The 144179-nt window shown below is 39.5% G+C and overlaps 1 protein-coding gene across 1 annotated transcript; it reads right to left on the bottom strand.

Annotated features, from left to right (window-relative positions):
- Nucleotides 1–32021: 32021 nt before the first annotated feature.
- OTOG (otogelin) lies at nt 32022–138677 on the bottom strand. The gene is made up of 53 exons (XM_026078980.1): nt 138596–138677; nt 129788–129880; nt 129407–129561; nt 128924–129042; nt 128582–128787; nt 126903–127033; nt 125918–126024; nt 124894–125003; nt 124008–124133; nt 122967–123075; nt 122035–122081; nt 120969–121114; nt 113910–114042; nt 112705–112882; nt 110859–110983; nt 109172–109384; nt 107542–107707; nt 106999–107073; nt 103651–103694; nt 102266–102419; nt 89924–90031; nt 86026–86164; nt 85405–85539; nt 84172–84318; nt 83414–83533; nt 82060–82176; nt 80449–80605; nt 79352–79378; nt 76320–76487; nt 73848–74126; nt 65000–65117; nt 64217–64296; nt 59908–63800; nt 59100–59268; nt 58811–58947; nt 57169–57258; nt 56585–56768; nt 53658–53878; nt 52520–52658; nt 50176–50370; nt 49133–49345; nt 48234–48338; nt 47737–47847; nt 46401–46502; nt 45843–45941; nt 44994–45034; nt 43779–43854; nt 42941–43119; nt 41729–41833; nt 41186–41305; nt 39602–39647; nt 33252–33331; nt 32022–32222 (listed from the first exon to the last, which is right to left on the bottom strand). Exons 1-53 carry the CDS (start codon nt 138675–138677, stop codon nt 32022–32024), a joined length of 10620 nt encoding a protein of 3539 aa, XP_025934765.1.
- Between the last annotated feature and the right edge of the window lie 5502 nt (nt 138678–144179).

Genomic DNA, 144179 nt, shown 5'->3' with positions numbered 1-144179 from the left:
GTGGTCTCACGTAGCACTATCACTTCTGATGTTTTATAAGGCAAGTACTATATTTTTAATTTCCACAAAGAAAACTCCACAAGCAATTTTATTCAGATACCTCAGACCATCCCCCTGCCCCCCCCCCCCACAAATAATGGATTTAAATAACATATAACCATAAAAATCATGAATGTAAGATGCATGGCACTAAGAACCACTTGGAAGCTGTAGTTTAGCTACAGCACAGGTTTCTGTCAAAAACAAAGCGACCCCATAATTACTCTTAACTTTTTAAATGCTCTTTTCCTCAGAGCTTATTTGACTGTGCCTTGCACAGCCCTGCAGCGTCACGCAATAAAACCATAAACGCCCCGACACCATCGCTGCAGCTTGGTTTGGCACGACAGCCGAGAGCCACCAAACAGAAGCCTAGCTGTCTCCACCGGCGGCATGCAGCCAAGCCCATGGACAAGCCAAGCTCGTGGACAAGACAACTTTTTGCCTTACGCAGAGGAGCGAATGTCCTGCAATACCCGAGCTCTGCGTACCACCAAAGGATACAGAATTTTGAGAGTGTAACATCTAGGAGCTTAACTGTAAGCACACAAGGGCTGGGGGCTGGCTGCCAACCCAGCGAGAACTGGAGGCTCTTTGCACTGGGGGCCCAGAGATGATACGTGACCAAAAAATAAGAATTAAAAAAAAAAAACAAATCATACCTGGGGCTCACTTAAGCTGTGCATCAGCTCCCCATCTGTAAATGCAGATAACAGCATTTCCTTTGATAACGCCCAAGAGGGTACTGGATGGCGCCCCATATTTAGTTTATTATTGCCATGCCAGCCTCTCAGGTGCTCATGAACAAGGAGCAGAATCAAATAAGAACTACATATAAAATACTTCTTTTGCTCGTGAATACAGAACATTGGAAAGATCTGTGAGACTAAGCTGATTTTGTGCAATATTGCCAGCCTCCATCCTTCTTACCTCCCTCCAAAAATGCTGTAGCTTATTTTTCTAATGGAGAAATTGAAATACAACAATTTTCAGATTTTCTTCATTGAATACATTCTAAGCAATGAAAACGACAATGTTGTTGAAAATTTTTTTAGTGTTTTCTCTAAGAATTCCCCTAAAATGATTGCTACTTTCAAGGGTGTGGGGAATAAGAGTTTTCCCATCTTTTGATGGAAAATTTTCAACTACTTCTACCAAACTTATGTATGTTACCAATGTATTTACCCATAAAAATGGGCACGGTAAAAATCAATTGCCTCCAACCAAAGTCTGATTAAACACGAGGCAAACTGCCAGCCTGGGTATGAGATAGAGATTGCCATTAGGAAAAAACGATGGCATTGCAAAGAGGACAGGGAAGGTTTGAATCTTTGCAATAAACATGAGAGAAGAAAGTATATTCGGATTATCTTGAAATGGATATAGTGATTTAAAAGCAAATTTATCTTTAATATGAAGTAGTACATGCATTTGTAAGTAAATTAGCAATTTTATAGAAAACTTTGACATTCTTGAGAGAACCAAAGTCTATCTGCAAAGCAGCTTTCTGCATTTGTCCGAGACTTGGTAGACACTGGAGTTGTACCAATTCCTAACTGTAGCCTAGATTTAGAAAAAAATGGGGACCAAAAAGTTGCACATAAACACTAGTATGCGTGAAGGTATTTTAAGGTGATGAAAAAAAGCATCACTTTAAAATTAAAACTGACAGCAAATTTAATTATATTCATTGTTTGTCTAAAATGAATCTGAACATAAAATATCTGGGCATTCAAGAACGCAGGCTAGGAGGAACCTTAATCGAAACAGAGGATGAAATACCCATGGGATTTCTGCGAGGAAGTTCACTGACAGCGTGCAAAGTATAACTTCACGTGCACACTGTTTCCAAGAGTCGGGAAATACTTGGCCATGATATTGTGAAGACAGCTCAACTTTATTCAGAAATGATCTAACTTGCAGCAGCTCCCAAAGAACATGGTCTACAGGTGTTGAAAACATCGTGAAAGTATGGATTTCTTTTTATTTATATATATAAACTGTCACCATTTTTAGGAAGTTACAGCTAATACAAACGTGAGCTGGCAAAAGAGAATTTTCAAAAGTTTTCACTCAAAAAAGCACAAAAAACAATACCTTGCTATCCTAAATGATGGGGTGATAAGTCTTATTTAATCCAGTTTATCTGCTTGAACTATACCTTTACCCTAGTTTTATTTAACTTGCAACAGTGAAGTCAGCTTCTTTGTTCAGCAGATCAGAAGGCCAATGAAAAAAAAAGTATTTGAACAGCTATGCTCTGAGATCCACATATAAACTTAATTTTTCTTTTCCTAATAGGAATTCAAGGCCTGTTTGGGAATACTGTTTCCTAACCCACCCGGTGAGACCTTCCTCCGCACTTTGCACAGATACGTGACAAAGTTTGGTGAGAGGAGGCTCTTAAAGTTAAAAAGGAAAAAAGATATGCAAGTTGCTGCTAATTTATTAGTCTTGCTGGTACTAGCTCAGAGAGCTCAGTGAAGGTCTTCTCCAAAAAAAAAAAAAAAAGGACGTTGCATGGTTTTAGTTACGAGCGCAGAGCTGGCGGAAGTATGACCTCTAGCTGTCCTGTCGGTACAGCTCCGCTGACACCAGTCATCTTTCCAGCTCCCCCAAGATCAGGGTAGAAGGCTAAATTTACGCCACGCGCACGCGCACGCGCAGAGCAGCGGTGTGCAGCCAGGCCCGGCCCACGGCTCCCGCGAGCCGCCTTGCCGCGCGCGCGGGCAGCTGCAAGCCGCGAGCCGTCACGAGCTGTCAGCGGCCCCGGCAAACCTCGCAGACATCTGGGGCTTATCAAGCCAGCAGCATTTTTCCTACGTTAATCTCCGCTAGGCCTGCCTCAGCTTCCATTTCAAAAGGCTCGCCATTACATCTTCAGAAAAATTGCTCGATTTCTGCAGATGCAGCTGGTCCGGAGGGCCGGCTTTGAAATCGGAGCGCGGCCCCGGGACGCCGCGAGCGGCTCGCAAAGCGAGGGACGGCGCTAACTGCCGAAAGAGGCTCTCGCTGCGCGCCCCGAGGGGAGCCYGGCCGCGGGAGCTCCTCCCGGCCTTCACAGCACCCCGGGGCAGTGCTTTCAAGGAGCCGCCGAGGGGGGCTCCTCCGGAGCCGGCGCGCGCGTGCCGAGCGCCCTCCCACCGTCGGTTCTCGCTGCAGCTCTCGGGAGGCAGCCACGCGGCTCACGAGCAACCTGCCGGCCGTCGCACGTGGCCGCGTGGCGCCTCGTGCCCGGGGCTCTCCCGTTGCTCTCAAGGCCACCGGAAGAACAAGTCCAAGAGGAGAAAGCGCCCCGTGGCCATTAGAGGTCGGCACTGCGGTTGCCTCCTCTCTGGCCACCGGTGACTTCTCCCACGAGCCCCTTGCCCTGCTGTCTCAGCCCCACCACGGCGCTCCCGCGGGCATGGTGAGGACCCTCCCCAAAACACGCGCGTCAGGCACGGCACCCAAAACAAGCAAGGCAATAATATCCGCTAGCGAAGTATTACTTTTTTCCCCTTTTTTGAATGACCTGAATGCTCTGGTGGCCTTGACACACAAACCCCATGGGTAAGTGTTGATTAACATTCAGTTTCAGGCAACATTTGCACAGCCAGAAAATATTAACACAGCCTTATGTACAGAAACATCTAGCCGCCAGCGTCCGAGTCTGTGCGGCACCTTTCGATTCCCCTGTCACACGCAGGCAGGGCAGGTAGACTGCTTGCTTCCTAGGTCTGAAAGCGCAGGAGGAAGGATGGCTGTGCTCCGCGCAGGCGGAAAAAAAGGACTAATGGTGTTTATAGTTATAGCCCGTCTTCACTTCCAGCTGTCTCAAAGCAGAGTGACATAAAGCACATAAGTTCATTGTATTTCACAGGAGGATATCCATATGCTTTCGTATTACGTTAGACACGTCCAAATATCTTCATGCCCAGAGCACGCACGCCAGGAAAGGCTCAGAGCAGCATTTCCGAGGTTCAGCACGCACGGCCCCTCCCCGGACCAGTTCCTCCGCTCCGCCAGCGTCCCCGAAACCCGGCTATCGATCCCCCGGGAGAAGTCTTCCTCCTTCCCCGCTACAGGGAGGCGACGGATGGAAAGCTTTACATGATGCACATGCAAAAGAGTACAGCTTCACCAAAGTCCAAACACACTTTAGAAAGTAACCCAAACTTTTGATCAGTCTTAATACACATTGTCTTCTGTGGTCAAAGGAACATTAACATTTTAAGTTATTTCTAATTGCTCTAGAAATTCACCTAAATAAATGCATCATCAGTGCTTTCAAGAAAAGAAGAGCAATTTAATAAAACCAAGGTTTTAGTAAGACAACTACCAGAAGCAAACAACTGTAGCCCAGAGGAGTGCTGGACTAGACTCAACTTAGTAGCACTCAGAAAAATAAAACTCCGCCCCGGCTCTCCAACCATTAATCCAAAAACAAAACAAAGAGAGCTTACTGCCTGACATTCGCGTTTCTTTAAATTAGACTGCAGGGCAACTATTGGACTCTGGTGAGGATTCAGAGAGACGAGGAACGTTAGCCCCACATGCGGAGTTCACTGGATATGCCATCTCCTCCGGGTGACACTCCCAAAGGGGTCCAAAAGCCCTCGGACACGAGGGCGGGTGTCCCACATATCACATGTGCTGCTTGGAATTCAGTAACACAAATCAAAGCGAATCTAATGAGAAGCCTTACGTTACATCTTCAGTCACAGAAAGAAAGTATTTTAAAATAGAGACTTCCCTCCTTCAGCTGCATAGGTAGTTCCCCACCGATAAATCCCGAGACACATTCAATTTGTGAAACACAAATCAGAAGGACCTACACTGAAATCGTTGTAGCTGTATTAGGGAAAACCCAAAGCAATGCGGCCACAGTCGAGTCTTCACTTCACTTGCAACGTTTGCCTTCCCCGAGCTCACGCACCGCAGGTGTTCATGGAGAAATGGGGAGCCGTACTATTGTCCGGCCTGCCAATGCTATAAATTGACATGAATCCACCGAGGTCACCTATACAACTCCAGGACCAAAACCATGAACCAATCAATTATTTATTGCTTGCTTGATATTTAAGGGAAGCTGTGAACATGAAGGAGCAGAGTTTTGAAATGCAGCCCCATAGGAGGATACTTGACTGCTCTTAATTGACCACTTTTTTTTTTTTTTAATGTACATTTCACCTATTCTACCTCATTTCAACCTATTTATCCTGCACACTGTAATTCCTAGCCCGTGTGAGAGCAGACCAACATTTCTGATGTCCATACAGCTCCTAGCATAATGATCCATCATCTGTATTGTTACACATAATAATAATATAGACTAACCCAAGCAGAGAATATATACACGCTGTTTTACCAAAATGCAGCTAAATGAGTCTACCATATTGGGAAGAGCTGCATGGGTTTATACGGATTACTTTACCTGCTATGAACTATGACACAGCACTGTGATTTTCTTTGGGTTTATATTCTCAGTAAAAACTCAGTTTTGACAACATCCTTTAGTTTGCAGCCTTTTCCACGCTCACGAAGCCTGAAGCACAGCCCGCTGGATCCCAGGGGGATTTTCCCAATATTTCCAGCACCTCCGGCCCCACACAGTCCCTCCCGAGTTCGACCCCGTGCAACCAGCCGCAGCACGCAGCCCGTATTCTGGTGCCATGTTATTCAGACCCTATTTCATCAAGCCTGCATGCGAGAGGGGTCTCAGACTGGGGCGTTCAGGCTCTAGGAGCCTTCCCGGCGGCCAGCAGCTCCTCGGCCCCCGTCCTCGGCGCCGGGCTGCTCCGCCACCTCGGCAAGTGAGCTAAACCACAGGAAAATAAACACCTTTCATTTGCACCTCGTCTGCTCCCGGGCTCGGTTTTAGGCCACTTCTCATGCAGAACAGCTCTTCGCGCCAACTGGTGAGAGCTCAGACTTGCTGCAGTCGTTTGCTTTTGCAGCCAGGACTTACAACACTCCTCGGTATATCCCCCGACGCTCTTTAACCCCGCCGCACTCGGAGCACTCAGGATCGCTTTATTGCTAGTAGTGCTGCAAGCCTGACATCCCCAAAGACAGCTACCGAACACAACAAATAGCTTCCCATTTTCTTTAGTTGTCCCAGGGCCCTTAAAGCCCCTTTGCTATTCTTATCAGGCTCAGGTTTAGGGTTCATCTGTCTGCCTTTACCTTTTTAGGTACCACTTATCTACTATTACGAAAGCTTTTAATTAAAAGCAGAAAAGGTGGTAGAAATGGGGGGGGGGGGACCTTGACAGCTTGCACTGATGATATTACTGAATAAGAAATTTCCTTTTCAGCCTCCAGCCTTCAGAACTGGAGTAGTGACAAAATTCCCAGAGACTTGTTACCAACTGCATCGCTCTGCTTTTTCATTTTGAAAGTCGTCTTTCCAGGAAATCAGTGTCAGCTTTGTAATTGATGCAACTGAGGAACGGGAGAAGTTCACATCGCTTAAAAACTTTCAAGAACATTCAGTCCAAATCACATTTTACTTTTAACCAAAGCCCATATAGCTAACGCAGTAACTGTCTTTCCATCTCTTCATGTGGCAAATAGTAAAAGGCAAGGCCGTTTCAAAGAACAGGTTTTTTCCAAGGTTTTCTTTCCCCCAAATTATAACCCCAAAGACCCGGGACGCCTGACACAGCCAAGAACAGTACAGGTCAACTTCAAAGCAGACTCCTGTTGACAGATTGATTCCATATCACCTCGGAGATTTTATGTGCCAATTTCTTCAATAATTAGGCTTCACCAGTAAAGAAGTGAAATTATTATTTTAATATTAGGCTTCCTTTTATCTTTGAACAAGAGCATTTGTTTTGGCACTGTCAAGACAAACCTTAATAAACTGACTGGCAAACAGTATGTTTAGCAATGAAAATGATACCCGGGCAGGGATTATAATATAAGCAATAAGAGGGAATAGAGAGATTTAGGAAAGGATGTGATTTATAATGACTTTAAGGAAGATAAGCTCCTACATCTGCGATTGCCTGATTGTACAATATTTTAATTGATTATCAGAGCTAACAGGTTTATTTTTTCATGTGAATTCAAGCTGTTTTCCTTTAGCTTCTGCTTGCATTTATTTTACAGTCTATATTAGCACGGATATTTTTCCATCAGATTTGGCTCTGCCGCGCTGTATCCAATCCATAGGCTTAGAAACCAAAATGAGTTTGGGCTGGGGGAGGAGCGGGGCAAGCCCACGGCTACACCTGTCACTCGGCGCAGTAGTGGAAGGGGGTTTTCTGGATTTCGGACCCAAAACAGTATCACCCTCGGCCCTGCGACTCAGCCTCCTTGGCTTTTCTTGCTTTCTGCCGCCGGGTGCCCACGAGCCGTGCACGAGTCACGCACTCGCCCCGCCGTCTGGGGAGGTGTGTGAGCCCGTCGCGGCGCCCGCCGGAGGCAGGAGGTCCCGGGCAGGTAAATAGCACCCAGGCTACGTGTTTTGCTGGAAAACGATCATCGCTTTATCTGTACACAGATACCCACAAAACCGGTCCCAGGAGGCCAGCAGAAGTAGGCAAAAGCTTTTCTGCTGAAAATCAGAAATTAGCCCATCCTAGCGCGTTTACCTGGGCGCGCGTTTTGCTCAGGGCTTGATCCAAAGCGCATTGAAGCCAATGGGACTTCTTTGCTAGGAAATCACTGTATCGTGGGGGCTCGAGGGCCAAAGAGGGGCCCCAGCGTTTTTAAGAGCTCTTCTCTAATGAGATCTATTTTTTTAATGCAATTACTGGCAGCACTGTGTTTTCATGAAAATCAGTTCATAGCAATGAAAAACAAAGTATGTTTTCTGATTGGCTTTTTCAAGTAAGATTTTTTTTTTTATGTTTTGTTCTCTTAAAAACAAAGTTTTAGAAACTTTTAAGCATATTTTCCTCAACAGAAAGCACTAGAAGACGAGAACATTTGAAAAACACCCGCTTCACTTGATTTAAGTGGCTGCTTGAGAGCTGACTCATTTTGAGCATCGAGGGCTCCACGAGGATGCTGAGCTTCTGCCAGAGAGTGGGCAATACAAATATCCTAAATGACCTAAATGAAATTCTGGTTCACATCGGGAGAGTTCTGATTTTCATGGTGGAAGAAAGCTACCAAGCCTGCAAGACTAAGCATATAAATTATTCCAGGGATGCTTGTACGCATAGACCAGACAAAATACTTGAATTCACTCTTAAAATAATAAAATTCAAGGTGAAATGGCTGCTTCTTTTTCTCTCCCTACAAATCTTACAGCTCTTATTGGGGAATTTTAAAGGAAAGCAAATAAATCTTTAATTCATTTGGCTGAATGAGATTTGCACACATGCAAAATCTCTGCTTTTATTAAACCCGCTGGAGAAAGTCAGCCTTGCTCTGGCCCCTGCGTAGCGATACCTGCTCTGCAAGCGGCTGTTGCGCATCTCCGCTAAGCTTAAAACAGCTAAACCCTAAACCAGGCTCAGCAAGAGACTGCAATAAGCTTGAAGAGCGTTGAATATAGACATGCATTTTTATGTAACTGAAAGCACTTCCCATTGGAAGAATCACCGCAGCATTAGTTTAATTCCTCCAGCAGGTTGTCTAAGAGAGCGAACACCAAACTAAAACGAAGGCAATCCCGTACAGCGCTACACAGCTCCGAGCGCGATCTGCCCCTGCGAATACTGATAACGATTTTGCAGGTTTCCCCTGCGATGGTCGGAGACGCTGGCGAAGCGCCTTGCTTCAGTGCCGCTTTTACCTTTCGACACTGGATGGAGCAGTTTCCCTGGATTTCCTCCCGCCTCGGCACCCCTCAGCCCACCTGGGCGCTGCCTCGGCAGGTCCGAGGCGTTTCCGCACCAGCTTCCTCCCTTGGTTCGAGTAAAACAAAACAAAAACCACAATTCTAGCCCGAGACACCGTCGGGAAGGCTTCCTATGGAGCGTAACCTTGCATGAAAAGCAAAGTCAGGAGTTTAACATTCAATTCCGTATATTCACATTGCTAATTTTTTAAAAAATGCTGAATTCCTCCATGGTTTAAATAGAGGCACTATTCATCTGTCACAACATACATTATAGAAAAACAAATGAACTGAATTCACACAGACAGCTACAGAAAGCAATCCACTGGGTTACACATCAGCAGCAGGACACCTGACGTTTCTTATGAAATATGGTCTCCGTTTTATTCCGGATATATGGTTACAAGCTAACAGAGAAATAAGGATACAGGATGCTGTTTTGAAGGCTTAAAAAAACAGATCTACTGTAATCAATATTCTGGCAAATTACAAGTTTAGCAGCAGCAGTTTGCTATCTGGCTTACTCCCTAATCCTTTAATCTTGCCTGCTACAACCAAGGCAGCGCTGCCAGCAAATGCCACGCCGTGAAAGGTGGATATTCTCACATACTTGCCCATGCGTCGCATGATTAGAGCTTAAACCTACTCATCACGAACTTCCCCAATGATAATCAGATTTGGGCAAACAGTCAAGATTTCACAGTGACGCTTGTGAATCGCAGACCGACCTTCTGCTGCAGAGCATCCCTGTACGCACAGCCACAAGCCGAGTTCACCTTTTCTCTTTCCTTTTCTGCCTGCAAATTCTAGCAGCCTTTCTTGGGGAGCAATATTCGGCTTCATAGTGCTTATGAAAGGAGATTCTTCTTCCACGTTTTTAATGTGACGCTTTCAGCAGCCCCCGTAGTAACCCCCGTGGGAGCTGACGCTGCAGGTGCCTGGTGGCTCGCAACCTATGTCTAAGACTACCTCCTGCTCGCTTATCTGGACCTGTTTTACAGAAAGCTGAAATACGTTTCTTGTAGTCTAGTGTTGCAAAACGTCTATTACAGATTTTGGTTAGGAGAAAGTCATCCTAGGAATGGGCCACTATCAGATCATGCCTCATGAGCTGAGCCAAAACCCTTTACGTTTCCACCAGAGTTGACGCTCAAAAGGAAAACAAAGTTAAAGACCAAAATCTCCTTTGCTTTAAACTAATGCAATCCAAAGCTGACAGAAAAAGAAAAGAAAAGAAAAGAAAAGAAAAGAAAAGAAAAGAAAAGAAAAGAAGGTAACAATAATAACAAAAAAAAGCCCTACATGTATCCAGAGCTGTTAAGAGTCTTTGAAAACAGAAATTTGAGTTCCTATAAATGTTTTAGCCCAACGTCTTGGGCCACATCCCGGTTGGCACAAACCAGAGCAGCTCTGCTGAAGTCAGGCTCTATTTACAGCAGAGCAGGACCCGGCGCTCGATCGCACAGAAATCAGAAGAGCCGGTCCGCGCACCCGCAGTTAACGCAGCTCGCGGCCGAGATGCGTATCCGAGGCGAACGCAGCACGCTGTCGCCCCGTGCAAAGCCGCCCGCTGCTTGCGCGAAGCTGCTGCAGTCAGTCGCTAACCCGGGGGAAACGCATTGCTCCTCCTCTCCACCTTCTCCGACAGCCTGCCATCTCGCTGGACACCTTCCAGAGCAATTTTTATGCTCAAATGAAGACTAGAAACTACTTGCTTAGCTTATTTGCTTTGTGCTTGGGCTTACAAATGAGCAAAACTCACCCTGCATGGGAACAACAGCCCGGCAAAGTGGAGAGCAGACAAGCCCAAGTTTCTTCCCCCATCTCTCCCCGAGTCTCATCGGGGCAGCAGCAAACCCTCAAAACTACTTGAAAACACAAAAATCTTGAAACTGCTCATCTTTAGGGGTCGTAGAAACACCTAAACATGAGACCTTGACCCGGCAGCGCCCCACATCCCAGCCAGGGATGGGATGGCAGCGACCCCAGCGTCCCGGCTCACCCCCGCGTGAGGTATCGCGTCACCCTCGAAGTCCTGCTGTCATGGCCAAAAATTAGTTGTTCTTGACTTTACTGCCTAATTTATTCTTGTACTTCTGCATTGTTAATGGGTTTCCCTTTTCCAGGCAAAAAGCACTTTTTAAGCTCGTGACTAAGCAGACCGTATCCAAATGGAGGCGGCCGCCCATGAGGAATATAGTGGAAAATATGAAAACAGAATGAAAGTTATATCTGGAAACGTCGCATGCGATGAGCTGAAACTTTGTTATGGGAACTATGTCACCCCTGTTCAACAGCAACCTTGGCACAATTATTTTTTATTCCCAGAAATCGCCCCCTATGTTGCTGTGTGACACAAGTAAATAATGACTCATTAAATGATCCTAAGAAGAAAAACCGAAGGCTTGCTCCGCTGAAAGGTATTTGCACTGGGAAACCTGATAATGTCACCAACCACAGCAGCAAACGCTGCTTGAGGATTTTATAGCTGCACGGTCTTCGTTCAGCCAGCCAGAAAACACTGCTCTGCTTGGTTGTGCACAGCCGCCGCCACAACGACGCTTTGTTTTCCCATTTTCATAGACGGATCAATCCAGGAGAAGGGATTTCCGACACCAGGTCGGAAACATCGCACAAAACGTGCGACAGAAGTACTGCCCCAGCTGGTCTTCTCAACGCAAGGCGCGCTGCGTTTCAGAGGCTGAAAGCCTTTCTCCGCAGAAGCCTTATTTTAATTCTACTAGAATTTAAGTACTCCCAAAACAGTTCCTTTAGCACCTGTTATTGCAGTACCCAGAGTCCTCATACCCTACTGAACACATGTGCAAAACCCCTCAAATTTGGGAGAAAAGTCTACGACAAATGTCTGATATTACACAGCAAGCCTGCCATGGAGCAGAGACTTGAAGCCAAATCCGAGGGAAAATAAAAAAAATAATAATAATTTAAAAAAAATAATCATTCTTTCCCTCAATTTCTCAGTTGTTATAAACCATCAGCCATCATGTGGCTTTCTGCAATATTCATCAGGGTATTCATATTTGTAGTGTGGCTCTGAACTTTACTTGGGTTAACATCTTTTTTAATTGCTTTTTTCCAGCCAGGACAGTATGTGTAATTAAATCAGGTATAATCTGTTTACAGCGATTCCTTTACACTGTAGCTTTCTAGAGGCATTGCATTTTCTTTTAAAGCTCGTGTTTTCCCGCGGGCTCTGCTTCGGCAGCTTGGCCTGTCCCCTCTGAAGCACCTCAAGGTGTTTCCATCACTGCTCGCCGCAGCCGGGGCGGGAGCCAGGAATCACCCGTACGGCCCACGCCGTGCCAAGCGGCGGCCCCAGATGCTCTCCCAGCCCCAGGCCGCTCTCCTGAAATAAGCCTTAAATGCATTAACTGTGAGGCCGCGCTTACCGTCCTTGTCAGTCTTTACTAGAAGATAGGACTGGGCTGGGTCTGTCTTGGGGGGAAAGAAAACAGTTGGATCCTTTCCAACTGCTTGCCGTGTCCCATGCTGGGCATGGATAACGTTTGCCAAATGCAGCAGATCTGCCTCTATCCGACTTTCATAAAAAATAAACTCTTTGGAGTTAGGCCTGAGCCTACTTAAGAAGCACTTTTCACTTTCGTATGCTCTAATGTTCCAAAACCTTCTGCAAGGCATCAATTCCCATGTCCAAATGTGAACTTGGACCGGGGCTCCTCATTTTCTTTTAAGACCAAACAGCTTAATTTGCCTTTTCCCATGCTGCCCAGCCGCCTCGCCGAGTTCGGCACGTGCATTTGCCTGCCGGGCTGATTGCAAAAGGCAATTTTATAAATACGGGTATGCTCTGAAACCTCCTCTCCTTTACAACCACCGCGCGAGAGCAATTCTCACGGCTGTGACCGTGACCAGCCTCCGCACGCTGCCAGCGCTGTGGTTTTACCGGTGAACCAAGTTACTGCTCTTTCGCAGCTCCCCGGCTCTTTGAGAACCCGCCTTGATCACTACCGCAACACCTCGCACGCGTTACGGGCCAGACCAGCTACCGCCTGCGCTGCAGGGAGCAGCAACCGACCCCTTCGTCCAACGCGCAAACGCTCCGAAAAGTTACCGACCGCGCTTCGGCGCTTTGCTGTGTTTCGGCTTGTAGGCAGCCGTTTACACAGCGGAAACGGCCGCTTTCGAGGCAGGTGATTTTGTGGCAGTTGCACAGTCTGGGCAAATATTTTCTTTAGCAAGAAGCTGCGTAAGAGAGATTTGAGATATTTTAGTCCCCTTCAAGCTGGATAAAACCAGTTTTCTTACCAATTACCTACACAGGGCTTGAATCCAATGTCGGGGGCTGCTCGGCTCCGAGGCTTTAGGATCCAGCTCGGGACTCCCCTAAGCGAACTCGCTTGGGCGAGGGGTGAACGTCACCAAATAGTTTGAGCCGTTGGGGACCCCCCCTTTAAGGAAGAAGGCCAAGGAAACAACCTGCTGGTGCTGCTGATCAGCCACCCCAGCTCCCACCCGCAGGCGCCTCCTACCCGAGCGAGCGCAGCGCCGTTTCAGCGGCACCGCTGAGGCGCGCTCGGGAGCGATCCCGGGCGCCCGCGCTCCCCTCTCCCTCTTCCGGCGAGCCGCCGTCGCTGGAGCGCAGGAGACACCAGTTCCGGCCCCAGCGGGCCCGGCTATTTTAAGTAATAGTGTCTGATACGAGAGAGGCATGAAATCCAGTCCTGCCACAGCTGAAGTGCCTAGAACTCCTCCCAAAAAAATAATAAAAAGCATTACTGAGAGCCTCCCAGCAGCTTAGCAGCTGACCTCGACGCGGCCGCCCCGAGCCCCGGCGGGCGCCACACCGGAGCTCCTTTTGGCTCCTGGCGCCTTTCGGCAGCTCTCGCGTCACCCTTCCCCGCTCCACGCACCGCGGGTTACCGGCGCGCGCAGCCCCCGCGCGGCGCGGGACGCGACCTTCCTGCGCCGGCCCGGCCGAGGACCTCCTCAACACGCGCCCGACAGCGTCGTTTCTCGTTTACTTGAGCTAAGCTGCCGAAACACAAGCGAAGCGACGGCGGGCCGGGAAGTTGCGCGTGCGCGGGGAGCAGGACGCCCGTCCCGTCCCGTCCCGTCCCATCCCATCGGGGTGGGTTTCCCTCCCGCGGGCCACCGCAGTGGCCGGCGAGCGCGAGAACAGCCCCGAAAACCGCACGGCCGCCTCAGACGGGGCAAGGAGCAGCACAGAGGCAGGCAGGCAGGCAGGCAGGCCGGCCGCCCTGTCCCGTCCTGCCCCGTCCCGTCCCCAAAGCTCTGCCGTAACCCCGCGGCCCCAAGGCGGCCACGGGCCGAGACGAAGGTACACGCAGTCGTTCTGACCGAGACCCAAAATATCTCCGTTTAAGCCCTGCAGTCTTCCTGGATATAATAAAGAGAGGCAGAAATACTGGGAGTGGGGTTTTTTTGTTTTTTTGTTTTTTTGTTTTTTTTAATATATTAGCGCAAGGAGCCAGGGCGTTTGCCACGGCAGCCCTGGGGTGTGTCAGCCAAAGGCAGGTGCAAAAACACTGCCAAAAATAAAGTAAAAAAACCCTAATAAAATAAAATCGAATAAAACGAACCAAGCCCTGTGCAGCTCCCAAGAGGGCTGTTTAGCACAGCGGTGAGCGGTTGTTTCGCTGCCCGGGTGCTGCGCCTCACTCTGCGGCGGGGGCGCGGGGCCGCTTCGCCCGGCGCCGCGCGGACACGTTTCCCTCGCTTTGCCTGCGAACGAAGGAGCCCTGTTGAAAAAAGCAGGAGCAGCTGCGAGGCCGCACGCCGGCCTCTCCCGAAGCTACGCGGCGTCTCCGCGCGGAGAGGAGCCATAACCCGACCCACAGAAACGCGGGGCTTAAACAAGTGGCGAAACAGGGAAAAGAAGGGGTTTTTTTGTGTCCCCCCCCGCAAACCGCTTACACCGTAACTAATGCAAGTCGTCTTTGGTTACTTTCCACCGAAACATCAGGGTGTAAAACTAGGCCCCGTCTATCCGGTGCCCGTCGGAGCGAGCCGCTTTGCCGCGCCACGCAGTGAATAACGGTATAGATAAGGGTGCTGGTGGCATCAGCGGCAGGGAGGCGACGGCGCGAGGGCCAGCGCGGCCCAGCACTGCGCCCCGCTGCTCCGGGGAGCGGCCGGCTTCCGCGGGAGCCACCGGCGGCTGCGCTGCGTTTTGCACTCACACTTCAGGGGGGTTTTTTGTTCTTTTTTTTTTTTTTTTTAACAACTTCTGGTTTGCAAAAATGCGGAGGAAGCGACTAGCGATGTCCGGTGAGAGGCTCGTTGCTAAACCGTTCCCTCTCCTCTCCGAAGGCGGCCCCCAGCTCTCTGCTCGCGCCCCCTCTCATGACGCTTTCGCCACTGGATCCTACCTAGGAATAATTTAATACACCAGCTCTGCAACACGAAACCCTCTAGAGGCTGGTTACTGTGAGCACCACCAGGTCAAGCCCTAAGGAACCAGGAAATGTCGGGAAAAAAAACATTTTAGAAACTCTCTGCTGCTGGTCAGTTCTCTGCCAGGGGGTCAAAAAAAATAAAAAAAGAAAGAAAAAAAAGGAAAAGAAAGTTTTGATGGTGTTCTGCAGCAAGAAATTAGCCAGATTCAGATGAATAACGCTTCACCCGTTTGCAAAATTAACTCCGTCATGTTTTTGCCAAGAGCCGCCATCCGATCCTCTTCTCGCTCGGGGGAGGTATTTTCGGGGAGGGCTTTCGGGCCCGCTGGGACACGGCGGACCTCCTGCCCCGAGCCGCAGGAGGCGGCGCGGAGGGGCCGAGGGCTCGGTGGTGCCGGCAGCGGGCATGGCCATGGGGGCTTCGCTGGGGCTGGCACCGCACCTCGGCCCTACGCGCAAATGCTGCTAGTTGCAGAGAAAAATAATTAAAAATAAAATAAATAAAATAAAATAAGGCGTCATTGCCATGTTGTGTGTCAGCTGGTCTCTCGGTCTTGCCTACTCCTTCATGCAAAGGAAAAAAAATATAGATAGATAGATAGATATAGATATAAAAACTAGCTTCTATTTGAAGAAACATCCCTCGCAGTGATTTATCTGAAGCAGCCTAGTTCCCAGGTCCCTAGCTGGGATCACTTTCACAAAAGAAGTTCATCACCTTAGTTGGTCTTAGTTTTTAGGGGGGAAAAAAAAAAAAGAGGGAGAACGAAACCTCACTGTTTCCCTCCCTCCAGCTGAAGGTGAGCTCCGGGAGCAGGCCGCAGGGGGACCCGAGGAGGACTGCCACGCTTCGGCCCTCACGCCGCGCGCAAGGGCAGCTTGCGCCGTTTCGGAGCGCGCTGCCAGGGTCTGAGCTGCGCGCGCTCGCTCGGAGGGAGCGGCCACGGGGCAAAACTGCCACCGCCACACGTACGCTGCCTGCAGGACTCTCAGGTGCACCTTACCTTCCTTTTCCCATTACAGGAAAGACCTTAGGTATTTCACTGTCTGGTGCCGTAAGCAAATCTAACGGATTTTTTTTATTATTAATCGAAATATTGCTTTACAATGTCTGAAGGATCATGAAAAACAGTTCTAAAAGACAGGAAACGAAAATAAATGAGGTTCCTTTTGCATACTAATGGGTAACACGAGACCATGAGGTTTTCCCACGCCCGCGGGGTGAACTGAAGATAAACCCTCGGCTGCGGCCACCTCTCGCCGGCATTTCGCGCCGGGTCCACGACACCCCGTAGGTCCAGCAGGCTCACGGCTTTGCCGCGACCCGGCCCCCACGCGATCCCCGAATGCAGGGGGGCGCCYGGGGCCTGCCGGGCCACGCGGCTCCCCCAGCCGGCCGCGGCGGTCGCCCCCGCGCTCCAGGACCGCCTCGCGAACTCGAGCAAATCCTCCCGGCAGCAAGCGCCTTCCCGAAACCGGAACCGCACGGGCCAGCCCCATCCCCTGCGCTGACGCCAGCTCTCGTCGCTCCGCGTTGCCGTTTCCACCGGAGCAAAGCAAAAGCCGAGAAATAGCTATGCTCTGAATTAGCGCTCACACGACCCTAATTTAGCACAACACCTCTATATAAATATTCTAGGTATAAATTCTTTGCACAAGGTAGAAGGCGGCCTAGAACTAAAACCGGTGCTTTTTTTTCATATGGAGAAGTTACTTATTTTTAAACAGGAACAAAATCCATAGCATTTAGCAGACATTTGCAAAATGAATAGACAGGATTAGAAGTTTTAATGCAAACTTTGGAGGCTTTTTTCCATCCCCCCGTTTCCAAAAATTATAGTTTGACACAAATTTTTTAGCAAAGTCCTGGAGGCCACATGTTAGGTGACATTTGGAAGGAGAGTCACTTCAGACCAGAGAGCATCTAAAGTAGCTCTAAGAGAAGTACAAAATTTAATATATATATATATATTTTTTAAAAAGGTGTTCTCTCCTCAGAGTAGCTGCAAAGATAGCAAATCCTGTACCCAAGCGCATGCACAGATTACCTAAACGGACATGCAAATAGAAATAGCAATGGACTTAGCATTTTTGCACTTCCCTTTCTATACACGTGTCAACAAATAAAAGCTACCTCTTTTCACATAGTATTTTTTAAACTCTCACTGTTTACCAGGGAAAGCTCCCTAAGAGCTGAATGCGCGGGCAGCTTTTATTTTAGACACCCGGCTTGCAGACCACGAGCCGTCATGCAGCTCTTTCTTGCCTTCGCAAACTTGATATTTCTATTTGAGAGCAAAGACCCGCAATTCCAGCTCCTGCAAACTAACACATATAAAGGGAGCAAAGACCAAATAGGTGAATATCAAAAAAGCTGAAAAAGCTTCAGCCTTACTCTTGAACGCAATGGAGTCCCACACGCCAATCTGTTTGCATACTGTAACCTTTTACGGACAACTTTTCATACCCAGGATCCTTTTAGTTAAGTTGGGAGAAAACCCGCCAAGGCCACAGCCCAGCAGTTAGCGGGATATGGTGCCAACACGCCCCTGTGCCCCTTCTTAGTTTTTGGGTTAAAAAGAGCACAGGCATATTTATGCATAATCAGTCAAGGAAAGAAACCTCAGATTTCTAAAATGAACACCCTTGATTTTAATAGGTGCCACTATTTTGTTATGACTTCTGGGGAAAGATTCAGCTTTAGTCTCAAGGGAAGAGAGACCTCAACAACACTGGCTTTCATGTACGCGTAAAGGTGTAAAACCTTGAGTTTTAGCTGAAACTAACCCAAGTTAGTTTCAACTTAGCTGGACATTTTTAAATGAAGCTTTTCATTGATTAACTGGAACAATTTCCCAGCAGAAGCAAGAAAAACTACTATGAAAGCCTGGGATATTAGTGCTTCCTTAGGCTGAAACCGCTGTTGAGGAGAAGAGCCCGGCACAAATCCCAGGTCACCTCCGCGCGGTGAGGTGGGACCTCAGAGGAGACTCACGCCGGGTCCCACCCGGAGGAAACCTGCGCTCGCTCAAGCCGTCGCGGCCGCAGAGCCGGCGGGCGCCCCACGCCCTGGCAGATAACCCTCCCTCGCAGAGCTTAAGCCGGCGTTTCCGGGCCGAAAAAGTCCCTGGGCTCTGCCGTCCCCACCGCAGGTTAAACACCCGAACTGCCCGACCCAGATCCCGGCGAGAGGCGACGGCTGGATACGATCCCGTAACCAGCATCCCCCGGAGTCACAGTGCCTGAGGCGCCAGCGACTAGGTCGCTTCTGCACTTTCTGGTCAGTATGAAAGAAAACAGAGAAGGAATTCAATTACGAAGCAAAACCATTACTTCTCAGTATTTGCTCCTGCACGGTATTACAACAAAATCATATATCCTTTCATAAATACAGAATGAGAGCGTTGCTACATCTCGCGTGAACACCAGTGACTCACAACAGCGGTTCAGTTTTACTTCTGGTACGTAGGCGTCCTATTCCCAGTAACGTGGAAGTGCAGGCCCCCACAGAGGGGAAAAACACACAAATCCCCCCAAAGCTGGAGCAGACCAGGCTGAGTCGACAGCGCCCTCGGTACAGCACTGCCTGAGCTGACAGGCCTTACAGCATCGTTATTTTTCCATTTATCACTTGAGTAAATCAGGATCGGACAGGAAAGGGGCAGCTTTACCGAGCACAGCGCACCTCTAGCTGCTCCCCTAACTCGTGCAGTATAAAGAATCAGATTTGTTCTTCCGCTGATGTTAATCCTTAGGATATTGACTGTTGTGTATTAACGAAAAGTTAAGAAAGGATATTAAATATTAGTTAAGCATTAATTTTCCAGCAATCAAATCTGTATTATCCTTAATTTAATTTACCCACAGTAAGAAAAGCCAAAGAGCTTTATTTTGGCAGTATAGGGTACTTTTGGATAATTTAATTAATCTGGTCTTAGCAAAATTGAGAATCAAAGTACAGCTGTCGAGCCGTAATGATTCTCGAATCCCCGGTATCACGCTGAAAACTTTGCCTTTCCCCCGTCACTGCAAGGCGGGCTGACGTGTGGGGAGGAGTTTAAAAATAATAGCAATGCAGTCAGTTAATACGTGCCCAAAGTCTCCTTGTGCTTGGACGGGTTGATCATCAGGAGTGAGACACATCGTCTGCCCCGGCCACGGAAACGGCCCCCCGTTCGCATGGCTTTTTCTAGCGAGAGCCCACGGGGCAACTTTGGGTGCGAAAGCCAGGACTTTGGGGGGGGGGGCATTTCAGTCAGCAAGGGTTTTTCACTCTCATTTAATTCCCTTGTTATCGATTTTTGCCCGTTTGCTTTGGTTGACGAAGCTGGGCACAGCGAGTAAAAACTCCCGTCGGAAGCCACAAAGCTGCGCGGAGCGCGCCCAAAGCCCCGAGCGGGGCCGCCTCGCCCCGTAACCCCATCCCTTTCCTCCGACGGCCTTCGCGGTTCATCTGTACGCCCGATTCCCGGCAGCCGCCGGGGCGGGAGCGCGCGGGACCGGGGCCGGGACCGGGCCCGTGGCCGAAGGCGACGCGGCCCCTCGAGGGGGCCGGGCGGCCGCCGCCGCTTAGCCCTCGGCACCCGGCGACACGCGGCCCGGCGCCTTGTTTTTCCATCTGCCGCGCGCATTTGCTGCGGCAGCTGACGGCGGCGCGGGGGACCTGGCCCGCGTCCCGGCGGGGGACAGCTGCGCCGCGAGCCGCCCTAAGCCCCCTGCTCCGGGGATTAGCTGGGCACCGGGCAGCGTGTAGCCCGGGGCAGGGGTCCCTCCGTACTGCGGACGGGTTGTTAACCTCCTACGCGCCGGGAGCGCGGCGAAGCTCGGCGGCGGGGGCAGCCTGGGTGCCCCCGGGCGCTTCTGCCCGGCAGCGGCTCGGGGACGGGCCGCGGGGCTGCGCCTTCTGCCTCCCACCGCAGAAGCAGCGCTCCAGCAGCGCTCCAGCGGCAAGGCTGAGCGCAGCCGCTGCGTCGGAAACCTGCCCCAAACGGAGCCACGGCGATGGGGCCGCCCCGCGCTCGCAGGTCCGACAGTCACGAAACCCGAGCCGCGCGTGGACCTTCACGAAGAAGCAACAGCCCGGCTGCTCCAGACCCCTTTCGTCCTCGGCTCGTCGACCTGCCGGCTCAAGCTCCCGCTCTCCGTTTAGGGCTTCACAGTAGACAGCAGTTTCACATATTTAACGCGCAAACACACGTCTGATTTACCAAATGGCTATCTGCAAGTAATGAAGCTAAGACAAGAATGAAGAAGAAAAACAGGAATGGAGCTTGATGGGACCACTCACATGGAGTTCTCTGTCTTAATATCAGTGGCGCGAACATTTGTGCAAATAAAAATGTGCCTTCGACCTAATTTCCAGTGGGACTCATCAAGTGGAAATTTTATAAGTACGTCAACTCTTCATGTGTAACTGGTGCCAGCTAGGAAGCTGGAAATGCATATCATTTAAAAAACTGAACCTTCAGAAAAAATGTGCAAGTTAAAAAAAAAAAAGAAAGAAAAAACACTGTGACCAATTCCCGTTTTCTCAAATTAACTCTAATGAGCTAGTGCTTCGCTAAGCAGAGCCATCAGCTGCCTCTCCCTGTGGCTGCAGGCGCCGAACCTGCAACCTGGCGTCATGCGGGTGGCACCGTGCACCCCACCACCCCCCGAGCCTTCTCGGGGGAGGCTGTCAGCATCTCAGCTTGAGCCAAAATTAGGGTTTTTCAAAGCGTCTACAAGATGCAAGAGTTGGAAGTAACTTCCTATCTGTGGCACCCTCCTCGTGTGCGTATCTGTACGAATCTGACTTTTCAGACAGCCAGGATCTCACGCTTCGGTCCAACAGGGAGTCAGATACACAATATATTCAGAGAGACGCATTTCTTTTAGATGCACAAAAAAAACCCCTGCAATATCCTCCACAAACCTGGAAATTAGACCCCAGCAGTCAGGGTGAAAATTAATCTCTGCACAGTCATTCTTCTAAGATACACAGCTTCTCAGCAACAGAATAAGCCCTTTAATCATGGTTTTCAGCACCACGAGCTGCCCCAATGAGGCACTAGGAGCCACCACGTTCGATGGCACCACGTGAGCTTGCAATGCACTGTCTCTGTGCCTAGAGCCAAACACTACCCAGATCCAAATAATCTCATTTTTTTATTCTTATGCCACCCTTCCAATCACAATATTTTGGTGGCAACAACTTCAAACTATTTACATATATATTATAATCATGTAGTTTCAAGGTCTTCTTATCCAACAAACACCAGAAGGATCTCACTACATGTTAATGCCCCAAAGCTTTTGCAAGTACACGCTGTAGCATCCTTCTAAGAAACATTTTAAAACTTCCACTCCGAATCCAAATAGCATTATCACTGCGAGTCTTTGATCTAGGACGTATCTTGTATTACACTTTTAGAAGTCGAGGGTTAGATATTGCTGGGAAAACTATGCAAGAGAAATTCCTAACATGTATCAACTGCCCCGCACAGCCACATCAAGACCAGCCTAAAAATAAGACAATTTGCTCTGGTTCAGGCAGCAAAGCGGCCCCACGGGCTCCTTCAAACAGTCGCCTTCTGCTGCTACCCAACAAAGCGGGACCCGTTTGCCAAATATCATAGGAAACCCTGGGAGGAAGCACTTGCAGGGCGGCACGCCGAGGCCTCCACTGGCTTTCACCTTTTTAAGCCTTTTTCTCCTCAATGGCGCGTCATCAGTAGAATATGGATAAGCCATTTTTCCCCCTCCATCTTTTCTTCAAAAAAATCTAATCCTGACTGATTTGTTACAGGCCAGCGCTGGGAGGGTTGGACAACCTGACAGGCCTGCCGTAGTGGGAGCGACAATTAGAAAATATATACATTTTATACTATAGGGGCTACATTTGAACAGAAATTAACAGGAACTCCCAAGCACAGCCCCCTTACCGTGACTTTTCGGATTATAACCTTTTCCAAACGCTACGCTTACAAAAAGCCTCGGTTGCACAAGGGCTGGAAACACGCATTAGCCAGTCTAATTTCCCCAAAGCCCAGGTGCTAAAGAAAAAGGGGGGGGGGAAAAAACGCGTCTCAGGCAAGGCACATGCACATGCGCGTCCCCGCCAGCTCCCGGGGTCCCCAAACCCGGGGCGAGGGCAGCGACACCCGCCGGGCGCCCCCGTCCGCCCGAGCTCCCCTAGTGCTACCGAAGGGCAGGGAGCAGCCGCAGCCTCCCCGCGAGCCGGGAGCCCAACCCGGGGCACGGCAACACCTTAACAAGGATAACAAGGCACCCAAAGCCCGAGAAGATGCTCCTGTCCCAACCGCATCTCGCCAGGCGTAAAACACAGACCCCTTTTAAGCGTTTAGACTGTCTAAGGGGGTGGCGGGGGAGAAAAAAAAAGAATCGGCTGGAAGAGTTAAAGGGTTTATTGTGCTTTTACACATTTTACGAGATCATCTTTCAACAATGGCAGTGAAATCAGCATGTAGCCTTAATTTTCTATGGTTGAACCTTGAACGTGAATCATTATATTACAATGTACTTATTGATTTCAACAGGAAGAGGATTAAGCCCAGAAAATCAGGTTAGGAACCTGAAACTGGACTGAGGAAAATGGAATTTTTCTGGTGCTAAAAACCTCTTATGTTATGTAAAATACATCAGAATTTTAAACACGAGATTTGACCATTTGGAAAATATTCTTAACATCTCTAAAAACAGCAGAGATGTTATAAGGTCAGGGAACTGAAAATCTTATTAGCAACCAGTCCTTTGAATATAAAACTGTGTTATTACATGTATTATACAGTAATATTAGCTGATCTTATCTGCTTATTTAAGCATACACATGTATAAACTGAAAGGTGTTTTAATGGGATATTCGAGAGGTACAAACTGAACACAACTGTGACCACGGCATGCTATTTGTTGCCAACTGGTATCACACTTTTGTTATAATGAGTGTGTGTGTGTGTGTGTGTGTGTGTGTGTGTATGTATGTAAATAAAAATATGTATGTATGTATTCCAAGTGCAATCAGAAAATCAGCTTCCTCTGCCCAGAACTTTGCAAAACCCTGCTTTTGGAAGTTTTCAGTGTGAATTGTTTCCTTGTCAAAATTGTAGCTTTCTGTAACGGACATCTGCCTGTCTGGATTTGCTATCAGTGCTGCTGCAGTTTCCAGCTCAAACAGTCATTTGTTTGGCCTGCTGTGAAATAGATACCTCCATCTCCCAGCAAGAGACCTGGAAGCCGGCTCAAACCCGGCCCCGAGACCCGGCACCGTTTCCCTGCCTATCCTATGCCCAGGCACTTCACACTTGAACAATTCAGACTGGATTTTGCCCTAATTCTGCATCAGTTTCCCAACTCGAACAATAAGGAAGCCTTAAGTCAAAGGGAAACGGATCCAGCTGGAAAAGGGAGGCAGGTGTAGCCAGGCGAAGATGCTGCCGCGGCGGAGGGGCGGCTGGGCTGCAGCCAGGGTGCCCCGTCCCAACCGTACAGGCGGCCTCCAGGTCAAGCCAGAAGAGGCAAAAACGGAGTTTGCCACCCGTTGTTCAGCCATGCGTGAAGCAGAGCGTCTCAAAAATGTTGCTGCGTCCTGGAAACATACTGCGCCGATTTGATATTGCTGTATAAGCATCAAACTATTTCGTTTTAAAAGCCATGGTAAATTTATGAATGAAACTGTGCAAGGGGGATTTAATAAGAGATCCATCGCAAGTGCGGAGCGGTCTGGGGACGGCCCGCCACCAGGCTAGCATGAAATCATTTGATAATTACAGCACGGCTACGCAGGATTAGCATACCGTAAAAATATAGGGCTGCATTATTTTTATTTATATAACAGATGGATCTCGAAAAGGTCTTTTTTTTTTTTTTTTTTTAAAAACGAATGCAACGCCACGCCAGCGTTGACAGAAGATTTGGGAGTGCTGCAGCACGGCCAAAGCGAGCGCCCAAAAGCATGGCCTCCCTCTCCCCCCGCCGCCCCCGCGAGGGGCCGAGCGGCAAACGCGGGGCTCCCGTTCCCGAAACCGGCTCAAGCACAGCATCTGCAGCGCGTGAGCCGTAGCAATGCCTTGGCTTCCTTTCGTGCCTCCTCAACCGCGGGTAACCCAGGGACCCCCCAAAACGCACCGAAAAGCTAGGGAAGCGAGACCGCCAACTAAACGCAGCCGAGGGCTAAAGTCACATTCCGAAAGGCAACGGGCCGGGAAGGGGACGCTGCGAATGCGGTGCAAAACACTGCGCCTCCGGCTCCGCCGACCTCCGGCCGCTTGGGCAGGGCACAGGGCGCAGGCGCCGCGCTCGCCGCCCCTTGGCGGAGCGCTGCCTTTCACTGCCCCGGGACGCCTTTGCTTTGCGGGGGGCATTTCCCAGCCGAGGGACGGCTCGGAGCGCCACGGCCGCCCTTGCCTGGACACAGGGAACACGGGAGCACGCTACCAGCGATGCTGGTGGTTCACAGCCACGGGAGCAGGTTAATCTATCCAAAATCCCTGCTCCCCTCGGTGCTCCGGTATCAGGACATACTCCAGGAAAGCAAGGGCAGGGACGAAGGTGCAGTGCCGGAGGGAAGCTGCAGAGCTCCTCCAGGCCAGCCAGTCCCAACCCCGTGCTCTTCCCGGCTGCTTTGGAGGAGAGGCGGGAGAAGACATTCCCCACGAAGGAATGCCAAAAATTCCAGCTGAAGAGTTAAAAACGGGTCGGCGCTTCTAAACGGCGGAACAGACCGCGGAGATGGTGTCGGGTTGCACCTCAGGAAAGCTTCGGGGAAGTTCAGCTCCCGGAGGGCCTCACCCCGCGCGCAGCCCCTAGAGATCAGGCCGATGAGGCACCTCGACACCCGCCTCTCAGGAAGGAGGGCCTCGTCTGCTTTTTCTCCCTACTTAGCAAAATCAAAAGTCAGCGTGTGGCTCAACAGGGAAGATGGTTCAACAAACACAGTTGGGGGATGAAGAGCAAGAGATCAAGAGCGGGCACGCTCTTGACATCAAGCATTACTCCAGCTAGTCTGCCTTTGATATTTCATGCTTAAGATCAAACTTCTGTATTATTAATCAAAGGGAAATTTTATTCAAGTGCCTACCTAGGTGCTTTTTTTTTTTAAAGCAAATTTCCATCTTTCCCATCTTCTAAATATGCAATGCATATATTGGACAAATCTCATATTTAGTTTATGAACTAACATCAGCCTTGAGAAATACCAAACACTGAAGCTATGCTCATTACAAGTGTGTAACTGAGGTTGCGATTTGCTCCTGGGTAACTATATTAAAAAAAAAAAAAGTCAGTAAAGGCTTGTGCATTGCAAAGCTTCTGCACTATCTAGAACTCAGCTGCAGATACACTAAAGAGCTCAATATTTTGAAGGTGGGTTTCATAACTTCCTGATAAATCACATTACTTTAAAGATCCAGGAAATCCAAAAGCTGGGAATGCAAGATCACTGATCACTTCTCAAGACTCGAGTCAATACCTATATAATTAAAGGTGTATAAAACAGAAATACTTCAAAGTTCACTCACCTTAGAGATCTCTTCAAGCTAACACAACACTTTGTTGTGGCGATAAATACATTGTGTCTTCTCAGATTTAGCTGGGCAGGCAATGACTACAGCTAGCTGCATTTTCCCATTTTGAGGATTTGGCCGACGATATCTTTCTTCCGTTCTAGAGATACAGGGAAAGTTTAGGTATAGCTATTGCAGAAAATGAGCCTGCTTTAAGACATACAGGAAAAACTACACAAGGCAACTTACGTCCCCTTCAGCTGCATGCAACTCAAGTATTACCATCCATCACCTGAGAGGAGGAGGTTAGATAAAACATGCAATACCTCCTACCAGAGTAGGAGGCTGGCTGCTGAGCCATCCTTGACCGCGAGGGGCCAATTTCATTCCACCTCGTGTTAACAACCCCCAAACGAGGTGCCGGGCCCGACCTTGCTGCCCACGCTCCCTCCGTGGGGAGCAGGGGAGCTGGTGCACCCAGAGGGCAACTCGCCACAGCCGTCTGGGACGCCTGGGCTAGCCCAGGATGAGTCGCTCCCCACGGCACCTCTCTCCCTTCCGTCGTGGAGGGAGCCTGGATGGCCGAGTCCATTCAGATATCTAGCTTTTAAACAGCTAAAATCACCAACACGATCAAAGCATCGGTCAAAAAAATCAATACAGAAAACAGACCTGAAGAGTTGACAGTCAGGTACTGCTCCTAAAAATGTTGGATGTCTTCATCACACTGAGAGGGGATTTTTTTCCCCCCAAATCACCATCTGCATAGCAGCTGTTACCTCATTTTAATTATTCCTGGCTAGCCACTTGCACAGGAGGGGACGATACTGGTGGGGGCTAAGATAAGAGCGAGGAAGGAATTTTTTGGATATTATGTGTCTGACTTCAGAGGGCCTCTAAGGCATGCAGCCCGTGAGGAGAAGCGAGTTATTAATCTTGTGACTAATAATTCACATTAAACTGTAGACCAACAGATGCCAATATTTTAATCACCTCACCAAATCACCAGGCAGCACTATTACTAATTAGGGAAAGCGTTATTGAACAAGGCTGTTACTCTGAGACCAGATCATATGCTAATAACCCCAACGGCAAAAGTTTAGATGGCACAATTGATATCAGTTGGTATCATTATATTTCTTTTTAAAGGCTATTCTTAATGGCCAGTTATCCATCATGCTTAAGGTTCCAGCTGTCCGACCACTTACGTTGCCCTATGAATCATGGCTGGGTAAGCTTGCTTGAAGTAATCCAAGTAATGTGTTTTTTAAAGGAGGTAGAGATGAGCAATCAGTACCATAAAGAACAAGCAATGTTTCCATACTCAAAACACTCACAAAATATGTTATTCCACGATGGAAAACAACTCAGCATCACAAAGATCATGTGGGTCCTAATTTTAACACGATACAAGCCTAGGATGTTTCTATAGCTACAAGTAGAAGTCATATTTGCAGAGAAACTCCACATCTACAAAGGCCTGTAGAAGAAGAGGGCCCTCAGTTTGCAGTGCTGGAGAAATATTTTGAGACTTGCAAAGAAAATAGCACAAGCCTCAGCAATTTCAAGAGGGGCTGGATTTCTCTCCTACAGAATCTATTTTTACTAAAAAAAAATCTTTATTGTGACATTAAAGACCAAGGAGAAAAGAAAAAACTCCTGCCCGCTTCTCATACACGCATCCTTTCAGATTTTTGTTCAGAAGTACTCAGTCTATTGCCTACCTTCTGAAGAGTATTTTAAAAGCTTCGAGCTGCCTTGTTGCGTTTGGGATAAGCAGCTTTACAATGCAGGTAGCACTACAGCACAGTAGCAGTGAAACACCTACCAAGAAAGCACTGACAGCATCCATGTATTTTGAGGAAGCATCTGAGCACCATTTCTGAGCTAAATCTGGACAAGTCTGACTCTAGAAGCCAGCAGCAGGCTGCCTATTCCTGCAGACATCCTTAAAGCCAATGAAAGGCAACAAGATGTCCAGAGCTGGCAGTTTTGGGTTTTCCCATCGCCATTTTCACAGTTTTCAATTTACAGAAAGGAAACAGAAATGTTCCCCTACTGACAACTAAACCTCTTAACACATGTAAAGCACCTGATCAGCCACAGCAGCAAGCCAGTAGAATACAGCAGAGTTATAAAGCCACAAAGCCTGCCAACACCAGCAGCATTTTTATTTGCTGGTTTGTTGCTTTCACTACTTGAAGGCAGCTTTTATAGAATAAAAAATTACCTTTTCAAATCTTTCTCAAAGCCAAACCAGGATAGGGCTGAAGCAAAGAACCCTGCCAGAGCCCTGAGGCCAAATTCATTCTCTCCCCTAGTTTACACCCCCCCAGACCCCACACTGAAAGCTCTTTCCTCACTTTTAAAACAGAGGTTAGTTCGAGAGAAAAGCCACTCACCACTTGCACCAGGCTCCCCCTGCTTCCTCTTCCCCAGGCACCTGCCCCACGCAGCCACCACCTCCACCCTTTCACCCAACACAAATGGGCTTCAGCTGCTGCAAATGGGCTCTTTGGCCACGCAGGTGCCCAGGCCTTTCATTAACCCTTCCTGCCCCACGGCCAGGAGCCCCCACCTCTCCTCCCTGGAAGGCAGCGAGCACTTCATGGACGCGTAAATGTTTTCTCCTGTCTGATCCTGCTGTTTGCAAGAGGAAGAAGCCTGCGTGTCTGCAGCGGCTTGCTCCCTTCCAGCCTTCGTCCCTGGAGCTGCCACCCTGGTGCTCACCCAACCAAAGCCTATCTCCAAAAGGCCACTCGGTAGAAAGCTGTGCACAGGCAACGTTTCCTGGACAGGCACCTTTTTTTTTTTTTTTTTTTTTGCCTCTCGGGGTCCTGTGCCCTCTCTGGAGAACCACTGGGGCACAACGCAGAATAAGCCTTGGCTGCTTCCCTCCCGCCGCAGCAGTGGCCTGCGACTGGGGCAGCTTCACCCTCACTGCAGCCATGGAAAGAGGTGCCCCAGAAAAGCCTGCAGGAGAGCAGCACCCCGTGCCTGCTGAAAACCAGCTTTGCCTTTTTTTTTTTTCTTTTAGATTCCTAGGAAACATGGCTCTTCTGCAAAACATCGCAACAAATTTTTGTGAAACTCACTGGAGTTATGGTTTTGTCTTTGGAGAGTGCTTGGTGCTCTGCTGTAATAGAAAATCACAGTGTCCTTGTTGCAATACTTGAAGAAAGCATGCTTCCTTCCAGGGACTCATTTAATATGCTGAATGAAAGATTTAACTTTTGCCATTGTGAGAACTTATGTAAAGGCTTGAATTATTTTATTAGCTCCAAGTGTGTATATGCATCTGGAGTAATAAAGCCATGCATAACGTTGTGATGGTAAGAGGCCCATACTTGCATCTGAATTCTAAAGAGTATTTTTAGTGCTCTATACCCTGCATATTTCACCTACATAACCAAGCAAAACAGTTTCTTAGCATAAAAAAAATTAAAGTTGTTTTTGGACTCAGATTTTGTTACAGTCCAAGTGCCTCTTGTAGGAAAGGGTCAGATAAAATCCAAAGCTAGTGAGATCTTTTTGGTTTCCAAAGACTTGAAAGTATAAATAAGGCCAGACTTTTCTCCCAACTGAGTTGCTTTGTACAAACACAGAGTAAGGTAAACGCACTATAAGGGCTGGGATTGCTTTGAACTGCCCAAAGGCAGACAGGCTGAGCATCTGTGAAGGGATTTAGCACCGATGAAGGGGTAAAAATAGCTTCTGTTGCCCAGCCATAAGCAGTAGGGATCTTTCCTCTAGTTTTTCTCAGCATAAGCCTAGTGTTTACAAAATCAGAAGTAGGGTCTTAACACAATGTTTATTGTTTTACTTCTGAAGTGGAAGCAGCAGCAGAGTGCTTGGTTATGGCTAATGGGTACAGCATACTCTGCTTGCTACTGTCAGGCCTTGACAGACCAATGTTAACCTGCTCTTCAAGCAACAGCTGAAACTTTGGATCTCAAATGGTTTCCAAAATCACTGCCTTATGCTGCTGGAAGCAATGAGAATTTTGCCAGCAACTTCAGTGGCAACAGGAGGAAACATTGCCTTATTCGAGAAAAATACAGAGACTGACTGAATTCCTGTTTTAATTCTTTTCTTCATTTTGGTGGTTGGCACTCCACATCTAGTACCTTCTTGCTTGAGAGCAAAAGAAAAAGCTCTTTTTGATAACTGCTACCCTCTAGGATGACATCTGCCAGCTGGTATTACAGGAGGCAGTTACAACAGCAAAAGCCTGAATTTTAGGCAGCTGAGTTGAAGACTTAGCTCAGCTCATAGTACTTATTTTTCCTGCTGCTCAGTTCCTGGTTTGGGGAAGGATGCACTCCTCCCAAACTCTGTCTTCATTGCACTGTTTAGAAGATGAGTTTGAACAAGGAATATCTCTTTCTAAATGGACAGAGACAGCACATATTATAGTGAGATCTAAAATAACTTATCCAGCCCTGAGTACTGCAAGGTAAATATCATTACACAACAACTATGCTATAACAAAATTCTTACACTTATTCAAAACACAGTCTACTCATTGCACTCAATCCTAAGTGACAGTTTAGGGAAAAGCTGTGAAAAGGAAATGCTGAGGAAGTGATCCATATATATATTTTTTTGCTCAGTGTCAGAAATATGCTGTTACACTTCTACAAGCAAAGGATTTCCAATTTTTATTTTTAATAAAATGACAGCTGAATTTTGCATTTTTGAGGATGAAAGTGAATTGTGATGGGATCAGAACAGTGAAACCATTCACATGAGAATATTTTTAAAAAACACATCTGCAGGCCTTCTTTGATGTAATATTAGATCACTAGTACTACTGATATCAGAAAAACCTAAAATTACAATATGCACTGCTGAAAAAGAAATTAGTAAACACTATGTGTTGAATCACTTGATAGCAAGCTGCTTTAACACTGATAGCAAATTTAGTTGTAACAAAATAAGACTTCCTGTTCTTTATTAGATATTGTAAGAATGAAATGTACAGTATATAAAATTAATACCAAAAGTGTTCACATGAGTTTAACAACACATTTTTCTTTGGATTAACTGCAGAGAAGCAGCTTTTTAACAAGTTATTCTGTGATCTATTTTTTATATTTTAGGATCTAAAGCATATAGGCTATGTGCTATCTACAGTTTTGATCTACAAAATTAAAGCAACTGGAGTTTTGCTGCATCACGGTAGCATTAGTTAGGAAAGAAGAGGACAGCAATATTAGGTTAGAGAAGAAAAATATTAGTTTCATTAAACAGAATGTTGGCTGTTCAAGTTCACAAGCAAAACTGCTTTTAAAATGCCAAACCTTACAATTGTACAATTTTGATATCAAACACTCTTGACATAGGAAGTTACATTCTACTACACTGGTGACAAATGTTTTCAGCTTATCTGTTTCTCTTTTAGATAGATACATAATCCTGGTTTTCCTTTTTCCTAATGACATATCACGTCTTTAAAATTAGTGTTAAACAAAGTTCATTCTCCTAAGGAAACAGTTTAAATACAGTGCATTTTATATGACGAATGTTTTCATTTAAGGCATTTCTATATAAAGGAATGTAAAATGGTTTTCATTTGTTAAATCTGTGTATTTTCAGTTTATGTCATATTATTTGTAAGAAAGATTTACTACTTCTAAGTAATCAAAATAGATTACATATTGGCCATAATGCTTTTCACTACAATGTAAAATGTACTAGAAAAACTGAAATTATTACCAGGGAAAATTACATACAGTTACCAGCAATGATGATGTTTCCCTGATAAAAAGATCTGTAATTTAATTTCTCATAGATGCTCTACTTCACAATATGAATATGATTTAAACTGAAAATTCTCCTCATATTTCCCAAACAATTTTTCTTAATAGACACTGAATGTATTTACAGTATTGCAACACATTCAAAATACCAGACTGCTGCCAGATGAGCCTGTGTGTCAACGATTTAAAACAGGAACGGGCGCCTGACACAGTGTGGGTCAACCTTCCAGAATAAAATAGAAGGTATTCTTCCTCTTGAGGTGTCTCTAAAGTAATCACTTCATCTTTTAAGTTGGCACATGTCACAAGAACTCTTAAAACAATCCCTGTGAAATGAACATGAAGACAACTCACAAAACAAACGATGCAAAGCCATTCTTTGGAAATTTAGAAAAGTCCAAAAAATATAGCTGTTCCTTCATCATTTAACATGAACTGATAAAATTCAGTGGATTACATATCGTATTTTCTAGGGATAAACTATTCAAAATATCTTATGCCGGGAATAGCTGGGCTTGCTGGGTTTTTCCCTTTTATGTTTTTTTTAAGACCACTGGCAAGAACAGTCTGTTGGTTCTTGGATTGAATAGGTGACCCAGGTTGAATTGCTCGTGCAATATAATTGCACAGTTCGTCTCCGTAGTCCAAGCTCCCTGCAGCATTTGCAGAATCTTGCGTATGTATTGATGTTGTAGTTATAAATGCTTGCAGACGGACATTTTCCATCACACGAAACAATGTTCACCTGGTAACAAACATGAAGAATAATCAGCAAATTTAAGCAGCTATAAAATAAAGCCAGGAGTTTTCAAGAAGGTCCCAAAGAAATCAGGCACCCAAATCCAACTGCAATGCAATGCAAAAGTGCTGGGCATTTACCCTAGCCCCTTATGAAATCCCACTGTGTCTGAGTAATAAACTCTCAAATATGTTGCCCAGATAGGTCTCAATTTTCATCCTACTGAGATTAATGATGACTTTCTGTTCATTTCAATAACGACAGGCTTTCACCACTAGCAGGCACGAACTAATTTCAATTTGGAATTTTAAAGTATTCACAGCAACACTGGCTTGAACATAGCACTGAATGTTATGTCCTCAACTGTCTGCAGTACTAATCTCAGTGATCTACATCTCACGTGAGACTTTTGTCTGCACCTTCGCTGCTGCTCACACTGCCTTACTGCCCAGCAACACATTCTTGGTGTCTTCCTACAGCAAATCCATCTGTTTAACATTAGCGCTTCAGCAGACACAAAGATCATGCCTCGTTCTTCCTACAGATATTGCAATATGCTCATGCTGTTGCCTAAAGACAAACTTCAGGACCCAAGACTCCTTTTTTCATGAAGTTGGCATTCAAATACACTCCCTAGACAAATGGAAAATTAAACACACCTCCAATAGTTTTAACTGTAGTGCATCTTTGGCAAGTGTCAATTATATCGAAGCTAATTTGCATATAACTGCATTTGAGGCCAAACTGAGCCATTAGATTTACCCTAAATCAACATGAGCATTCAAATACATTCATAAACACGCATACATTCAAAAACAGAAGTAGTATCCCCATTTTCTTATTATTTGAGAAGATGACTTCTGAGAGTGTAGGGCAACACTAAAACAAGTCTATAAAACACAAAAACCTCTGTTTCTCTGAGAGCGAGATGCAGACAATAGCAACATGGAACTTTTGTTCTGTTTTTTCCTTTTTTTTTACTTTTCTTATTTTTTCCCCTTCTATTAAAATTAATTATGATCAGTGTTTACTTACTGGTGTGTTACTTCTGCAGTCATTCTTGCGGATGGTCATCCTAACAGCCACCTTTTTACAGAATTTTCCATCTTCCTTACCTGCAAAATGGGCATTGATTGAAAAATATCAGCTCAAATTTCAGAGACGGAAATGCTCCTGAATATTTTATGGAATCAAGAGATACAAAATATGGAATACATCACAACATACACAAAAATTCTCTGACAAAGTGACATAAAATATACGCTGCATTTAAATCACTGCTTTTAAGATGATCTTTTTCATGCATTAAAGTATCTGTCTCCTCCTACTCCAGTAAAAATTCTAACAAATTTATTCTTCTTTCAGACCCGTTTTAAGAGTAAGTTCACTCTGTCCTTCAGAAAATTATCTAAAAGTAATCAACCAGTCCTGTGAGATGGATTGTTAATAATGCATTAAATACATTTTCTATGCAGTAACTGTAACAAACATTAATAGTAACGATTGCATTCCATTGGATTAAACAAAATCTAAAATGAACACTTAACAACATGAGGGCTCAGGGGGACTTTACATTTCTGTATGTGTTTAATAAAGAAGAAGAAAAACACCAGTGAACAGATTAAATTTTTATTTACATTTTCATTAGCATTATTTCCATATTTTTCCTCACAAAAATATGTACAAAGTGTATGGATGAAATAAAAAAGTTAAAAAGAAATCATAAAATGAAATTAAAAGAGGTTAAACTTAATTTAATGAGAACCCTGGACATTTGAAGAAAAGAGACAAAGTTCAGTCTGAAGTTCAGTTGTTAGAGGTCAGAAAGCGCAGTATCTTCTTACGATGATCCTCTTTATGCTGAGGAAACCACATCAGATTGAAGATCTATAAGAAAAAACAAAGTCCATTCCTTTATAATAGCTCCCATAGTTTCACAACAGATTTTAAACAGCATGATACAGTCCCACATGACTCTCCATTTACACAACTACATTTTCTTGCAGCCAAGAAAATCCAAAGGTGTCCATGAAAGGTGAATACTGTTAGCTCCAGAAAAACAAGGGCAAAGGAAAACTCATCTGTTTGACCAAGATCTAATACTGAATTGTGGCAGAATTTTAATACTTCTCGACACCCAATGGCCAGTTCCCTGCTCTAATCACTGTCAAGCCAGGCAATGCTGCTTCTCAAAGAGAAGAGAAGAGAAGTTTGTTTTTTTTAATAAAAAAGTCAGCTACTGACTCTATGCATAGCAGATGCTTCCAGAATATGAAAAGAAAAGGACAGCAATGAATCTTCTTAGAAACAAATAAAAATCTACATTCAGAAATAGCTGGCTGCTGGTTGAGTATCATTGAATTATATTTGCTCAGGGAAAGAGTAAATTGAGAAACAAAGAAAAAATTAAACTGTTTTGGAAAACAAACAACTCACCATTGTTCCATGCTTCTCATAGTACCAGTCTTGTTCACTGTCTTTTCTTCTTTTACTAAATTTTATGCAGTGTGTGGGATGGGGAATTCAGTGCAGCTGGGACTATGACTCCATCTGGGCTACAGTGAAAGTATATCATATCTCATGAAAAAAAAAAAAAACAACATATTTGCATGCATGTACTTCAATATCCAGAGGCTTTTAATGAACTCTGCAACTAGTTACACTTTTCCATGAACAGCCTTACAAACACACGAGCATTTCACATGCGTCATTTTGTAATGAGATTCTTCTTCATATTCTGTACAGTCAAAAAAGCATCGCTTGGTGTTCGGGCTGATTCATAATACTCTTGTCATTTACAGTGATGTCAGTATGAAGGAGTAATACAGGCTTCCATGTAGTAATCCCAGAGTCAGGAGTGTAATTTAATGAAGGATTTATCACTTAGTGATGTAAAAAATTACACTCAACATCATTTCTCTTATACAAATATTGATAGGTTTTTTTTGCAAAATAAATGCCACAAAGGATTGCACTCGTATCATGTTACAACTCCCAAACTTATTGTGCTCTATAAAAAAGAACAAAGATAATCTCCAATTTTCATGGAATAAACACAGGTTTGCTATTTTCAGTATACTGTCCTAACTATGGCAGAGAAAGAAATGAACTGCTTCTTCTATAGGCTATTAAAAGCAAAACTATATGACATATCATCTGCAAAAATGTTATTTATATAATAAGCTTTAGCAAGCAAAGCCATTAGTCTCTATGTTCTACAGCACCATGAACATAATGGAATTAGCTAACATTTTAAACACAGCAGTCTTACACATGCAGCAAGCTAAAGACTATGCGAGTGCTTACTACCAACAGTACATTGTTGGCTAACAACAATGCACTGCCATACAGCGCAAAATGAAAAACAAAACAAAACCAAAATGCGAGCCATTCCCAACAATGAGTAGTTAATACTACACTGCAGCTTTTGGCATAATTGGGTAACATGAGGCCTGATGCTCCTATCAGTACATTGTTGCAAATCAACAATGATGCTGTTTGGGTTGATCCTACTGATTTCCAGGAAAATGTACCTGTGTTACAGTGAACATAGGCTGTAGGAGTGACTGGGCTAACTGGGAATGGGAAGAACACTGACACTGCAGAACCTGGTAAAAATATTACATATTGAACACAGTACATGTTACAGAGGATTCCCTACCAATATGAAACATTTCATAGTTATCAGATTCCAACATATTTTAGAAGAGAATCCAAACTAAAATGTCTGTGTATTAATTGCATTGCTAAGCATAATATCAAAACCTGGAAGAATTCAAACATATTGCTTAGGATGCTGGGTCAGAATGGGAACCAATTACTTTCTCTTTAACTGGTTCTGCCTCAAATGTCTTCAAGAAAGTTATTTCTGATCTACACTGGTATAACTAAGAGAATCTTATACCCTATATTTAAGTTGATCTTTGGGGCTGCAAGAAAGAAATTGTGTAAATTCCTCTGAGCAGTGTTTGCAAAAATTCTCTAGGTTTTGATGGAACTCGTGGGCCTTACACAGAGGACATTATTTTCAAATACCACTTCAAACTGAAAACAAAAATCACAATGGTTTCTAATGATAAAGTGCTTCAAAAGAAAACAAGAAGCTGATAGCCCTTCTCATAAAACATCTCATGCAATTACAACTGACTGATCTGCTCTCATGGCCAGAATTGTTTAGTCAGATTGAGCTACATGATTCATAGCAGCACTGTGTTGTCTATAAACAGGTGTGAAATCAGCTACATGACTCTGCTTGCACATGTCAATCTCAGAAGTCATTGGACTTTTTATGGGTTGGATTTTATTTTGTGATGCATGCCCCAGATTAACAACACTGTTTTACCTAAATTATTTAAGGCTGTGGTTGTGATCTTTCTCTAAGTGCAATAGCAAGATCTTCTACCTTGCCGAAAAGGAGCTTAATGGATTTTTAATGGTCTTAATAAACAGTCTGTTCAGAAACTGGCTTATGTGGCTGCTATGGGTAATTGAAGGGTAATGTCAGAGATGGATTATGATCATCTCAAAGACTAACAAGAGTTTATAGAGAATGGGCTACAGAACTGGGAACAAGTGTTTGAAACACAGGTCTATGAAAGTAAAAAACATACAGAGATACTATCATTCTCTTACAGTGATCAGGATTAGGGAAAAAGCAGACATTTTCCACATTTTCAAAAGACATTTGTACTACTAAGTGTAGCACATAATGAATAAAACAAAAAGGTACCTCCCAGCTGGTAACATACCTCAGTGCAGGACCTCTGCACATGGTACCTTATCGAGTAGTCTCAGAAACCCGTCATGACTCTCAATTCCCATCCCACCCAGCAGAAAATACCTGCACCTCTTTCTTCAGCCCTATCCCATTCTTTATCACCTACTACCTTTAGCTCTTAAATCGCTGTTCCACCTGCTTATGCAGATGATGTAAGGTATTTGTACCTCTTTAAAGATAATATGATACTGCCCAGTATAAGAGCTCCTTTTCAGTTGCATATAACATTGCCAGCTTCAGGTATATTTGAGCTTAAATGCTTCAGGTTAGGTGTCTCCTCAGGCTAAATTCTTCTTAAAATCAGCCAAAATGTTTCAGCTATGTACCAGAATGTTAAGAAAAAAATGTACTGAGCTCATGATTTATATTAAGAATTAGCATATTTGGAACATATTCTGTACAGAATTATTTTATTTTTCCAGAGCTCCTTTATTAGCTCTCATAAAAGTCAAAACATGTCATTGCAATCACATAAGAGAGAATTTTTTTCATTTTAAGTTCTTTTAAAAAAGTTGCATGAAAGCTTTTGAACTATGTCTATTAATGGAACCTAACAGTGTATTACAATTAACTAATTATTTACAGCACAGATCAATCTCCATCCTTACCAAATATAAAGACATGAATGTAGATGAAACATGTTTTAAGGCACCTTCCAAAACATAGTACCTTACATTACACTAAATACAGTAATCAATATTTTGAGGAGTTTTATAGTAGAACTAGAGAATACTCAAGGTAGCAGTATCAGCGACTTGGCAGGCAATTTGACCAATACTGACACAGCGCTCCATGGGCAAAATGGGATTCATGTGCTGTTTTCAAGAAAGAAAGAAAGTTTACGTTTCCAGCCGACTGTACGTAGTAAAGTTCACATAACAATTTCTCTGTTAATTTTGCTTCCTTGCTCATTGCTTCTTGTTGTGTATAGTCTATTACAAAGTCTGAGAGTTTGCCATTTCTTCAAAGATTACTGAATACTGTTGATTCCCATCACAGTAGTATTCTTTACAGTAAGTCTGTAACATGATTGAATTGAGATGTTTAGCCATGTATTTCAGAAAAAATAGCCAAGAACTCTGAAATGTTTTGCTATAGAAGGAATGTGAGCACAGATGAGTCAACTGAATAGTTAAATGGAACATGAAAAATCCTTTTTGCCTTGGGTCAGGGATGGAATTAATCAAATGTAACCAAGTTCCTGTAAAACACTGGTAAGACCATTTTTTCGTTTAATATTTTTCCTAGTAATTTTCCAAATTTTACAAAAAATAGAAAGAAAAAATGTTTTTATGTATAACTGGAAGCACCTAAACACTCTTTAAAAAGTATGGCTATAACATCAGGACTCCCTGAACTCCCTGCGTAATGTGAGATATTTAATGGCACTTAAAACTTTAAATGAATTACATAGAGTAGAAAGCGATGATTTGAACATTAGCTATCTCTGCTATATATTGTGTTTTTATTTTAAAAGAGTAAAATCTTTATTTATTTATTGCCTTTTTTTTTCTTTCTCCCTTCCTTCAGGAAATGTATCTTCCCCAGCTACTTCAGTGTTAAAATAAAATCAGGAGAGATGGTTTCTAGTTAAATGAGAATTCCTTTTCCATTCAGGCTAAAGTGCAATAAAATTCTGTCTCCTGAACAATATTTAGCATTTTATGTCAGTAACATTATGTACAAGCATTAGCTAGCTGAATCAAGCTCAATTATTATGGGAGATTTATGTCTTCCTGTAATACTCCAGACCACTCTGAGAAGATTTTCTCAATTAAAAAAAAATGGAGATTGAGAAGGTAAGGAACATATTCTGCCAGCCTTTTCTGAAGTTGAGTAGTACAGTAGTTTATTCTGAGTAACTTGATTCATTACAGTGGAGTTACTTGCAGAATAAAGAACAATTTAGCATTGAAAAGCAGAGCACAAAGCCATTTGACCAGCTCTTCACGGTAAAACAGTAGCTGAGCTGGGCGGAAAATTGCTACTTCCTGATCTATTGTTTCAGTTTTCAGACAATGCTGCCTCTCATATACAAGTCCTCTACGCAACATCTGACCACCTAATCTCTACATGATCTCATATGATATAAGTGAATTTCTGTAACTTTTGCCATAAGCAAAAATCACATTTCTACTGGTGTGATAACCTAGCTAAAAATGTTGCAAAAGAAATATAAACAGCATAATTAACACTCTATGAAAAAAAGTGAATCTAATACTTGAACTGAAAAAAACCACCAATTTTCTTGGAGGATTAATATAGAATTAATTTAGAATGAAACATTAATTATAGTCCTTGTTTTCAAGTTACATGGGGACGATTTTAAAGGATGCATAGTCAAATAGTAATCCCAACAGATTTTAATGGAGCCACAATCTGGATCAGTGTAGTAAATCCTTCAATGTTGAACCATTTTTTCTGGTTTAACTCCACCAGCTTCACATGGCTCGTATTCACATGAGTAACCCTGGGAAAAGCATGGCCTCTGATATTGTAAGTGAGATCAGAATCAAGCTTTCATGGAATAAGGAATCAACCTTATTTCTAACCTAACTACAGATCAGATGGGATTCTCTGAAGTCACGAAGTTTCATTAATTACTTACATGTTTTACAGCATCCTTCTAGAAACGGTACAACATAGCCTCCAACCTGACCAAGAGGGAAAAAAAAAAAGAAAAAGTGGAAAAAACATTAATTCCCATATATCTGCACTATTAGAAATATCTTTCAGATAAAGCTCTGCACTTTACCCTGACATCTCTGGAACCATATTCAGGCAAACATAGCACTCTAGTGCATGGATCAGAATCTGGCTAAAAATGATCTAATTTCACTGTTTTAACACAAGTGAGTATTAAGTGGTTGTCACTGAATGCCACTAAACATAACTAGCTATCTAAATGACACATTTGGAGAGGGAATGACTGTGTTATCTCTGATTCTATCACATGGTACTTGGAGGAATACCCTGACTTGCTGTAGTTGCCATATCTACAATCACAAAAAAAACAGATTCTGAATTCAAAATAGAAAGAAATCTCATCTAAATGGGAGGCCATTGTAGTCACACTGGGCTGTCTTCAATGCTGTAGCATGAAGCACCACCCAGAGCACTGCAGTAAGAATAGCTGCAGTTTTGTAAAAGCTCCCTAAGGATTACTCTGATGGAGAGTTCAATTTTTGATGTCTGCCTCAATATCTCAATCTGTGATGATCTCTCTCTGCCTTAATTCTTCACCATGGCTTTCATGCTAATCAAAGGGTCATCTTCTAAGCTGCCCCAAAATATCTAAGGAGACACTCAGTTAACTCTTCTTTTGATATCCATCTACCATATTGAGACAGGAAAGGAAGACTTTTTTTACTGAGCAGTGGAGACCCTGCAGAGCATGCAATGGGATTCAGGGAAAGGAACTAAGAAGCGGAACTTTTACAAGGAAAGGAGAACAGTAACTTTTCTTTTTTAATCTGCCTACAACAAAAAACCTTTCACTAGCTGTGTGACTGGGATTCTCTCTGAGGGACTAATCTGTTGTTATCTGCTAGGAAGAGTTACAGCCACCTAGTTCCTTTAGGACTGTTCCCTGCTTGGGTACCAACGTTCATTGAGGAAAACATCCTTCCACCGCACATAAACACAGAATTAGAGAGAACAATATGAGATTGTTCCCTCCATACATTCACTGGTACCTAGTCTAGCTTAGTTTTACACATTCAAACCAGTGGAGGCTTCACTTCTCCTGCAAAACTAGTCCACAGTCTTATGTCTCGCTGTAGAAAAGATTTTCCTGATATTCAATCCTTTTTTTCTCTTTAATCTTTTTTGACCATCCTAATTAATTGAATTGCTATACACAAAAAGTCAGTTAGAAAGGAGAAGTCAAACCCAGAAAAGCATGCAAGTTCAGACAGCTGCATGAGGACAAATTTGATACTACGAGCCTCCATGAAAAGAGAAAGTATCCTCTGAGAGTAAGAAGTGGCCTCTCCAGCTGTGTAACTGGGGAGTCTTGTTGCACACTACATGTATATAGATAGAGCTTTTCACTTTCAAAGATTAGGGCAAAAATGCAGGCACGACAAGAATTTATAATTTCTACCTTCTTGAGAAAGTCTTTTGTCAATGTTTAGCTTTTCATGCAAACATAAATCATAGTTGCAATATAAACAATGCAATGACCACTGACCTTCACACATTCAGTTTCATTAAAGGGTGGGCAGCTGACTGAAGATGCAACTAAAACTGGTCCTATTGCTGCGTTAGTGCATTCATATCTGATGCAGTTTGAAATCCAAATACTACCAGGCTGTTTAAAAATTGTAAAACAAAATCATTACTAACAGCTTAGCAAAAACAGTATTACAAATATTCGTTATACAATTCTATCGAACACAATCCTGCCTCAGTCAAAGGTAATTATAACAGAACGTGACCTAGATGCACCTTTTTAAGTACAGCTCAACAAAGTCCACTAAATAATGTAAGAAAGTTCTAAAATAGCCAAGTTGACTATAATTCTCTGATATATCAGAATCACTCAAGCTTTGTAGTCATCAATATGATTGACTCTCTGAGAAATTAATGACGTGTGCATGCAAAACTATTCTTAGTATTTGGCCAAATAACGCACTTCTCCGCGCTTTTTCTATGCCAGTGTGTGCAGAGTATCTTATTAAGGTTTTGTTTACTTCTGAATATTTTTGAGGGAATAAAACATTTATAAACTTACTTTAAATTTGGAAACTGTGCCGTTGCTGAAAGTGTGGAGGCAAGACAAATTCTTACAGCTGCCACAACAAGTTGTTAAATCTTTTGGAGGCTCGTAGACTTGGTTCTGCCAAAATCAAAAGGTTAGTCCTTGTATGATATCATTTTACACCTTGACACTTCATTAGTGTAATGGGCAGATTTTTTTCAGGTATCTGGACTTTAGGGACAATTTTTAAATAACTTTCAAAACTGCATAGCTTACATTTTCATGCACTGTATATTCATGAAGTTTTTTAAAATACATTCAATTTTAATTGAAGTAAATGGAAAGAAGTTCCAACTCTGAGAGAATGAATTGGTCTTTTTACCATTTTCAAAATGTATGTCTGTCAGCTTACTCAATAACCACTGAAATTTTGACTTTTCACACATTGGACACCAAATACATACATAATTAGAAAAACTATTCCATAAAGCATGCAGCAAGAACTTTTCCTGGGGTAATGTATCACACTTTGTAACACAAGATTTCATTTGCCGATTTAATAAAGTCATTTTCACATTTATAAATATTTTTCTCTTCCTCATTTTTACTGGCATGTCTTCTAGGAATTTGTACCAGTTTACACATAATGCAGAAAAAGCTATAGAGGGATGGGCGGTGGCAGTATGGTATTTGTTCTTTAGGGATTAGCGCTGTACTCTGTATGGATGCCTGCTGAGCACTGGACCCCAGCACTAGCTGCTTTAAAAAACAGAGCTGGTACCCCAACTTGCATCCTCCTTTGCTCTCAGTGAGTACAAATCTGTCCAGACCTTCAAGCCATCTCTGTGTCAGGTTAATGCAAAACCCTCCCTAAACATACTCTCAGCTGTGAGAAACTTAGATCCAGTAAGGTCTACTTCTCTTCCAGAAGGGGAATAGGTCATTTATGTGGAGAGTAAATCACCCAGAGAAGCACTTTGTGAATCTAGGACAGTCAATATACAGGAGCAAAAATTTTACAGAATAAATAGATGATTTACATTTGGGAAAAAAACTCTAGAAGGAGAGAGATTTTTATAAACTTTAATTAGAAGAGCTGTAGCACATCTTTAGGGGGGCTTTAGAGGGGGATCCCATAGGTACACTCTCCTGTTTCCATGACTGTAATCTACTCACTACAAAAACAAAAAATGTTATTGAGACCATCAGTCACAAACTACAGGTCTGAAATTCTGAATTTCTTACGGCTTTGCACTTGACAGCACAGTCTATCGAGGAGGTATTTATCTGGTAATATTTAGTGGAGGGATCAATCATATTTGTACAGTAAGAAATATGGCAAATGCCATCAGGAGCGTGTTCCACAATTTTCTGTCCAGGAAGCAGCACACCTCTCTCATTACTCAGGCAAACTTTGTCTCTCACTACAAGAAAACACAAAAACAGCAAGTGCAGAAAAATCAGCTTCATGTCATAACTCAATTACAAAAAAGTTTCAAACTGTAAAATGGGAGTGGAAAAAGCTACTGTACCTCTCCAAGAATTATAGGTCAGATTTTCAAACATCAACTGTTACTAATAATAGTTCTGATGCATCACAACAAACCCAAAGTTATTGCAAACATAATTATTCATGAAATCTAAATAAGTACATTATAATATTCTATGAGCAGGACCATGAAAATGACAGTGCAGACTGTCATTGTAATGGGTTAGTGGAACTATTTTTGATCTGGACATTGAGTGGGTGTTTTAGTGTCTTGCTGGAGTCCTCACTCCAACTCAGCAATGTGCAGGCTGCTCAGTCAACACCTTCCAACTTTCCTCAAATTCTACCTGCTATTTGTCTGCACAGACCTCTTGCTGCAGCAGTTAACAGAATACAAGGACAGGTTATAACCAATCAAATATTTAGTGAGGGGTCCTATTTTTATTGCTTTTCCTTATACTATTTGTGAATTATGTCAGTCAATTCTTTCCTTCTCGGTACCATGTCTGAAGCATGAACATCTGATTTATACTTTGTATTCTACCTCAGCACTTGAAAGGATATTTCTTTGAATTAAATTCTTTTCCTACTTACCACATTTGTACTTAACACAGTTACAGATATTTTCTGTACTGTTCTGAAACTGTTCATCTATCTGAAGTTTCTGCCCCTAAGTGTATAAAAGCAGAAAAAAAGAGAAGTGAAATGACAATGTTTCTTAGCTGCATGCTTTTTTTTTTTCTTTTAAACACCTTTCCTTCAGGATTGGAGTAGCTGTATCTGTTGCCACTAGAAACCTATTTTGGAATCCATTTTGATAACTCACAGTGACAACCGGTTTAGCAATGGTGACCAAATGGGAGTTTGTTTACACCACAGAAATAGAATATTGGTGTCAGTCCAGGAGTTATTTAGGGCTGAAAAGACTATGGCTGGTCAGCAGTGAAATGCAATGGCTTGCCTGTGCAAAGAATTCTCCATACAGTTTGGAATATATTCTTTCAAGTAATAACTTGATGTAAACAGTATTACAGTAGCACAGAATAGATGCACATTTTTAATTTTGTTTTTTATTGGTTTTATATGTATGCACACCCCATTCCTTGTATCCCAGTTTCTTCATCTATAAAATGAGACTACTAATACTAACTTTGCTTGCAAAACATTTTGAACTTTACTGATTAAAAATCCTTTATACAAACTGAGCGCTGTTATTATTTCCTATTCCTTCCTAGCATTCCAAGTTAGATTTTTTGATTATTCCCATTGCAAGATATTTTCTGGATAAAATAACCAAAAGTAAACTCAAAGCATGCACAGTACTGACTGAGAACTGAACCCAGCAAAGCTAATAAGCGTTTTCCTAATGTGAAACAAGTCACAGTGAAATAAAATTTTTAAGCTGCTGAGTCTATGGTCTGAGCACATAATATAGGTTAACATATTTGCTATAGCAAATAATATTAACAAAATGCTGACACTTTAAGCATTTAGTTCTGACGTTTTAAGAACAAAATTCTATCCACAAGTGTGTGAAAGCAGTTCCACTCCCTATATACTGCAGGACAGTATTTGGTCCTAAAAAATAAATGAAATATCAATACTATACAGTCATTTTATTCTGCAAGATATTTAAACTTAACTGTCTTTTTAAAAGCTGATATAACTTCTTGTAAAGTACTTTAAAAAAAAAAAGAGAGAATCACATGGCATTCCATATTTCACTGAAAAACTATTAGTAAGATACTGATAAATAGTATTATTAAGAAAGTAATAAAAGAATACTGACAAATAAGATGAGTTCCATACCAGTTTGCACTGAGGTTTGGGGATTGTTTCACACGCACATTCTAAAACAAAACACAATAACAGAAGCAATAGTTTAGGAAGTCATTCTGCCACTTGCTTAAAACAGAGAATCAGAGAGATCAGAAACTCCAGATTTACAAGTCATCACTGAAGAAGCCCTACTAGCTTTTGAAGTATACCCATCTGGGGAGTCCAGAATTATGTTTGGCTTCTACTCCATCCTGACTCCTAATACCAGCTTCCAAGACCACCCTCTCCCTTACCTATTAGAACAATTCACAGTATTGTATCATCTGGACTCCACCTGAACTGTAGAAAAAATGTGATCATTGTAGCCCTTAACCCCTTTTGTGGTGATGACAATCCTTATAATCAATATAAAGCAATGGAGAATTGTGCTTAAGACATCACAGAGAGCTGTATGATATACTACCATCTTAGTAAACTGGCAAATTCCTGACCTGTGAACCTCTGGGGTTTTTTTGGGGGGGGGGGGGTTGTCTTTTAAATGTCATGAATAATTTACTAATTCTTAAGAAATTTTAAGTATGAGAGGGCTCCCAGTTTGAACAGGCAAATTCTGCAGTGTTATCACCCTTGGGAAGGAAGAAAAACAAAAGGGGTAGGTTAAGACATTGTGCGCCACGAGATGACTTCTCTATTCCATCTGTTCATGAGCAGGTCACTATGGTTCAGAAACCCAACCGGTCACATACACACGGCAAATCACCATTCGCACAGCTTAGGGCCCATGCCTTTAGTAATTTTTTTGACTTAAACCCAAAAGACCAAAGTTCTTGTCAGTGTCTTATTGTCTAAGGCAACTAAAATGAAAATCAGTCATTTTACCACATGTCCGAAATGGGCAGCACTTCTCTGGGCTCCATACCTCCACCAAAGACAGGCCTAGCATACACTTGAATTCAGGACAACGATGTATTTCACAAACTAAAATTAAGGAAAAGAAGCTTCAGTCAGCGCAAGCTTTTTATTATTTTGAGGAACAGAAACACAAAGCGAGAGAGAGTAACTGGCTTATTCATAATAAATACCTTTAGAGAACATCTTACTTGAAAGGATTGATGATCAAAATTTAACTGTTAGCCAGTAGATAATAGTAGTGTACAGTAAAACCACTCTAGGCAAACATTTAAAACAGTTTTAAATTTCCAGAATTTGGGGCCTGAAATTATTCATTTGTCTCTATGATGCAGATATTCACATAATGTTTCAGGCACATGAAGTTTTAAAATTAAAGAGTACATGCTTGGCACTGCAGATGATAGCTTGCTTATATGCACAACTGTAACTTTGCCTCTAATCCACCATTTCTCACACTGAACATCCACACTACAAAGTTTTACACGTTCTCTGTTACCTAAAATATCAAAATCAAGTGAAACTTACTACACTGGTATGTAGGGCAACATCTCTCTGTAGTGTTGCCATCCACAATAAGCACTTCTCCTTCTTCACACTTGGGTATTTGATCAGAGCAAGCCCCACATGCTGAAGAAAACAATTATTTAAATCTAAAACACAGGAAAAAGTTTTACCACTGCATCGGAAACACATGCCCATAAGATTCTCCCAGGCACATGAAAGACAGCAGAGGTACTCTGTAGTCCCTACAGAAAGGCTTCATTTTCAGTGTAGCTGCCTTTTCTTTGTCCCCTACCCTGCTATAAAGAATGAAGATATTAACTGTGAGTCAGAACAGGAACAAACAGGATTTTCTCTCCATTTCTTTTGTTATGACAAATTTTGCAAGTTTTCTCTCCTACTGAATCACTGTTTTTTTCAGGTATTCTCCTTCTGACTGGACTTGAGTATCTTTGATCCCCAGTAAGGGGCATTTCCTTTGATCCCAGTGTTATCCTCTCACTTAAACACACAGCAAAACCACAACAAGGACATTCTAGCATTCTCAGTGCAAAGACTTATGACACCTAAAAAGAGACAGAAGAATACAGTGCTGATAAAGAGAAGAGCCAAATGCAGCCCATGGCTTCCACGTTAACAAAGTGACCCCCAGAACACTGTTAAAAACAGCAGTGTATTTCAAGTTTTCATTTAAGGCACAAATTTTTGCACATGGAAGAGCGAATCAAGAAGACTCAGTCTGTGATTCACCAAAATCTATGTGCAAAAATAGAGTCCATTCAAGAGACATATACAGGACATATTATTATCAAATAATTAGCATGCAGAAAATAACCATATGGTAACGAACAGAACTCCTACATTAATGCCAAGAGCAGAATTTTATTACTGAATTAACTCACTAAGGGCCAAAGCCCAAGAGAACTGAACAAATCTGCATAATACTCTCATTTGCGACATTTACTATAAGAAAGATGGGCCATGGCTGATGCCACAGGATACAGGGAGCAAGAGCATATATAACCTCAATCTTCTTTTAAATAAAATATTCATGCAGCCAGCCCGTACAGTGTACAAGGACACTCTCTCAATAGCCCTCAACTCCATCATCCATGGACTCCACCAGCTGTCTCTTACAAGACCCAAGAACACAGTTCATTCGCCCAAAGCCATTATGTGACTCTTGATGGTTGCTGCCATTTCCTAAGCTTTGTAAACTTAATGCCCATTTTACTAACCAGTTCTGAGCCTTATTAAGCTGGGAGAGCTGAATACAAGAAGCCTTAATTGGTAAGCTATTGTGCACACCTTATCACATATGTGAAAACACTAATACTCTCAACTAGCCAGGATACCGTACCACAAATATAGGATATACAGCAGGTACTCTCCACCCGAGCAGCAATTAGTGTTTGATCCTCTTGACAGGTTGGAATCTGCTCCATTGGTTCACATTTTGCTGGATCACATTCTGAAACAAGCACAATACATTTATTTTTTACATTACTCTTTAAACAAAGTATAACATTCCTCCTTCCTTATGCTATATCCCTAAGAAATGGCAGTGCAAAGTAGCAAAATACTACAAGGAACTTTAGAAAAGCTTTTACTTTGTATCACAAGAGAGCAAAGACACATTCTTGCCTGATCTTGGAGCAGAAGGCTCCCTTACTACTGTATCTGCACAAAATGAGGTACAATCCAACCCTGAGTTTTCAGATGAAAGAGAATTTTGTAAATGGTCATATTAACAATGATGTTTACACTGACTTTCTTTTTGCTCTGAAGTTGAGCTATTTAGTTTCCCTGAACATCTTTTACACAGCGAATCTTTCTACCTTTTTATAAGAAACCTACCACAGGTGTAGTTGGGACAACAGGAATCTTCACTGTAGTAGGTGACCAGCTTTTCCAAGCCCTTACACTCAGGAATGAGGGGTTCACAAAGGCTCCGATTGCAAACTATTACAAAAAGGGAAATAAAAATAAAAAAGAACTTCTAAACTATTTCTAAGTCAAGGAGAAAAGTGTCAAGCAGTATTCGTAGTCTGATACCCCAAATCTCCAAACAACAATATGTATATGAAAAATATAAGAAACCGTCAAAAAATCCTGAGATAATGTTCAAAAGTGTCCAGCACTTGCCATACTCTTCATGGAGTTTATCAAAAGATAACCTAAAGTCCTTGTGAAAATTCCACTTAAAAAAAATTATTTCCTGTGGAAAACTCACTGCAGTAATGTGATCTCAAGTGGTCAAAACACGAAATATTTTAACTGCTTGCAACCTTTTCTTTTGAAGATGGGCTTTTTTGTGTTTTTTTTTTAGCTAAATAGGGATATAGAAAGCTTTTATATCCTTTTTCTTACTGCTGAGTTTGTAGATAAAGTCATGTAATCTTTTTTCCTAGTAATTAGTTACATTGTTGACTTATTTGTATTTGAATTTTAAAAGCAAATCACTAGCCTGTACAGCTGAGAAACAAATTCATATCCCAGCAATCACAGACTCATTCCAACCTTTATAACTCCTGACCCTTCTCCTTACCCCTTCCCAAAAAGCCCACTAGATATTTAGACAAATAGTTTCTATAGTTTTCTGCACAATCTATATATTCAAAACAAAATCATTTCAAGTCACTCAGAAATCATCCATTTACTCCAAAAATAGGATGTGTAACAGGAAAACAAACAACAGGAAAAGGATATCTGCACATTCCAGTGGGCACTATCCACATTTATTAAAGGATACTTACTGCAAATCTTCTGAGGACAGCATGTCTGATCACCAGGAACAAGCACGGCCACTTCTGCAAATCGCTGACAGTCCAAATAGTGGATATCTGAACAGTTGTACTCCACTGGAATAATGGTCTCACTGTCAACACATTTTTGCATACAGCATCCACTCAAAGAAGTTTTCCAGATCTCACCTACTGCGTGAGGTGCTCCTGAGCTGTCTGTACAAGCTAGATTAGGGCAACAGAAGATGGAAATAATTTCTCCTTACTTCAAATTTTGGCCACCGTTTTCTTCTGTACCAGGTGTGGAATTACAAACGATAAAGTCTCAGAGTTTTAAAGGCATTGCCTATCCATCCCACCCCCCAAAAAATCAGTTTGAGACAACCCATACCCTCCTTAGGATCAGGATCCTTCTCTTCATTTCGTGTCTCCATTGCAAGGCCAATCACTTAAAATCCCAATCCAATCCTTTGTTTTTGAAGCAATGATTGGAAAAGAAGTTGCTTTCTCATTTGACACATGGCAAAACTATTATTAATTTATGGTGATTTATGTAATCTGATTTATAATAAATGCATCTTTTGTGTTGCTTTATTCAGTACTGGAGCACAATTCGGTGTGCGCAGGCAGAATTGTAATGCAAACAAACATCAATGCTGGCAGCAAGAACGTAGGACATTTGCTTATAATTGTTTAAAATGTGTAATGTGCATGCCTTTTCAATGCCTTTTAGTATCAATAAGCTGGACCCCTTGGCAAAAGCAAGGTGGAAAGACGATCAAGACTAACATACTTAGAATACTAGAATTCACACACATAATCAAAACACTTTGAAGTGTATCCTCCAGCTGACAAAAGTTAGCAAAATGGTATGTCACGAGGAGATTCCCTGCTTGCTCACTTGTACTGTTAATGTTTACTGAACCTGCAGAGTCTTCAGTTGAATGACATATGCAGAACCAACACAGCACCAACCCAGAACTGGACTTACTAGTAATTAAGAATCTGACCACCAACTTGCAGACAGTAAAGAAGAAAAACGTATCAAAGCATACCACATTTTTCTTCAGGAATACAGAGAGCAGTGTGAGCACGGTGAAGGATGGTCCCTCCAGCACAGACACAGCCTTCTGTCAACACTGAGCAAGAGTATGAGTCCAGGGAAGGCACCTCGCTATCCTGACAACTCTCTGGAACTGCACAGGCAGCTATGCAGGCCTGATAGGAGAAGTTTTCTGAACAGAGGAAGGCTGGGAAACAAATAAACAAATCACTCATTCTGAAGTTGAAATCAGATGAAGGGGTACCGCCTAAACAAAGGCATAAACCTTTTTGTGCTTGCCAGTTTTATACGATCTACAAACCTAAAACACAGACACAGATCAATTACTTTCTACATGACAAATTCACAAAAAATTGCACAGAGGAAATTTCATAAACACTTCCTCTTCTCTTCCTCTTGTAGTAACATTTTCACCAGGCTTCAGTTTGCTTTTTGGCAGGAGAGAAATCAAACTATGCAACTGTGTTGACACGAATTAATTCAGCTTTGAAAAACATTTACAAATACTATACTGATTAACAGTACAGTGTTTTGAGATGTTTGGAATATTTTGCAGTGGATAAAGAAAATACGCTGATTAGAAAAGAGTTTTGTCAATTACTAAAAGACGTATGTAAAGGCAAATTCAGTATTGTTTTACCTGGAATAATAAAGAATGGGATGAATTCACTGCTTTATTTAATAGATATCCATACTAATCATTGTCCTGGATGAGAGGCCTGTATTCTTTTCAAGTCGATGAACAGTTAAATTTAATTTCATTCTACTACTTATGTAAATTCATTGATATGTATGTAATGGGTGCATGCAGGACTAGACTGAATAAACATTTCATTCTGATTTAACTCTTGGTGTTGCAAACTTCCAACCTGATCTTTCATTGGTTCAGAACAGTGCTTAATGCAGGTTGTGTACAGCATAAATATGGAGAACTGAGGATGACTTTGAATGCGTAGCCCTGTGAACAGCCAAAATAAAGGATCCTCGTCATCACTGGATGTAACGATACCTAAATCACACAGCAACACAGTTGGGAATCATGGCAATGAGGGGAGGTCGAAGGCTAATTCACAAAGGGACAGTATGCTTAGAAAAGAGGAAGGTTCAAGTTTAGATTTTAAAGATTAATTGGGAGAGGAGACTGATGTTATTCAGCTCCTTGCTTCTAAGAACAACCATACTGCCCCACAGGAAATAGCTATTATAACCCTAAAATCAAAGGAGCTCAGACTTTTAAAGTCGCAGTCCACACCTTGTCAAGGCTTAGTGACCAGAAAACACAGAAGTGACTTTATGTTTTTTGCTAACTAGGCATGCACCACCAGAGGTCACTGTGGTACAGAAATAAAAGAGTAGTATGTCCTTTCAGGATGGTTTAAATACTTAACTATATTTACAGATATATTTTGTGAACTGTCTTTTTAAACAGTTAGTAAAATCCATATAAACAGAAGAAAAATTACAAAAAAGGTAACTGTTTTTGAACTTTAGACTCCATGACTGTTGGTTTTATTTGGTAGCACATGCTTCTGCGAAGCCTTGCACTCAAGTACCCACTTGAAATCACTTTAACCAAGAAATCACACACAATTTCTATGCACAAGGAGTTCTCCTATTTTGGGGGATCACACTTCATCAATAGGTCATTCCCTTCTCAAGCACTGAAACCACAGACCTCTATGTTATCAAATCCATAGGACTTTTCCTAGGAGATCATTGAAAGCATCAAGAGATGCAGTAATCTAAATCTTTTATTTGCTTTACTGACAATTACAGGCCCCATTTGGCCTTACACTATAGTATACTATTAAGGCAGATGTATTCAGGCAGGATCCTCTAGCTCTCGGGTTTTACTCCTTACTGTCATCTAATCTCAAAGGTGTCTCATTTCTGTAACCCTTCCTCCAGGTGACGGCACACGTTTCTGGAGCACCAGATGGTGCCAATCTGAAGCAACACGGAATTTTCTTTCTATGGCTTTCTCCTCCCCACAACCAATTCTGTCATGTTCTGGCTTTATCAGGGGAAAGTGTCTAAAAGAAATGATCACTATTTTGCAAGTGAGACGATCTGACTTTCACAATTTAGTACATTACAGGCCAGAGGTAGGATCCTGAGCAACTTTCTTTACCTTACCATCTGTGCAATGAGTACAGTGAGACTGATTCTTTTTGCATACTGTTTTGAATTGTATGATAGAAACTACTGAATTTACTATCTCAATAATCACTTCAAAGGTATCTGAGGACTTCTTAAGCACTGATATTCTCAACTAACAGCAAGGCAAGCTTTGTCTCTGTGAACATTAGAGTTACACATACATGCAGAATACTTACGGCAGTAATCGGAGCTTCTCCATTCTATGCAAATATTAAATTTGTTGCACATTGCCACGTAGGCAGCTAGAGCGATGCATGGATTTCGAATGTACTCTGTATCTTTAACCCATATATCACAGAATAGCTCAGGTGGAACCTAATAAAGAAAAAATCAAAAATATTGCACCTTCTTAGACACCCTGTTATGTAGGAAATAAATTGACCTTGTCTTATAGTTGTATCGCCAGAAGTAAGGAAGTCAAAAGTTCTTGGTTCACAGTAAGCAAGAGGCTATCAGCCTTCATTAGTGTACAAAGAGAGTCTATTCTCTACTGGCACTTAAAAGTAAGGCTCCCGGAATGTCAAAAAAATGCAAGACAACATTATATTCCCCAGTCTCATTTACTAGAGATGCCAAGGCAAGAGCTAATACAGTCTTTCCAATGGAAGGCCTAATTACTTGTCATTCTCTGTTGTTCTTCCTTTTCATCTATGTTTTTGTCTATTTGTGGTCTCCTCTTCAAACTCAACAATATCCTAGAGGTGAAATGGTAAATGTACTGATATGAATGTAAATAAGTATTTCATTTGCTGTTCTTACAGTGAGGGAGTTGGTATGCTATGATTTTCCTCCATGGATTGTTAAAGCACACTGCGAGTTTGCTATTTGCATTGGGTATGCGTTAAATGGTCTGTTCTACCCTCTTGTAACTCTAACCTGAAACATCTGCTCTAGAGCCTTTGAGAATGTAGGCTCTGACATTATCTATTGCCACTTGGAAACTGATAACTTACTGAACACTTCAGGATCTTCCCACCTGAATTAAAATCTAAAATTATTCTATTTTACTTTTTTTGACATCATATTCACTCAACCGAATTGTCTGGGACTGCTTTATAAATTAAATGGTATTGTCAAAGGTAACACAGAGGTATACTATTAATTTTTGAAAGTGTTAGTTGCATATTGCAACTGTCATATCAAGCTGCTGTGTTCTTCAATTATTTTTTAGCTTGCAACTATAAAAAAAAGTATACATATCATTCTTTAGATGTGGTTACACGTAGTTACAAATTAATGCAAGTATCAAATATACAAAATTATATCAGAACTGCATCTCTCCCCAAATGTAAGCTTCTAAAATAGTTAACATACATATGGATGACAGCTGCTGAAGGTCTGGTTCAATACCAGGCTTAAGCACTCCGAGCAGTCCATGACTGAGCAATTAGTTTCCTGATGCCTGTCTTCTCCAACATACTTTAACGTGTCTGGCACTTGCCAGCTGTCTATAAAAGTTGATGGAGCATCACTTTTGCTTAAAACTGTCCTGCTGGGTAGCATCAGGTCATTTTCCAAGCTTCCATCACAAAAACCTATGTATTACCAGAAGAAAAAAAAAACAGGTTAACACTGCACAACACATTTGTTAGTACATCTGAAGTGGCATATTCAAACAAGTAAATAGGTCCAGTACCTGGCAACTTACACAGCATGCCAGTATTGCAATCCACAACAGATGTGCAAAGTTTCTGGTAGGATCAAAATACACAAAATTTACCCACAAACAAGTGAAGTGAAAGTAAAGATGCAAAGGACGAGGAAAAAAAAAGAGGAAGTACAAAGTTTAGAAGGCAGAATTCTGTCTTGTGAATTGCAGATGGGTGAAAAGAGACTTATCACACCTCAAAGAGCTGTTCAGGAAAGCCCAAAGAGAGCCCAACTATAGCACACAAACTTCACTCTTCAGTTTCATAAGCACTAAACAAAAATGTATTTTTAAAAAGGTTATGAAGCACCTTCACGTATAACAACAAATGAAAACTGTAAAAGTTAGTGGGAAAGGGAACTCACACAAAATGCCAAGATGCTTATCCGATACTGAACTTCAAAAATGTAACACTCTCTTCTACTTATGCTTCTGGGCTGAGCTGAGCACCTATTGGCTTAATAGCTACCATAAAAAAAGGGCAGCTTTTGGCATTCCAGGTACATTAATATTACCCCCCAGCTGGAAGGAATCAATCTTTTCCAGACTTGTTTCTCAGAAGCCAGCATCAGATTTCCTTTCTGTTTAAATTAAGGTAGTTGGCAATTTTGAAACTCTTTGGAACAAAGGAAATACTGTAACACAAGGAGAGCTATTTTTGTCAACAGAAATGCCGAATATTACATCAAACTCCTCTGAAAGGTCTTTTAAGAGCCAGCAGTCTTCTTCAGAGTAAACCACTGACAACACTGATATAGCAGTAAGCATTCAGAAAGTGAAACATCTTTTGAAAATGTAAATATTACTTGACAATAAATGTTTTTGGCTGAAATTTTTGAGGTTATGAGGCTACGCAGCCCAAATAGGAAGTGTTTGATGGTTCTGAGTGTCTTCAAAGGATTGCTACCATGTCTGGGATATCTCTTTCCTCTTCTCTTGTACACCTATTGACAAGCAGATTTAAAACCATGGCTTAGCTGGATCTGATTCTGGCTAAGACACTGACATGCTTGCACTTCATTTCAACCAGTGATTTTACAGAGATGTCATGATCCATTCCCATGGCCCTCCTCTCCCACTTTACTTCATCAGCTACCATTTGTTTGCCTTCCACTGTAAAAGACACTGCTCTTTCTGATGCAGATCCTTCCAAGTGATACTTGCTGCTACAAAACAATAGTGGTGCCTTCAGTTCATCATATGGATGAAGATGAGAAATCAGCATGTATCAATACCACAGTATGGCATAAAGGCATCTGAGATAGCTCAAATGCAAGAAGTAGACTAACAAAGAAAGTACAGGAGATCTGAGTGAACTCATCTACCCTAGAAAAGACAGCTTGTTTAAAGCTGGCTCTGATAAATCCCACCATACAGCAACATGCAGGCAGACTTATGCAGAGAAGCCCAACCAGGGATGAATACCGAAAAAATACAGTGCATTCTCTGCAGAACATGGACCTGGAACACTGGTTGCAAAAGACGACACAAATATGTTGTCATCTTGCTAACTGGCCATGTGAACCAGAAATATAACGTTCCCTATTTTGCCTGTCACAGTAATCAGACTAGTAAAGACAAAAGAGACTTTCAGGATAACTTGGATCAGACCTAGTGAAAAATATTACCTTTATTGTCTTGTTTCTCTTTGATCTAAGTACAATAACAATTAGCTATACAGAATAAAAATGATAATGAGACAGAAGCTTAGGGTAAATTACAGATAATAATCCAATTTCAACATGGCAGCTAATACAAGCTCTCCTCCTTTGCTAGAAACATGTTACTGACAGCAGGACTTGGAACTTGACTGAGCTATCACTGGTATTTGATACTGAGCTACAGATATTTGCCCTTTCTGAAATTGGCAAGATATCCACTGTAATTATGAACTCTATATCCCTGGTTTCCAGCTCCAATTTACAACAGATAAATTTACAGATTCAGGTGTCCGAGTAGGGATTTACCTCAACACATCTATGCTTGCAAAAGCTACAGCATCAACAGTTTACCCAAGGTTATGATTTTTAGAGAGAAAGAAACTATGTGAAACTACTGTACAGACCTAACACTGAACTCAACACAATGGTTATTTATCCCATTACTTTAAATAAATTCCCTTTGAACTATTCCTTCCAAAAGATCAACTCAGATTCGTTTTATGAAGTGAATAATTACTGCTCCTGTGAATTCTGACCTTTAGAAACTGAAAATAGCACATATCACTTCCTATCAGCTGGATACCAACACTAAATCTATAAATGAACTTATTTGTCACTATGGATTTATTTCTGACTTATTTATTTGGGTATGGTTACAGCAGTCATGCCTGTGATTCAAACAGGCTACAGTCAGAAGCAAAACTGTGGGAAACAAGTGATTACATGGATGGGCATCAATCACCATTTCAACAATTAACAAAATTAATAATCATTCCATGTTGACAGTATTCTAATCTTTGCAATCACCTGCAATAGCTCTTTTAGGCAAGATCCTGCAGAAAAATAGCTTATATAATTAGGGAAACATGCCTTGAGCTACTCTCTAGCAAAGCATCTGAATGTCTTTATTTCTTGCACTACTCCATACTTACCACATAGTCCCAAAGCTTTTGGTTCTCTGGTACTATTAAACTCTATAATCATCACACCTGTGCTGTGAAACCACTGAATTCTGATATTTGTTGGGGTCTCAATTGCATACTTGATGCCTGAATCCTCGATTTTATATCCATATTTTCTAACAGTAGGCCAAGCAAATCTTGAATTTACTGTGATCTAAAACACACACAGATAAACAAGAGTTTAAATGTCAGGTATCAAATGCTATAGGTAGAAGAAATAAGGCCTGATTCTCAACAGTTTAGGAATCTAACTCACAATTAATTTCAACAGAAGTCAGGCCCAGATCTACAAAGGCACTGTAGGTAGGCACTAAAGAGACTAGCAATCAGTTAATGTGCCCTGTTCTGCAACTTACCTCATGTCCTTTCATCACCGTTTGACTCTTCAAATATACAAGCAGATTGCTAAATGTCAATGCTGTAACAATGAACTATATTTACCTACTGTATTTTAATCTAATTTGCATAATCCAAATGAGGTGGCAGCTTATGATTACAGAAGAATTAAGATGCTATCTAAAAAGCAGAGGAAAACAAAACCTCAAAATACCTACTTTTCTACTTAAATGATCAATAGTAATTTGGTTTGATATATAGGTTATATTCAACATCGCCAGGCACAAGGAAGTTGAATTTAAATTACTCTGTGGAGAAAACAAAAATATATGAACCAGAGTTAAGATGTGTAAAATCTTTATACGTTAGCTGTTTACTATTTTTAAGTAACGGGACACCAAGGATTTTTTTTGTATTTTTTAAAGAAGAAAACTGCTGCTAATTGTAGTTTATATAAACAAAAGATATTCTTTCTGCGTCCATGCTTCTGTCTCTCAGCTGTGATGGCAAATCTGGACTACAATGTTCTTCTGAAGAGCATTCCTCCAAATTATGCAAACAAAATATTATCATCTTCTAGTGTTCAGGGACTTTGTTGCACCTCCCCATCTTGAAATTACAACAGAAATAACGAATTTCAGAAAAAAAGAACAAGAAAGAACAGCAGTTTGGATGCTGAAAAAATAGGAAAACATACTGAAAGTGGACAAAAACAAGACTGGGAATGATAAATATACATGATATATAAACAGTGCATAAGTAATGGATCAGAAATACATGCTGAAAAAAACAGAAATCAAAAGCATTCAATGCAACAAAAAAGAAACAATGTGAAAGTCATAAACAGATCTCCTTTTTCACAGCAATCGCACTGAGCTTCTGCAACTAACCTCCACAAAGTACTACTGAAGATAAAACCTTCAGTTGAACATTTATGTATACTTCAAGATTACCTAGCTTTCACAATAAAGACTGGAGTAAAAAGAGTTTTCTAAAGGCTCATGAGCGCTTACTCTTCATGATGTAAAGACAATTTCTACACTACCCATAAGGCAGGATATTCCATAATGGCTTCCTTTAGGGTTTCTCTCTTCCCTCTCTGAAACAGCATACATTTGCCCCGTCAGAGATTTGGAATGCACAAGGTAGTCTAATTTAGTCTGATAATCTTACGTTCTTTTATGTCTCTGAAGTTTTGTGTTTCCAGTGCAAATGTCTCCATACAAAAATATATAAAAACTATGCATTGAAATACACTGCTAGGCTGCACTAGCCTGCATTCCTCCTTCATTTGAAAAACAAATCTAGGGTGGAATGAAACTCAAGAAGGAGTTCAGGCATTAATTCTCACTCTGCAAGATATTCCCCAATGAAATGCAAAGTGGGCTACTGCCTCATCTAAGAATTCTGTCAAATTCAACATACATTTTCTTCAGTGCAGTAAAATCAAGTTGTCTATCAATTAGATGGACAAAAAAATTGGCATATGCTCTATGACAGTACTTATTACATGACGCCATTCACAGAAGTGACTAATACATGCATGACCACTTAATGTCTTACCATCTTGTCTATTTTACCCATATAACAAGATAACACTGATTTACCTCCCATCTTCCAGCTCTTTCAGAAGGAATCATGCATATTCAGCCAGGTGACAAAGTGCTGTACTGTTCAGGTACAATTCACAGATATTGCATATGAGTGAATAATTCATCACTATTATGTAGTAATACCATGCTCTATTTATTTAGAAGGATATACATTAGAGGCATATGTATGTAACTCATTTCTAAGATGCATCTTATTAGCAGTACTGAGCACCATTGGTTAACTTAATAATTGCTAAATGTTAGTTACCGTTCTGCAGTCAAGGACATGGATGGCTATAGTTTCATCTTGAGTTTGACTAACAATGTAGGATGCTTCTTTGAATAAAGCCAAATGATTTCCATCATAGGTTACAAAGCTCATATCAGAGAAAATTGTACAACGACCTAATAAAAATAAAAATAAAATAAATGCATTTTCTAACTACTGTCTTCTATTTCTACACCATGGTATGGAAGCATCAAATCTTAGCCTCCTTACAAATTCACTGAATTGTTACCTCAGTTCAATTCAAAAGTACTGCATAATTAAAACTTACATGCACATTCCCATTTTGGGCAGCATTTGTCACCATTCGTTTGAGCAGCAAATCCTAAAACGCCGCAGCTGGGCTGAGTTGCATTGTACGGGCAGTTCTGCGACTTATTAACTTGAATCAGGTGTCCATCCAAGCATATGTGTTTTATGCACTCATTCTCTGTGATTGGCTAAGGCATTTTTAAAAGACATAGGTTACCACTCTTACCAAGCTAATAACACAATATTTCAGAGTATTTACTCAAAAAAGGGGCCTGAGTTCTTCAGGTACAGAATACTTATGAATCCCTATGACACTGATGGAAGCTGTCAGTGAAGAACATCGTTGAAAATTTGACCAATTTGAGGACAGTATAAAACCACCATCCCTCTGTAAAGTGCAGAACAGCATTATTAATTTCATGACTATATATTAAAAAGAAGTTAAGAAAAAAAAAAGCATGGAAGAGTATAAGTAGGAATAATAATAGGGATCTCTGGGAAGACATATTTTAAGGATGGCTACCTGACAGAAAATAGTCGTTGAACAATATGAAGCACCATATTTTGCCAAAAAAATTCTTGCAACAATCACACTCTGAAAACCGAGGCCCAAAATATGCTATATTATAGCAGTTAAGAAATTCATTAGGTACAGTAGAAATCATCCAGACTTTCAGATGTAATTGAGAAAACAATACGGCCCCTGTTTGATACTTAAAGATCCTAAAGATCAAAATACATGGCTCACAAATAATGGTTTATCAGTGTGTCAAAGTAACCTAGCCATATTCAAATCCACACAGATAGCTATTTATAATGTTACTCACTGTACAAGTTTGGAGAGTTGCTGTTTCTCTAGCTGGCATAAAAGCTGATGCTGTGACTCCTGAGATAGCTTCAGCTGTTGCCAATCCATCAGAAAACATTGTAGTCAATGGATAAAGCGGTTTGGTGGATAAAAAGGGAAATGAGGAAACCGATGGAGCTGTTGTGTCATTTGGATGGTCAGATATCATTAATAGCGAACTCACAGAAGGCATTTGCACCTCAGATGATATTCCAAGTTTCAAAGCTTGAGTAGCACCGCCTGATGATGCAGCTATAGAAGAAAAAGGTTTTGGTTCAGAGGATGAATGTATGGTGGACAGTACTGATACACTTACTTTAGAAGGAACTTCAGCTGTGTTTGTGAAATATGGAGAATAAAATGTCTGAGGAGTTTCTGGGGTAATGGTAATACCTTGAGTATGGACAGCTTGGACTTCCGTTGTTAATTCTGGCTCTTTAGATTTTACTGTTTCAGGGGGCATGGACCCTTTTGCTTCTGAAGTAACAAAGGTGGGCTTCACAGAGGTTGTTATAGATTCTCTCACTGCTTCTGCTTTCTCTGAAGTTGCTGCTACAGCAGTGAGGTTTTGCCCTGTACTGCTTCTCACTGAAGAGGCAGAAGTTGCAGCTGATGAATGGGCTGTAGCTGGCAGCCTCATACTTGCTGGAAACATGGAACTGTAGGCAGTGGTTGAAAGTGGGACTTGCTTAGACAACGCTGCAGTTTCCTCTGTAGCACTTTTGCCCGCTGATGTGGACGCTGTTGAGATCACAGGCGTTAAAAAGGCACCTACTGATGACTCACTTCCCATCATGATGGGCCTTTCTGTTGTTTCTGTTAACAAAACAGATGGAAAAGTTGACTTAGGTTCTGGTGAAGCTGTAGTTGTTTCAAGTGTTTGACTTGAAACAAGTAATTCACTACCTGAGGCCTGCCAGGTGAATTTCAGACTGATATCTGCCTTTTGTGTGGAAAATGAAGGAAATTCTTCCTTCTTAGTTGTTGCTAAAGAGGATGAAGCTGCAAGCACTTCCAGTGAGGAAGGGAGAATTCTGGTGCCAAAACCCAAGTCAGCTGTTTTTCCAATCGGAATTGTAGACTGCAAAGCTGAAGAAGTTCTTGATACATATGGCTGTGTGACTGAATCAGTTAAATACAACTCCTTTCCGGTTGGTAAAATAACTTGTGCAGGAACTAGTGAGGTAGGTGATACACTTGAATGAATGCCTTCAGGTAGTGAGGTAAAGGGGTATGAGGAAGTCAATGCTACTGTAGCTTCAGTTGTGCTTAAGAGAAGCTGTGGCCGACCAGTGGATTTTGTTAGAGTTTCCGCAGGATACTGGTAAATTGGGGTACTGCTTTGCCTTGTCAAGGAAGGCTTCGAAGTCTGACGAGCAAGTTCCATTGCTATGTGAGTAAAGGAATGTGGTATAACCACTGCCTTTATGGTCTGTGCAGATGTCTGTCCAGAAAAGGGGCCTACTGAAGAAGGAGTAAAGGATGGCTGAGCTGTAGCTGCTGAAAGTTTTACTGCATCTGTTCTATTTTGGACTGTAGACTTTGCTGCTATAGAAATTATTTCAGTTTCTACTGGATACTTTGCTGTGGTTGTTACTTTAGGTATCATTTGTGTTAAAGAAGATGAAGAAATTGATTTATCTGATAGATACTGAGAGGTGGAGAAAGTGTGAGAAGACTTTGTCAATGGAAGTACAACAGAAGTGGATAGAGTTGATCTTTCTTTGGCTGCCATTGCTTTTTTGGTTGTTATAAGCTGACTGCTGAATTCAGAGGATGGAGAGAATGTGGCATAAGTGATACTTAAAATGGCTTTTGCTGGCAATTTGTCATGCGATACTGTAGCTATTGGACTTGATTGTTGTCCTATAGTGGATACAGTAGGGAAAGCTGGGATGGGGGAGGTTTTTTCTGTTGAAAAGATAGATTTTGCTATAGTTGCTCCTGGATATGAAGTAGCAATTTCATGTGATGTATGCATGGGACCGAGAGCTGTCAGTGATGCTTCTGTCCTGTATGTGGGTAGTGAAGGAAAGGAAACATTTAAAGAGGTTAGAGAGTGTGATGATGAAGAAGGGAAAGCAGGTGGCTTTCTAGTAGAGATGCTAGTAATTCTTTCCACTTGTGATTCATCAGGCTGTGTTGTCAACAGTGTGGGTTCAGTTGCACTAAGAGTAAATAGAGATCCAGTGAAGGATATTCTTTGACCTGAGTCTTTTTCTGTAACTACCAAAGGAACTGGAGTCATTTCTTTTGATGAGATAGAAGTTTTTGTTGCCGATGAGGTAACACTATCTGAATATGCTGAAGTGCTCGTCTTCATTGTACTTAAAAGTAGAGGTGACTTGTATTCTGCAGATGTTTTTCCAGAAAGTAAAGTTGACTTTGCTGATAATTCAAAAGTGGATGTTATTTTGGATGTTACCTCTGCAGGCAAAGGTATCACCCTTGTAGTCTCAGCCAAAACAGGATATTTACTGTATAATGTAGTCAGGAACTCTGTTGTGTTTAGAACTATATGTGGGGGATATCCAGTAGTTGATACTGTTTTAAATGTTTTTTTTAATTCACCTAAAGCTGGAGAAGCAGGAGTAGAAACAGACACTGAAGGTCTTTTGGTAGCAAGAGTGAGGGATTTTTCAGTTGTAGTTGAACTAGGATGTAGCAAATATGGAGGGAAATAGGAACTTGATGAATGCTCCATATGAGATGTTGTTTCAGGAATGTCCTTTTTAAGAGTTGTAAATGGTAACACAGTTGTTTCTGATAATATCTCTTGAGTTTGCAGAGCAGTTGTCTTTGGACCTAGAGATGTAGTGAAAGCTACCCCTGCAGTACCAGTCAAGGGTTGAATCATTTCAACAGGAGGCTCTGCAACTGTCTTTCCTAGTGAAATACGCAGTGTGGCTGTTGGGGAAAATGTAGTCTTCACTCTTTGTTTGGCTACAATACTTGTTGTTTTTGTTGTTCCTGAAGGTACTGGCTTTATGCTTGGCTTTAGCAAAGACAAAGTAGCGATCGCAGGAGAAAACGAAGTTACTGTAACATTAGCTACTGTGGTAAAAGACTGTTCTACACTTACTTTCATTCTTTCTGAAGTTCCTGTTAGATTTACTGGTGATGCATACGAAGACATGCCCAGAGATGATGATGTGGAGTACTGGGTCAAATATGCAGTAGTTTTTTCTGTTACTGTTTCAAAAGAACTGGGAGTAAATTTTGTAAGTCCTTCAGGTTTTACTTCTACTTCTTTTGTGGGAAGTGTCCTTGTAGCAATTTCTGATGTTTCCATTATTTTAGTTTTCACTGGCAATTCTGTTGTTCTGAGTATTGATGGTGTCCCAGTAAAAACTGAAGTAGAAATTGGTTTGCTTTCTGATTCTGTGCTTCTAGTCACTGCATGTGTAGCAGTTACTCTCTGAGGTTCTGTAGCTCTCAGTGGCTTAGCAGAAGCACTACTGATTGCTTGTATCCTTGTAGAGGTTTCTGAAGTGACCGTAGATGGAAACAATGGAGAAATGTCGCTAGGAAAAGACAAGCTAACATTAGATTTTGTTGTCCCAGACATAGCACTTTTCCCAGATGATGTCATCTCTACTGAATGCGAAGAAACATTTGATGATAAAGTTATTGTTGAAACTGTTGTTTTAGAAGTAACAGCTGAAAATTTAGTTTTCCCTGTAGTTGCACTGAGTTGCCATTTTGAAGCAAGTGTTCTTTCCATGTCCTTTGCTTCAGGTGCAGGAAATGAAGTTACTGCTTCACTGAACACTGCCAAACTGGGTATCGCAACAGTAGTTGATGTTATGTGTGGAACTGCTGGTGTTCTAATGCTGGACAGCAAAGCTTGACTATCATCTGCAGGTTCAATGCCTGAAATCAGACATGAATAAATGGTAGTCTGTAATTTATAAATAAGAGTTATAAAGTTAGTGAAGCTAGAAAGAACTTATGTTAATTCATATTGCTCTGATCTTTTCTCTTTAATTGCCTTTGGACTTTCAAAATTCATAAACAAAGTCAAAAATAAATTCATTAAATCATTTGCTTCACTTTTAATGTTATTCAAATGTTTTGTGAAGAAAGAGCTTCTTTCTTAGTTTAAAATTTGTCTCAGAGTGAAATTACTTTAACCAAAATGTATGTTCAGTGACAACTCAATATCGGCATAACAGAGGCCATAGTTATGTAATGTTAAGCACCCATATTTGGAAAATTTGACTAAAACATCACCTAGGAAATTAATAAGCTAAATATTATACATATTATATACAATTTTTCAAACATACAGTCTTCAAAATAAACGCATCTTTGAGTGATTTCATCCAGCACCATATTGAGAGGACAGGCAGGGATGCATCCTTCCACTCTAAAAGAAAAACAATTAGTATTAACTAGTTGAACAGTATCCTCTGGATGAAGCATTTAATTTTAGGAAAACACTATTCTTTTGTAAAGTATTTATGAGTAGAGAGCCTTGTTCTAAATCTCACCACCTCAGGGTACTCCTTCAAAATGTCATTGCTGTGGTTTCCATTCTCACACAGATCTAAGCTAAAGCACAGACTCCACTATACTATACTGTTTGCGAAATGAACATTGGCAAGTTCAATGGTAAACGTTATCATTTAGGAAACATCAAACATTTTTTGCGCACCAGAAGTATTCCACTTTTACCAGGCTTACCACAACTTCCAGTCCTGCCGAAAAGCACAGTGGGTACAGAAAAGAAAAAGGCAAGGACAGATGTGGTTGTTGCAATGCCATAACGAAAAAGTAGGGACAAAACTATTTGACACAAACTGATTATCCCCTCTCTTTGCTAATACTCTATAATATCCTCCAGCTTGAAAGTTACAAATATACTAGTAATTCCAGACCCTGACAGCAACTGCCATGTAGAAATACCAATTTCATAGCTGCCACAGCAGTTTATATTCCATTTCTTATTTCCTTATCTAAGAGCACAGACCTGCTGTACTGAGCCTACATCTAGTTCCACAAATGCTTATGATGATGTATAAAGGCATTATCCCAATTCCAGGCTTTTCCATAAAAATACAGGTACTTACTTTGGTACTGCCTGACAGTTCTTTGCCAAAGGGTCTCTGCATGTTTTGAAACAAGGGCTTGTACAGGCATCATAACGCCACTCACATGCAGAACGGGATAGAAGTTTAAATTTGACATCTGAAAAACAACCAGGATCAGTTATTCTCACATATTTACAGAAACACACACACATACATATCAGTAAGTGGCATGCTTAAAGTTCACTGCAACTCTACATCCCTTACTGTTTCCACCTATATTCTTTATAAATAAAATGGGAAATATTTCTGGAACTGTTAAGGTCTTTAAAACAGAGAGGAACAGCTTATGTTTGTGCACAGTATAGTAAATAGTACTGGATCTGCAGACTGTTTTTCTCTTTGCAGTATAATATGTGACATTGAATTATCCTTGTTTAGTGCATATTACAATCATTTGAAATCAAGGCCAGGTAAGTCAGAGCTGTTGCTTTTTAGGTTTTAAAAACTGTACCAACAAGTAAACTATATTTTTGGTTATTCATACAAAATGTGAAACCAACATGAAGTTGATTCAGTACAATTATTGCTATGAGAATCAAAAGAAAGAACACCACTTGCATATGCTGTATTAATGACTCTGATATTCTTTCCAACGTAATTATCAGAACAGTTGTTTACTTGGTGTGTAAATTAGCTGACACAGCACAAAGCGTACATAATTTGTATGATACGATTGTATTTTAAAGGCCAAAAGAGAAACACCGTTTCAAAAAAAAAATCAGAAATAATGCTAATTTAGGCATTTAAAAATAATTTATCTTAATAATTCATCTTTACAGAAGCAGTATAAGCCATTTTAAAAGAAGATACTAATTCAACTCCCAAATAGCTTTGAATCTGAAATTATAACCATTCCTTTAATGATCAGAGCAACTGAGAAGTAATCAGAGACATGCAGTCTTGCAAAATTAAACTTGTAATCTATACTTGACTGTACAAAATAGTACCAATAATGAACAGACACGATGGTAAGTTAAAGACCCAAGTTGTCTTCATAGTATCTGTGCAGAAAAGCATTTATTGAAAGGATTCAAATTCACATAATTAAAATCCAAAGTACAAATCCAGATAGAGGAAAAGTTAAACTCCAAAGGAGGGGGAAAAAATGGAAATAAGGAAAAATGGCATAAATCAGCAATACTTCCGATGCTTATTAAGCTCTTACTTTACAGAATGAATGCAAAAAAAGAAAAATAAAGGGGCTCAGCCACAGACTGAGTGTAAAACTCAGAGAAAAAAAATTGTGGCAATCATTATATGGGTGACATACGAGGCTGCACATGCTTGTATGTTCAAATACAGCATCATGCTATCCTTTCTATGACAACCCTGGCCCTTCTGCATGCAGAACGGTTTCCCGTGCAATGCTAGACTAGCTTAGCAGCTCTTCCAACACCTGCCTGACTTACAAGGTTACAGGTAACATATCTGGATTTCAGGACCTAAACTATGACAGCCCAGCTGAGTCCCCATCCTGTAGCAGTAAGGCAGGGTAGTAGCATTTCAGTTACATCTAAGTCCATGAAACACCACCAACACAACACACTGGTCCCTTCTGGACTGGTAAAACTGATCTTGGAGTTATGTTGTTCAGAGCTTAGGAAGAGTAGCTGCACTTAGAGTGTTTTTATTAATGACTGGAAGAAGAACGCTTACTACATAGAAAAAGCTTCAGTTTGGGGTCTTTTGAAGTCTTTTTGCTTCTAAGTTTTGCCAATTTTTGCTTGAGCAAAAAATGAAGAAACTAACTCTTGGAGAATGTCTTGGAGACATTCTTCCCCCCAAATCCTAAGCAATTGTTCTTCCTGCAGTTTAGGGATATCTGCACCTATGGGTAGTTACCCCTCTATCATTATTAACTACTAATGTCTCTTTCTTAATAAAAATAATTCTCTTAAAGGTATAAACCAAACTCAAATACACCCATGCCCTTCTTAGAGTAAAAGAGTGGGTATGTTGCCATCTAGTGTTATCTTTCAACACTGTCCTCTATCCAAGAACTTAACGTCACTGCTTTTGGAAACATAACTTTTACCAGGGTAGTAAATGTATTTATGAAGCTACATTTTCATAAATAACTATGTACACTTCACTGAATATATGTGACCCCTTCTAGTGAAACCAATGTCAGTTGCTTAAATCCAACAGAGAAAGGGCATTATTTCCATACATTTTGTTGATAGATGCATAGGGTTTTGTACTCATTGTCAGGTCACAGTCATAAGGCTCAGGGACAAACAAAGAGGATATACGAGACAGAACACATCAGAGACCTAGGCAACCACCAACTGTAGTAATGATCAGCAATAACAAAATATCCTCATGGAATCTAGGAAATCTCATTCATCAGACTACCCTAGATTAAATACTGAGACAGATACTTAATTTCAACTCTTGCCTCTCTATTAATCATAAAAGAAGTTTCAAACACAACAAAGGCACCAGTCTTGCATGAGATACCATAACCTGATGAAGAATGTTACTTTCTCAGTTTAGCAGAACAGGAATCCTGGATTAACACTGTGCTGGTGTTAATATACTTTCTTCTCACTGTTCAAATAAACTTAGATCTCTATGAAATAATTGCCACTTTTCCCTCAAGCATTCCTACAGATTAAGCTCACAAGGTTTCCAAGTGTTGCATGCCTTTTTTTGGTAGGAAATAGGGGCAATTTGTACACAAACTGGCATAGCAAAAAAGGCATATCATTTGTTGTGCAGTTGATAAACAACACTTTCAGTCAGGAACCAACAAAATCATGCTTGCCTGCAAATTTTGTTCTTTCTCCAGAAAGAGGGATGGAGAATAGGTGAATTTATGAACTTTGCTATGAAAAGTTTCCAAAAAGAACTGTAGAACCAGTGGGCACTTAATTTGCCAGACAAGGAACTTAAGAGAATTAAGTATACCAGGCTAAGCTATACTAGGTTTTCTTAGTGTGTAAATTACATAAAAGAACAGACCAAAACACCACTGTGAGTGCTGAATATATTCCATGAATTGTTTTCCAGTATCTCAAAAGTTTCTAGTACGTCTCAGTAAATCCACTTGATGAAGTCAAATCTGTGCATTGTTATGAACTATGGGAAACTGCTTCTCCAACACTAGGTGAATCTCAGTTCAGTTGTTCAAGATACGGTAAGTTTTCACTATTGATAGCATCACTTGTAGAAAGCCTAAGCAGATCAAGGACCTAGCCGGTCAAGTGTGCTAGCCACTGTAAAATGAAACACAGCAAGATGCAGTTCCTGTTAAAAGGTTTGGGCTAAATAGAGACTAGACAGAAAATGGAGGGGAGGAAAAACAGAGGCACAGAGACTTGTCCTGAACTACACTGAATTCAAGACTAAGCCAAGAGAATTATAAAGTATCTCTATACCTAGCTCAATGCCTTACACAACAGACAATTTTACTTTTTACATTACTACTTTTGCATACAAACTATGACCATACTACCTACAACCACTAGGGTACCAGGAAAAAGTAGTAATAAAGTGCTTTAAAGTAATGTAAGTCTCCCTATCCTTAAACTGATGGAAATATTCCTTTCACTTTCCATATTGGTTTCAGACTAACTTCGATGTCAGACAAATCTCAGCTTTGTTGTTACTGCTGTACTGCTATTCTCATGACAGAGAAGACCAGAGCTCAGAAACTGTGGATTTCACCAGTGTCATGGCACAAACGCTTTATGCTACCCAGGATACTAATCAACCATCTCCATTACATGCTTCCCGTTTTTTTAATACTTAAATTCCCCCCGCAGCAAACAGTAATACGAGCTTACTGTATGCAGCGCACCAGCCCAGTTCCCTCACAACAAAGGAATGATGCACAGTTTACAGACAATGAGTCAAGCTTCTTACATCGAGCATGTGTTCCTCAAAAGGATTTGTCATGGCATTTGAAAATAGCCATGTGTCTCCTGGTGAAATCTATCAGCATTTGTCTTCTCCTCAGTGACATAACAAATCCTTAACAAAATGGTAAATTATGCCCTGGATGACAGTCGTTCCAGTCTGCATGCCAATTGAACCCAAATTTCTTTTACCTAACAGGAGCTGAGCATACAGCACGTTACGGTACTGGAGCAAGTTCCTCTACGAATGTAGGCATACAGTTTGCCAACGACAATATACTGGAAAGATATTGCCCAGCCCCATACTTAGTTTTGTCACTTGCTTGAACGTCAGAGAAGCATTTTGTTCCCTACAATTTACGATTTTCATTCTTTATGTCTTTCAAAATTAATTCTGCAGTAATAAGAACAGTTACTACTGTTAAATGAAGAGTTTTATTTTTTATCACTAAGAAACTGCAGTGTTTTGCTGAGCCATGACAACATTTCTTACTAGCTTAGCTACTTTTTTTGTGTGTGTTGACAGTTTCTACTGTTCAAAACTCCTCTCCTGCCCTTTCTTTTGATTTTTACCTTACAAGGATAAAATTTGTCACTGCCAGAATCTACATACTTTGAATAATTTTTTACATGCCATACTCAAAAAATCTCCATTTACTTTAAAAAAAGTCCTAAAATGAGAACTGTATTGATTCTACCAAACAGTTATTTTTAAAATATCAGATTATTTCAATTAGTCACTTAAAAGAAAAGGCTTCACTTGTTTAAAAAAAATCAAAATTCAAATTAAACATTTTAGTTGACTCAAAAATCATGAAAAAAATGGAGTATTTGGCTTTTCATTCTGATCTGGCACTTTTGTTTTGTTATTTTTCCTAGAAATTTCAAAAATTTTAAAAGGATGAAAATTCACTTTAGAACTAGCTCTATTTATAACAGCAGCAAAACACTGCTTAGTAACTTAGATTGCCTATCCCCTCCGTTATAAGTTTAGAAACATGAAATCCTATCTACCCACTTACACAAACTACCAGCAAACTCTGCTCATGACTTTAAGTTTCTGCAATGAGAAATGAAAGCAAGTATCACTGAAAAAATAAACTTCATGCCTAGTCGAAACATTGCTGACAGCAAAATATATTTATCTACCTTTCAAATACTTTTGCTTTAGGCTCCCATGATGATGTTAAACGAATATACTCTTGTTAGCATAACTAATTAATCTCCTGTTTATTCACACCAATACAGGAGATCAAAAGTTTGTGTTTGTGGTATAAGTCGGAAAGATATCATAACGCTACAGTAACGTCAGTCTGATTGCAAGAACTGCTGAGCAGATGCGTGTAGTGACATACCCAGGATTTGCAGGCAGCCAGCAGCTGCTCAGCATTCTCTAGGACCAGGCCCCGTGTCATGATCACTCGGACTGGTGAGCATAGGAGCTCAGATCTAACTCAAGAGCAACCCGTTATAAGTAAAATATGACATTTTAGAACATGAATTCTACTGAGAGAAACGAATAAGAGTAAATTAAGTTAAGCTGGTCAATTACAGCATGAATGAATCTCACTAAACACGAAAGATACTTCTGTTAAAAAAGGTTTTCATAAAAAAATGAATTTCATTTTCACTTTCATACCATTTTTATTTCTGAATGTTTCAGATAATTTTCAAGCATTAAAATCAACCAGAAAGGCCCTATATCAGACGCAATCATTCACAAATTATCTCTGCGCACTGTGCATATATTTTATGCACATAAAAAAATTAAAATTTCTAATTTTAGCAGAAAATTCTCAATGACACAGGTCTTATATTTACAGCAAATTAGTTGTTAAAGCACATAACTAACATTATTAAGAACTTTGCCACAGAATTTATATAGGATTTAGGGCAAGTCACTTACCTTTTCAACATCATCATGAGTTAATTTTATACATATTATAAAAAAGGTAAGGCACATTATGGTGATTCTATGAAAGGTAAAAGGTAGCTAGCTGGAGCACATTATTAAAAATAAAAGTAAAGAAAACTGCAACTAAATCCTTGAAAAGATCATCAGTTGTCTACTTTCACTAATTTCCCAACAATTTCAAATAAGAATTAATCACTCTTACATGACATTTGATCTCTGTGCTTATTCGTGACTCAGTATATTTTTTTGACTGCATGTATACCCATCCAATGCTGGGAAAAATTCCTGCATAAAATATATTTCCTTGTGAACATGTATACCCTAGATATTCAAATTCTATTATCAAGCATTTGTAACAAACATTTGTAGGAACAGGACAGCAGATAAAACTGAGCATAACGAAAATAACGGAATTTAAAAACTGAAATGACTACTCATGGAAAATACTTTGCAGTATTAGCCCATCATATCTGTGTAATTTATAACCAACGTATTTCAATATGACCGTATTTCTTGCTATGAAAGTGGAAAAAGTGACTCTTCATCTGACTTTAAACAAACGTATCTATTGCTGTGGCCATCAGGTCATTTAAAATTCTTCCTTTTGAACGTGCGTCACAGAGCATGAAGAAGTCTCATGAGGAACTTTCCGGCCAAGGGGATTTACTGGGCCTATTATTCTGCTCCCGATATTTATCCTCTGATTCCGCAGGAATAGCTGTTCCCGGTTCAAGAGTTTCTGATCTAATATGCAAAGCATTTACAATAGTCAGCAGGAAACTCAATCTGCTTTTGCCTGTGCACTCTGGAGCTGGTGTAACTTTTCCATTAACTTAAACAAATGCTGCTGTATTTTTAGACCATGTAATTACCCTATATCAGCAGGCTGGGCCCTGTGAAAGCACACTGGAGAAAGATTCAAGCCCTATGTTCCTCTGCTTATAAAACTCTGAAACCCAAGCCCTCGGATGTGGTGATTAATGAAATGCCTCTTGATCATTTGATCTGATCCCACTTGCTGAGGTAAATTGTTTTAGTTTTCCATTGGCATAGATAGGATTTTTTGGTATAATGACTGGAAGGCAAAGACTTCACACTAAAAGACATACCACTCTGTGTTAATGGATGACCGCTGAGAATAAGAACACATTTTAACCTTCTTCATTCCTCCTTCAAAGAGAAAAGACTAGAGAGATATTTTTATGTCCAAAAAAAAAGGTCTTTGCTTGAAATGCTGTACAAACATCCTGGTAATAGCATTAGCTCTATAATTCTGCTGTTCGAAATCTCAACAGCTCTGTGATTACAAGCATTTGTCAAGAGGCAACAGGCATTTGGCAATGACAAAATCTGTCATTTTTTCTGAAGTTGGAGCGTGCCAGTCAACAGCTGCATTAGGCTGTCATCATAATGCACCGCAAAACCTCGGCAGATTCACAATGCCACCATTAACACTTTAATTCAATGTTTTGATAACAAGAAGCTCCATGAGGCACAGTTGGCCTCTTCTGTCATAGAAGTCAGTGCCTGTTTCAGATTTGCCTGTGCTAGCGATTCATAACGGTGACCATAAAAGATGGCCAGGTGATGCTTCATTTGTTACAATATTTAATTTTCTTTCTTTGCTTGTAATGCAAAGTTTTTGTTTCAGAGTATGAAGGACTGATTAAAAAAAAAAAAAAATGTATTACCTGGAATGCCTATTAAAATACTTCCGCTACCCCAATAAATGAATTATCAATGCATTTAAAATTATACACAATAAAAAGCCTTAACACATACAAATAATAAACATTTTGTAGTGATTTGGAAATTTTATACACCACACAAAGGCCAGTGGATTCAGCAAGTAGTAAGTGTCACTGAGGTTCACAAACAACATTGTATAAACATGTTTGATAACTGATGCATCAATGCAAACAGACACGAAAATAAATGATAGCCTCATGAATAAAGTGCTTTGTTTTAATTTATAGGCCAGTATAACTTCTTGTATCTCTTTCTTGATCTACAGGCCATCTTCATTTTAGCACGTAGCTCCCAAGTATTTATGAATATGTGAAAACAGTCATTCTTTTTCTTTTCCTTACTAATCCAAAAGAGAAAAAGCATGATTAATTAATGGAATTTTTTAATGGGTGTTGTTTGTCATCAGTTGTTCTAGAAGCAACTTCTAGATTCAGCTCCTTAGAAGGGTTCGTATCCCCTATATTTCTATCTCTTATGTCTTCGTGCAATATAACTACTGTTATGGAAACAGGAATCTCTCAGGTATTTAGAAACAGTCTCATGGCAGTCTGCACTGTGTATACAACAGTCCTTACCTGTCCAAGAGTCATCAGAGAAATGGACACAGAGATCCTCAGGAAGAGATCTGTATCTCCACTTACATGGCACCTGAAACACTAAGGGATGATACCCCAGAAGGCAGAGCCTCTGTGACATCTCAGTGAGTGGGTATGTGGATACAGGTCAAGGTCTTCTTCAGGGGAAACATGAGGTCTGAGAGGTGTAACGTACAAGCAATGCCCATCGCACTGGATGGCATGACCTCTCAGAAATGGAATAGTCAAGCTTGCAGTGAGGATCCACTGTAGAGAAAACGCCTTGATGTAATCAGAGGGAAAGGAGGAGAATTTTTTTTCTCCAGACTCTCTTAGAAGATGTATTCAGTTCTTTTTCTGTTCCCTTCATGAATCCACTATTCATCAGCATCAATGTCCTACTCCTTAAGAATTTCCTCACAGCCTACAAAGCAAATATTGTCCATAAACCATGCACTAGGCTATCCATTTCCAAAACCAGTTGGCAAATACAGCAGTCATGCATCAAAGTATTTAATGGCTTTGTGACATGAAAACAGAATCTAGTCCTCACTACACAGTTCAGGGAAAAAGATTTTGAGCCTGACTCTCACAGATTACGTGCTGCTCCCAATAATTTTTGAGGAGAGGTAAGTAATCTCATCAGATCTGAAAAAATCAATACCATTTAGCTTATACTTCCACTGAGAGCAAACTGCTGTTCCTAAAATACAAGCTTAATTACTTACCTACAAGTTTAAAAAGGGTTGACAGTCTGAACTCCTCTGTATGACGGTACTTCAAAAGCTCAACTGAAGAGGCTGAAATGTGGATGAAGTATCCTGGTTTTGCAAATGACTCAAAGGAACTGTATCCTGAAAGCCATGTATTCTTGTGAATGGCAAATGTGGATTTGTTGTGAAACTCTTCGCTTTTTTCCCATTTAGAAAGAACAAGAGAATTATTGGAGGCCAACTGTAGAAAATAATTTGGTCTCTCTGATGTTTCAAATGAAATCAAGTTGGAATCTGAAAAAATACACAGAACTCATTTACTTTCTGAAATACCCACTATGAGCTAGACTCACCCTGATGTAACACTGCTGATACTAGTAGCATGAGCAATGAAAACTGGCATTGGCATTTATTAGCGAAAATGGCCCGAGTCTTGTAAGGAAATACATTATATATGGATTTCAGAATGCTAGATTCTGATGGTTTCACTGACAAGCTGGATATTTAATTTTCTAAATGCCGTCATGATTTCAACTGGGTTGTCAGCATATTAAGACATCTGCCCAGACCAGGATGAAGGAATCTAGCCCAGCAGGCAAGCAGAACTTCAGTTTACAGCCTTTACTATGCAATTTAATTAACCCTCACATAACTAGTTTTACCACATTTGCCATCAAGAATTTACAGCTCAAGAGCTCATCCTTTCTTTAAAAATAAATTACAAAAATGTATCTTGCATTCAGCTTACAGCTTTACTTCTTCATTTCTAAGCAGTCAGCTCTATAGCCCTTTCCCAAAGAACTTTAACAGCAAAGTCTCTTTCCTGGCAAATGTACCCACATGATATGTTACCCTTAAAACAGTACTGTTGATTTCAAGCAAGACCTTGTAGGATCAATTGCAGCTTGGCAGAATTTGAGCCTGTTACAGGCATCTGTTGCTCACAGAATTACTTCTTTCTAGTTTGCTGTAAACTCTGCTATTCTGTTTAAAATAGCCATCAAACTACTGTAAAATCAGCTATGCCCCCAGGCCTGGATAGCATTTCTTAAAAAAAAAAGCATAGAGAACAAAATCTCTATTAAACAGATATTGCAGCATGTGCTTGTCTAACACTTCTGGAGGACCCACTTCTTTTCTCAGCATAAAAACTTTTACTTATTTGAAAAACATAGCTGCACTTGTGACTATCTCTTTTTTTTTTTTTTAACTGTTTGCAGCAAGTAGCCATTTGGTAAGCAATGTTGGACAGTCAGTACAATTTATAATACTTGCCATGTAGCCAACTAGTACATTAATGCCCAAAATTTCCCATATTCTATGATTTGTCTGAAATTGATGAAATACATTAATCTTTCTGAGGCAAAATGAAACCAAATTTGTAATACTTGTGTTAACATACAAAAAAACAGGCACACAGATATATAAAAGAAGACATGGATATGATAATATTGCATTGATTTTACAAACTCCTCTATGGCCAGATGATGAAATGTCATTGTCTTAAATTGGACTATATGGCAGAAATCCTACTTGCCAGTTTAAATTCGGAGAGAGACATTTTGTGTGGAAATAGAACAGGAAGACTAACCTTCCCTTTCCAAACATGAAGTGAATGCAATGTACAAGTGTCTCAAAACTATGACCAATAAAAGAAATCTGGCTCTGGATATTCTGTTACACACGTTCTTGTATCAGTTCTACACACAGTAGTATTACCAATCAAATCCTTACCGTTTTTCAGCCAACTCATATCACTTTTTTCATCTACACAAGGACAGCCTTCAGGCTGTCCAAAGACCTGATCAGGAGATCTATGGGCAGGAAAATGGTATGGAAACTCAAGTGCTCTGCAGGCAATAAAACTGGATATGCAGATAACTGCTGCATTTAATCAACGTAACAACGTGCTGAATGCATTACTGTAAGCCTTCTCTACCTATTTGAAAGCGTGCAACACTTCTTTTGTCTGCTGAATAAGCAACACAATCCTTCAACAGAAACCTGGGTTAGGACTTGAAGGAGACATATTTGCAGCACATACCCTTATGCAGCTCAGATTAGAGCCAGTGGCTATCCCTGTACAAGTCAGCAGAGAATAAGCGACGGTGGCAAACAGCATGGGCTAGAGAGCACTTTTCTTGTATCATTCCTCTCCCATTCTTCTCCACGTTCTAGCTCTGCCATAGGAAAGGTGAAGGGGACAATACATATCTGGAGCACAGGGCTACAATGCTCGTTTCTGGGGTTTTGGAGCTTGTTGGGGGGCGATGCTTTTCAACTAAAAGTATCCATGCTTTTATAAAGCTATAATCATCTAATTAAAACCAACCAAATGAAAATCTAGGCAGACAACATTAAGGTGCAGAACCAGCTGACAAATACAGAGAAAAGATTTTTTGACCCAGGTCTATCCTCAGATGTAGGCTTGTGTCCAAGCAGAATTTGCTCTGCCTTACTTAAGTTTCTAGGTTACAGTAATTTTACCATGTGCTCTGGGTTTATAAAGTCCTGAAGTCAGCATAAAGCTCACTGCATGTCCAGGAACAGTATCTTCTGCTCCCATTGGGAAAACAAAACCATTCACCAGTTTCACTGCCATTGCAAATTCTCCATCCAAATAGCTGACCAGTTTGTATGGGCCCTTTCCCAGAGCTGTTGAGAAAAAAGTCAAAATTACCTTTTATGTTAAGTGCCACAAATGATCGAGCTCTAAATATTATGATACAGCACATAATAAAAAAACACGTCTGAAAAGAGTTCTAGGTGCCATGCACTAAACTGTAATGACAACCAGAATGAAGCCAAACTCTTTTAGAAAACACCTGTTCTGAAAACTGTGCAAAATATCTAGTTTCAGTTCACAAGATTCATGATTAGCTTCTCCTTTTCCTCCCTGCTTCTGATGCACTTGGGTTTCATAGTCACTTCATAAAGTTAGCTGAGTCCTCAATATTTCCCTTGGACAGAAACCCAAGCAATTTGATCTATAAGTAAACAGAGTTATAAAGACCATCCTGGGATCCCTCTAAATTGTTTATTTGTATGCTTGAACTGAATATACACTTTTCACTATTATTTAAAATCAATTTATTATGTCCAAAATGTGAGGAATTTTGCATGGAATGAGAGTTTGTTGTCATCAAATGGCAAAAAATACCGTGAGCAGTGTAAGTACACACATAACACTGGGGAAGTAGGACATAAAGAAATCAGCTAAATAAGCAGAGGAATGGACATATTTTGTTTATAAATAACAAAGCCAGGAGCAAGTGATATTAACATTTTCACAAATCTCCCAATGCCACACTTATTTGGTTTGTTTCAATTACATTGTAGCACAGTATTTTACAGATTATTTTTTAAACACTATTTGGAATGACTTTCGTAATTTTCTCTGTTAAAACCAGACATATTAGACCACACCTGAGAAACTCTCCTCACTCTCATTTTACACACAAACCAGAACACGGCAAGTGGACCTCTAGGCTAGAAATCACCCAGAACTTCTCAGCTGATAGCTGCAGCTAATACTATAGACTCTTGAACTTGGTTCAAAGAGGTTAAAAATTTGAGCTGTGACTTGCAACCATTTGCGGCTTTCCCTAGTTTTCTGGCTCTCCCTAATCTTAAGGGCCATTGACAGTCTGGAAATCCTAAGGAGGCTGCACTTCAACAAGAGTTTTGGATTCTAATGGCATGAACGAGCAGCCCAGTTTGGACACAAGCCCATGCCCAGCTTCAGGCTAAGCATGCACCGTGATACCTGGCTACCTTCAGTGGTAGAAGGACAGAGGGAGCTGAAAAACATCTAAAAATGACTTTAAAATCTTTTGTTCTGGAAATGATATTGTATGCTAAAGTCTTAGACCTCAGGCCCTTCCAAAACTTGAGAAATCACAGCTACCAGCTGAGAATTTCTCCCTACTAGTGACAAAAGGCTTCTGCTTTTAGTTTATGTAGGATTGGAACTACTTTGCTCTGGATTCATGACAAAGTTACACTGAGAAAGCCTCTCTGAACTGTCCAAGACAGTTTCTTAGCTGTCCCCAAACCTAACTAATTTTTGGCAGTGCTTCTATATTCAAGGTAGAGAAGAAAATCTTCAGCACTGCAATGACTTTTTGCCCCACTGGCAGCTCTGAAACATCCTATGTTGAATACTGATGAGCTGGATAAGCAAACAGCAGTAAGGTAAGAAGTGGGAAGTATATTATAACCATGCTTATTACATGGTAGTCACATGCAAAACCCTCTACTATGCAGACTAATTTCTGCCAGTGAGAATTCAGTAACAAGTAAAACTAACACCACACTTCAAAAGCGTACTTCTTAACGTCTGACTTCACTTCATTACCACCGGAGGTTTTAGAGGCACTGCACTTCTATCTGTTGTAACTGCAGTAAGATTACCTAGTGTCAGACTGTATTTCATTTGCAAAACAAAACAAAACAAAAAGAAAATGTAAGACTATAATAATTTCTTACATTCAATTGGACTTTATTTAAATTAAAGGTTTAATACTGACTAGGATAAAATTCCTCTATATAAGCAACTTGAACCCAGTCAAAATCCTTTCAAAAATCTGAACACCAAAGACAGTAAATTTCTTGGCCATATATTTTGGGCCTGACACATGGTACAAAAGTTTCTTCTAACTTATATTCATTCCCTCTCCAAGACTCTTCCCAGAGCGAGCTGCTGCTATTTAGAGCGTAATACAAGAGCAAAATATCACAGACCATCTATCTAGATAGACTGGCTTCAACACAAGTTTGATAAAAACAGTTATAAAATAGCAGAAGCCCTGACCATTATTTAGAACAGGCTGGTTTACGTAGTAATATCTATGCTACATCTAACTATGCAGACACTCTCAATATAACTTCAAAATAGTCTGAATACTGATTGCAGTGTTACCACAGCAATACAGAGCCCAGTGCAGATTAACGACTTAAGTTTTACTCAAACACCTTGGAACAGTTTGGCCCCCCTCTCTGAAATCCATGCTTATGGAGCTGCAACGACTGTCACTTACGAATTTAAAGCGAGGTGGCCATACCTAAATGAATAGCCATTCCCTAATCACAAAGTTGAAATACATCTTCCTAACTGGTTCCCTCCAGGGGCTGCACAGGAGAACATAACTGGTTTAACAGAACCATCAGGTATCAACACTGGAGTGCAATATGTAGAATATGCCTTAAGCAAGTAGTGCCACTAGTACTATTGGGTTGAATATTCTTTTAATCACTTAATGATTTATTCATGACCCATAAAAGCAAAGCAGCTGAGTTAAATATATATTAGTGAGAAAGGCCCATGATCACCATTAAAAAGGTCAGGAAATTAAAAGCCTTTGGAAAAGCAAAATAAACCAGTAATATAGAATCTTTGTTATTTAAATAAGATATCATTTGCAACTGTTTTCATCAACACATTTTTATACAAAGTATTAAGAGTTATATACAGAACACAAAAATTCTGTTGATGTTTTATCAGCTCCTTTCAGACTTACCTTTGTTGAAATATTCACAGTCATAAGCTAAAAAAGACAAAAAAAAGAAATATAGTTGTAGGTATTCTGAAGCACTGAAAACTACAGATAAACAGGTTTTCCATTACCCCTTACTGCTGAAGTTGGCCAAGTTAGATGGTACACACACATTTATTCACTTGCCAAATATTTATTTTATTACTTTAAATAAAATATTAATTTAAATTACACTAATTTAATTAAAATATTATCTTTAGCAGCAAGTACTAAGATCATATATGTAAGGTTGTCCTTTTGTGACCTCTAGTGGTTAAGACCAAGCTTTGCTGTCTTTCCATGCTGACATTAAAACACAGGCATACAATTTCTATCAAAAATTATGAGTAACCCTGTTGCTCTACTACCAATTTCCTGTGCGACTTTGAGCACATTACATTGTCTCTCTATGCCATTGCAAAGTTAGAGCAATGCCTGTTTGCTTTGAAGTATTCTTTCAGTCTTGCCCTCTTCCATCACATCTTTTCTTGGGGGAAATCACAATCTTGTGTTAGGCATTCACACTAGGTACCATAAAACAAGGCCTCAGATTTTTTTATAACTCCTCAGCATTGCTGAATGGGGATATTAAGTAATGACAAAGTGCTGCTTAAAATCCTATTTGCTTTTCTTCACAACACTTTAATCCTTCACTCTTGCTCTGGGGACAGCTGTTAGCCAGATATGTTTCCTAGACCCTGTTAAGAAGTGAAGTTCTAAATATGGAAGTAATGTGAATTGTAAACTTTGTATCAATGCTTCAGGAGATGCCCTGCATGCCATATCATAACACAGATTTTCCATGACTTTTCCATTCACATTATGGGACACGAAAAAATGACAGAAGTATATCATCCACAAATATGAAAAGGAATTTATAATCCAGCTGGCCCAAAACAAACACGGAGAGCAGTGAGAGGCACCTACTGATCTTCCTTCCCCCCAGCAGTCGCTCAAGTAGTTCTGCTACTGTGGCTTGGTGTTTAAATTCCTGGGCTTAGGCAACTCAACGGGCTTGATCTTTCCAGTCTGGGTCTAATATACAGTGGCAGCCACTGATAATGCTGGTTAAATAAACTTACGACACACTCTAGGGGACCTCCAGTCTACAGTCACTCCATGCTGGCAGCACTGGTGCGCGTACACCGACACGCTTGTACAAAAACACTCACAGTCACCTCCTTGGTTACAACCACATGTGTCTGCCAAGCAGTTTGAGTAAAACCAGGTGACGTCAATCTGGAAACATAAACATCACTAATCAAAAACTATTCATATAGACACTGGAAACAGTCATTTCAATACAGAGCTATAAGTCTTTCAAAACTTAACATGTAAGACCTCTAAGTATTAAAGGTTTTACTTGAAATGTCTGGCTGAAACACAGGAAGAATAGTTAACTAAAAAAACATCAAAAAATCTTGTACAGTACTCAGCAGCACAGTCAAATCAATGACCCAACAGAAACATGCTAAGATGCTCCTGCAAGCTTATGATTTGTACAGTTTTGTAATATTTAAACCTTACTAAACTACATAGAAGCTTATAGAAGCTTATGAAATAGTAAGAGAAACTCACTTTACATAATCACAAATAAAAAAAATCTCAGAAGTGTTAAGAAAGTTAGATGAAAATTAAGAAATAATGAAGTACTCCTTTTTATGTGAGAGTGGTTTATTCTCTTCATATAATTAGACAATTTCATGGAATTTTTCCCTCTTAGATTATTTTGAAGTCTTGCCCTAAGTGACAAAATTTCAAAGAAAACTGTCAGTGCTAATTTGCTTTACTGAATAGTTACATGTTCTACATGGATTTACACTTGAATAATACAAACTTGGAAGGAACTTGGTCACTGCCTTAGGCAGTGGACTAAACCAGTATTACATTACTACAAGTTATACGTCAACTTCCATTTTGCTCCAAAATAATATTATATGAAACTTCTCTGTAAGATTCCTGGTTGTCTTTCACAAGAAATCTCCTTTCTCCCTGGGAGTCAGTCTGACACTTACAGTTTTTAAGCAATGTACGCAGTCTCAATACCTGAACATTTTGGCATATGCCATTTTCAGTATAATGCCTTGCTCTAGAAATCAGTCCCCCCATTCTCCAACTGAACCTGAGCCTGTTGACTGTCAGAACAAGTTGCATGGCCCATTTATTTCCTTAGCTGGCTGCCTGAGGGAGCTGTGTCCATTTTTTTCTAGGAACAAGCTCTTCACATCTGATACTGCCTAGAAGCTGTGAAGTTATTTAAATATGCCTAGAAAATGTGCTTAACATATAATATATTTGAGGAAAATAAAGCAAGTGGTTATGATTATGCAAATGGTACTTGGCATGAAAAAAAAGGTAACATAAACTGGGTATAATTCTGTCTCCGTTAATTATAAAAGGGACTAATAGGATTAACCAGCATAGAATGCTAGGTGCCAAACTGGTATAAGAAGACACTAACAGATGCCTTACTGTCTAAATCAGCTAAGTGGAGACGGTCATTATGACAGATCCAGTTAAATACTCACTTTCTAGAATCAGAATAGGATTAGGCTTTTGTGTGTTCTGTTTTGCTACGGCAGTTAAAATTATTCTGTTATGAAAGACATGATTAAGATTTAAAGTGATGTGAGTTTTTCTCCAGTGATATACATTCAGGCTTTCGCATCTTTCTATTTGCCATCATAACTCACCACTGGATGGCAAGCTTCAAATGCTTCACTTAACAGTATTCCACATTCCTTCTTGGCAAATGGCTCTCTCAGTGGATTCAAACTGCACGGATTTCGAATGTCAGAGCTGTCAACACACTTAACCAGAAAGAAAAATCATCAAGGTGCGAAATTTGTTTCATAACCACTTTACGTTTGAACTTACAAAACAGTTTTGTTTTTAAAGAGACATAAAGCACAAAGCAAATGCATCATTTATGAAACATATGTTTGAGTTATGATAAACTAAGATATGTAATTAAAAGGGGATGCTAATCTGCAGAAAAGGGAAAATACTCAATCAGAAGAAATGTTTCATTTTTGTGATACAGGAAAACATAAACATGCAATTCTAAACAGAGCTGCTGTGCACTCCCAATCTGCAGCCTCTATTCACCTGAACAGTCCAGCTTATGTAAACAACAAATATCACACAGATGACTTTCATTAAGAGTTAGAAATCAGATCTTTTTACTCTAAGTACTAGGAAGTAACATTTCTATAAATACCATGAGACACAGGAGGGTAAAAAGTTCCATTTTTAAATTTACAGCATATGGAAAGAATAATTTTTCTTTCCATTGCTGTGGTTTCACAGTTAAATTTTTCCCAGAAATGAAAGATCAGCTAAGCTGACAACACAGTGTAAAGGGAATGCCCTCAACTCTTCTATTATCTGCAAAAATGACTACTTGCACTAACAGTTGACTGAGTTAAGCATTGATAAACGGAATAATGACTGTTGTGAGTTTTCTGCTAATCATTTGATGGAATCATCCTGATTTGCATCAGATAGTCCTTATCACTGCTGTAATTTTTTTTCCATTTTTCTTTTTAAGTCACTTAATGGAATTTTACTTTAAAATATATTCTAGTTTTGAGTAACAAGCTCAGAATCCATGTATTTATCACAAAACACAGTTTCATTATACAAAGCTTAATATTCAGAGTTCATTAATGTAAAATATACAACTGCTTCAAGAGATAATGAATTTGAAAACTTAAACTATATTTACTGTTTTTCTATTACGTAAATAATGGAGGTATGTTGAAGGGCTGTTGAACCGTTTCCATTACTCTTGAAATGTCTTCCAAAACAGTTGTACATTCAGAATATTGCACATCATTTTTCTCTACACTATAGCACTGCATAGAGAAAAAAAAAGTGATTATTTTGTTCTGCTTAATGGATTTGATACTTACAAGAACCATAGATACTGCAATTTCTATTGCTGCCTGATCAGGACTTCCAGGAATGAATTTCTGATTTCAAAGATAAATTATATGATGTAACAGCTCAAAATCTACTAGCAAATATATTCTTGTTACTACATACCTCTACAGCTGTCCAACTATTTCCAAACTCTTGTGAGTTTGTTAATTCAAAATTATCTGGAGTCCTCAACTCATTTACTGTTTTCAAATCAAAATTTCCACATAATCCAGTCAATTCACCCTGAAAAAAATGTATATATACCCATATATTTCTACATGATACGAAACACTACCAGCCACAGCCATTTTCAATCTTGCTTTTTGTTTTAAGTTCCTGTTTTCAGTTGCTTCATTATAAAATCGTCAGGATTTGATGCTTTTAGCTAAATTCAACCAAAAAAGTTCAGCCATTTGTGATAATAAAAATATGGAAAATATTTTATTTTGACAACATCAATATCATTCCCTTACAACTACGATGACGCTGAGAATCTCCAAGCCTTTGAGAAAGGTGCTGATCTTTTGTTCAAAATAGTGACCTGTTTGCTGGCAATGTGCTTTTTGATGTTTCAATAAAACAACACCTGTTCCAGTCGCATAAGGGTTGTATACTGAAGGAGAATGTTGCCCCAAAGAAACTAGTTTCCTTTGCTACAGAAGTTAAATAGTAAATAGTGACTACAAAAAATACTGTAAATGAGAAAGAGTATTTTAATTGACATGGTAGTTGAATACTTCTCTCCTTGACTCTGCCACTGAGTTCCTATGTGATTCCTGACACATTGCCTACTCTCTAAACCATGATAACATAGCTTACTTAAAAAAGACTTGCATAATTATCTTATACAAATGGCATCAAGTATGTTGATTTCCACTTACCTGCCACTGATGACCCATCTGTACATGAACTGTTGTTCTTTGATCCCATAGGACAGTGATGTGCTCATCCGGAAAATGAACAACAGTGAAAAATCCAGCTTTCCATACCTGTATTTTCTGTAGTTCGTCTATGTAACTAGATGAGCTCTATTCAAAATAAACCAAAGCAGCTCATAAGGCAAGTAATTTCTTTACAAAACATTCACTTGATAGGAAATGAAAAACCTCAGTAAAATGAATGACCTAGGTGGTTCTCAGACAGAAGTCCCCATACTGACAGAAGGCCACGCAGGAATACATGCCTAAATAAAAGTGGTCTGAATTTTCATTGTGAACAGTGTTGAATCTTTATGAATTGCCTTTTTTTACAGGTTGATTTTATATCAAATTTATAGAATGGGTAATGGCAACTGGAGCAAAGATTAAAATGTCAATGGTTCAACAGGGAGGTGCAAAATTAGTCATAAAATTCCTAGGTAAGATTTGCACTTAATGATATAGCATTACATTCAGAAAGTCTTTGCCACGTGCTTTTTTAAATACAGACAGGTATAAGCATGCATGTAACGTCCTGAAGAACTTGTTTATTTATATCCAGGGACTGCCATCTTATTTAATGCAATAAAGCATTTTTCTCTGCCTACAAGAAAATCAGACTCTGAATTATTTATAGCAAGGATGAAGATGTCTGGTTTAATTAGACAATACAAAGGGGCACAAATTTCTTTGTGTAGTTAATCTATAAACCATAAATAGTACTACTTACACTAAATGTTATAAATACTAAATATTTACAGTAATAGTTTGCAGTTTGGCCAAAAATAACAAAAGTGAAACTCACGCTTTGGAGCACACCAAAAAGTGCAATGTATTTTCTGAAACTGTATAGGAACATTTCTCCTATATAACTATATCCCAGAACAGACTAAAATCTTAGTTCCAGTGGAATTTATAGCAAAACTCCCACTGGCTTCAAAACGTCCAGATTTTCCTTAGACACATCAAGGCTAAACAGAAGAATTATGATCATCTCATTTACCATTTTCATGAAATACACCCCAGATTTTGACTAAGGTTTCCAGTGAACTATACAGATACAATTAGCATTCACGGTGAAGATTTTTGTGCCTCTGCAATTGAAGTGGCATGGTAATATCTTTACCAATGAACAGGACCCCTCCCCCCCCGAGTATGTTTGTTACCTTTTAAGCAATGTTAAGGAATGAAACTTACTGGATTTCCAGTTTCGTCATCAAATATTAAAAACGATTTTCCAACATTAATGGAAATGTATTTTCTGCAAATGATTCCAGTATTAAAGCAGTTAATATTTTCTATAATAACTGAGAAAGTGATTGAAGAAGTACCCTGCAGAGAAAGCAATAAAATAGCCATCTTTAAATAATAATAAACTAATATAACCATTTATATTATATAGTTCAATTAGCAGAAACCTCAGTGTGTTATTATTATGTTATGCACGGTTCAAAGTTTAAGCAACATCAAAGCTTAAAAAATAATATGTAAAGCTCAGTATATGTACAGATAGGAAACAGGTAGCAGGGGAAGTGGATTGCACACTGCACATCAGACTGGAAATCCACAGGTCTACCTTAATTGTTTCCATAAATTTGCATGTAAGCTTTTTCTTCTCCTGCTCATGTGTTTTAATCAAAACTACTGTTACTGCATAGAACCAAATAAAATCCCTTGGAACACTGTATTTATTATTTGAATAATAGTAAATAAGGATTAAAATATAAGTAGCAACAAACTTTATAAAAGATTCAGTTGTAGAAAGTTTCTCTAATTTATAAATCCGGTTTTGCAGGGGCTTTTAAAAAAAAGTCTCACCTTAACTAGATAAACCTTACAAGTTCCAACAAAGTCAAATGTAAGTCCATCAAATGTTCTGTAATGTCGATCCCCGTAGGCAGTACACATTGATGGGCAAGGATGGAAGGTGCATTGAAATGATCCATGCTGGCAAATGCTGAAAAATGTACGACCAATTATGATAGTATCAACCATAACCACGGACAAACGATTACAGCTATTGCACTGAAGAAGCAAAAACACTACAGCCATGCTTACTAAGTATGAGGATTGTGGACAGAAGCATTTTTAACTGTTAACTAAAAGCAGCACAAAAAAAATCTCTGAAAAAAATGTTACATATTGAACTCATACAATCTGTTCTTCTTCCTGTTAGATTTTATAGGTTCCAGAATAAACAGGCACTGGAAGGGCATTTCTTTTGTTGAAACAAGGAAACAAAAAATGCCTCCAAAACTAATAAAACTTGTTCTCTAGTAACTCACATCAATAATGAGCCACAAGAGTAAAGCCTTCTTTATCATATTCTCCCAGTACATTTGTTTCTGTACTAGCTGAATCACAGAGTCGACAAGAAATGTTCCCTTTTACTACAGTTCTTATTCACTCTCTACTTGAATGGGAATTTTACATTAGTAAAAAGCATTTATAAAGAATAATGGATAAGACTTCATTTCCTGAATGCACAAGTAATCTTTGAAAATGTTATTTTTTAAGTTCCTAAATCACTTGGATACTTCAAAAAATTCCATTGATAAAAGTAGAGCTCATCCTCTAGTATAATTTTATTATAGGTATAACTAAATACAGGTTATTAATACAGGTTAAACTAAACATACTATGCAATAACATTTCAGCACATAGGTATGCAGTATGTTTATTTTCAAAATCATTAATTGATTAATCTCCTAATTAAAGTGAAACTGTTTCACATCTTATGAATAAACTATAAATTTAACTTATGGAAATACTTGATAAATTACTAATTTTTGTCATCTCAAATCCTTAAGTGCCAACTAATATTAAGCTTTATCTCAGTGTTTTTTTTATTTTCTATATTCATATTGCTATCATACATGACGGTTAGGATACTGTGGTTTTAGTAAGAACGGCAATTGTCAAGAAAATAGAGTATATAAACTAAAGGCAGTTCCAGTTACTAGAAGCATCATGTTTCCTTCTGTTCCCTTAGCACATAATTTAAAAAAAATTGGAGTCATTTTCCAGATTTTCCAAGACACTGCTTATCCCATCACTGGCTTGGCCCACTGCTTGTGCTTTATATAATCACATATATAAATACACTAAGCATATTGCTAAAATAAGTTAAAAGTACTACATGTAAAAAGTGTTTGCTTTAACAAAGCACAAGCAGATGGTAGCAGGACTCACCCCAGCTAACTCTAGTCACCTTAAAGTAGCGCCTAAGGCAGGAACCTAATCAAGCGTATTGACAGAGAAATGCTGTTGAAAGAAAGTATATTTGAGCTGAAAGAGTAATTGCTGCTTCTCATGCTGTCTGTGAGACACTAGGGTTCAGCTTTTCCCTTGGCCTATTCAAAACCTTCTCAACATGCTGATCCATCAGGGGCTCATGCAGAATCACATCTTAACAAGCAATGAGTAGGGAGCTTCTTTGCATACTTTTTAGCCAAAAAGCAGGCCTCAAGAGATACACTATGTCTTCGACCAGTCCTTCATGTTAAGTAAACTAACATTTTTATATCAGAATTTAGAGAGTCCTACTTGGAAAAGCAGAACTATCAGCTTTTTCTAAACTTTGACTAGCTTTTTTTAATATGTATTTCAAATAAGTAATTGCATAAGAACATAGAAGGCCCAACAGAGCAGCCCACAGAGACTAACCAGTATTTCCTCAATGGTCTCAATAGACAATAACAAACCAGCTTTGCTAACTGCACCATCCATCTTACCTTGCCCAACACAGCACCAAAATGCTGCTCTGATAACCTTCAGTTAGTATAAAAACCATTTGTGTATAATCTAGCTAGCGCATGTTAACAGCATCTTCAGGCAGTTACAGCTTACAGTGAAAACCAAACTAGTCCATCTCACAATCTGGGAAACAGCATTGCAGTTCAGACAAACCCCAGAGCTAGGTTTGAAGGTTCTCAGCTTTCCATAGATAGTTTTGCCAACTTACCAAGTTATTCTATTTGTCATTTTACTGTTCAATGGAGAAATTAGATTAACAGTTATGTTACTAATATTATATCATGCATTAATAAGATGATATTGAACACCAACACCACAGTATTCCTGTGCGCTAAATAACATTCAAGTCATTGATAACTGCTATGAGTGCTTATGTGGGCTTGCTCACATAGCACTGTCATGCTTCACATGAGCAAAATTGCACATTTCCAGTGACATATCAAATACACCTATGCGTACACATACAGCACTCTAAAAGACCTTCTGCACTTCATGACAAACATGTCACTTCTGTGGGAAGCAGAGCTTGATGCAGACTTCCAGCCTGTCTGTGGACAGCTGATTGCCAAAAAGCCATTAGCACTTTGCATGTCTTTACTTCTTGACATGGAAGACTAGAAAAGCCATGAGAGCCTTAAGGATCTGCGCATGAATTAAGGGGCTTGGCCTCAGAAAAAAGAGAGAAGGCTAAATATCCAATATCTTCCCGCCTGCACTGCTGCTGCCTTTGGTGAAGTCTCATACAGATTAAGTGGGATATAATTGTTCTTTCTGATGCAAGCAATCCCACACCAGGTCCACTCAGAGAGGCCCTTGGAAATAAGGGGGTGAATAACCCGGGTCGCTTTACCTGCCTGCCCAGTGGAGATGGCTTGTAAGTCGCTTCACCAGTCGACCAAAGGGCTACAAATATCTTCTAGAGCAGATACTGAGGACCTGACGAGAGGCAGAGGCAGGCAGTCAGCACAAGGCTGGAGGGGGAGACGACATCCAGACAAGCCAGTGGTTAGTGCTGACTGGACAAGCCTTCACTGTACTGGGCTATACTGAGCTGTGCAGGCCAGGAGCAGCAGTTTACCAGGTGACACCAGTTAAATGTTCCTGGTAGGCTAAAAGAAGGGGACAAAAGGACCTGCTCTGCTGATAAGCTGGAGGCTCCAGCTCTACCATAACATCCTGACGCTTGATAATACGGCTCATTGTTCTGAGGCTCTGGTATGACAAATGCTTAGCGCCAGCTGGCAACATTCAGCAGTGGACAGAGAAGAAAACACACAGAACCCATCAGGAAACGGGTTTATTTCAGGATCACGCAGATTTGGTATTTTTTCACATCACTCTTGTGAAGCTAATTGAAATGGTAGTATACAAAGCTCTAATAAGAACGCTCAAGGACAGTCTGCAAAGTAATGTAGGTACAAGGCACATGCTGCATTCACAACACTGGACAATAAAAGGAATAACTTTCTAGACATAAATGAGTGATCCTATCAATCAATGTCTATTGGAACACTTCCTTTAAAAGCCAGTTGATTCATCAGCTATCTTACCTCCGCATACAAGAATTAGCAACCAATTTCATTTATCTGTTGCTAAGTTCAGTAAACGGTACTGCTCAGTAGTCTCTTAAATTTATACTTATGGACATGGGGTTATGTTTTGGGCTCTCAGACTGCTCAGGTTCAATACTAAATTTGAAAATGAAGAAGTAAAAAGCTTCAATTTCATAAACGTCACTGATTTACACAGTTTGAAAGATTTTTCCTACACTTTAGGAACATTGGCCAAGGAATACTAATTTAGATTATCTTGATAATCAAATTAATGATTTTTCTAAATCAAGCTTTACCCAAATCCAAATTTTATCATTCCCAGATAAAGAAACATAAAAATGAAACAGAAAGAGAAATATAACCAAACAATTAAAATGAAATAAACACCTATATAGATTTCTGCTTACCATGTATGACAGGAAGAAACGACTTTGTCACCTGGAAAGTATTCCTTTCCTTTCCATGAACATGGACATTCATCAGCTTCCAAGCATGCATCTCCATGTTTAACAAGGCTATCAGAAACAGAACATGAAATATGCATTCAACAGAAATACAGCTGATGTCTACATACAAAAAATCTTTTCCTGTATTTTTAAGTGATTTGTAGGATTATTGAAAACAGAAGCAATATTTAAAATCTTCTGAAATTTAAAAAGGCACAAATTTATTACTACTTATAGATGTATAATTTGGTAATTTCCTTTCAGAGGCACCTGAATATTTTATCTTTAGTAAGTGCTAGCACTTTGGGCATTAGCTTTTTAACCAGTGATCCTGTGAAGACTTATTCCTTAATGTGCAAATTTTAAGGTCAGGGAAACATTAAGATTTTTCAAGGCTGGCCTCCTCTAAATTTTACCAAATTACCTTTTAACTCAGCCAATTAACTTGTGTTCAACTAAAGTAAACCTTCCCAGAGATGGAAGAGCCGTCATGCCCTTTCACTCTAGTAGTATGTGCCCTCACTGTCAAAAATCAGCAGCTTACTTATACTTGTGTATATTTAAATGATGTAGTCTTGGTCTTCACATCTTTTCTTTACTTGAATTCAAAAGCTTTGTTTTGCTGCAGAAGTTTTCCATATCTGTAGTTTAACCTTCCGCTCTGAGAATAATCTAATCAATAGAGCGAGCTGTCCAGGATGTATGAAATTAACTGCATATGCATCTCAGGTACAAGAAGCACATTACCTTCATGCAAACTGTCACAAACATGCTTAGTTTTATTAGCAGAAATATCCCCATAGCCTTCAAAGGAGATTTTCATGATAACAAAGACAAGCATATGCACAGCTATTTATGGTTCAAGACTAAAGCTATAAATTTCTGCTGATAATCACAGCTCCTCAGGTAATAGACAAAAGTTGAAATCTCCAAGTATGAAAAAGACTCCATTAACAGAGAAAGAATAAAGGAATTCTCGTCCAGCAAGACAAAAGAAAGCAACCAATCTAAATTTTAAAATAAAACACTTGTTGTTTTTTTAATGACGTCCAGAAAAACTGAAAAAGGTATGAGAACTAGATAAAAAGAGATTTCAAACAAAAACTAAAAAGACTCAGGAAATATACCAGGAATATTGAATGATTTTATGAAAAAGCTCTTTTTTCACTAAATCTAAGACAGTTTTATTTCTTCCAAAGATCGATTCATTTCCTAAAAATATTTTTATGTTATCTGGTATGCAAGCAGATATCAGGACAGATCCTAAAAGTCCAATAACGTACAGAAGATCCAGTCACATTCAATGACAAATAGATCTGCATAGTGAAAATCCTGATTTTCTTTTAAAATACATAAATTCTTAATAGGCTACAATAGTGTATTTCACTCTAAATCTTGTAGCTCCAACTTGCTTCTCATTCGATATCTATTCCTAGACACAATCCTGTTTGATACTGCATGAAAAGCTGGAGTAAGAAACATGCTAGTTACATAATAAAAGAATTTCTTGAAGGTCCCATAAAATTTAAAATAATCCTTGTTTTTAAATGCCAGGTTTTGAAATGTGCCTATATTGGAAAAGAAACAGTCTCTTAAAATGGCACTATTGGGCTAATACTTTTTTTTCTTTGGTAAGGTAAACTTGTTTGGACAAAAGTAACTCTCTGTAATAACATACATTTTGATACGTAATCATAGAGCTTTTCCTAAGAAAACAAATTAGGCCTCTCTGTTGTTTAGCATTTTAATTTGTGCAAGACTATACCTGCACCAATAAAAACAGACCATAGGTGCCAGGCATAATCCTTAACAAACTGGTTGGTAACAGTATTTTGCTTCCCCAGTATCCAAAAGGAAAGACCTAATTACTGCGTTCGGCACAGAACTTTTTATTAACTCATACTAACAAATTAGTATTTTGTGAACCACGACTTAGACCTTTCTTCAGCATGTTACTTACATCAGGTGGAAATTCCACAACTCTGCATCTTTTTTTCTGGGAACATACTGACTTCATACAAAAAAGAAGTTATACTGAAATACTGTAATTTTCCCCTGGGTATAGGAAGTGTCCTTTGTAATTCATATTTATTTCAAGTATTCTGTCACTTGTGGAATTTCCCATTGCTCTAAGCTCAAAACTGAATAGGCCCCATTCAGACATAAAAGACATCATACTGACAAGGTAACACTAAATGCAGTTTCTTCCTCGCAATGTTACCCTAAAAAAAGCGATAACAGCTTTCTCTCTTGTAAAGCCAAGCAAAGGGATAGATTTCAATGATCTAAGAATTCATCACCAAAACGCTACTGAGATACCTAGCACTGTTCCTCTTTGAAGTAGCAAACATTTTTCTTGATGTCTATGCTTAATGTATAATGAATTACAAAGATACATGTATCCCTGTTATAGCTCACCATACTTGACCAATATTAAGTCTCAGGACTATCTCATTATTGTACACAGTTCTGTTCGTTAACATAAATGCAACAAATACTTAAATAATCTCAGTAAAGGTATCATTATAAGCAATCTGTATCTTGTATGAGGGAATAAGTACTTCTTTGCTTTTAGAAAGCCTGCACAGCTGGGCCAAAACACTAGAAAATCCCCGTTAGCAGCCTCCACCGGAACAGTTTCCAGCAGGCTCTGGGCATCGCGCAGCTCTTCCCCTTCCCTTAGGCAACAGCCTACTGCAAACCGATTTAGGCAACCAGGAATTCTTCTGCCCCCCCAACAAACCTGCTTTTCAAGGGTTCCACAAATCTTGCCACAAAGGCAAGATTTAATTAATTATTATAAAATGCTTGAGGTGTTTTTTATAGTTCTTTTTTTTTTTTCATAGTTTATTTTAAAGAAATATTGAGTGAATTTGCCAAGCATCAGGTGTTTTGCAGAACACTGGTAGGGTTTTTAGCATTTTTGCTGTACCCATCCGTTTAACAACTGATTTTGATGCTTCAGCTGAGCTACAGCCAGACACCAGCACTTCTCCCCTGTCACCCTGTGTTAGTATACACACTCTGCATTCAGCTCTACCATCAGCACCCAGCTAAGTTAGAGTAGGTCCCTAAACAAGAAAATTCACAGCAATACTAAAAGCAGCATAAAAACAAAAAGATATGCGAGAGTAAGAAAAACAGAAAGGAGAAGGGCAGTTCAAGGGGACCACCTAGATTGCCATATTTTGCAGCCCTCTCCACAGGCCCATATAAATGATAATCCCCTGCTTTCTCTTCATCTCTTTGCAGCTGTCTCTGGATCTTTCAGCTCATAAAGCCGCCTGTGCCTCCCTTCTTCTGATTGTTGTGGACAGAAAAGGCAAAATTTTCTCAGAAGCCAAAGGTGTAATACACAGAGCTGCATGAAACCTGGGTACCGATTTGGCAAAGGACACTGCAACACCAGAGCTGAGCAGGAGAGGGACCTTGTCTTGAAGTCTCTCATTCTGAAGAGACAAACACAGCAGGAATTAAGCAAAGTGAATGAAAGAATGGGGGCAAATACATTTTTATTTCTTCTTCTTCTTCCTTTTAATAGAAGTTTTATTTTTTAGCTTGTTTTGTGGGGAAGGAACACAGAAGAGGGCAGATACTGAAGCCTGCCAGAGAAAGCAGCGTTCAGAAAGCAGGCGCTTGGTTCCCCTGCTCTCAGCTCCAGCAGGCCTACAAGGGGGAGGTCTTCTCCAGGAGCACCAGCAGCTCTCGGGGCAGTGCTGGGGAGGTGGTACAGCATAGCCCAAGGTAAGACTGAGGGAAAGAAAGAAAGGTGAGGGTCTATACTTTGTTCCAACATATTTCATCAATGAGAAGTCTATGGAGAGTCAGTGGTGGTGGGTGGTTTGATACCTTTCCACATTGTCTCAGCTGTACCTCATGTACTTCAGAGCTATGACTTTTTTTTTTTTTTTTAATACATTTGGTTAAACACTTTGGACAAAATCCTACCTCTACTTGCCCTCAAACAGTTATCATTTTCAAGAGCGCTGTGGACAGAAAATCACATAAGGAAGGACTCCAATGAAAGACGGGCAAGAAGATAGCAATAATTCTTCTCAAATCACCGTCACTAGTTGAAGTTTCTTTAGACAGATACATTCATTTTGAAAAGAATTACACTTCCCTGGGAATCAACTCTTTTTCCCCCCCCACCTCTTTTTGATGAATTACATTTTGGGGGAATAAATAGATATCTGAAGGCATACGTCAAAGAATATTCCTGGTTTCTGAGTTCCTTATCTGTAGTAACAGAAGATAAGGTATTTACTAGAAGACTAACGGAAGTTTATAGCTGAGGCAGCTTTCAATAAGGAAGACAACTCAGCCAGAGCTGGTGGCTTGATGGACTCGCACATCTTCACCAATAAATAATAGCACCTGCTTTTTAGAGTCATATCAAATGCCTGCCTGAATTGTAGTGGAGATTAAATATAAAACAAAGCAAACAAAAGATGGCTTAACTAGTTCATGATTTCAGGTCCTCTCAAAGAAACCAAAAAACCCCTACAACTCTGTAATTATGCTAACAGTATTTTAGTATGCAAGTTTGCTGAATTAATGAACAAGCTTAAACAGCTAATATATTTTTGTAATAAAAAACTTTCAGAAAATAACTCCAAGCATAAAAGAAGTCTTCCTTTCAAACCAAATAGCGGAAAGTTCAATGACTCTCTGCTTCAGCACAACTGAAATAACAGAAGGTAGTATGTCAAGCTGCTCAAGAATCTAAAAGATGTTGGTGAAGGAATCTGAGTTAAATACAAAGTGCAGGGGAAAAAAAATTATCTGCATCTAATATGAACTTGGAAGTGCAAGACCAATAAGGTGTTGGAAGCATTGCAAGAGGAGGTAAGAAGCAATGCAATGCACCATGGACAGTGGCAGATTTGCAGAATGCAACAGGATGGAAAACAAGTGGATTGGCTTGCTAAGGCGCTGCAAAGGACACTCATTCACTCTCTGGAAATGAACTCCAATCCACTACATTTAGCATACTGTAATTCTACAGCCACCAGAAATAGAAATTAGCATGAGAAAATAATGTGAATAAATATCAGTTTGTGAAGCACTCAAGAAGATACAGGAATGTTCATTCAGTTTTTGTCACAGAGCAAACAGCTGAGTGCATAGCCATGATGGTACCCCACTGGGGATAATACTTGTATCCTGAAAAACATCAGGTTTCCCAAGAGACACCTCTAGAACTCCACCTAATCCAGAAAACAAAAGGGAAAAGACTAAAAAGTTAGTGTGATGGTAGCAGCAAGGGTATCTGGAAGAGGGAGGTGATCAGTATTTTTATTTATTTTCATGTTAAGAATAATAATTTATGAGTTTTACTCCTTAAATTTTGTTTACTTGAGGAACAGCAAGTCTTTTGTAAAAGTATGCCACTTACCAAAAGGACAGGATTTTCAGTTTAGCTAAGGGGACATATTTTAACATATGATATGGTTAATATAATTGTTTCTAATAAAAAGCAACTTCATAAAATATTTGAAACTAAATTACATTCTTCCCACATTGTTTGGATTGTTTTGCCACAGACACATAAGATGACATTAAATTCACTGTTTCTTTGCACAAATTAGAAAGTGATGACTTCTCTTTTTTAGAGAAAGTCTCTCAGGAATGTGTTTAAGCTCCTTACATGTTATTTGATACAGTATGCCACCTCTGTACTATGGAAATACAATGATAATTTCTAAATTTTTGGAGAAAGAACCTGGCACAATATTCCTACATGAGTTACAAAACCTCATTACAACTGGAGGATACTACCGCCTTCAGTTTACTATCTTTTCATAACTGTATTTTCTAAGAACTACAAGTGACCGGGGCGGGGGAGGGCACAGACCTCAAAATCATCATTAGATTGAGCTGGTGCAAGTCTAGCACTGTCGAGGTTTAGCAGAACATTGCTGAGTTGTGAGAAGTTAAGAAGTGATCATAGCTGGACCTACAGATAATCGAACTGCTAGTAGCAGCCAGTTGGGCAAAATTAATTTTTGATACCCTAACACAACCGACATGGAGAAACAAAGAACAGGATATCACTGAAATAGGGAGAAAATAACAGCTAACTTTAGAACCATGGTTAGGAAGATATAAAATACTTAAGTTCAAACACAAAGTTAATCATAGCAAAGATTTATTAATGGTTTGAAATACAGAAGCCTTAATTTTTCATTATATAGGTATTTTTATAGCAGCTGGTTTGCTAACATAACTTATAGAGGAGACAAAAAAGTAAGAGGGAAAAATATAGATGATCTAATAGGGAAAACCATAAGGTAGTAACAGAAGTAGAAATAATTACTCTTTACATTTGGGCAATGTGTATCACAAGTTTTTGACAAAACCCTAAGAATTTGTATTTATTATTCATATTTACGGACTGGAAGACCTCTTGATTTTTACAGCAAGATAGAATTAATGTATAAAAGATGAAATTATTTTATACTTCAGTTAATGGAAATCTGAATGGATTAACACTATTAAAAATAAACACATGTATATTATTAAACAATTCAACTGGGACAGTCTAAATGAAAACATCTGTCTTCAAAAAGAAGACAACATTTCTCCCAGTGCCTCTTCTAGAATGAGGCACTTCAAAATGAATAGACAACAAAAGTACACAGCAGGTATATCCCTAATGTTCAGTTTTCTCTTCTGGTAGGGAGATTTATAAGCATGGACTTAAGACATCCAGTTATCAATAAATATTTTTGAAAAAGCTCACATGTAAGGTAGAATGAAAATTGTCTTTATGAAAAAAATCTGTTAAAAACGCACTCATTTTCTTCATCAATGATATATACTGTTTTCCAATATTTTAATTCATTGTTTGTTGTAGTAATGTTTTTGGCTAGTTCATTTCACAGCACCAAGATCAGGAAATAAAGAGTAGGAAATACCTGCCTGATTTCAGCCTTAACCTTACAACTGTGAAGATACATTTGTCCTCTCTTTAAAGCCCATAGTGCTATTAGAACCTGCTATATTTCAAATAATTCATCAGAAAAAGACTGATAGAAAACATGATTGGCCCAGGTGTCAGAAGCTGATGGTTAAACTGATTCAGGGTAGGCAGCTCAGGCACCCTGTTTAGTTCATACATCTTGGTGACTGCACAGCGATGAGGCAAGGCCGTTCACGTTACTGAATGCTACAAGTTCTGTGAAGCCAGCACATTCTGATAATGGTGGCCAAAAAGTCTACAGAGACAAGTAAAACTTCTAATATTTTTAGCTATCGAATAAAAAAAACAAAAAATAAACTTATACCTGTCTTTATTTTTTCTGAAAACTCCTCCAATGAGACAATAGGGGAACTGGCTCTTTAGATGACATTGGATCTTTTCCTCCAACAATTATGCTGGCTTAACAGGATATTATAAATGAAAGATGGGCTAATATCATGATCCATTACACTTGTAAGTCTGTAAATAGGGTCATGTTCAAACTCTGAGCAATCAGGCAACCAACACTTCCAAAATTTAATGAGACAATCCTTAACCTACAACAAATCTTGTGTTAGATTTTGTCCTCTTCCATTTCCATGCGCCTCCTGAGACAACACGCAGGAACCATCTGCAAAAATGGCAAGACAGAGCATGGTGCATTCCTGCAGTCTCAAGAATTATATGAATCCTTTACCACTATTACCAGACCATACAAGTTAAGACTAGCGTGGGGGCTGCTCTAAAATGCTGCTTAATTAGGGAGTAATCACCTTTCTTAAATTTCTCTTTTCTTCTACCTTCTACGAATGGTGGTTGACAGGGAGAATGAAGAGACAGTAGGAGAAAAACTCTTTGTTAGACTCGGGTCTGGTTTGCTAGACCCCTGATTTTTTGAAGTTTCATAGACAAGCATTTAAACTGGCAGTGAAACAGCTGCAGATATTCATGTACACATTTTAAAAGAAAACACACACACACACACACCAAGGAGCAATCATGTAGGCACAAGATTCACAATACATTCAGAGTAAACATGTACAGAGACACTGCACACACAAACAGACCCAGGGTAGGATATATCCCTCCCTTTTGCACATAACTAATCACTCATCTGTTACTGCTTTGAACAGTAAGTTTTTATTTACATCAACAGGAACAACAAAAGAAAAAGGTCTATAAAATACGGACAGTGAAGACTGCAAAAGAGAATCACACACTTCAGAATCATAGTAAATAGTCACACTGTCCTTTCAGCATCTTTAAGCACAAGATGAGACCACGGAACAAAACTACGTCTCAAATGAGCAGAAAAATAGTATTGTAAAAAACCACAAATATAATTTGCCCAAGGCTGAATACACCTCATGCTACAAAGAATGAAGCAGGAAGATAATACCCCTGCTTTGCACAGAAAAACTGATTAGGGGAGCTGAATAACTGAAGTAGGTCAAATTTCCGTGCGGAGGTTTGGACACAAAGGCAGCCTGTTTCAGAAAGAGCAGATAATTACATGCATAACATGATTGCGGCCTCCTTGTCGCAGCGATCTTGTTAATACATTCCAGGGCAGGTACCCACACAGTTGCTATCTTAGAGTCTTTAAAACACTTCAAGTAGCCACCAAAACTCCCATTAACCCTCAACTGTCAGTTTGCCAAGCTCTATATATACAGACAATGACAAACATGGTAATGGCCAAATCCTGCTCCTTGCTGCAGTCAGGGGTAAAATAAGGTCAGCAGGAAAGGAGAAAACACAGGCAACTTTCTTCAGTGAAGCGATTGCTTTGCTTGGCAGCAACAGTAAAAACAGGTTTTAAGAAACCAGAAATAAAAGTTGGCTGTTTCAGAGTTCATTATCAGTCTGCCTGGAGTCCATGGAAAGCTAGTGGAAAAGGACAGGCAGAATACAGCACGTGTGCAAATCAGGTTTTAGTGCAAACACGCTGTACAGCATGTAGGAATACAGAGATTTTCTCTTTGCAGTTTGATTAAAGACTGTTTCTTCATGTCAAATCATGCACATTTGGTATAATTAAAGTAGGATAAAGCATTTGAATCACAGCAAACCAGAAGCAGAAAATTGAATTCAAAGATTGACTTGAAAAGTTACAAAGTTGTGAACAGAGTAATACTTATTTTTTCTGGTACACAGCAGGAAAATAGAGGAAATTGTCATTTAAGCAGTGAGAGGTGAGAAATACTGGTTTTGAAGTTCTGAAGAGATTTGGAAAACGTGGATAAAATGCTTATCTTAAAGGGATTGTCAGCAAAGTAGGATAAAGCAACATTAGAAAGTGTTCCAGGAGAATTGTATTCTCAATCTTATTTTTAAAGTGGGGGGGGAAGTAAGCAATAATAATTTTCACCCTGTAAGAACTGTAACCCATAGAGTCAGAATGATCTCCCATAAATTTAGATATCTACAGCATAGTTACTAGGATCCAACCCATCTGCTCTAGACTAAAAAGGGGGTCACATGAGTTACACCCATAGAGACAACTGCTACTTTTCACTATGAATTACTTACTTTGTATTTGATTTGCATGTCATTGTACTCCACTAGAATGTCCTCTAAGCATAACAAAGAGGGAATGCTGGAGAAAATGTTCTGAAGCATCTCAAGTAATACTTCAGATTCTTCAGATGCTGGACAGACCAACCATATTTAGAAAAAATGTTGGCCTTGAAGAAGTAGGGCTATAAAAAAGAAGCAGGGCTATTCAGATCCAATAACTTGTATACAAGTGCCATTATTACTAAAATATTAAGATTCTTTGATCTAGATTAAAAAATACACAGTTTGTACACAGCAGAATTGTCTCTTTGGTTTCCAAAGGCATACGTGAAAAATTAAAAAAAACACATTCAGGACCATCTTTGAATCTTCAGGCAATCTCAATTCATGTGAACATACATACCTATTCATGATCCTTGGATTATATTTTGTATTCCAAAATGATGCAGTCTTTGATCAGAAGATAAAACAAATAAATGCTACAGTTTGTTTAAAGTAATTCTTGGGCCACGCAAAAAAAAGACTACAGATTGTTTAAAGTAATTCTTGGGCCATGCAAAAAAAAAAAAAAAAGGCTACAGATTGTTTAAAGTAATTCTTGGGCCACGCAAAAAAAAAAAAAGGCTGAGAACCCTAACAAAATACTGTATTAATGAAAAAGCTGATTAGTGATGTAATATATAGATTACTGTACCAATCAATAGATTATCTCAACAGAAGGTTTTTAACACATATCCAATATTATTTTAACCTCAGGAGGTCATATGAAAAACTTTTGTTTTGTCATATGAACAACTCTACTTTCGTATGGTGCCAGAACACTACTGTATCAGCCAACTTTTCCTGAAACCAAATTCAATTGCCCTCCTGGCCCCACAAACACTGTAAGAACTGTTTTCCAGCTGCAGCTTTTGCAACCACATTTCCTAACAGCGATGAGACCTAATACAGATCTACCACTGGGCAAGAATGATCCTTTGGAAACATGCGCATTCCCTAGCAGGAAGGAGGTGAAAGCTTCCCTTAGCCTTTGACCATGCGGAAGTGGCCCAGTAAATGTAAGCAATGAACCAGAGCTACTCAGATTAGATTAAAAAGGAAGTCTTGGAAACAGACTACTAAACAAGTCCTAATTTCCTTTAAGGAAACAGCTACAGAAAGACTACCTTTGTTTATGTGTAACTTTACACTTCAAATGGACTTAACATGTCTTCCTGATAGAACCATCAGTGAAGCCAATTAATCAGTAAATCAGTAATATAATTGAGTAACAATTATTGCACTGTAAAAAAAACACACAAGAATTTTGCATGTTTTTGTCACTTTTCTGTCTCAGTTCCTCTCTTCCTTTCTTTCCCATGCTCTGGCCAAGGTCAGTAAACTGACATTTTTTATGCAAACAAACTACAGGCACAACCTTAAAGGCAAGGGAGTGTAAGAGGTGTTGAAATTACTGTTACCCGCAGTTGAGACCTGCAGTTCAAAGTCTGTAATGCTTCTTAACCAGGTTAGTACTAGATTAATTTTCAAAACAGTTGCTTTTCAAGGTAATGCAAAGTAAGGCTTTTGGCATAAAACAGGGTTTGCCCTGCTTCCCCTTTCTCAGCTACTTAGAAGCACCTGTCCTGTGAAAAGGGTAATAGTAAGTTTTTGCCATGACACTGGATGTCATAGGAAAACACTGACAGAGCCTGGAAACTTATTCCCTTACCTTTGGTGGAAGTGTCCCTAAAACAATACATAAGGCTCACCATGTTAGTCAGAACCTAGCACCATGTATTGACTACATGCAAACCAATGTTTAAGTACTTTGTTATTTCTGCTTCACCTATACAGCTTGATATTTCTGGTCAAAAGCTAGGCTTGTGACACTGTTTCCTAGATCTACCTTAAGCACTGAGGGTGAGGTCCTACACATGCACGCACACACACAAATACGTAGTAGCTTGTTATTATCTCTGCAGACATAATGTATAACCATGGGGAACAGAATTAAGTTTGCAGAAGTTACTCTAAATATGGCACCTCCTAATTTCATATTTTTTGCCTCTAGGAAATTACAAAATTCTGCCCCTTGTAACCATTCAAACCTACCACCACAGCTTTGGGATCACTACTGTTTGACACTGAGCCCTCCAACACCACAAAACATCAGTTCTAGACCTAACTTACTTCTGGAGGCAAAGGGAGAGGTTTATAACCACAGAGATCATGCACAAAAAAAACCCAAAACAAAACAACAGATTATTGTATAAATTTTTGATATAAACTTTTTATTCCAAAACCTTTTGATCCTATAAACTATATATTACAAAAACTTGTCATTCTATAAACTTTTGATTCCAAAAAAAACCCCCACAGCTTGTGTGCACACCTGCAGCCTAAACCCCTGTGACTGGTAAAATACCCTTTCAAGGGGCAGAATACTGAAAAATAATGCCTAGGGATGAAAAAAACATGCTTCCCTCAGTGAAGTTCTCAAAAAAACCCTAATGGTTAGATAAACAGCTGCACAAAGTGATCTAGATATATTTGATTCTGCTGTAGAGCAGTGATTGGATTAAATGACTTCAATGTCCCTTCTACATTCCTGTTACTTTGTTTTTATTATTGTGGGGTATGAGACCTTGGGCTCCACTTGTATCTTAATTTGCCACTTATGCCTTCAAAGGGACATATCTTTGCAGGGCACTCACGCCTTGACACCTCAAATTCTCCAAGAAAAGTGATATGTCCTCATCGGAATTAACTACTCAATCACTGCTGAAGTTAGACATCTATTTTTGCGCACCAAGAGATAAGAGATGGTCTGAACTCACCCCCATGGGCAGACACAGCCTGAAACACAAGGAAGATGTGCTGAGAAAGTGAGGTTTAGCAGTTGATTCTCACAAGTCCTCTCTCTGCTGAGCTCAGGATCAGTTTGTGGATTACTGCAGTTGATATAAATCTGGCCAACTGGGCAGCTGTGTGCTGGGAGGAGGAAAGGGGAAAAGACAAAAACGTTAGTCTTCACACCTGAAATTTTGTATCTGACAGGAGTGTGCAGCTAGATTATTTAGACTGAGAACATTTAAACAAAGATCCACTGGACCAGTAACATGCTATTGTCTGTTCCTCCTGATCACAGTTAACTTCACAGAACCTCTACAAATCTGATATAAAATACTGAAATGAATGTATTGGCTCAGTAAGGGACATTACTAACAGCTGGTCAGGAATTAGCCTTCCAAAGCAGAAAAGGGAAGTACTACTAAAGAAGAAAAGCTAACCAACAAATTAAAATAAAATAAAAATATTGTAAAAAAGTCTAAGAGCTAGCTCCGACATTCAGTGCTGGAGCTGCTGACCACAAATAAAACTACTCTATCCCACAATTACTTTTGGTATGCGCTGAGCATACACTGTGCATGTGCAACAGAAATGCCCAAAGTGGTGGTTGGGTTTTGAAGAGTTTTTAGTTGGTTGGGGTTTTTTTGATTTTCATTTTTATGAGGAGTTTCCAAAGAGTTATCAAACAGTACAACCACCACCTTAAAAGTGCCTGGGGAAGAGATTTCTGCTAAAAGCCAAAGAGCTGGCAATTTTGGAACTGAAACATCAAAAAAGAGAGGGGAAAAAAGTCTTTTTAAACTGAAGTAAAAGAGCATCATTCACCAAGTCTGGACCTTAATACTTAACAACATGTGAAAGAAAAAAAAATCATTTGTTATATTCCTTTTCTTACGTATCACAGAAGCAGTATCATTTTTTGACATTTCAAAGTTATTCAGTAGTTTGAGCATTTTTGACATTTCCAAGTTATTCAAGGGCTGTGGAGGAGAAAAAAAAATCTAAAAAGTCACTGCCGGTGTTCAGTTCCTACAACCATGTTTTATGGGACAAAACTAGCCTTTGTTTACTCTATTGAAGTTCCGATTTTATGTCATGTAACTAAAATTGTTAAATTAGCAAACTAAAATAGCATCAGAAGAAAAGGGAAGTTGCTCAGATGCAGCAGTAGTTTGGACAGATCTGCTGCTGCATTACACCTGCCCTACTTTCAATCATACAAATATATAATTTCTAATTTAGGGCTCCCATCCTGCATAATATTCGTTTGTACTGACTGCACAATCCACTACTATATACGATGTTCCACAGAGATGAGAGGATATGTCGTCAGAAGACTTGAAGCATCTTTTCCCTTTCTCTCTTCACTCACCAATTATGTTGATATCACAATTCATTACTCCATCCTTGCAATGGCTGCAATAAAAATATATGAATAAGTAATAAGCACCAGGAAGATCTGAAACATTAGTGCTTGTTGACTGTTTAATAATGATGCATACAATATGAATCAATATGAGAACTGTATAAATGCATATGCATTATGGATAGTAACTAGAGAGGAAGTACTTATTGCTTTAATGCATAAAAAGTATTAACAACATTTCAATCTTTTGCTTTCCTGTGTAATCTAAAGATGCAAAAAAAGCCCCCAAAATAAAAAGCATTGCACAGTACAAACATTACTGTGAGGAATTTAAAATGCATAGATTGACATAAAAATACATACAGAAATATACCACTATACTGCTCCCAAAGGCAGTGGGAGTTTTAATCACTGGTGCCAATAACAGTAAACCAAGTCCTGTGTATCAAACAGGATTATTATTATCTAAAATGAAATTCAATGAGTAATTGCAGCAAAACAAAAAAAAAAACCCACAAGCAAGCAAGCTACCCCGCTCTGTATATGTGCTCTCTACCCTGCTCTGTATGTGCTCTTATATGAGCACCTTTAACACCATCATAAATGCTCAATTTTTTCTCATCAGCAGCTCAGAACTCTGCTGAAAAGCAAGCTATTCACTTACATGAAAATCTAGAAGATTCCAACAATTGCAAGTTATCTTACAGTTGAAGGTAAAACCCCAGTTTTGAATAATAGAATTACAGTAGCTTGCTACTCCAGATTGCTATCATATTGCTGAAGCAAAATTAATTTGGTGCAACATAAAGATAAAAATCAACTGCAACAATTTTATGTTATGAACTAGGATGGTTAAGATTTTTTCCCAAGCACAGCACAGGAAGAGTAGTTCAATGCCATTGTCATCTCCTAATTGCTCCTAACACGGACCATGAACAAAATATCCATCTGAAAATGACTCACAATTTCATGAATTTATATCTCATTTCTAATATGACTGTTTGAAGACGTGTTGTTTCAATAATTTTAGTGTTCTTGGCTCGGGGAAGCAAAGCGCAAAATACAATTCTATACTAATTAAAATTTAATATATACATTTTCAGTGAGTATAAAGCTTACAGTGTGTATATCCATTGACATATACAAATCATCACACAGAGAGAAACAGGCACAGCAAAAGGTTTCTTCTACGTGACACACTACAGCAAAGAAAAGCAACTGTGTAAAAAGCTTGAGCCTAGGAACAAGATGCCTAATGCAAAGAGGCACTGAGCACTATAACACTGCCTGTTCCTGTCCAATTTCAGCCACAATAATCTACTACTTTGATAGAATGGCAGTGAATTTGATAGCAACTCGGTGTCAGAGAAGAAAATAGTAGCACTGGCTTCATTTCAGGCCCTGTGCTGTACTAGAGGAGAATATGAGCCAGCGAACTTCAATATTACTCTCCCATTCTTCCGCAACAGCTATGATCTCCCCAATAAACTTAATAAACTTACTGCTATTCAGCCAGCAAATTCAGAATCAAATTCTCCATGCACTACGGCCAATCTAGTGTCATATTTGAGGTCACATCCACATCCCAAAGCATTACAGAAAAAAGCCCTGGCTCAAGGACCTCACAGTTTAACTCAGCCAACAGGCAAAGCAATACCAAAGGGAACTGATACGGAAGCAACAAATGCTGACACTGAAAACCATCACAGTGAAAATGGTTTCAAAAAATGCTTAAAGAAGGCAGAGTAGAAAGGCTACTCCATAGATAAATGTGAAAAAAAATCCAGTTTGAAAAAGGAAGTTCCAAAAAGGAAGCGCTTAAGAAAAAGGATGAGGACAGCATGATAAAGATCATAATTGTTTCTGATGGGAAACCAGTGACAGATAACGAACAACACATTCCGTGCATTTTCCTTCATGTTCATCTACACATAGTCCTACATGATTCCTAACCTACTGCTAAACACAAGCTAATTCCAAAGATCTAGCAGTTTTTACTTCTGCGTTTGAAAGTCTTTCTTTTCAACAGACAGGTATACAGCCTTGTTAAAATGCGGCCAGCAAAAGTTATGACTAATTAGCAGACACAGACTTCTCATTTTATTTTCAAACACAGTACTTGTCAACCAGTAGACACTTTTTAAACACAGTTCACATGGGGAATGAATAAATAAATAAAAATTGTGGACCATCACATGATCAGTGATCTCAGTTTACTCAGAGCCAAATATTCCTCACAGGACTTAGTGTAATTAAGTAGACTAGACTCTGGGGAAGAGGATGAAAGGGAGCAAGCCAAATAATCTACCTGGAGAAGCCCCTTCCCATGACTGCCAGCACTGCCTGGCACATGCTCTGCGAACACAAATATCCGGGAAGCCAGGCAACACCACTTCCAGACTTTGCACAGCCCCCTATGCGGAGAGGAACTGTGCCAGGTGCATTGCCTGGTACTCTCCAGGGCATCTGCCCTAAGGTAAAGACAAGCTAACTTGAAGATTGGTGCTAGGTTACATGATGCGTATGTGTGTGTGTCATGTCCCCATCGCAACAGGTGTCTGACAATATTAACCTCTTATCTGGTCTTTACAAGAAATGGAAGTATTATATTGATTTACCACATAAATGATTTGGTCTGTTCTGCTTTTAATTAACTGCTGTAACAGTTGATACAGGGAGGGAGAGCTCAAACATTGCTTCAGAAAAAAAAAAAAAATTGTTGTACATGGTATTTTACCTTTTCCAAAGCTAAACCATGGAAAGGATGTCATGAATGTAGTGATGCAAAAAGCAAAAAACAGGACAAAAACAAATGCTAAATGTAACAGTAACAGAGAGACTCATTGACCTTTGGCAGGAGTTTCGTTATTCCTGTTCTGTTTCTTCATTCATAAAGCTCCATTGCTCCTTAACACTAAACTGTATTAGTGGAAAACATATCTTGTACAGGGATTGAGAATGACAACGATGCTCTTGTTAAACAGACCTGAAAGGACAGTCAGGAAGGAGGTGGTGTTTTCTGGAGCGCTGCACATTAGTATGGATCACCATAATACAGGCTTTTCTTTCTACTTGCATATCAGAATATTGGATTATAAACACAGAAATCTGAAACCTAAGTCTTACAGAAGCTCTGCCCAAAGATGCATAGAAAACCAATGTAGGTTTGTTCTCCATTTCAGAAAAAGAAAGGAGTGAGGAATGAGGGGGAGGAAAAAAAAAAACCACACACACAAACCGGCTAGCAAGAATGATTTAATAGAGCTCAAAAATATCCACGCAACACAGCAATTAGACAGATGAAAAAAAAAAACAACAACAAAAAAAACCCCCAAAACAGCTTATGTAACTTACCATTTGCCCAATGATGTGATAACATTTTCTCCAGGGGGATAGTCAATTCCTTGAAAATAACAAGGGCATTCACTCCTGGAGTAGAGGAAAACAGGTAACAGATAGAACTATACACCTCAAATTGAGGGAGGAAAAAAATTCCCATTGACAATTAATAATTGCTATTCAAAAGTCAAGTTTTTTTTTTTAAATGTAAGGAATTGAGCTGGATAACTACTGATACACATTGCCATATAATCTGAGTACATTCCAAGTGAAACCAGTAACAAAATAAAAGCTGCACACAAAAACGGACACCTTTTCTATCCCTCATATGCTAAAACCAGACTGTATGTAACAACTAGCCTTAGTGATGCAGGATGAGTGTAAGTACTATAAAGAACTATTTTTGATCAACATACAGTTCTGTACGATTCTAAAATCCAGCCAAGTTTACAGATGCATAATACGTATAGGTTACATGTTTATTAATTTTTCAAGCTGACTTGCAAGTACAGTGGCCTAAAAGAGAGAGCATGTGTACCGAACCGCAGCTTTACCTACCTCTGTACACATCTCTCAGTCTTGGAATTCAAATACATTCCAGAGGGACAAGCACAGCCTTCGACACAATCGCTGCTGCACGTCTCTGGCACAGACAAGGCTTGGCAGGTTCTGCCACAGGTAGATACACAAGTACTGTACTCCTTTGTGTCTTCACATGAAAGAGCTGTCCAAACGAAACAAATCTCTCAAATTACAGTGCAAGAGACTCTGGTACCTCCCAAAAGTTTTCTGATAAATCTCTCTATTCTTTCATTCCCAATTACATGAAATTCCACTAAAATTGCCATCTTGGCACTACACTCTGTAAACTACACAGATGTAAATCCACAGTAATAATGAGTACAATGAAGTCAGCGTGGTTAATCCAGATTTACACTGGGGAAACCAAACAGCTTGAGCTTTTTGTCTCCAACTCTGAAAATGCTCAGCTCTTGTGCATGGGCTTTGCAAAGCACACAGCATCTTAAAGAAAATATTAAAAGCAATAGATAAAATGTGCATAATTTGCAGCTGCTGTGCAATACTATCTTAAGTTTTCTTATATATCCTATAAAACACTTCTTCAGAAAACAGATTTGAAGTTCTTGAAGTATTAAAACGATTGCCCTATTTCAAATCCTACAAGTAAGACTTTTTTAATATATTCTCATTAAACTACATTTGCTTGTAGAAAAGCAAAAGAAAATTAAATGGTTTGAACCATTCAGAAACAACGGACACTGCCATTCATGCCAGAATGGCTGCAAGCAAGGCAGCCTTTTCAGGAATAAACAGATATGCAAACTTGAGATACATAAGGTAGATCAACTTCCCAAAAATCTTTATCATTCATTAAAACATGGATAATTACAATAAGATGTGAAATTCCTAAATGTTCTTTAGAAAAGATTTTCAGCCTTGTTAATGAAAACAAGTCTACTGACACATCAGGTTACACGGTTTTAAGGAGCGTTTTATAGGTTCCCCAATCCTGTAGTTTTTAAAACGTACATGAGGACACTGTCTCCCATCAACATCTTTTGCATCACTGAAACTTCACACAAATTAAAGAACTTAATAACATTATCTACCCTCTGTTGGTCAGGTGTAGTTACAGAGAAGGTAACAGAGAAGTTACCTTTGGCTATCTGTACACTGTCTATTTTGTTCCTTTCATTTTAAATTAAATATCAGCAATACCAGTGTATAAGGCACTTTCTCGTATTTCAGCGTCACTGAAAGTAAGAGAATAAACTCTTAGAGATTGTCAGGCAGAGGGCAAGTTGACAATAATCCAGCTAAAGTTGTTAAATATACTAGTCTAATTTTTCATCTCAGTCAACTAAGGACTCATTTAGAGAATCAGTTACAGAAAAGAAACCTAAAGTCTACATGCAAAAAGAAAAGAAGTTTATTTACTCAGCTAACGAATAATATCAACAGGAACAAGATGAGATATTCAAGGCACTATATATATATACACACACATTTGGCAAGGAAGAATCTCGCCCTGTACATAGAAGATTGTGCTAGGATTAATTCACTCCTCATAAAATTTAAATGGATGCTACCTATTAATTATTTTCTAATTGTTATTCCAAAGTCTTCAAACAGTAATTAGTAAGACAAGAAGTGAAAGACAACTTACCACAATCTGGGACACTTCCTCTGAAATCTATCACAACTCCAAATCTTCGGCAGTGATGAGCATAGTGGGCCAGAGCAGAGCAAAAACAAACTTGTCCACATTTGCAAGTGTCTCTTCTGCACTGCTCAAAATAGGGAATGGGACTCAAATAGGGGTAGCAGGGAGCAAAGAGGTCTTTCGTAAGGATGCTACAAGCTTCCGCTGCATAAGATGCTATATAAATAACAGATTAAATGCTGTTTTAGTGGGGAAGTTTAAAAAGACTTGGAAAAGAAAGTCTAACTGATCGCAGCAAGATATATGGCAGTAGTATATAACTTCCTTTGATATCAGTAGAACTGCATGGAAGGTCAGAGAAGCAGTTAGCTGCTCACAGCTTTAAATTTATTCCCAGAACAAGTTCAAAGTATTTGGTAAACTTTACAACAGGCAGGCAGTGCCTAGGTACAGTCTCCTATCTTTAAAGTGACTCATGGATGTGGGTTAGGCAAAAGACAGACACTACCCAGTGCCTTTCATAAACATAAAGGAGTAGATGCCTGTTGAGTTTAAGTCGTTCCCGGTACTAGCTCAATATATCAGTATTTTAAAGAATAATCTGCTGCTACCCATTGCTTCACATTGCACAGGGCTGCAACCATACCATCGGCTGCTAGTTTGGGGCCATATTATTGGATAGGAGGACAACAAAAGCAGTATCAAATAGTTACACAAGGAACTACAAACACAAAAGCCACCTGAATATCTTAATGCTGAACCTATTAAATACTTGTGCAATAGCAGTCAAAATAATCAATATGCTACATTAGCATTTTCCACAAAATGAGATAGATGGATAAACCAGGACTTCAAAACTTCCTTCCCAGAATTTCTGAATTCCTAAACTGGCCACTGTTTTCTCTACACCCATGTCCAAACATATTACCAAGAACACAGTCTCGCTGCGCAGCACATCACATAAATCATCCTATGTCTTCTGAGTGTTTCCTAATAGAAGGCATGGGATGATTTCCTCACACCACTGAAGTTATGGGCAAAATCTTAATTAACATTTCACCCTTCTACCATGCCCAGAAGCGTGAACAGTCCAAGAGGGCAAGTGGCATGAACTGTGAGAGGAATATAACTGATTACATACAAAGTTTATCATGATAAAAGGATGCCTTTACTGACTAGCTGTGGTCCTCATGGCATCAGCAACTAGCATCCTCCCCTGATTGGACTGTTTCAGCTGAATCTGAAGACAGTAGAGCATAAGTATCTTTATATTACTGATTCTCCTCCACAGCATGCAGCTAAATCAAAATGTTTCATTTTTACAATATTTTCAAAAATGAATACTGCAATATTTTTATGAGTCTCCATCTTAACTACCAGCACTACCAATACTAGACACACTACTATATTAGACATTAGTGCATGTAGCTTTGCATACTGTAACTGCAAACAAGAAGAAATAAAAAATGGTATTTCAAGCAGGTATTCAAAGGGTATTTCAGATATCAAAACATATTTAAATAGTACACTACATGGCTTGTTAGGGCTCAAAATTAACAAATGCTACTGATAAGCATCCATTTTTTCAGTGGAGAGGACTAGCTGTTATTTTTCCTGATCCAACTGGGAAAAACAGAGATGTAATAAGTAGAAATCCTATTGTCAATAACAACGGAGTCTCATTGCCCACCTGCCTGTAGATGAATATCACATGGGTCCATTTGTGAACTGTCATGCACAAGAATGCACGCTGGTAAAGTTTTCCAGGCATTTCCAAACAGCTGTGGAGTGCTTTCTGGTACTCCAGCTGGAGATCTTTTTTATAAAAGAGAAGTCAGTCACAAAACAGTGAATTTACAGAATGGTCTCTGTTCTATCACCTCCTTCATTCCAGCTGATACAAGCTTCCCTTCCACTGCACCATATTCTCTGGCATCCTTCCCTAAAGCACTAGCTGCCAGATTAAGTTTCAGGGCTCCTCTCTTTCCCTGCAGGCAAGCGCAGAAAAGAGAGCTGTGCTCTAGAGCCATTAGATACTTCGTATGGAAGGAAGTGTCAAAACCCACCGAATTCTGTTTTCACAAGAGAGGATGAGGGAGGAGCATAGCTGTCCTGAAAATCTGCACTCTTTCTATCCATACTTCTACCCCCTAAATCATATCTGATCCATTTTCATCTCTCCTCTGCCTATAATTTCCTGTCTGTTCCCAGGCATCTCACTTCCCAGGCTCTCTAGTCCCTGGAAGAAAGAGGAGGGCAGAAAAGCCAAGGTCCAGAGATACACTGCATGACCAGTTGGTATCTCCGAGGCCCAGACAAACACAGGTGCAGCAGAAGTTGAAAGACAGACAGGATTTGATCAAAATAAGAAGGCAAGTTAATATTGTACAAGCAGAATGATGGAAACTATGTGCTTAAATACGGGGTGTCACACTCTACGGAAAAGACAGCATTAAGCACACAACCAGTAGCATTACTTCTGCTGCAGGTGGAGGGGAGAGGGGTTGTAAAACGCACCACTGCATATGGAAAGTCTCCAAAACCTAGTGTGGAGCAGGCAGTTTTGTATAAGTGTAGAGATGCTCACACAATATGGTTTGTGTCATCTCTCAGCACAGTTCATAAGTTACTGTAGTTTCTAAGGGCTATTCTCACAAATATCAACTATCCAAGCAACTTCTCAGTTACTTGAAAACAGGCCCAAAGGCTGTCACCAAAAATACACTACAAAGCCTACTTGCTTCAAAAAGAAATATTTTAAGTAGTTTTTGTACATAAAAATTATCTTCTGCTACTTGAGATCTAGTCTGTACATTTTCTAGTCTAGTTATAACAATATTATTCTACTAATACTTTTTATCATTAAGAAATTGTTCTAAAACGTAAGGATTTTTTTTTTAATCAGGAATAATTATAGACAGTTTTCCCATTTTTCTATCAGTTTTAATTTTAAATATTCCAGTTGATTTGAGAGACAGATGATCTCCAACTCCTTTTTATTCCTGCTCAAAGAAATATTCTTTCACACTCCAAATTCATGTTCTCCTTCTCCAAAGTCCATTGGGCTGCTTCATCCTCTGGAAGCCAGTTTGTTATTTAGCATTTGCAGGACATATGGTACAAAGAAGCTGGGCAGAAACAAGTAAGCTTGACTGTGATGCTCAGGCAGCTCTAACCATCCTTCACTGCATCACAGCAGAGCAGAGCTCAGGCAACAGCCCATTTCTATTGCTGGCGTGCAGACACAGAACAGAAGAGGCTCTGTTAGCAAAAGCTCATTAGAACTTGTAGCAGAAAATAGGAGCTGGAGAGAGATAAAAAGTTTGCAGGGAGATAGGAGGTCCCTTACACAGGCCATGTAATTGAAGTTAGATTTTCTACTAGCAAACTAAAAACTACTATTGACACAACTATCTCAAAACATTAAGATGAAACATTCTTGGTACCCATCTATTCAGCTTCAGCATATACTTCATCTATGTTCTAACTGTAGATATATGTATATACAAACAAAGAAATCTTGCAGCTATTCATACAAAAAATCATCCTCCGTATTTCCATTGAAGGTTCCACAAAGGCCCACAGTATCATCCTTCCACCGGCCATCAACTTGAAGATAAAGCCTCAGTCCTTCTCTGTCATACAGTATCCGTAATCCAATGTATGCCTTTACTTGGAGAAATACAGAGGAGAGTTTCCGTATTTCAAATAAATCTGGTAAGCAAGAACAGAGATTGTTGAAAGGCAAAGGAAAATTACTTATAATTTGCATTTTCTTTCTAGTCATTTCACTATTTTGTTATATAGGAATTTTAGATAAGTCACTTTTTTCCCCTATTCTGGCCCTATCCATCCCAGTCGATTTTCCATAAGAGGTTACGCTGTGATTGGGACTTCAGAAAAGAAAACAAGAAACTTACGATAGTCACCAAACTTTTTAAAAATGCATCCAGCAATCACTGTGAGATTCATAAAGGTTAATTAAAGCAAATCAATTAATTAAAAGCAACTATTTCAGAGCATTTATTGTAGACAACAAAATCCTAAGAGTATCAATGTACTTCCTGTATTAAAGCCCTTTTTAGGAAATTCCCAAAGAGCCAAGTCCCCACAGACATCAAATAAATTCATTTTTGCAAATCAAGCCCCCACTGAAGCTAACATTGATTGTTGCAGAACACAATTCTGTCACCTATTCATATGTGGATACTTGATAATATCTTCCGACAAAGAGAGATTTAAAATTCACTGAGACAAAAAAAAAAGAAAAAGAAAAAAAAGAAAACTTTTGTCTGAAAATCTGTAGTTTATCTGTAAGGAGCAAGAGTGCCCCTTCCACTTATATGTACTTGAGTTGCTTATAAAAAAAGAGAAAAGAAATTATTCAGTCAAGAAACACCACAGAAAAGAATTTCACCTCAGGAAAGAACTAACCAGCCTTGTAAGTGTGAGGGATGGTATTTGGGCTTGTTAGAGACACAACATACTTAACGTTAACATAAAAGACATTAGCACAAGACAGTTCCTGCACAACTCCTAACATCAGAGTACAGGGTCCAACAGCAGTTAATTTGTGAAACATATTTTGTATTTCTTGAAAAATTAACAATGTTAATACTAACAATACATCATTTAACTTTAATATTTTAGCAATACTGACAATATCACAACATGTGTATATGCCATTAAAATATTGTTTTAGTGCTCGATAGATATTAGATGCATATATGTTATTCCTTACCATCTGTATAAGGCAGGCTAATTTTGTACTGATCATATATCAAAACATCTCCTGAATGAGTCAGAGTCACTTGCCTCTTGGGGTCCTGCTTAAGGATAAGACTGACTGATTGGATGCATGATCCATCTTGGTTCTGCAAGTAAGGGCAAAACAAATATTTTAAAAAAATATTAAAAGTAGGATGAATGGTAAATTAGACTGCAAGTAAAATTATAATGAAGGGGGAAATTAAACATTCTCATTTGCATCTAACTTCCTCACAAAGTGCACTTGCAAAATATATAGCTTTAGAGTTTAGTTAATGTAAATAATTTGAATAATTTCACATATGTGTTTAATTATAATTGTAACATGTTATGCAAATACAGTTCAAAAGTGGGATTTGGAAAGAGAAGTTTAAAGAATTCTTACATTGCTTAGCACAAAGCCATCTGCAATTCCTGAGACCCATTGATCCAAAACTCCCTGAGGCCGAGTTGATATTCCCAAATAAGGCTGCATCCTCCACACAGCAGTACACAGAAAAAAAACCTGTATTTGTAACTCTCTTCAACCTAAACTGTGTTGATAAACCTAGGTTCTTTTAAATGTATTTAAGATATAGAATTCTTTTTAATGCAAACAATAACGAAGGACAGAGGCTTCTTGTGAATCATTATATAAAACAACATTTAAGTTCATTATTTCTGAGAGGAGTTGGAGTCACTCCCTGGATGAATACTGATGAAAGGCAGCAGCATAACAGCATAAAATAATCACAGCATCCAAGTGGCTTGACTTGCTTACTCTTATCACCATTTCAGCTCTACAACTCAGCCAAATCATACAGGAAAACCCTGGAAAGGAATACTGCGTTTCAGGCAGCAGGACTGAAGCACACTCCAGAAAAGTTCTACATCAACCTCACCTACCTACCTACCTACCCCCAACCACTCAGTGGCACTCACTTGTCACCAGTACCAAAAGCAGCTGATTGATAGACTGGATTTCTTCTTTTTTAAAACACATTGTGATTATCAGATCTTTGCATTTAAAAACAAAGTATCAAGACTTAGTTGCTATAGTTTCACAGCAGAAATAAACTACACTGCCTGCACAGGAAAATTTCACAACAGCTTAAAGATCAAAACTTGAATTAAGATTAACTGATTGCATCAAAACTGAAGTTCACCACAGTACACACACTATATCAGGCTAGATATTTTTTTTTACATTCTTTGATTTTGGTACACTGTTTTCAAGTTTCTAAGCAACACGCTGGGGTCTATGCTGATATATAGATAGAAAGTGTTTCTTAAACCTTCAGCCATTTGTTTTAACTTCAGAATGCATACACTTTGACCTAAAAATACTGAAAAGGAAGCAGTTCTGTACTCATGCAACCAGTGGCTCATCAGCAATGATTTTGAAAGATGGACGATTCCCAGGACTCAGGCGAGACATGAAAAACCTACACGGCCCACATTTTATCAACTTTAGCACAAAGAAACAAAGCCAATGAACATACAGAAAAGCCTTCCAGACAAGTTTAAAAAAATCCTAAAGCAAGTCCTGAAACAACTTGGTACCTAAATGAAGCCTTAAGCTACTTAGTATTCCTGCACGTTTTATATTACAGTAGAGATCTTCAACTAGACACCACACCAAGCAGGTGGAAGGCAGCATGAGCGTGAGGCCTATTGAATATTGAATGTTTCCAGCATATCACAGTAACAAATACACCTGTACTAAGTAACATGGCAACTAGCCAGATATACGATTAACACCAGTCAGTGGCTGTCAGAGTTTCCAGGCGAGGAACTCCACCTTTCTGAACAACTAAATGTACTTTGGCTTTTAATGCCACTGGGAAAAGAATGATTATTAAAGGCTGCTTATTAATCAGAAAAGACTAGCAGATTTTTTTAGTACAATGAATTTGATAGCTCAATTTTATGAACAGAAAAGTGTTCAGTTGTGGTGGATCAGGCACAGAGATAGATTAACAGATCTCGAGTCCTACCACCTCAGCATCCTGTAATTTACTTCGTTACATCCTGAAAGACATGAGAAACACGGTCCACCCGCTGCTTCCTCTTTGCTCCAGGAAGGAATTAAATTTCTGACCCTTCTGCTATAACTCAGTTAAATCTCTTTGCACTAATATTCTGTGGCACCAGCTTATCTGTATTGGCTTGGTGTGTTTAGGATGGACCCCTCCCCCCAAAAATATAATAATAATAATCAAGAGTTTGTCTACTCCCTCTCATCTACAGAGAAAAGGGGGCAGCACCCAATTGCTGTGTCTTGCTCTGTTCAGGTTTCTTCATTACAAGACCTCGCACCCACTTGAAAGGTATTCAGTAACAATTACAAAACTGAGTCTGGTCAATGTTGATTCATTGCATTCGTTCATTTTACTCTCATTCTTGCTTGCACATCTCATGTCTCAATGTCTTACACATCAAAACATAGAGAGGGATGTTCAAAATCACTGGGTCAAAGAGTGGCTTAGGTCTTTCTGCAGGAAATGTCTCACTGATTGGATCAGGCCCTGAGCTGAGGTCCAGAGCAGTCCGGAAGAGGTGCAGGAGGCCGTCCTCTCCTGCCCCATTGACCGAGGATTTTTAGTTCAAAGATTTACAGTCTTAACCATCCAACTCTTGCTGACTTCCACTGGGACTTGCCTAATATGAGGCAAATCTTGCTGCACTTGTTAAGAACAAAGCACCAGAGCTCCAAGGATCTCTGCACACTGCCATGCGGCTCACACACAGATGCTGTATTAGCACAGAGCAGATCATCCATATCAGTCCATGGACACACAGATATACAAAGTGGTATGCAAAGAATACAGGCTACATTCAGAATTTCCTTGTCTCTAAATAATCACGCAACAGTGATCTTTCATCAAAAATTGAAATAATAAAACTAAATTTAAAAATAAGAGCAAAATACAAAAATAATGAAGATATTTTGTCAGCTCAGCCAGCTCTCCTGGACTGATGGTGAAGACAGATGTCTGCATTTTGAAACCATACCCTGGTAGCTTATCTTGTTGTCTTGCCTCTTCACTAGAAAATTGGGCATCTGTGTATATAATTCAGTAACAGTTGATATAAATTCAGAATTTGGTCTACCTTTTAAGAAGATGAAAATAAAATGTACCACTCTTACACACAGCAGGTTAGAGCCAAGAGGACAAACATCCATAGTATATACCTTAATCACACAATATTGACAAAAGCTTTATTATTTTTTCCACACAGAAACTAAAGAAATTCTGCCTGACTATCATTTTATGTTTCAATGAACTGTTTCTTTCACAGCACTGACCCTGCCAACTTTCAGCAGGTGTTTTCACAGGAATGACCATTTCTCTCACTAGACATTTAACAACAATTCCTATATTCAGAAGACCTTCTCATCATACAAACTACAAAGCCAGGGAGGCTGTCATCTGAAACTCAGATAAGGTTAAGCTGTGCTGATCACTTGACTGATTCTCCTTCCAAAAAGTGCTTAAACAAAATTTCACATCATTTTGAAATCAGTTGTTGCCTGATGACTGCTTATGTCACCAGCTCTAAGGCACTAGATGACTGGCTTCTTTGTGACTGAAAGAGCTAAAATCTCCTCAGGTATTTTCTTTCTACCTTTTTTTCATCTGCTTGAATGCGATGGGACTGATCAGTTAAAAAAAAACAAAAACCAAAAAACAAATTTTAAAAAGCAAATAATTCTCAAACCACTGAGAAATATGAGACTGTGCACTACAGATCTTTTAGCTTACCATTTCAATTCATTAATTTTTATAAATGGAAAGAATATACTGGATGTTGCCTAGAGACCTATAAAGCAGTTCCTCTGCCAAGTGGTACCAGCCACTTGTTAGATGCCTGAATACCTGCTTTGAAGCCCCACACCCTTGTGTTACAGTACACACAAACCGCTCTCGCTATACTCTCACCATTTTTATATCAACAATTAAATTAACAGAGCTTAACCCTGACATGCACTACATAAACCTCTCTTCATCCACCTGGCTGTTATCTTCAGAATGCTTCGCTCAAAGGTCTGTAGAAGTTTATACCTTTAAGGGACTCTGACCTGGCTAACTCAGTTAAAGGCTAGGTGAAGTGTGAAGCCCAATAAGTAGTAAAAGCCAGGAAAAGCTGTTTTGTCACGTACAACCCACCTGGACAAAGAGATACATTAAGTAAAGTCCCAAAGTCAGGATCAAGAAGATTCAACAACTAATGCAATGTTCTTTGCAGTCTCAGGAGTGCTGCAGAATGACAACTAATTCGACTGTCACTGTCCCCAACAGAACCATCACCTAAAGCATCAATAAAGGAAAATCCAAATTTCTGTCTGTTTGGCAGGGGATAAGCATTCTGTAACATAAGAGTGAATGAGATGTACAATACATCTCTTGTACATTATCATAGCAGATACTTGTTCAAGACCTCTGTTGTCTGTTGGTGGAATTTTTAACACATCAGGCTGAAAGGCTGGGCTTCTGGAAGTAGTCAATAGTGCCTCAACTTTTCTTTGGTAAATGAACTATTAACACTGTTTCCTCAGGAGATCCTATCTTGCTGATCTTCAGCTATATAGTACAGGACACAGCATCCATGCATAACCACCTTTCCCAAGCTTCATGGACTCCGCAAAGTGGGAAGAAAATTATGTTGGTGTAACAGATTTTGTAGTGCCTATGTTTCTGTTTTGTTTCACAGCTATTCTATTTGTGTTTCTTCTAGACTATGACACTGACTTAAGCAACTTCTCAGGATCCCAAGGTTAGCACAAAATTAAGTCAGGTAAAAATCATTAAGATTTGAATAAGCTAAACTGAACGTGCACTTTAAGTGGGAACTGTAGTAACTATCAGTTAGACAGTGCATTGAAGAGGTCTCAATTTTCGTATGAGTAGGAAACGCAAGTAGTACGATCAGGTTCTTCCCAACCCAAAGGATCACGCAGTCAGAAGCTAAACCTTGAACTTTTTAAAATGTGCACGTTCTTATCAAGATCTTATTTCACAGCCCCCACTATATGTTTTTTATCTCAAAGAGATAGAGTCTAAAAAAGCAATTGTATTCACAATACAGGTATCAGCTTTTTCAGTAGTGGTAACTTCTCCTATGCCCAGTCACTCTTGCCTCAGCTGATGTTCAGATACACTTTTGCTAGGCATCACAGGACCCTGGGGCATTTCCTTGCTGGTCATCCAGATGGAAAATATATTTGGTCTCCAACCAGTTAAGTTATTCTTCTTACTTCCCATGTAACTTCTATCACTAAGATGAGAAGGGGACTTCAGGCAATCAGCCTCTTATCTTCTCTGGACTGCAAATAAATCGTCAATTCTAATAAACTAAACTTGTCAATTATGCTTTCAAATCACTTCCTTCTGCTTAGAGGTGGTCTTTACTGAAATATGCCTTTCTACAGTGAGGCTTGACAAGCTTACATTTATATGAGCATTCTTCTTCCCAAGGAAACCTGAAGTGCATTAACAATATAAGCCACAGAGAAGAATGAATGCAATCACTAATGTAATAGCAGGACTTATTAGAAATGCACATTTCTTTAGTCTAGAGACCAAAGGTAAAATAGTATAATCAAGTGTAACTACAGTTACCTCCACAGAAACAAACAGTAACATCTCTAAATTTGATTTTACCCAAAGTACATAATTGCAACAACATTTACATTTGTCATATTAAGAACGGAAATTTGGGCCTAACATATTGCATATGAAGAAATGTAGAAAGCAAATAATAACAAAGCATATTTAAGTCTATAAATAGTTCAAATAGCTGTACAGTTGCTCCCAGGTTAAAATCATTACATGAGACCGAAATCAGAGCCAGAACGCAAACCTGATCAAGATACGAAGCTTAACACCTTGCTCTTAGAGCACAGGGCCAGCAGCTTAGTCCTTGACCTTATCTGAAAGTTAGCATCAGTAGTAGCATTATGACCCTAACACAATACTGGAGCACTAGCTGAACAAAATGCTGACCAAGTTCTGCCTTTCCATGCATATATAAAGTCAGTCATATATACGATGAAGTCAGTGAGAAAAGCCTGAATCCAGAAAACAGTTCCACTACACTTCTTGCAGCACCTATGTATGCCTATGACCTGTTCTAACATGCCATAACTTTCTCAAAATTAAGACCTAACAAAACCACAATAAGAATAAAATGCTGTAGCTGCTCTATTCATCGGAATTGTATTAGTAGCACATAAATTAGCAAAAATCTCATCCAGTGTTCCATACCTCACATGTACAGCATTACAGCTTCTATAATACATGTTCATAAATACACAAGGAAGAAGAATGGGGTCTTCAAGATAAAGCAGACAAACTATTTGGTGACTTCTGCATACGGTATCAGACACTTGCAAATATAAAGTAGGAGTATCATTAGTATCAGCTATGTATAAACACATGCACACATATGCTTGGCTGAAATAAGTTGTACAGAGTAACAACTTGCAACATGAAACAGATGCAAACACATACCCAAACCTGAGACAGATCCAAACGCTACCCAAAGTTTTCCATATCAACATAAATAAAAGTGAATTTCAAGCTGCAGAACAAAGCCAAAAGAGAAATCTATACTCAAGGCACAAAAAAGTCATTCTTCCTTCAAGCAGTAATAAGCAGTAGGCTTACTATGTGCTGGCTGCAAATCCACAAAGACATACTCAGAGAGCTCAAGAAAACCAGCCATCATCCAGAGTTTCTTTCAAGGACCACCATATGCTATTTTACAACCTCACTGAACATTGAATCAGAACGCTAGAATATCATCTTTCCTTTTTATTACAAAAAAACATGAGACTAACGCATGGGCTTCCTCTGCAACCATTGTTGTTAGACTATTTCAAGAATAAGGAAAATTGTTGCTACTGATTAGTTTTAATATATTCAATTGCAAGTAGCTTTGGGGTTTTGGGGGCGGGGGGAGAGGGAGAAGGAGGGGGGGCAGGGTTTACCCTGTTTAAATGCAGCTTCCCTTCAGTATATAAACATAATACAAAGGTTTTAAACTTTACCTGTCCACATGGAGCATTTTGCAAGTACACAGTAAACTCTCCAGATGTAAGGCTTTTCGCTAGAATATATTGGCAGGTGGCTTGGAAAGTGTATTTGCGGCCATCAAAGGTCATGAAATGAATGTCTCCTGAAACTGAGCATTCAGCTGACAGATGCAACAAAAAACAGATTTAAGTATGCAGAAAATATTGCATCCTCTTGACAGCTATCACTGCTGTAGACTTCATATGCTCAGACAGATATAAGCAAGGTTTAAAATCATGTCATACCAATCTACGAAATTGTCCAAGTATTAGGAACATAGTTAGGAAATGAATCCTGTACTTGGTTTTGCTATGGAGCTCTTATTTGATGCTAGGCCAGGATACTTAAAATGTTTTTTCCCTGCCACAGGAGAAAATAATTTGAGTGCTCCTTAAATTCTGAGTGTTTGATATGCGAGGGTCTAAAAAGTGATTTGCAGAAATATTAAGCACTTACACAGTAATTAACATCACTGAGACAAAGGCTTGAAATCATCAACTGCTACGTAAACCATGAGGCCATGGGTACCCCTAGTATTCAAAATCCTTTAGATCTTAACCTCTCTGTAGCTTAGTTGCCCACCTGTGCAGCGAAAATAGTAACACCCCTCATTCCACAGGCATGTTGTGAAAATAATTAGCTACTATTTATGTAATAGCTAGATACCACATAGCTAGCCTGTGATATTGTGAGGAAAAAACAAGTAATCACGCATTTAGAAACTCCTCCATAATACATATCTAAATCTGTCAAGAGAAGATTGTATAGGAAACTTTAGTCATGTAGTGCCACCTGTCAGAAACATTATAGTGACCTATGGGGAGAGGCATTACTATGCTCAGCTAGAAAAGGCAGATAGCTATTATTCAGATTATTTTAATATTTAGTCCACTGTGTGTAACTGTTTGTACAAATACAAAAATACAAACTATACAGTGAAAAAAATCATGTTAAAGTCTATGAACAATATTCTATCCCAATTAAAAAAAAAAAGTGTTACTAAAAAATGTTAAGTATCCAACACCTGTTCTTTTCACATACCTGGACATGTAAGATTTGTACAGATCCACTTTCCTCCAATGCAAGTGCTGAAATAAAAGTGAAAAGCTGGGGTTTTTTTGGTTTTGTTTTGTAAGCATATGGCATATATCCCTCAGTTCTTCCTGGTTTCCTACTCCATGAAGAGAGTACCAAATTTCTTATGAGTCTCACAAAATGGTAAAAGAGAGCTATTACAATCGAAGCTGTGGCAAGGGCTTGTCAGGAGGATATGGCCAGGTGAAGTCTCATCCATATGTCTAATAATATTTCTCCTTTCTTTTAGGTCAGTAAAAGGAGCTACCATTTTTAGCTCCACTGTAAAAAGTCAAGGATGATCGATATTAAGAAGAATACGCATGTTCAATTTGAACAAAACTTCAAAAAACAACTGCTGTGGGCAAAAAAAGGGATTGTATGTCTGCAAACCCATCCATTTTCTCCAAGTTGATCCAATAAAAGGTATTATCTATTCCTACAAGCCTTGCTTGCTGAAGTGTAAAATTAACATAGAAATTCTAAAAACAATAACTTCATGTCATAATGACATTAGACTCTGTGTCCAAGTGAGACAATACAAACAAGGAGATATAAAGTAATGTCAAATTAATTCAATTTTTAAGGTTTTGAATGCTAGATTGTTTTTTGTTTGATGCAGATTTCAAGATGAAAAGATTACTAAACGTTGCAGTATTCTCTGCAGTATGTGTTTTTTGCTCCTCTTTCCCATTAAAATTTACAGCTCTAACTGCCTTTATCTTTCTGTTAGTTGCAACATCTCCATGAAAGAGTAGTTTTTGTACGCAGGGACAAGTGAAAACTCCTATCAATTTTATTCTATGTTTAATTGAAAAATAGGTCTTAAAGGACTTCTCTCTCTGGTGACCACAAAAGGACTAAATCATAGGAACAGCATAAAAAGAAAATTTACTAACCAGTTGTTACATTCCTCATAAACCACAGAGCCCATTTCAAAAGAACTTCCATGGTAGTCACAAGGGCAGTCCATAGGCTTGACACACAATTCATTTTCATAAATTAGGCCTCAAAGAAATAAAACAACAAGAAAAAGAAAAGTGAAATATCTTTACAAATGGCTAGTGGAGTACCCTGATTAACAATTATACCAAATAACAACACTAACAGTCAAGTAGCATAATCAAACTGCAGACCATTCAGAAATCGTTTTTCAGAACAAATATACATTTCAATTGTATTGAATAAATTATTACGTGGCCCAAGTCCCTAAATTGCCTCCAATACAATAATGATAGTATGAATCAGAAATGTTTTTATTTTGAAAAATCACTCTGTTCTATTCAAGTACCTATGGCATCTCTTCTGACACTTTCACAAATCTTTGCCTTGATATTTTAAGGCACTATTTGGTCCTTATTTTACTATGGTAGGTTTTTTTTGTTTTTGCTCTTTTAATTATTCCATTATTATAACCAGGACCTAAAAAACATTAACAGCCCATTAGAGATGAAGTGCAGGACAAAGATGATTACACTTATAAACTATCAGGGTATGTATAAGAGGCATGATTTGAACAGCCACAGCATATTATTCTCCGCTCTCTTTCAGACATGATTATGTACCCCAAAGAAGGCAGTAACAAGAGGAAAATTGGACAGTAAAGTATCTCTTGGTAAAAAGCGCACAGTTTTGCTTTAAGCCACATGGCTACCAAAATCATATAACAGCAGCCACCAGAATGAGGAGAATAGCTCCCCTATCCACAAAATCACCAACTCAGCAAACCCTATCTTTTGTTCATATTGCTGTGCTCTATAGCTAGAAAGGGGATCTGTGACAAAACCTATTCCTCCACTTTAGACGGAGGAAAGGGCTCTTGCCACTAATGAGAATGAGGTCATTCACCCAGCCTGGTGACGAGGTGGTTAAAAGGAGTTCCTGTGGATACCTTAATCTAGGCAGACCACATAGGTATGTGAACAATCTGAAAAACTTACCATGAGGACAGTAACATCCATCAATGCAGGGAAGCTCACTGCCAACGCACTGCGATTGCTGATGGCATGAAACAGGGCAACAGTCAATGCATTCACTGTAGGTTAAGTGTTCAGCACAGGTAATCACTACAAAATAGAAACAGGTTGAAAAAAACAAACGCGTTATGATACCACCTCAGGGCATGAATAGTTTTCACATTTCTCTCAGGTATTTACTTTTTGGTAAGTCAATTGAGTATTTGTTGTCTAGAAACATGAATCAACAGCTTTCATAACACAAACATATGTATTTATATATTTAATTTTCTCATTCTTTCTTTCTCTATAGATAGATAAAAACTACAAGGAGAAAGATACCTGTTTCAGGTGCATCAAGAATTAACAATATTCAATTAGATCACAGGAGACTTGGGGAAACATTCTCACAATAAAACTATTTAAATATTGAGACCAGCATAGGATGGCAGAATATCCATTAATCAAGACTTTTTAGAAACATGTGGGAAATGCTTCTGTCATGGATGACAAAGCTATTTTTGATCCTGTGTTACAGAGATGGACAGACTAGATGATCTCTCATGATCTCTTTCAAACTTTCTTTCAGTGACTAAGATGAAGACTTAATTCAACTGTAATTCAAATTTATTTTTAACAGTCATAACATTTTATACATCAGAAATCTATGAAGTCTTTGTCAATAATTGAGAGAGTAGTTCTATGAAAAACACGTATAAAAAAGAAATTCAGTAATGTTTATGTAGCATTGAAGCGAGGACAGAGTTATACTTCCACTGAGAACTGTATTAGTCCATAGTAGGAAGAAGAACAAAGAAGGAAAGATATGAAGAACAGTATTTGAAATACAACTACTCAAGCATCTGCATACCACACTGTTGAAAGTGCGTTCGCCATCCATGAAGTGGTTTTCCTGCTTGGGCACAGGCCCTGGCATATTCAGTTAACGCTCGACACCAAGTTGCATTATCAATTGCTGACCTTATGCAAATAAAAATTGACATGATGTTATTTTCTCCCTACATTCATATACTCAGTTGTAACCTCATGAATGCTTCTGCACCATTTCAGTTGCGTACAATCATGAGCTGTTTGAGCTAACATTAATAAATAACAGTCTACAGTACTGTGGTGTTTGGTAAGTTTGAAATCTAAAACGGCTAAGATATTCTGTCATGTCTGAAGACAGCTGATAAATATATTTCAAACCTGACAATGATTTCCTAAATAAATCCATGAAAGTCAGCAGAGATACAGTAGTATAAAGAGAGATTTGACTAAAGGTCTTTATTTTTACAAAAGGAATAACATCCTTCAGCAAAGTCACAAGGAGAAAGTGTATGACTTCTACCAGTGAAGAAGAAAGAAAATTATCTCCACCTGCCTTTTATTTTAAACAGTCAGAACCACTTGGACAAGCAGCATACCAGGTTGTGAAATGAGAGCATAAATTCAGATAGTTTGCGTGCTTACAATCAAATTCCTCTTTTTGTTGGATTAAGATGTTGTGGATGCAGAATTATCTATTCATTGTTACTTTTCATTAAGATTAGAAATATTAATGATGTCGCACACTCAGCATCAAAAGAGATGCCATATTCAAGGGAGGGTAAATTAATGAATTATGCAAATAGCTAGGCCTGATTTTGGTCATCCTTACGCCAAAGGAAAGAGGAACAACTCCAGACATTTCTGGCAGCAAAAGCAAAAGCAGCGAGAAGAAAATCAAGACATTTTACTGTGTTAAAAGCATTTTAGGTACAAACTAATATGCAGAAAAAGAAACATTAGTTCTGTTAACATTTACACATTAGCATGATTCATTCTCATGGTATGACTTTTTTTTTTTTTTTTTTAATTAAGAGCTTTGGAATTACCCCAAAACATTCACTTACATGCAAAGATCATTGGTGCAGCTTGCCATAAAAGGAAGAGGACTCACATACTCATGACATTGTTCAAACGGGGGATGTAACAGAATATTACAGAGAGTATATGTCCTCTAAAATGAAAGAGATTATTTTTGAAAAATTTCACAACAGCAATCTTAAGCAGAATAGCAAACTGTGCAAAAGCACAACAGACATCTCTCAATTTGTGACTAGGAATCCCTTTCCTCTTATTAACTAGAAGCAGTAGCCAGTAACACGTTGCTCTCCATCCCACAGTATTCAGAACATGGAATCCTTTATCCAGTACTGTACTGATGGTAATGTAATCTAGCCTTCCTTCCACCCTACCCCTCCCCCAAAAAAAGAAAAGAAAAAAAGAGGCTATTTTGCAGCTAAGCCTGGATGACCTGAAGTTTTGAACTAGTGTTTTAGTACAGTCCTCATTTTATTTAAATCACGCAGTAAAAGGCATCAGAAATTAAACATGTCTGGCTTCAGCTTTAGCTTCAAAATACTTCATTTCAGGGTTTAATCGTCAAAATACTACTTAGAAGGAGAACCTATTGCGTTTGAGATGGACAAAAGTAGCAATAAGTAAATTCCAAACACTGGCAAATAAAATGTGCTCTCAATCTGCTTTCATAGGCCTGCTTCCTCCTATACTTCCTAAGGGAAGGAATGGGAAACAGCTCTAGAATGAGTCCCTACTTTACAACTTTTCACTCATTTAGCCCCAGATTCCAAAAATACTCCTTTTGACTACCTTCCATACAATATAATACACCAGAAAGACCAAGAATTAAATTATAAACTTCTTTAGAAGCCAAATGAAAAATGGACAAGCGAAGCTCTGTTGCAGACGCCATGTTAATCCGTCTCTCCAAAGGCAAAATGAGAACATCTCCAGCCTCCCTCAAAGCACTAAGACAAATTCTGGCTCTAGTAAGAATCACAGACTGTTGTAATATTCCTTTCATGTTATCCAAACCTGTAGAGATTCATGGCTTTGTGTCAGGCAAGGTGGTTCATTGACAAAAGAATTATCCCAATTGGGTGTTCCTTGTGGAGGATTTTCCTGCCAACTCTCTACGAATTCTGTTACGTCATCTGTCAGTTTTCCTAAACAAGATACACATACAGTCACACAGTGACTTGGAAGATTAAAGAACAATGTTTCTATAGGATTTTCCAGAGAAACCCCTCAATAATCTTAACATGTTAAGCAGAGACAGCCAAACACTACCCACAACAGATTAAATTAATCACATGTTAGTTTGAAGACTATCTGGTCCTTAGAAGAAACAAAGTCCCATTGTGGAAGACTTTAAACAGATGGAGAGAAGGTAACTCAGTCAGGTGATTTGGCAAGGATGGGCTTTCGGGAACAGGATTGTGCCTGCTGAAGTCCTTGAATGGAAGAAAGGAAAGGAGAACTGTAATGAGCTGCATATACACAATTCCAAGCTGTTCCTTTATATGGAATTCCCCACAGACAGCCTAATAACGGAGAATGAGAAGGAAGGCACTCCTGGGGCCAGCACAAGGATGCAGAATGACTGCCTATATTAGGCAAATAAAGGTGCAACTTTTTTGTGCAAGTAAGGATGCATACATTAGCTTTCAACTAGCTCATAAAGGTATCACCTATCACTACAATCTGGTGACATTGTTTACTACTTGTATTACCAGCAAATGCTGTAGCCTGTCTTGCTGTATCTTTATTACTACTGCTCCCTGAACTAGTTGGATATAGCTAATATGCAGCACATCTACTGTACTACAATTACAGCTTTATGTGACAGAAATATTCTGTGAAAGGTGAGAGGGTAGGGGGAAGCCTCTGAAAGCAGTGAGGACAATGAGCTATTGATCTGGGTATTAATTTAAGCATTTTGATTTAGCAAGCAAATTATTCAATGGGGTAAGGGTGAATTCTAGCGCAGGGCTGATGCTTTGCAGAACTGGGTAACATAGCTTAACCAACAAAGTAAACCTACTACATATTGTACTCTGCACTTTGAAGTATTACTATAGTATCCCCATTTTGAAGATGAGAAACACAGAGGTAAACAGCCCAACAGAAGGATTTCCAGAAGCTTTTACTGTCTAACTTCAGATACCTTTCAAGGGGCCCAATTCTTTTTATTTTTCTTGATTCTTTTGTTTTGCAGAGTATTTACTGGGGAAAAAAAAATCAAGACTCTTGAAGGCACCTGAAATTAGTATCCAAGGAACTGGGAGTCCTAGAATCACTGTCACTTCTGCAAGTGTTAGCATAAATGAAATGCCAGATCATATGAAATTTGGCAGTCTTCACTGATGTACTTAAAAAAAAAAAAAAAAAACACTCCAGTAGTAGTATATCAGGCTTCCAGAGGCTCCTATGTGAACTTACTAAGTGGGTAGTGAGCACTTAAAAGTAGAAGTTTACCTTTCAGGTCCCAGGACTCTCCCTCTCCAGAGCCCCATGCATATTGACCCCCTTCACTAACAATAGCAACTAGCACAAGCATTTCCATGTATTTTCATTTCAAATGTCACCCTCTTAAACTGAATTAGCATTACAGTTAAAAACTACACTTAGCAAAGTAATGTTTTCAATAGAAAAATCTTTCTGGGAAAAAAAAACAACTCTACTACACATCAGGAAGTATTTTAAATACTCACCATAACTAGTCTCAAGATCATCCTGCACAATAGCATTATTGTTTCCACACAGTCCATGTGTTTTACCCAGATACTCTGGTGCCATTTTGATATATGCTGCAGATGTACCATCCCAAGCCAGAGTGAAAGCATACTGGTGTCTAACTAGGAAGTACCCAGCTAGCTTCTGGATGCGTAAATTCCCAGTGACATAGGGTAACTGTATTCTGAAACAAGCAACATCAGAGACAGAATCAAAAACAACTTTAAATACAAAAATTTCAGTACAAAAATGTTGATCAAAACAATGCCATGATATTAATTTCAGTGCAAAAACAGCATCATAATTGTGAGGGCAATTACCCAAATCCTTTATAGGTGACTTCACTGCTCATCTTTATCTCTTCATCTCCAGAAAAGAATAAACTAATGGATCGTTCACATGAATAAGGAGACGAATGGCATTCAGGATCATTATTGATCTGCCAAATAAAATCACTAGTGTCAAAATTAAGATTTTAATAATATTCTTACTATTCCACATACTACACACCTGATATTTACACGTTGAGAGTGGGATTAGGAATAATTAGTGTGGTGCCATTCTTCCCTCCAAAAAGGGATATAATTAGTTCTCTGTCTGGAACAGTCTTTCCACAGCAGCAGTAGGATTTGAAAGCACACACCTTAGTTTACTCCCAGCCATTTACATTTTGGGCTAGAGTAACTGGAAGCACACACTACTGCTAGATTACCTTGTAGAACCCTGTACTATAATCTCAAAATTAATGCATTATTAGCAGGTCCACCAACAGTAAAAGTGAATGTAAAAGTGCATTCCCCTACCTGTATGGAAAAACTCTGTTCATCTAATTCAGTATGTCTCACAAGGGCATATGTGGATTTCCCAGAAAAATAATAATAAAGTCCATCGAAAGTTTCAAAGTGGTATTGGCCCCATGTTCTGCATATATGATCTCTTTCAGCACCTGTATTATATACTAACAAAAGAAGAGTCACTTAAGAAGTACTACCTTTTTTGGATTCAATACAGTTGAGACATAGTAGCATAGGTAGTAAATTGTGATATACCACCACAGGAAGAAAGAAAGAAAAAAAGAGGAGGGAAAGATACTGGGGGATGTAAACAGAAGAAAGGTGTTCCTGTAGCTGAGGGAACCAGAGTACAGTCCCAGAAACCTAGTGTGTTTTTTTTCCTCTACACACCTGTCTGGCATGTTGGTCCAGTTGCATTAAATCGACTGCAGTTGCAGAGCTCTCTGTGGACACACTCACCTCCATTAAAACAAGTAAACGAATCTGAGTGGAAAAACAAGGCATTTTAAAAACAAATGGTGGTAATTTCCATTCTTAAGACCCAATTCTGCCACTGAATGCAACTCCATGAATGACAAGGGGCGTTGGCTGAGCATCTAAACACTGCGTGAGCCCAGAAGAATCCCATAGGCCTCCACAAACAGCAAACGTACTGGGAAAGCTCCACTTCAAGAAATACAACCAGATGCAGCTAAATCTACTGCACATTTAAAGAATGCCAAATCAAAATGGCCCTTTTAGTTAGTCTGCCATGCTTTTAGCCTCCCTAAGAAACGAATAAAGGATGTGAACTACTATTACAAAGCAAAACAGCATGGTGCAAATGTCCTTTACATAAAAGACTGCTATGCCTAACACTGGACGGGTCATGCTCTGCCATGATGAGAACATACTACCCAGGAAGTATAGACTTTCAGATCCCAGCTGTAGATCTTTCAACTGCCCTCCCTCCATCTTGCAACTTTTAAGCATACTAACTACAAGTACTTTCCATAAATGGACAGAGAAGTATTCTGGTTTCTAGTTTTGTAAGATATAAACATTTAACAGAGGAAAAATTTGATACTCAAGTGCAGTAAGCCTACTGTACATAAAACAAGGTCTTTGACTTGCAGTCACAGATTTCTCCCCACCCCACTCCTCCCGTCCCCAGCAAATCTCCATCAAAATCTGACAACACAAGTTTTCGCAGTATGAGGAAAAGTGTGCACAAGCTAAAATAGGCTTCTTGCTACCAAATTTGTGCTTGTACTAAAATGCTCTTCTGATCATTGCAATACACTCACTTATTTTGCTAACATTTGCCCCTTTAAAATTTGAGTCTCCCCAAAAAAGAATTTGCATCTTAGTAATTGTATATTATGTAAAAAGAGTTATAGTAGTTGTAGCGCTTGGAGAAAAGAAACTGAGATTGTATTTGTTGTGTGAGAATAAATAAACTACTGCTATTTAAAGACTAGAGCTAAGCATACAAGTTGTTTTGAAGAAACTGCTCAGGGGAAGAGACAAACTGAAACTTTAGCCTTTTCATTTTCTTTATCTTTAGGAATACACCATTCTTGAAAAACAGCCTTTACAGATGAATTACTTCAGTGCTATCCTGAAAAAAAAAAATCAGGTTTCACGGAAAAAGACCTTTTCCTTCTATCTTGGTAGAACCCTTACTTATGAAATGTCTAATCAGTCAGCAGTGTACACTAAAGTCATGACATACCTAGAGTATGTTTAGGCTTTTGAGAAAGCTTCACCAGTAGGGTTTGTAACTCTGCTGATCCTGGCAAACTAATATAAGCTCTACTTCCAACAGTCCACACAAACTCTGCAATGGTTTTAAACAGAACTGGAGGGAAGCCTTTCTAGGATACGAACCAACATTTTATGCTTTCATGGGTCACACTTCATCTTTAGGCTCTGTTCTAAAGATAGGCATTCGCTAAAAATACATAGAAAAGTACAAATATCACAAGTAGATTCTGAATCACTTTACAGAACAGTTGAATTTTTTTCCTATAATCTGATTATAAGGTAACAAACGCTTTCTAACAAGTCAAGAGATGAACACTGACATCCCTATTGCCATTAAACAATGTTGAATTCTTGATCCCAACAATAGCAACAGCAATATAAATTCAAATTCAAAGGGATTTTTTTTTTCTTATCTAACTTCTCTCTCCTATTCTAGGAGCCCATTTTATTGGTGTTTTCCAATACCAATTTCCTACCAACATCTTTTACAGCAAGTAATGAGTTTGTTTTGCCAGCAAAGAACTTCAACAGAAACACCGTTATAGGAGACAGTGAGTCATGCACTCTTATTAGCAGCTTTAAATCCACTAAAATGATCTGAAAGCAGGCAGCACACTGAGGGTATCCTGTAAGCATGTCCCAGCCAAAAGTAACACAAGTTCTGATAACAATCATACAGCATTTTTAACAAGCTGCTATAAACAACCACCAGCTTCATTTTAAGCCCCTACTTTAGTCTGGGCAACATTTTGAAATGCCTCTGAAAAAATCTCACACTCACGGTTTGCAGTGCACCTACCACACACAAATTGCCTTTAGATGCAGCCACCAGGTTAACTGTGCTCCTGACACGCAATTCACATGTAAGCTTTTAACTTGTCAGAAATTATGGGCTGAATCCTGTTAATATATTACCTTTAATGAGGCTACTTCAAAAATAGTTCAAATCTCATTGTTAACTCTTTCCAATGTGTGATCAATGTAGAAGTTTCATGAGGAAAAAGGTCACATTTAAGTTTCTTCTGCTTTGTGAGATCTTAGCAACTTAGAAGAAAGACTCTGTGCTAGTATAGTGCTAGAAAGAGGAAGATTTCTCAAGAAACGTATGGACTATCATTACTAAAAAAAAAATAAATTCATCCAAATTAGACCACATGATATTATATAGTCTTCAATTACAAACTTACAGAATAATCAAGTTCCTACACAATTTGTCAGTATTTTCTTGATGATATTTCTATGGCCCTTTTCATTTGTAAAAACAGTAGAAATACTACTCATTTTTATATGACAAATTGCAAAATATTTTGATTATTTTCATTTTCTTTCCAAACCCTCCCTCACCTCCCAAAAAATAAAATATAAGGCCATGCTGAAAAGAACAAAGCAGGCAGAGTAAAAGAGAACGTTCCTCTGCCTGGCTAATCCAACTATCCAGCCTGAATTCTCCTCCTGCCTGGCTCAGGTGAGTTCCATTTTAACAGTTAATGGCAAGCACCACGCAGAAAGGCCCCTAGTTATATGGAGGGCAAGCTGTCTCATTTACACACTCACAGCGAGCAATCTTGTCACTAAGGCAAGAGCCACATTCTTCCCCTCAAGAGAGGCAGACATTGATCTCTTTCATCTTGAGTGTTGTGAGACCTGTGCAACCTGAGATCAAGTCCGTTCTTTGTTTCTCTAAGATTATGCCCTATTGCCTGTCCAGTTACAATAATCTGCAATTAGACTGCAAGTCATGTTCCTGCAGAGGAAGTTAGCCCCCTTTTAATGTTGCAAGTTGAATGATTCTACTTTAAGCATGGCTCAGGTAATCCACTCCAAGCTACATTTCTTCCGATGCAGTTTCAACTGATCTGGGGGACACTTGCTGTAACTGGGATCTCTCTTGCTCCCTTTTAGAGAGAAAGGGAGTTAGTCACATCAGAATTAGAAGTCAAATGATCTCATATGATGAGCTTTTTCTTCTTTATGAAGTCCTCTGTCTTGTCAATGTATGATTCCAAGAAAATACTGTACTGCTGTACCTGCTTTTGCCCCTTTTTACAGCATTGGAGAGTATCTTTCCTTACACTTTGTAGAAGAGTTCTGTGCGCAAAGATTTAGTTATCCTTAACCAGCCAATGAGAGGGATATGGTGTTAATCCAGATCACATCCAATGATCTTACTACTGTGAATAGTGTGGCCTCCTTTAATCACAGATTGGGTCAATCCATTTCTAGTCAATTAATGTTGAAATACTTCCTCAGCTATCAGAAACCCATAACAAAGGCTTTGCTCAGATCTTTGTCATTAAAAGAATATAAATTCCCTAAATAAACTGACCTATATGATCTCTCTATCACAAATTTAGGTCTCTTCCCGAGGCCTGAGAAGCATTGTATCACCTGCAGGAGAGGAAGAAACATCAAGACTAAAATGAAGTTTAAAATTAAGAAACACTAGTTAAGAATACTGCATCCTTGGTTTACCTGAAAGTGACCTCTATTAAAAAGTCCTTAGCTCCTCTTTTTCCTTTGACATTATGCCAGCTGAGCATGTTGGGTTGAAATCTGAAATTGAAAATTGGTGAGACCTTTCCAGCAAAAAGTGGTAGACCTAACTAACATGATTCTGCTCACGTAATGTAAATTCTAACCAGTGATGTCGTTACAAACTGTAGGTCACCCTAATAGTATGAACATCATTGTCATGAAGCAACTTGTTTTGAGTTCCTCCTTTACTGAACAGGGTCTTATGCTCATTATTCATCATGGCCCTTGAAAAAGCAGGGCTGTAATCCAGCCTGCTTGCACTTTATTACAAGCATTCCTGGAGATCTCTGCCCAAGCTTCACAGAGGTGGCTCTTGTCACTTGTTGAGAAGAGATGCTTAAACAGCATCACGTAAACCTGACAATATGAAGTTCCAAACTCCATTTTAAAAGACAGCACAGTTCCCCCAAATCTGGTTGGCTTTTCAATTTTACCTCACCCTAGCTCTGAGCGCAAGTTCTGCTGATTTCAAAGGCATCTTATATCCTTGTCAAAATAAGCATATATTTTGAAATACTATAGTTTAATATTTTTTGTGGTTTCACAACTATGATATTGTGCCCACTTAGTTTATTATGCTTTCTTATATTACTGCTTTTCTAACAAAGATTTATGATCTCTTAAACATTTTTCAATTGCCAATCGGTTACTTATCTTGGTTTGCTCACTCATGACTTGCACTTCTGATTTAGTAACTTGTTTCTTAGGAAAAACAAAGGAATAACAGAACGGGTAATTTATATAATACAAAGTCCTTCTGCATGAAATGAGATACAGTCACTGAAGAACAGGTCTACTCTTGGAGCACAAAGAGGTAACTGCAAAGAAAGCATGCATTTGTATCCCATACAAAACTTACAATATTAACTCAGGGAGACATCTAACTTAAAGTTTCCTTGAACAAAAGTAAAAGCAAGTCAGTACAATCAAGAACATGTCTGACTACTAAAACTACCATGCACTTTGACTTTTAAATGCTTGGTTTCTTAACCATCACGTCAAACAAGTTGCTCCACCAACTGAATTTTGACCTCACTGTAATAAACTATTACCATCAATACCATATTAACTCTTGAAGATTTTTTTTTTGACTGATGTGGACCTTCATGTGGGTATTTTTCTGTAAAACATTAAGCATTTACTGGTGTTGGAATTCAGTATTTTATTAAGACTTATTTGTTGAACATAAATCACTAAAGACAGGTTTCCCTTCAGGATATTCATTATTAGGTTCACCTGGACAGAAAAATTGAGGTATGAGAATTAATTTAGAGGAGTTATCTGAAAGTGATGAAGTTTTACGCAAGCTAGGCAGGTACAAGGTCCAGCTTTTTTCCTCAGTTCTTATGATTCTGTCTATTTACCAACTTTGGTCCAAAGACAGTTTCAGAGATCTCGACAGTCATTTGTAGAAACAAACCAAGACTTTTCATGATCTTTTAACAGATGACATGTTTTAAAAGTTTTATGTAATTGTAGAAAACATTTCTGCCTGGAAGTTACTGAATTACCAGAAAGATCAATTATTGCAAATGCTGCAAGTTTTATTCCGGACTGAGGAAGTAGAAAAAAAACAAAGCAAAATCAGCAGTTTGGGGTAAGAACTTGCAAGATGCATTAACTAAATCTATTCCCATTTCTTAAAGAGTAGAAGTTAAAATATTCAATTTTAAATTCATAAGTATAACTTTTGCTGTCAGCATTCTTGAATTTTTATGTTTTGTAACTCACATAATTTCCACCGTGCACATTCTTTAGAATGCTTCCAGGTGTCCCTTTGACTACGGGAGAATTAATACAACAAACCTGAGGTCTCTGTGGACATTTTCTTGCATTGTCCTTCAACTAAGTCTTTGAAATGCCCATAATGACAAGTTTTTTGTGACATATAGGTTTCAGCAGGATGCAATACAGCCTTGAAACAAGGACAAAGATCTCATTACAACAGGATGCAAAATTTTCCTTTTTGAGATTCCTAGGTGAATGAGTAGGATGTAATTTTAATCCTTCGCTACTCAGATACTTCCAGTTAGCTCTAGATTTTCTGCTCTGATGCATCTCTTGAAATCAATCTTTAAGTACACATATTGTAAAAGACAAGTTTCCTTCTATAGTAATGGCAACCCACAACATTAAAGCGCTGTAGCAGGCATGAAACTTTAATGCAAGAAAGTTTAAAATATTTACCTCTTAGTAGTTTTCAACAGTAGTGTGAAACTTACTTTCATTAATAATTTGCTTTTCTGGTCCCAAATTGTTAATATACTTTCGGGTTTTGTTTGTTTGTTTTAAGCTTAACATGAAAAACAGATTTATGAGGAGGAAAGTTAGAAGCTTTAACAGCTATGTAAACAAAATGTTAACTGTTGTCAATTGCTCTGATGAACATTAAAAAAAAAGAAAACACACTCATCTTCATTGGATACAAGAAACTAACACAAGATTTCTCTCATTTTATTTTAATTTCACATTTACTCCTACTACACCAAGCTTTTTTTGTTCCACTGAAATACACCAGACATTACATTGCTTCCTGAATTGCTTATATTTGAATAACACAATGCAAAGGTGAAGAGACCAAGTAATAAATCATGCACCTTTCATATGAAAAGCCCACATAAAACATGTTCAGCTATATCTACATAGGCAGGGTTATAGGAGGTGAGGAAAAAAAAAAAAAAGGTTACTTCATCCTCTAGCAGTCTAGTCCCTGTTGCAAAAAACATCTGTGGTAATCAGTTTGTCAGTACGTTGGAGAATAATTTTCATAGAGACATCTTGTCACTAGACTTGGGAAAGAAGCCGATAACTTACCTGATTGGTTGGTTTAAAAAAATAAAAAATAATAATAAAAATCAACCACCTAGTATTTCATGTATCCCCACATTAGTGCAAACCCCAGTTGAAAGACAGAACTAAAGCAGTTTGCATCTCCCTTCAGAAAGGTCAAAATGACTCTATTGTTCTAAGTGTTCAGAATATGTGTTGCCATAGCACAGCTTTCTTATGAAATGTGGGAAAGAGTAGTAGTTTCAGTCACACTCAACACCATGAAAAGAAGGTAGCAGAAACTCCTAAACAGAGCAGAACAGGTTGGGTTTTTCATTTTCTTTTAAAAAGACGTCTTTCACACACAGACAACAAGAAGCTCAATTTCCCAGAGTTTACAGGGATTTAAAAAGGGAACTTAAGAGTCTAGGTATTCCACTGTTTAAAGGATTTAATAATCATGATTTTATTTAAGTAAGGACAATCATCAGTAATTTTTAAAGTGCGTCTCTAACATTATATTGCCAAAGTAAGCACATCAGAAATGAAAAAGCCTCATGTAATATTTTGGCCCATAAAAATATGGGATTATGAGAGAAAACAGTTAGTTTATCCCATTGCATCTAGGCAGGGCAACAAAACCTAATTCTTGCTATCATAACCTCATCCTCCTTTAAAAACTTACACATGTGATGAGTTAGCATGAAATACTTGATACCTGATTCATTCTCCCTCTTCCTAGATTTGTCCTTCCCTTTCTTAAAAGAAATTAAAACGGGCCTTCTTAAGAAGTGATAGACTTGCATGTAAATCCTTTGCAAGAGTTTTGTTAAAGTAACATAAGGTATCTAAAAAGTCTTTTTGCCAGCTGGTGGTCCTGAAAGAGAACATGAAATCCACTACGCCCATTAAAGTAATACTCACTTGGCAAACCCAAATACAGGGAACTGAATAATTCTGCACTTTAAGCAAGCAAGGATTACAGTAACAAATTTCTTTGCAAGATTTGTACATCTTTGAAAGCTGCTTTATTTGGTAAAGAGGATAAATAGATCTAAGAAAAGAGCTACTTCTTGGTCAACAAGCTAGAGCAACCCTCAAGAGCAAAGGGAGTTGTACTGGTATCAACTGCTATATTTGTAGAGTAAGTTTATCTCATATAGTAGAGAGGTTCATACATAACAATAAGTTTTTATTTGAATAAGATTATCTTTCTTCAAACCCTTCTGCCTCTGCATTCAGGGACACACTTCTCAAAAGCTTCTGAAAACAGTGTTTCAGTGTTGGTTAGAACAGAAATCAAAAGCTTTTGGAGATGTCACATCTCTAATCACAACTGATAGGAGTTCTGTCCACCCACCGGCCTTGCATTTAGCTCTATGAAGCCAGGGCAAGGGGGAATGAAAATCCAGAGTATTCACTATTAGGTAGGCCAAATGTCCAGTTCAACCAATCAGACTTACTGAAGAGAAACTCAAGGTATTACAACACTTCTAACTAAAATTATTTTGAATTACTTTATCTCCTTTATACGAAACAAGTATGAAATGGGTTCTACAGAAGAGCTAATGTAGATGACTTTTAACCTTGAGTAAAGAAATTTAAGCCTGTTCACTTCATTGCTGAAGGTAAGATTGAACCAAAATGTCAGATGCAAACTCTTCAAACTACCTGCCTAACACTGCAAATTCGTGGCTGAGTATCTGGTCCTGCTAACCCATAGATTACACACACACAAAGCATACCCATACATTTCCTTGGGAAAAAAAGTAACAAAAAAAAAGTTTGCCAACACATAGCAGATACAGGACAGGTAATTTAATTGCTTCTAGGCACCTAGCCACATCTTTAAATATCTCAGTAAAAGAGCAGACTGGCCTGCTGAAGGTCCTTTGTCAAAAACAAACTGCAATTACAGATGCCCTTTCAAATGATCAAACCAGAACCAGGTTTAAATGTAATGCTAGTTCAGACCCCATGATTAATTGCCATACACCTGTAGCCCTTCAAGACCAATCAAGTTAGGCTCCCTTATTTGAAAGCCTATGATAGCTTTTTAATATTTTTTTTTTCTTTACAGGACTAACTAAATGATGCAAAAAACAAAGGAAAAAAGTTATTTCAGATAAAAAACAATAAATAACTTACTGGATGGTCCACATTTCATACTGTGAAGTCTTCTGTTCTGAGATGAAGATATTGTAGCAGATGAAGCATTATAAACTGCCATTCTGAACTCCTTTCAAAAACAACAACAATCCATTTAAATGGCTATAACTAAGATACTTCACTCATAGACTATGAGATTTTTAAATTTACCATTTTTAGTAAGCTCACTGCTCCTTACAGACTTATTAATGAGTTGTCAATAAGCAACATTGTAAAGTAAAAAATATATAGTCATTCTATATTAAAGACTCCTGCAAAAGAGTATCAAAGCACATCATATCTGAGACAGCAGGCAGATTTTAAGCCAGTTAAGCCAAAACGCCTATAAAATTACGAAAACTGCATATACAAACACCCTCCTCTGTGCTCTTCACCATACTCTTCACTCCAACAGTTACAGCCTCTATACCCTGGTACAAATATAACATAATTCTCAGTATAAAAATCCTGCTGTTTTGGAAATCCTTATCATTAGTTTACCATTATTTTAAATGCTTTTATAGTATATACATGCAGAAATCACTAAACACCACCATAATTATTAACAGGATGTCCTGTAAGGCTATAAATTCATGCCCTATTTTCAAGGATCCAATCCAAAACACAATGAAATCAACAGGGAGGGTCTTCCACCAAATTCAATAAAGCCCATAATAGTTACCAAAATATTTTCTACCATCTTCCCCTCGACCTTTTTTGGTTGCTCTAACTTTGAAAAAAAACGTACAATGAAAATCTACAGATTGAATTCCTTTATGTTCCACAAAGACTTCTGCCTTCATCCATAGGCAGGAAGACATCTTGAGTTTTCTCATATTAGTTCTCAACACAGCAGTGAATGAAACTTTCTCTAATAAATTACCCTTTGGGATCTCAATGCTTCTAATCTATTTCACCTTGTAAGCCCTTTCATAAACTCCGTTATGTCATGATACTGGGACTCCCCCTGCCCCTGCCAAGTGCTTCGTTCATATCTTCCGTTCTTGCCATATTCCACTGTTAACCCAACTTCCACTCCATCCTTTGATCTTCCATCTATCAATGGTGCCAGGATGGCCTACAGTTAAAGGTACAATGCCTGAATGTAGGAGTTTCTTCCTGTCTTCTTGCAAGTGCAAAGTTTTAGCATGGTACTTACAATTTACCTTGGCTACCCCATGTACAGAGAAATGGAACTATGGATAAATCCAGTTATTTATACACAGAGCTACTGCAGATATGTTTTTAGAAACTCTCTCAGAGATGCAGTTTTGAATGTCCAGACTCAAGGAAACTTGTGAACAAAGATAAGCCCATCTCCAAAGGAGCATTTTAATAAGGGAAAGAAATAGGACAAGACCTGACCATCTCAAACTTGTTTAATATTATTTTCCATAGCATTTCTTTGAGAGGAAACAGTATCAAAAATGACCAATTACATTCTTGTCATTATTCTATTCCTGTAAAACATAAAGTATTTCCACACCAGGTCTTGTAGAAAGTGTGCTTTAAGGAAATAATATCAATTTTGTGTTTTTAGTGTGCACCAAACAACTAGAAATGTAGAAAATACTAAGCAGAATGGAGAGCAGAATCAGCACAGATATACAAAAGTGCTTTAAAGAATTCTTCAGAACTTAAATACTTACATTTCCCTAAAAAACAAACTAACTGCAAAAGTCAATTCAGCCTGTACCATCTACCTGAGAAAACAGAAGAGCAGATCTGCTGTGCCAGGTAAAAATAATCCTTTGAAATTTTGTTGTGATGCAATAATACTGCTATGCTCATGATAGGCATAGGCATACCTGCTAATTATTATGCCTTTAATAAAAGCATGTTACACATCTACTCTATAAGTCGCTGTCTTTGTCCTAGAATTAGCTACATCTAGGGTGAGTAATATTTTTCCTCAAAGTAACTTGAGCACTTCATTCCCCCCAAAACCAAAGACTTACGATAATGTTTTCCCTTATTAGAGAAGGATCTAATTATATTTACCAAAATTATTTTAACATGATCATAGTTTACTTAATATAGTAACACACATGTTAAACATTTGATTCCTTCACCTGTTTCACTTCAGAAAAATAATTTTAAAGAGCAACTATATCCTTACAAGTCATATCAGTCAGCGGCACATTAGTTTGTAAAGTAGTTTTAAGAAAAATTCAGTGACAAAAATGTTATTTGACAACATACAGTGTTAGCTATATTTTGCATGTAGACTGCTACAAATATCCGAGCAAAACTTTTCCTAAATAACTTTACAAAGAACACCAACTACATCTGCATAGTTTTGTCTAAGTACTTGGTTAAATTTATGGCATTTAATTTTCATGCCCTAGAGTTTTATCATTCAAATCCCTCAGCCCTGTGTATGATTCTGTAAAGCACTGGTAAACTAGCAGGTATTTCCCACGTTCTAAGTACTTATCTAGATGTTTGACTGAGAACCAATTTTCAGAAGCTACATCATTAACTAAGTCTCTATGGACGTAACACTCTGCAGAGAGTTTCACTACTGCCTCTAAGTGTCACTTTAGAAATTACCGCTTCCTCTTGAGGAAGCCTACTAAAAGCAGGAACATGTAAAAATGCCTTATACTTAGTTTTAGAAGGTTCAAATAGTTAGAACCACTACTCTTAATACTCTCATCACACTTCTCATCTTTAACTAACACTGATTTTTTTTTCCTCTCTTCTAAACGTATTTCTTACAAAAGACTGTGTTGAAAGATTTATCCTCAGTAACCCAGCACAGAAGGTAACAAATAACTTACTACAGTATCCTGAATTCTTGAAAATAAAAAATCCAATCGACAAGCATTTAGTCTTATCGGTGGTTGCTTTTGTTGCCAGTCTGTAGTTACGTAGCACGCCTCTCTCTCCACTGCACTTCTCCAAGAAACAATGGAGAGAAAGTCGAGATAAAAGCAGATTTCTCCGTGGAGATGCAAGCGAGGGCTACAAAGCAAACTTTCCTTTTCCCACCCTCCAACCAGGGAGCGGGAACCATATACCCTAATTACATTTCGGCAACACTGCATGAGTGATACAGCTGGGTTGCCAAGGTAGACCACGTCCAGAAGTCGGTACCAGGCTGCAGCAAGCCGATACCATTACCTCACTTTGACAGAAAAATCCAGCAAATACTGCTGGGTAGGTCGTATCAGACCTCCGCTTCCCTCGAAGGAAGGACATTTGTACAATAGATAACTTTCTAAACGGGCTGAAGCTCTAGCTATTTCTCCCTTTGCTACGTAAGTGCTTTAAGCACCAAGTTTCCTTCCGGTCATGACCTTCTTCACAGCAGCGATAAAAACCCCACTCGACGCTGCGGGCAGGACAAGCCCTAGAGGATCACAAACGGTAAAACGGTCATCACAGACACCCACAGCATCGTGGCGAGGCATAAAGGGGCTCAGGCAAGGTGTCTCGGAAACCCAATTTTGGGACGAAAACGGGAACATCTCCAGGACCGGCGGGGCACCGCGGGGCGACGCCTCAGGCCGCACCGGAAGGGGCGACGCCGCCGCCACGCGACGCCAGCGCCGCCATCACGCGCCCCAACGGCCGCGCAGGGGCCGCCGCCCGCGGCCGCCTCCCGAGGGGGCACCGGCCGCCCCCCGCGCGGCCCTACCTGCGTCCCCCCTCTCCGCGGTCCGGGCAGCGGGCCGTCGCCGTCGAGCTGCGCCCTCGCGCCCCACGGGGACGGGGCTGAAAGGCAAAGGCGACAGGTTAGCGCCGCCGGGACGGACGGACGGACGCCCCGCCCGCCCCGCCACCATCCTCCCGCAGCCCCGCGGCGCTCACCCGGCCGCAGGTAGGCGCACAGCAGCGCCCCGAGGAGCAGCCGGGCCTCCATGCGGGCGGCAGCGGCTTCCCACGGGGCAGCGGCGCCGGCCGCTACCTGCGCCCCGAGCCCCTGCCCGCCCCGCGGGCGGAGTCTGCCCGCCCCGGCGCCGCCCGCCCCCGCCCGCCATCTTGGCACCGCGGCAACCGCTGCAGGTGCTGGGGGGCACCGGCTCCGCAGCCTCTTTGGGGAGTCTGTGCGTTCGGGGTTTTGGCTTTTTTCCCTTGTTTCTCACGATCCTGAGGTTTAGGAAACGCGTGGTTATCGTGGCTTCGCGGTAGGAGGTGTAGTCCTGTGGGCTGCGAGGTGCAGCTGCGAGAAGCACGCAGCAAATCACGCTTACAGCCAAAACTTCTGGGAACTTCAAACCGCTTGGTGCTACCAAGCTTCCAGAAAACTGCCTGCTCAGGCGGAGAAGCCCGCAAACGTTACCAGTGTTTAATACGGAGCTTTGGCCCGAAAGCCCCGAAACAAGTATCAAAACGTGCATAATGAAATGAATAAGATATTAACAGAATGGAGCATGTGGCTAAAACGTAGCAATGATTTTCACAGTTTCTGACAAACCTTTCTCTTTGTTACTACAACTTCACACTCTCGAATTTGGAACTCTCTGTGGACCCCCTTCCGTGTTTACTCTTCATTTTTTCTTATGACTTAGTTCGCTGTCCTTGCTACCTTTACATTATTTTTTCTTCCTTCCCCTTTTCTCTCCCCTCTTACTATCTCTTTTTTTTTTCTGTCCTTTTCCCTCTTCCATCTGCTGCTGCCTCTCTTCCCGTCATTCCTCAAGTTTGCATATCTTATAACAGAAGCTTTAGAAGCTGCCTGTACCAGGTGAGAAACTGTCTCAGATGAAAAGGGGTCCTTTTGACTGCTTTGGGAAGTCTGTTAACAGTAAGTCATTAAAAAGATCTCTTTTCTGCCTTTGTAATTTGTCCCTGTGGATTGTGTTTCTTGCTGCAACAAGTGTTTCATTTCTAATGAAACGATGGAAAACTAGTGATGTTTTCACTGAGAATTCTGTTCCTTCCTGTAAATGCTGGGGGAGTTTGTGTATGAAAGAAGGGAAGGGGAGACAGAAAAGAGGTTCTTTAACTTCAGCACAGCCCTTCCCAAATAATCCTGAACAGTTTTTTAGAAATGTGTACTACCCTCAGCCCATAGCAGAGCCCATCTACTCTGAATGCACCATGCGCTTGGCTTTGGTACGCTTTCTCTGATCCAGATTGCATCAATGGAAGTAGAGAAAGTAGATCAAAAGCAACAGGTATCAGTTTACACAACACACATTTACATGTATTTCTTTGCCTAGTAAATGGGCTGTCTACTTTATCCATTTTCCCTTAAAGCTACAAGTAGCAAACAATATCTGGCACCTGTTTAAAGCTCATTTAGATGCACTATGATTTCTCACTAAGAAGGATTTTATTACCCAAAACTAATAAGCAGTCATAATTGTACCATCTTTTAGTATGATATATTTGAAGTAATGGAAACTTCAGAACTATCTCACAAATTTACTGATTATTAAGCTTGCTGTTCTGGAGCATGGGATAACTTTGTAAGTTTGTTTGCTTTGTACTTATGCACAGAGGAGCACAGGAATTCTTTTAACAGAGCAGACTAATAGCCCATCAAGTTTTTAATTCTTTTCCTGGTATACCCTTTACCTGGTGATTCAGAGCACTTTTCAAGTCACCAGATAAAGTTAATTCCACAAAATTT

The sequence above is a fragment of the Apteryx rowi genome, unplaced genomic scaffold (assembly GCF_003343035.1).
Source record: "Apteryx rowi isolate R43461 unplaced genomic scaffold, aptRow1 scaffold_49, whole genome shotgun sequence".
NCBI lineage: Eukaryota > Metazoa > Chordata > Aves > Apterygiformes > Apterygidae > Apteryx > Apteryx rowi.
This window is presented reverse-complemented; position numbering and strand designations above follow the sequence as displayed.

Bases quoted from the DNA above. Each gene is read 5' to 3' on its own strand.
- OTOG (XM_026078980.1), bottom strand. From the start codon at position 138,677: ATGGCAGTTTATAATGCTTCATCTGCTACAATATCTTCATCTCAGAAC. The intron at 83,534-84,171 runs GTAAGTGGAAAT...CATTTTTTTCAG, and splicing joins AGATGGGTCATCAGTGGCAG to GGTGAATTGACTGGATTATG. The intron at 39,648-41,185 runs GTCAGTGGTCAT...CCTCTTGGTCAG, and splicing joins ATGAAACTGAATGTGTGAAG to GTTGGAGGCTATGTTGTACC.